The 121352-nt window shown below is 40.1% G+C and overlaps 2 protein-coding genes across 16 annotated transcripts; both read left to right on the top strand.

Annotated features, from left to right (window-relative positions):
* The first annotated feature begins 3819 nt into the window (after positions 1 to 3819).
* arl5a (ADP-ribosylation factor-like 5A) lies at positions 3820 to 15022 on the top strand. The gene is made up of 6 exons (XM_084084735.1): positions 3820 to 4186; positions 9271 to 9331; positions 10101 to 10248; positions 13289 to 13372; positions 14026 to 14177; positions 14343 to 15022. Exons 1-6 carry the CDS (start codon positions 4141 to 4143, stop codon positions 14389 to 14391), a joined length of 540 nt encoding a protein of 179 aa, XP_083940861.1. The 5' UTR covers positions 3820 to 4140; the 3' UTR covers positions 14392 to 15022.
* Positions 15023 to 23475: 8453 nt separating this feature from the next.
* On the top strand, positions 23476 to 102417 carry neb (nebulin). 15 transcript variants are annotated; one of them, XM_084083587.1, is made up of 139 exons: positions 23476 to 23609; positions 24324 to 24414; positions 24714 to 24779; positions 28000 to 28089; positions 30715 to 30828; positions 31142 to 31249; positions 31520 to 31624; positions 31912 to 32016; positions 32936 to 33040; positions 33852 to 33956; positions 35214 to 35318; positions 35573 to 35680; positions 36363 to 36479; positions 36759 to 36860; positions 37371 to 37478; positions 37586 to 37690; positions 37810 to 37908; positions 38538 to 38642; positions 38770 to 38877; positions 38996 to 39109; positions 39553 to 39750; positions 39996 to 40103; positions 40228 to 40326; positions 40706 to 40810; positions 40934 to 41041; positions 41173 to 41484; positions 42182 to 42388; positions 42947 to 43051; positions 43143 to 43250; positions 43330 to 43641; positions 44032 to 44238; positions 44376 to 44480; positions 44571 to 44678; positions 44823 to 45134; positions 45366 to 45572; positions 45678 to 45782; positions 45932 to 46039; positions 46137 to 46448; positions 47356 to 47562; positions 47657 to 47761; positions 47988 to 48095; positions 48200 to 48511; positions 49506 to 49712; positions 49810 to 49914; positions 50124 to 50231; positions 50321 to 50632; positions 50781 to 50984; positions 51173 to 51277; positions 51512 to 51619; positions 51930 to 52241; positions 52616 to 52819; positions 54186 to 54290; positions 54394 to 54501; positions 54780 to 55091; positions 55321 to 55524; positions 55664 to 55768; positions 55872 to 55979; positions 56259 to 56570; positions 56872 to 57075; positions 57215 to 57319; positions 57423 to 57530; positions 57809 to 58120; positions 58222 to 58425; positions 58953 to 59057; positions 59173 to 59280; positions 59368 to 59679; positions 59784 to 59987; positions 60168 to 60272; positions 60425 to 60532; positions 60769 to 61080; positions 61205 to 61408; positions 61613 to 61717; positions 62277 to 62384; positions 62491 to 62802; positions 63645 to 63749; positions 63988 to 64086; positions 64235 to 64336; positions 64437 to 64544; positions 64773 to 65087; positions 65360 to 65464; positions 65598 to 65702; positions 65821 to 65925; positions 66027 to 66134; positions 66341 to 66451; positions 68085 to 68282; positions 68780 to 68884; positions 69056 to 69160; positions 69267 to 69371; positions 69459 to 69566; positions 69745 to 69858; positions 70009 to 70206; positions 70746 to 70850; positions 71006 to 71110; positions 71199 to 71306; positions 71563 to 71670; positions 71887 to 71994; positions 72128 to 72232; positions 72332 to 72436; positions 72542 to 72640; positions 72750 to 72854; positions 73122 to 73226; positions 73328 to 73432; positions 73669 to 73773; positions 73978 to 74082; positions 74223 to 74327; positions 74541 to 74645; positions 74869 to 74973; positions 75986 to 76090; positions 77549 to 77650; positions 77779 to 77886; positions 78758 to 78862; positions 79297 to 79401; positions 79781 to 79885; positions 79989 to 80093; positions 80438 to 80548; positions 80868 to 80978; positions 81208 to 81309; positions 81571 to 81672; positions 84195 to 84308; positions 84794 to 84904; positions 86296 to 86400; positions 87199 to 87303; positions 88225 to 88335; positions 89692 to 89805; positions 90316 to 90429; positions 90633 to 90737; positions 91128 to 91232; positions 92039 to 92131; positions 93031 to 93123; positions 93622 to 93714; positions 94400 to 94492; positions 95378 to 95470; positions 96332 to 96424; positions 96891 to 96998; positions 97455 to 97641; positions 98276 to 98368; positions 99026 to 99175; positions 99527 to 99630; positions 101458 to 102417. In XM_084083587.1, the coding sequence occupies exons 3-139, from the start codon at positions 24735 to 24737 to the stop codon at positions 101629 to 101631; spliced, it is 18939 nt and encodes a 6312-aa protein (XP_083939713.1). In that variant the 5' UTR covers positions 23476 to 23609; positions 24324 to 24414; positions 24714 to 24734; the 3' UTR covers positions 101632 to 102417. The 15 variants fall into 15 exon arrangements, with proteins under 15 accessions (XP_083939713.1, XP_083939705.1, XP_083939712.1 ...); XM_084083579.1 differs by having other exon boundaries at positions 95378 to 95494; XM_084083586.1 differs by lacking the exon at positions 75986 to 76090 and adding an exon at positions 75331 to 75432 and having other exon boundaries at positions 95378 to 95494.
* The last annotated feature ends 18935 nt before the right edge of the window (positions 102418 to 121352 follow it).

The following is a 121352-nucleotide window of genomic DNA, read 5'->3' as shown; positions in this document are numbered from 1 at the left end:
TGGTAGCGTGTGGCTTATGCCCTTCTGGACTCCTCTTGCCATCTCAGCTGTTACTGTAGCATGCAGGTGGGACTGTCATCGTTACAGTTCAGTACCTGCCTCAAGTCGGTGCCAGAAAGCACCAAGCATCCTGTGGTGATGAACTGCAGATAACCTGTGTGCATGTTTCCACACAGTCAAATAATAAGTGTTACTCTGTAAAGGTGGATCCTTGTAAGCATCCATTTTTACAGTCAGAGATAAGTTGACACTGAGGATTTTACTGTGCAGGAGCAGATAGAATCGTGTCATGCATCTTTAGTGATAATGCTCCTTAAGTTTGTTTGACATTGTATTGCGTGTGAGTGTATTCAAAGCTCTAGGAACCAATTTACAAAAAAGCAGAGAAAAGATCATATGTTAATGGGAATATGATATGATGTTAATGATATGGTTTTTGGATTTTCTATCTCTCTGGTCTGGACCTCTGTTTCCTAAAAAAAACAGCTTATTGCCAATTTTTGTCAAAAAACTGTGGAGAACTGCCATAAAACTAATAAATTACGAGATACTCCTCTAGAAATGGGCATGGCCATTAGAGCTCCCTGGAAGCATAAAATGGGATGTAGGCTGTGATAATAGTTGATTTCAAATGAACAGAGCGGGTGGCCTTAGATGGGTATATCTATATATAAGTGATATTAACCAGTTGAACAGGTTTTTGACACTTAAGTCATATTTTCTCATATTTAAAGTTTTGAGCATCGTTGTAACATTGTTGTTACTGGGAAAGATGTTTCTGTGAGGATGGGGCACTTTACTGTATATGCAGAAATTTGTTCAGAAATCTTTTCATATGCCATTTATGTGTTTGGCAGGAAGTAAGTTGGAGGTGTTTTAGTGAACGGCTTGTATTAAAGTCCTGTGTGGGAATTAAATACCTTATTTATTTGAACGTACACTTCCAATAAATCAAATTGACATTCCATTTGTCTCTCTTTCAAATTCTGCATAAGTCTTCCAATGGCTGATCAAAAATGGAATCCTCTCAATCTCATTTTAGGTTTAATGAATAACACAAATCCTCCAAGTATGCTTTTAATTTTGCTTGTGTAGCTATTGAGCAATTTTTGCCTTAAACATAACTCAAACATGGTATTGCCATTTTTATTTATTTTTTAATTTCAACAGAGGCCAGTGATGAATGAGAAATTCTTTGAAAGCACTTGGGCCAGTTTGTGTACATTATTTTTGACATATTTGACTTGCTGTATTTATGGATTCATAGCAGCATCTTGGCATTTCGATCAGACAAATTTACTTGCAGATTTTCTCAGCCAACATGGGATGAATAAACCATTACCTTTGAATTACATCTTGTAATTTAATATTTGTTGGGGGGGAAAAGGTTGTTTAGTTTGAGCTTTGTTAAGTTAATGGACCGTGGCTCTCTTTGTGCTTCAGTGCTTCTAGAACAGTGGTTCCCAAACTGGGGGTTGTGACCCCCCAGAGGGGTCCCCAAATGATTTTGGTGGGTCCCCAGATGATTAGTTTAATGAGCAACATTATTTTCTCACTCAACAGTTAACAAAACAACATACAGTATAAGTGCATACAGGGTATCTGCACATTTCTAAAGTTACAATTTAATTACTTTTAAGACCTTTTTTAATACCAAATTGGCCAAATTGTCAAATATTACGTAAGAAAGAGGCAAACATTGTGAAAATAGGCGATCTACAAGCTCACAACGCCTCGCAGCGTGAGGCATTGTGAGCTTGTGGTTCGGCTATTTTCACAATATTTATCTGTGGAACCGAGTCAAACTTAATGTAATGCCTACAATTCCAGCTGCTTGTCAGGGTAGGGGGTCCCCTGCAGTTCAAATATGATTATTTTGGGGCGTCGTGGCCTGAAAAGTTTGGGAACCCTTGTTCTAGAATCTAGAACGTCAACACAGAGACACTGTACGTACAATAGCTGTCATTGTTGATGAAGAAAACTGGAGCGCAAGCAATGATCCCAAAATATGTCAATACTGCCTGTGAGAGAATGATGCAACAATATCAAGTTTGTGTGTACTGTAATTTTGCAGATGTAATGAAATAAATTACTCTACAGTTGTATGAATACTGTTTTGTGTTCAATGCAGTATAATCCCTGTTATAATGCAATATAGTATGACTATATGTCACTATAAGTGGTCATTGGGTGCTTTAATTAAAATAAAATAAATAGCATTCAATTTATGCAAGAACAACGCACAAGGTTTCTGCCTACACCTTCAGGAATGTAATTACTTCACTTAAAACACACAATGACCACTTATAGTGACTTATAATCACACTATAGTGCATTATAACAGTAATTATAATACATTATGAGATTATGATAATGTATAACAACTATGATAATTATAATACACTATGATCCTTGCCAAGAAAAGGTCTGTGGGTGTCCAGCAATTATGAAGTATTATAACACATTAGTCATTATAAAATACTTTATAATGTATTATACAGTTTTATAAGCAGATTATAAGGCACTATAAGTATGTTTATAAATCTTATGATGAATTGTAGACATGGGATGTATAAGTGTTACCATTAGATTTTATAAAGCATTTTAATCACTCTTAATGCATTATAGTGTGATTATATAATTCACAATAAGTGGTGATTAAATGAAGTATATATATATACCTCCAGGAATGTCATTAGCCTACTTTACTTAACTTAAAATAGCAAATTGACAAAATAGCAGATCGACAAGCTCACAACGCATTCGTACTGCGACGCGTTGTGAGCTTATCGATCGGCTATTTTCAGAGAAAACTTTCCCCACAATAACAGAAAACCTAAACGACACTAGCATAGAGCCCTGAGGGACTCCATTCAACCATATGGGGGTTAAGTGGTTAAAGCATACATCATTAACCATTATAGGTTATAGCCTATAATATTCACACTATGCATTACAAAACAGTGTTACATTATAAATGACATTGAAGGCCTATTAGTCTACTCTACTATGATCATTAAAACACACTGTGATCCTTGCCTAAATGGATACATACATTACATTACGGGCTTTAAGATTTTAGGCAAAAGATGCCTATATATACAGGAGCAGCATGTGCCAGATTGGCATACATCATGTTCTTTATTAACGGTTCATTCTGTAGGCGTACCTTTTTCTTACATAGCTTTGTCTCATTTATTCTAGGTCCTAGAATAAATGAGACTAGAATCTAGCTACTTCTGTTGATTATTGATATTTTTCACATTCTCAGTAAACAGATGTAAACAGATGTGTTTGACACCGCCCAGTATGAAACACGCATGCGCACGTTTGACAGCGACGCAGCCAGCGTTGCCAGGTCGGCGTATTAAAAGTGACTTTGGGCTTGTTTTTCTGTAAAGTTGGTTGTAAATATTGGTAGTTGCGGGTTGCAGGGTTAGGGTTTATGGGGGCTTGTTTCCAAAGTGTACTTGCTTATTTAAGCTTGCTTTTATTTATTATTTAAACCAGTGGTTCTCAAATATTTTCATGAAAATGTTTTGTGCACAGGGGAGCATTTGTGTTGTCAGAATGTTTCAAAAAAGTATTCCACATTTTATTGCAAGAGTTTTTGAAAATAGTAGATCTACAAGCACACAACGCGTCGCACTGCGAGTCCGCGACGCGTTGTGAGCTTGTAGATCGGCTATTTTCAAATAGCCGATCTACAGTTTTCCTCCGAGGTGGAAAGACTGGTGATGCGAGGTTAGATCTACAGTATAGACCTCGTTGCTTAGTTCTCTCACAAAATATGGCAACAATGATCGCAGTTGAGCGCAGCCAGCTGAAAGTGATAGCAGCCATAGGATAGGTGACCACATCATCATAGATAGATAGATAGATAGATAGAACATAGATAGCCTATAGCCACCGTTGTCACAATTCACATTTCCACTTATATTTATCGACTATGTATATCAATTATGGAGGCTTTACTCAGAAGCGCTGACATGTTCTCCAACAGTCCTTTTCCACAGCTGTTCCAAGTGTAGTAGTTAGTTAGCTTAGATAGCTAATGATAGCCACAACAACGCTAGCTGCGGCTACAGCGGTTTCTCACAAGCTGGCATCGTAAAAACAACAACCCTCATCACACCAGCCATGGGAATACTTTTTACTAAACTATGGAGGCTTTTTAACCACCAAGGTAAGAATGAGTCCGTGACATGGCTCTGTGAAGGCCGATGGCTCGCTACTAATTCAGCTACTGTAGCAGAAATAAGGCCCATATGGATCCGACTGTACTGGCATACCTGTAGTCCATACTCCATATTCCCTTCAGTGGTGTAAAGTTACATTTACTCAAGTTCAATTTTGAGGTATTTTTACTTTACTGGAGTATTTACAATTTTCAGTACTTTTACTTCTTCTGCTCCACTACATCTCAGAGGCAAATATTGTACTTTATTCCACTACACTACACTACACTACACTACTTTTTAAAACTTTAGTCAGTTACTTAGTAGATTTTGGTTATTATTACAAAACATGCATTAACCATTTCAGCCCTATACATTTCGGCCGTTTGAATTTGAAAATAGCCGATCTACAAGTTCACAATGCAAAAGATTTTTTTTACATTTGAAAACTTGTGAAATGGGTCATTCTGCGAGTACTTTCTACTTTTGGTACTTTAAGTACATTTTGATACCAATACCGTTGTACTTTTACTCAAGTAGATTTTGAATTCTGGACTTTACTTGAAACAGAGTATTTCTAGTATTTCTACTATAGTTTTGTTTTTCTACAGTTTACAAACATTTTACATTAACAATACGGCGATCAAATTTAATTAAAAATGCATATTTTCCTGTTTTGTTTATCCTTGTTTCAAGAGCTCGTGTCAATCAATTGGAGTCTCTATTCTTTGCCATTTAGTTGTTTTTTTGTGATGAGGTCGGGTACCCATTGTTCACGTTTGGATCACTGATTGTGCCTTTAATATGCACTACTGTACGGGAATGTGTCCCCTGTTGTCATTTCACTCTCACTAAACCTGTAGCTCTGCGCTAAAGCCCCAGTACAATGGTGTTATGTCATGGAGTATAAATGAATGAATATCCTTTTAGCCTAATTGATGTGTACCACAGTGCTGTTTACATTTTTGACTAATAAAGTATTCAATCAATCAGAATCAAATGAATATACACAACATTTGCATTGAATATAAGGAAATGCAATTCTACCAGTGTAGTGTCCTTTAAATTGTGCCATTATTTTACACTAATTTGATGGTAATCTGAACTTGGACTCAACCATTTAAGGAGAAATGAAATCAATCCCTGCCTACAGATCCTAAACCAGTAAAAGGATAGGCCCGTATGATGTAATGTGAGATACAGGCTACTGAAAGTTAATCCCCTCCCAAACTAACCCAGTCTGACTGTGTGATTCTAGGCCACGGCTACTAGTACATATAATAGTTAGCCACAGCAGTAGGAATTAAATGCTGGCCAATGTATTGGCTATTCCATATGCCAGCTGATCTATTTAAAAATCACAAATCCAGCTGTTCTGACTGCAACAAACATGTGTCTTCATGTTGGCTCGCGAAAAACGAAAACTGCAAAGCCAATAAGGCATCCTCCCCCAGTTGAAGTGGCTGGTTGGGGCTGTGACAGTATTATAGTAGGGAATAGGCTATAGTGTGTGTGTGTGTGTGTGTGTGTGTGTGTGTGTGTGTGTGTGTGTGTGTGTGTGTGTGTGTGTGTGTGTGTGTGTGTGTGTGTGTGTGTGTGTGTGCATCCTTACAACTTGCAAGATTGTTGTCACATATCTGGATTGTGCAAAGAGTGGTGTTGTAAGAGAGATTTCACTCTGATAATGTGATACATAACATGGCACATTTAAGCAGCTGTCAGACTCAGAAAGGCTAACCTACATCCTGTGACAGTTTTCTCAGACAGACAGGCATGGACCCAACTACTGTGTATGTTGGAGGCAAAGTTGTATGATCAACAAATGGCCCATTCTATTGCACTTCCGCTGCATTCTGCTCAAAGGTCCAGTGCAATGGGATTTTAATTTCCCAAATGTCATGGTATAATTTTAAAAGGACCTGTTAATGTAAAGGTTAGCCAAATTATTGCAGCCATCATCATTGTAGAAATTGAATAATTCCCTTTGAAAAACACTAGCTCTTGTTAATAGTAATAATAATGATCAGTTGATAAGGAATTCCTTAAAACTATTCCCACTAAATTGTCACTCTGAAAAGAAAAACGCTTATTTACACTTCAGGCTGTAAGAGCATGGAACAAACTTCCATAGGAAGCGTACAGACTCTTTCAGTCAATACCTTTTTAAGAATACAGACAGATATGTTGTAACACTGGATACAAAGTAAAACCATCTGGGTTAATTTATCAAAAAAAGTGGACAAATCCCAAATGGACATTTGGTTGCATTTGTACACTCATGAGTTAAATGAACACTAAGGATTTTACTGTGTTGGCTATTTGTTAAAATGCTTACAATAACAGTAGTACAGTATGTGTATTTTTCATTCTATAGTGTTGCCTTATAAGTAGGCCTACTGATAATAGACAGATAACCCTGAAACTGTGAATTGTACTAATTTTTGTAATACTTCTATAGGTTAGGAATAGTGATATTCTAACAAATATCGCAAATTGTCTGCGAAGCAAATTACATATTCAAGCATTTCTGACCCTGTAGATAAATGTGACATCATCAAATTACCTTGCCCTGTTTGAAGGAATGTTTCATAGAATATCATGCTTATATTCTGTGCCCATATATTTTAGATGTCTATTTACTTTATAAAGGTACAGAAAAAGAAAGCATCTCCATATTTTTTGCGTTGCTTTCTCAAGCAATGAAATGACAATCATGTGTGTGTGATGGTGTGTGTTGTCTGTTGCCAGGAATGACTCTAGCCTAAACATGATTAGAGATAAGACAGAGGCACATGTTTTAAAAGAAACATGTATAGGTTATAGTTTAGACTAACATTTATTTTTTCCTTTCTGCTTCAACATTATGTTGCCTTTGCGTGTGGTCACAAGTGAAACCGTACAGTTCTTTTATGTATAAGCTGATCTTTGCCACAGGCATCGAGTCATATGACCTGAACTACAGGGTTTTATTGCTGCATATCATCGCTGTCGGGTAGAAACCTTGTATGTCCAAAACGGTTACTTTTCATCTTCAAAAAAAAAACTGTTCCAATGAATCCAGTGTACTTTTTATTTAGTCACAAGCTCTTGTTAATACTTTTCATAGGTTAAATATTTATAAAACCCAGACACACTTAACCACTTTCACAAGAGATTTTTAATGTAGCGACAATAGAAGATCTTAAAGCCCACAACGTGTCGGGTAGTAGCGCGTTGTTTGTAGAACTGTTATTTTCAGTTTTCATCATTTTGTGCTACACTGTTGTACGACAATGTAGGGCATTAATTTAGGAAAAAACGGTTAAAAAGTTTTAAATATGGATAGGTTTCTGCCCGACAGCAACGATATGGTGGTTGCTGAAAGGTTTGTCTCTACGTAATGATCTATTGCAAAGACAGCCAACACTGAGCCCAGTGATCTGTAATCTTTTGTCCTTTGGCCTCCAGACTGTATGTGTCAAATGATCTCAGATCATTGTGTCACCACATCATCGTGTCACTGTCAACAGAAAGATAGCAATTTGCCTTAGTTGTTGTCATTTCTTGTTTGTACGTCTCATTGGTAGAGCCATGTGTCTATTTGTGTGCATCTGCCAGTGTGAATAATGTTGCACTAAGCCCGTGGTTCTGATGGCACTGGCTCGCTAAATAGAGCCGTGTGTGTGAGCACCATAGACCATGAAAAAATATGGACAACGTTATGCCATTAGTTTCTATAGACCGTAAAATTAAGCCTATTTTTCAGCGATTTCAAATCCGATTTCAAATCATTATATCTGGTCCGAAATGCAACCGGAAATGAATGCTATTGGCTGCAACCGCAGCAAGGGCAGGTCTTCACTCGGTAGAACCAGTATTAATTTATCATTAATTTTAGAATTAATTGGACCATAATTTACTAAACGCATATCATGATGATTTTTAAAAAATCCTTAAACTAGCGATTAAAAACAAGTGTTAAGTGTTTATGAAAAGTTTCACTTCATTTTCCACTGACCACCATAGCGATGTCCAACCATCTGCGTTGGAGAATGATAAAAAATGCTAAAGCTAAGGCTGGCCGGAACCAACCTCTACTGTATGTTACATTTACAACGGCTAGTTAGTTTAAAGGATTAACCATTTAAACCCTAGTGTCCCTATTCTGGAGCAAGCTACAAGCTCACAACCCGCCACAATGTGACGCGTTGTGAGCTTGTAGATCTTCTTTATTTTTTTTACCATTAATGTGGGCTAGGCTTGATCAGTAGATAGAACGTAACATAGCTTTTGGGAACTTTCTCAGCCATTGTAAATACTAGGTAGCGTAAGTACAGGTAGTGTTTTACAAACATTATTACAAATGTAAACAAACTTTTTTACAGCCTCAAAACAGAGAGCAAATACAAAAATGCATATTTTCCTGTTGCTTTGTTAGTCCTTGTTTCAAGAGCTCAATGTCAATCAATTTGAGAATGTGAGCTTGTAGATCAGCTATTTTGGGGCAAAAATATTTAGTATAGGCTATAGGGTTTAAGTGGTTAACAGTATTCGGGAGCTTCCATACAGTATAGGGGACTCTGTTGTGACGCAATGGCGATTCTCTCTGACCAGTCACTCAGGGTTTTCACTTCACCTTTTGGTATCGTCTCAGCTTACTTGGAACCTTGACGGAGGTGATAACAAAAATAGTTGCGGGTACAGTACTACTTTTGCCCAGTGGAAAACCAAAATAGTCGAGTCGGGTTGAGCCGGTGCCATGCAGCGGAAAAGCACCATAAGTCATCTGTGTGAGGGAGTGCACTGTCTCCAACACTACAATGTCTCAGTGAAGAGAGATGCGAGAAACAGCCATGCTTAATTTGTCACAGAGAAAGTGGTGTCAAGAATAAAGAAGCACAGTTGTTTCAGGGGCTCAAGCTTGTCTTGTGTTCCAGATATTGAGACCATGGGCATGTTAGTGAAACATTATACTGTACATGGCCAGAGATTGTGTGGGTGGGAGTCACTGATCAATCTCTGCGGTTAACATGCATAAGTCATCCCGTTCCTTGATGTCACGCTTTGTGTTATTAAGTGGTGAGTTTGAGTGGGTTGTTTTTCTGTCTTTCAGAGCACAAAGTTATTATTGTGGGCCTGGACAACGCTGGGAAGACCACGATTCTTTACCAGTTGTAAGTATTGAAATAACTATTTACATTACTGGGACATTATGTCATAGATATATTGATAGTAGAATCCTCTGCCCCCAAACCCCCGCCCCCACCCCTCCTTTCTCTATAAATATACCTTATGATTCTACTGAGCTTTATTCAAATATGTTAGTATTGTATGTATTATGTATTACTGATGAATTGAGTACAATGGATCACAATGGAAACAAGACCCTGGGGCTTTTTGTGTTATCCTTTTAGCATTACCTTTGACTGTACTTCCTGCACTGTTAATAATCGTGTTGATAAAGTATTCAATCAATCAATCAAGTGGTAGGGCTGAACGATATGGACTTCTCAATATTTATGCCAAATGTCTCAATGTCTCGCGAATCGCGATATGATGTGACAATAGGTTCACATTTGTTATTTGAAGTGTAGCAGTGAAAACTAAGCATTCTTCAAAAAATAACATGTATGCACCTGTACCTCTGCACCCTTGCATTGAATTCCCTAATAAAAAATAATATATATAAGAAATAATAATAAGTCAATTTCACTCTTATTTTGCTTACTTTCCTACTCCCCGTGACAAACACTCTTACTTTGAAGGCCAGCCGAAAGTCAATATAGTTGCCTTTTGTAATGTGATATCCCGTATGTTCATATCTAGATAATGATATATCATTCAGACCTAGTATCCGTTCATGAAATATTGGCAATTAGTATGTGTGGTGAGCTTGCTTGTGTCACGGAGAACCTGACAGTTTTACCTGACTTTGTGATATAGTTCAATGAACGAGGTGGTGCACACCTCTCCTACGATAGGCAGCAATGTGGAGGAGATTGTAGTGAACAACACCCACTTCTTGATGTGGGACATCGGAGGACAGGAATCCCTGAGGTCATCTTGGAACACATACTACACCAACACAGAGGTAAGGATTGTTTCACTTTGCACAGGCTTACTAAAAGGTTCAAGGTATTGTCTACACTACAGTATGCCATATAGCTGTAGCAGCATTATAGGCAGTGACATTATTTGACTCAGTAAAAACTAAAGTAAAGGGTAAATTAACGTATACAAATAGTAATAAAACATCAAAATAAGGTAGTCTATTAATACTGTATATATATATATATATACATATACTGTATAGGGCGCGGGCGGCAAGTCAAAGAAAAAACCTGAATAATTGAGTGGAGAAACAAAAGAATGCATTTGCTTCCAAACAGGTGGACTGTATGATACAATTAAGCAATTAACATCCCATTATGCATTATACAAAAATGCTGAGCAGGCCTAGTTGACCTCAATTTTGGATCAAGATGGCAAGAGAAAAACTAAGATCCAAGTGACTATGAAAGAGTGTTTATTATTGGGGTACAGATGACAGGAGTTTCAGTCACAAAGACTAATTCAATAGGATTGGTAATTGCGGTCGAAGTGACTGTCAGCAAGAACAGTCTGTTGTTGACAACTACGTAGAGAGGGATGTCATTGTAGGGTTGCAGTGCATTAACTCCTCATTAAAAAGACGAATGCACAAGAGTTCTGTGGTGCAAAAACCATAGGCACTGATGTGGAAAAATGTGATATGGTCAGATAAGTCGTCCTTCACCATAATATTCTCGACCAGTAGGTAAATGCATGTATGGTACACACAAACAGAACAGTATAGGCCTGAATGATTGACGGCATTGGACACCTACAATGAGGGGTCCAGTGGTTCTATTATGCTGTGGGGGGCATTTTCTCCCCTTATAAGGAAGGGTACGCGTGTTCTCTCCTCCGTGTCATCAGTGCCCATACCCTAGGTGGGGTTGGCGAAAGGGCCTTTCTGTGTGGAGTTTGCATGTTCTCCCTGTGTCCCCTAGGGTAGATACGCTCACAAAAACATGCAGTAGTCCTGGTCTCTATACTGCCTCCCCCTGGTCAGCTGGTGCGCCTGATGGAGGGGAAAGGAATTGGTTGGAATAGCGTGTTCCTTCCACGCGCTACGTTCTACTGGGGTAACTCCCTCCTGTCAGGTGATAAGAAGCGTCCTGCTCACTCCTCATGCATTGAAGGAAGCATGAGCTCAGTTCGGGGCTCTCCCCAGGCTGGCAGAGGGAGAGTAGCGTCCAGGATTACAGCTTAGGCAATTGGCACTGGGTGAAAAAATGATCGTGGGATAGGGTTAGGGTGAAAAAATAATCGTGGGATAAAAAAAAGAAGGAAGGGTACCTGTAAATCTATACGTTTATTTTGAGTTATCATGTTTGTCCTATATATTTCTATCCTGATTGGAATGCCCCCATTTCAGTGCACTGAATGTTTAATGAGTATGACAATAATGTGAAATTATATGCTGTTGCTTTCACAGTCACCATATCATGGTGGCCCAGCAACTTCATAAGACCCCCCCCCTTTAATTTGTAACATCTGTCATCTGTATCTACAGTATATAACAACTGTGCTGTGGTTCTTAGTTGTTTTTTCTAATCTGGTCCAACCAGGTCAAAGACTCATCAAGTCATGCATGCTAGGTACTCCTGGCAGTGCCCTTGACCAAGGTCCTGGCATTACAACTTTAGTTGGTCTCTGAGCGCTGCACGGTGGCTGCTCACTGCTCCTTAGGATGGGTTTAATGGAGAGGAGAATTTTTTCCAAATGAACAATAAAAGTAAAATCAAATAAAATAAAAAATCTAATCGGGTCAGACCAAGTTTCAAGGGGTTGGTCCCAAGTTTTTTATCCTAATCTTCACCTCTATAAAGAATACATCACATGGATGCACCTGGGATGTATCATCAGTGTTGTAGCCTGGGGTCATAGGGTGTTTGGGGTCTCGCAACATACACCCTCGCCCAGGTGACCCAGCCGCGGTTGATCAAGCCCCAACTTACATCCCAGGTAGCTACCCACAGTCAGTCCTATAGGGAAAGACAGGGCCACTCAGTCCACTTCTCCGGAAGTACTCTGCCTGAACACGGGGAGGCTCTGGCACGTGGAGGGACTAAGCTCTGTGGGTTGTCTCCTGGCCGGGCTCCTCCTTCGTCTCACCAGGTCCAGGACCTGAGCGCTGCGCCAGATCCGGTGCACCGCCCCGATCCAAACATTTCCTTCTGGCGTGATGGTTCCTTCAACTTCCTTGGGTCGATACCACTAGATTGGGCCGTCTAATGGTATTAGCTCCACTTAAGGTTTGCTGGAATGGCCCTCCTAAAGGCCTCACCTTGGGTTTGTTGGGCTTCTTCCTCACGGAAGACACCGCCTGGGGCACTAACCCATACTGTCCGGGTGGGCCGCCTACATTCCGGCTGTCACTCGTCTCTCCGGTGGTCACCAAACTATTCCTGGTTGTCACATAGTCTAATTCCTTGGAGCCACTATAAATATAGTCACTAACTATAAATACATCGCATGGATGCACCTGAGATGTATCAACAGTGTTGTAGCCAGGGGTCATAGGGTGTTTCGGGTCTCGCAACATACACCCTCGCCCAGGTGATCAAGCCCCAACTTACATCCCAGGTAGCTACCCACGGTCAGTCGTATAGGGAAAGACAGGGCCACTCAGTCCGCTTCTCCGGAAGTACTCTGCCTGAACACAGGGAGGCTCTGGCACGTGGAGGGACTAGGCTCTGTGGGTTGTCTTCTGGCTGGGCTCTCCTTCTCATTCTACCCTGTTAAAAAAGCTTTCACAAATGGGATGCACTGGTACTGTAGCTGTCCATTTGTGTTGACCACATTATCACAACGTCCCCAGTTCGATCTGTGTTGCATGTCTTTCCCCGTTAATACCCAATTTCCTCCCTCTCTGCACTTGACTAAATAAAAGTAAAACGTAGATTACATTATCTAAAATATGAAAATGCTTTCACAGTTGGCTCACAGTTTGCTTTAAAGACCAGTGTTGCTCTGGCATCTCAAAACAGAATGTAAAACAAAGTTGTGTTTGATCAATTCCTTTTCACCCCTTTTTTTCTGTGCAGTTTGTGATTGTGGTGGTGGATAGCACAGATAGGGAAAGGATCTCAGTGACCAAAGAGGAACTCTACAGAATGCTTGCACATGAAGTGAGTTAAAATGAAAGCACTTAGGGGCTGTGTCCACAAAACATTTTTATAATTTTTTTAGCCCGTCTGCTATGCATCTGAATCGTAAAGACGCACTGAAGTGCTCCTCTTCCCAGCGCAGAGTATCGCGCTTCAGCGCTTTCGGCATCAAGCAGAGTAGTAGTTCAACTTTTAGTGAGGAGCTCTACTCATCAATGTCATTTTGATCCTCCTGGCTGTGTCTGATAACCCGGTCATTTACGACCTGACATTAAATCGTTACAACCATGAGAAGTCCATGTTTACCGTCGTTTCAGCTAAGCTGTTTTTGCTATTTATGCAGGATGTTCAGGCACAGCAATGGTTTGACCGTTAAGGGTGTCAATGCTCCGTGCAATAAAACACTTAGGGACACGGCCCCTAATGAGGTATAATGTGATGAGTACAGTAAAATGGGTATATAGGCAGAACTGATAAAGCATTAAAGTATTTAAAAATACTACTGTATAAGCTATTAAATGCATCTACCATTTATGTTTTTATAGTTTGCTTGCCTTGTATAGATACGTATTTCTGTGTAGATGCATTCAATATATAATATATGTTTTTTGATGGAAGTTTTGAAAGAACATAAATATATCTTTACCCTGTAATCTCTCCTATCTCAACCCTAGGACCTGAAAAAGGCAGGGCTGTTGATCTTTGCCAATAAACAGGATGTGAAAGGCTGTATGTCTGTGGCTGAGATCTCCCAGAGCCTCCAGCTCACCTCCGTCAAAGACCACCAGTGGCACATCCAGGCCTGCTGCGCCCTCACTGGAGAGGGGTGGGAACTACAAACACTCCACTTTTTGCATCAGTTTTTCAAATATGACCTAATATAGTAGTGTTTTCTTGATTCATGAATCACATAATGTAATAAACTTTTCTCTGTCTTCTCTTCTTCCCCCTAATCTTTCTACAATTCTGCAACTTCCTTCTTTAACCCCAGGTTGTGCCAAGGTCTTGAATGGATGATGTCACGCCTGCGTGTGAGATGATGACCTATGACCTGTGATCCGAAGTGTGCCCCGTGCTATTGATTTCTTCCACCTCCATACACGAGGTTGCGGGTGAGGTCGATGGATGGATTGTTCCCTCCTCCTACTCCTCCCTTGACACTGACCTGGCCAAGACCGCTGCCAGGACAATATTCTCTTGCGTGATAATTTATTTTACAGAAGATTTCTCTGAACTCAGAAAACTCAGAACAAAGAAACTTGACAGTTACTGGAGCATATGGGACAACAGAAGAAAGAGACTGATGTGTATTTAATTTTCTGCACGGTTTTCCTTACAATGAACCTGAGGTCAGCAAGCTGTCTGGCTTGGGATTGTATATGGACTCTTTGTGTTTTAGGTGTGTGTGAGCCTTGCCCAGTGTGTGGCCTTGCAGTATTGCCGGACTGGTTGTGGAGGTTTTAACTGCCCCCCCCCCCCCCCCCCCCTCCCACTTGTGTGTGTACAGTCCAGTATTTACATTAACCTGGTGCCTGCGTCAGATGGTTGAACTGATGATGGCTGATGATGAATGAGAGTCAAGCCGAACCAAGGGTGAAATTGCAGTATGCTCATCCTATCAGCTCATATGAAAACCAGTGAAATAAAGTGTTTTTATCTGTTTCGGGTGAATTGCAGTGTGTCATGAATGAGTATTTTGTTCAGTCCACTGGATAGCTCCAATTTGTTTTAATAGTTTTTAGCATTTTGATTTACAAAAGTAAAACCTCTTGGGAGAGAATCATTGGTTTTAAGTTTTAGTTATTCATTTACTGTCCTTTGGGGGGCAGAAGTGAGAGCAAGATAACTAGTTGGAGTGTCCAGAAGCTACCATTCCCCCAAATGCAGTCTGCAGGCAGTGAGAGAATGGTGAGCTAGAGGAAAGGCGTAAGGTTAATTGTGAGCAGTCAAAACAGCAACAGGATCCGATAGATGGCGAGCTTCTAGTCAGTGACAATCTAATCTCAAAACAGATTTCCAGATTGATAATGTCACCAAACAAGAAATACCAGACACTTGTTTAGTTTATTTAGTCAATTTTACATTCTAGAGAACTTGTTTCTCTCAGGAACGATAACTGGAAAATGCATTTTCTCAAGGACTGTACAGTACAGTATCAGCTCTGTGCTGCAGGGTAGTTTTATACCAGGAACTAATGGATGTTAATCATCTGTATCTTTGCTTTTTCTCGCACTTTCTACAATTGAAAGGAATTATCATAATTAATTATTGTTAAGTACCAATATGATTGAAATTTCCTTCACATTAAATGTAGGGTAAGTAATAAGTTTTGGTTAAAACCAAAAGTGTTAAAAAGCTAAAGCTCTATATTCTGCAAGTAAAAATTATAATAGAGTTGTTTGTTCAATAATGGGTCTCCCCGTTTCTCTGGCTCTTTAATAAACAGAAAGTGCATTTTCCGTTGGGTTGCCAATTTCAGCCAATCAGGAGAGCGTACCTATTTATCAGCTTCAATGTGATAGTCTTCCAGTTGCAATTGTGTCTGTTAATTTATTTGTGTTATCACTTCAAATTTCACTTGTTTGTCCAGTATCATTTACGAGTTCTTTCTCCTGATTGGATAAAATTGGTATCCAGACCTGGAAATGCATTTTCTGTTTACTAAAGAGCTGGAAAGGAGACCCATGTTACTGAACAAATCTTCAATAGCAATGATTGCAATCAGAAATTAGAATGTAGAGCTATTTAACACTTATTTTATCAAAACAAAATCTCTTACTGCACCTTTAAAGGAGACACACCATGAATTTCACTTTTTTTTATTTTTTGGGTATTTTTTGGGCTCCCCAGTGTCTCTTGTACCCCAAATTTTTTTTTTTTTTAACATTCAGTCATTCATTCTCATTTCAGAGATTTTCAGAATGGGCGTGTCTAAACAGGCCATCTCAGAATGGCAAGTTTGCTTACATCACGAAACTTTCTGCCCATGTATTTTGACAGACAGAATTGCTCAGTACCGCAGTACAGCACCCCTCTGCCCAACAGGACGTTTTGGTATTGCAGCTGAAAGTGCTTTATAAGCCTGAGAGAATTGACTTGGGATGAGTATATCTGAGTGTTGATTTAGGCTCAAACCTTTTGAAAATGGTTTGAGGGACATACACCATATGATATTAAATATCAAATATTTTTTTTAAATTCATGGTGTGTCTCCTTTAATTTGAATAGGCTACTGTAGCTTTGATGAAGATGAGATTTTTGAGTTACTATTTTTCTCTATTCCATTCAGCTATATGAACCTCAATTTGATGTGCGTACATTTTAGACATGTTTATATCTAAACTGCACTTACAGTAGTAGAACTATTTTTAACCAAGAGATGCCAAGTAGAGAAGTAATACTAAAGAATTAAAAAAACACAAATCACCAAAGTTAGTGTGGCTACTACCAGGCCTGGAATTTCGTCATTTTAGGGGCAATGCCTCTTGGCCTTTGATGATGTCCATTTTTTAGGGCACAAAGGCCAAATGCCAGGGCAGAAAGGCCATCAATCCATTGCAAATAATTAATTGAATTTAAGGGTTAAGGATGATTGTAAATGTAATATGTATACTATTTGCAGTGAAATGAATAAATTATGGTATTTACAATCTGATCCATGCTCAGCCCTGCACCAATCAAAGTCACTGGATTGGTTTAAAGAGGAAGTGAAGTGAGTGAATTCTTCACCCAGGGAAGTGAAGAATTCATAATCACAACTAAAGACACTGGAAAGAAAGAGACACTGGTGTCTACATATTGACAAGAAAGAGACAGAGGAGAAAGTGGTACAGTCAGCTGGGGCATTAAGGCCACTGTCGCCTCAGGGCAGGTACTTTTTTTGTGGGGTACAAGGCCAAAATGGGGCAACGACGGCCATTGACCATATTCAGACGGCGGCCATATTGCCATTAAGTCAATGAATTGCCACCCCAGTTGCCACAGCAACGCAATGTTAAATTCCAAAATGGCCGCCGTGTGAATATGGACTATGGCCTTTGTGGCCTCCCTGAAAGTCCTGCCCTGGCTACTACTGATATAATCTGAGTTCCCAGAGGTTTTCGCCAGCTCTCGCATACAAACGGGAGGGGCGAGGAACTTCTGGGCCAAAACCCCTGTATTTGTGGGCGGGATGTAACTTACGCTCAGAATCTGAGCGGACCATAGGGGTATGGAGCGGACGCGAACAGCGTATTACTCTAATGTCGAAGCAAGGGGGCGGGGGGTGCGGGTGTACCCGGAAGTCGAGACGCACTGTGATTGGCCAGTAGTCACTTTGAGTGGCAGTTGGGGCAAACGCAGTCAGTGGGGCAAACGCAGTCCCCATCAAAAATATTTACGATTCTGTCCCTATCGGTACATAACTCGGACGGCGCTGAGTCGACTAGCAGACCTTCGGCTGGTCGTTGCGGGCACTCGCGCCTGGAGGCGCTCGGGCGCAACTCCTCAGCCTCAAGGTCTGCTGAGTCGGCGCGCCTCCGTCATGGTCCAAAAATATACTTTATCGGCGAAAAAAAGAAGTTCGCGGATGACTGAAAAAGTTTCACCCCAAGCGGTGCGCCATTGAGGCCGGACACGCCTCGGTCTGAGAGCTGTGCAGGTCGTCTAAAAAGTCCGACGAGAGGCAAACAGCAGTACACAACAATGGCGGCCGCAATTTCTCAAGGGGAAATTGCTTCCCGTCGCTCCTATTTACATGCAACACCCACTGCATGTGGATCCCGCCCCCTTTTCTTCATTGGCTGTTGATTTGAATCATAACGCAGTGGCCGCACCCCTGCTGGCCAGGCTTTGAGCCGAAGCCTCCCAGACTACCACTGATATGACTTGCCAATAGTGTAGACAATTTAGCAAGTAGGCTACTTGATATTTTGGCAAATCTTTGTGTAAGGTATTGTGAAGATTGGTGATGAAGGCTGTTGAGCCAAGGTCTTCAGATTCCATATCCACACCAATATGACTGGAGAGCCCATTGATAGACATTGTTGTGTCACTTCTCTCATAATTTCTCTCTGTCTCAGACTGAGACTCCCAACTAATTTCATTCATGACATGTGACAGTGAAGCATTTTTCTGTCAAGCTGTTGATATAGAGAAATACATTTTCATTCTGTGAAGTCAACCTCATATTTCACAGAACTAAAGTCACTGTTAACCTTAGACATCATAGCTCAATTCAGAGCTACAAAGGTCAGGGCAGGTGTTGGTGTGTGTGTGTGTGTGTGTGCTGATCTCTAGCACAACTGTTTGGCAGTGTTGGACAGTAGCTACTGTAAGCTATAGCTTAACATTCCCCAGAAACACAAGAGAACTGGGCCTTTGCCAAGTGGGCCTAGGGATAATTGTGTCCTTTTTTTTTACAAAGTGGGCCCTGTGTAAATCTTGACTTTAAGCACCAAGTTAATTTATTTATATTAAATATCTGTGCAACTTTTAGGCTAGTAGCTACTGTATGACTGTTTTGGACAGTGCAGACTTTTTTATTTATAAAACATTTCTATTGTATTTTAAGTCTTCAATTCTTAGAACATTGCAATGACACAAATCAGGGCAGGCCTTAAAATCATTGTTTTATTTAATGGCCAATTCCTGCCCTAGTGGCCGTGTCCCTAAAATGACGAAATTCCAGACCTGACACAAATGAACAACATCATTCAAACCGCATGCATCAATCGTCTTAACAGGTGCGTTGGTGGGGCGTTTAATTGTCATCACAGATCACACCTGCCAATTTTTATTACATAACTATGTGGTCCGTGTGAATCTTATGTAAACATTTAGATGTTTTACTAAATACTGCAAAACTTCCAAAGGATTTGGTGACGAGAGAGCTAACAGCCATGGCATGTAGCGACGTAGGCTAAAAGTAGCCTACTCAAATGTTTTACTTAAGTTACAAGTAAAAGTCCGGAATCTACATGAGTAAAAGTAAAATTATTGGCATCAAAATGTACTTAAAGTACCACCACTTTTAAGTAAAAGTACTCATTATGCAGAATGTCCCATTTCAAGTTTTCAAATACATGTATTCAAAATAGCAGCTAGTAGATCGGCTATTTTCAAATGGCCGAAATGTATAGGGCTGAAGTGGTTAATGTATGTTTGGTAATAATAATCCAAATCTTCAAAGTAACTAGTAACTAAAGTTTTCAAATGATTGTAGTGGAGTAAACGTACAATATTTGCCTCTGAGATCAGATGTAGTGTGGAGTAGAGGTAGCCCTGGTCCAGAGCGTTAGTGAGTTCTCTCTAACGCCCTGCCAGGCGCTGGGCCCTGCGCTAGCGCTTGTACAATGAAATCCACTGACCTCTGCCCTGCGAGGGCTCCAACAGTAGTGAAAATAAACAAAACCATTTCGCTACACACCTAAACAAAGAATGTTTTGTGTTGTTGAAAGTCTGTTCTCGGAAGTGGGAAGCCTCTCAGCACCCCACCTTCTCTGTAAAATACACTTTTTGGCCAGAAAAGAAAATATTTAACCGGAAGGAAGAACGTTTTTGGTTGCTCCACAGTGCCCTCTACAGATCTGGTCAATGGATTTTTTCTATTGACCAGATTTTTCCTTCCGGTGAAATATTTTCTTTTCTGGCCAAAAAGTGTATTATACAGAGAAGGTGGGGTGCTAAGAGGCTTCCCACCTCCGAGAACAGACTTTCAACAACACAAAACAGCCTTTGTTTAGTTGTGTAGCGAAATGGTTGTGTTTATTTTCACTACTGTTGGAGCCCTCGCAGGGCAGTGGAATTCCTTGTACAAGCGCAGAGCCCAGCGCCTGGCAGGGCGTTAGAGAGAACTCACTAACGCTCTGAACCAGGGCTAGAGCAGAGGCAGCTCTGGTCCATAGCGTTAGGAGTTCTCCTTCTAACGCTAGAGTTGAGGTAAAAGTATTGAAAAGTACTTAAAAGTACAGTATATGAGTAACTTTCCACCACTGGCCTACACAGAGCCAAATTAATGACCCAGCATAGAAGTAATAACATCAGAGTAGTGAGCTAGGACACATTTTCATAACACACAGCTGTTACTGTGTATAGCTAATAACCAATAAAGCAATGAAGGCTATGTTGGCTAAATTATTTAACTGGGAGAAGAAAAAAAAAGTTTGCTGGCTAAATCAGAGCTAGTGTAGTAATGTTCATATTAGCCTACATTTTGGTACCAGTACCACATTCACCAGTAGCCGTAGCCTGTACAATTGTTTGTTACTGAATAACATAAATCATAGGCCTAACATTTTCCAAAGATGTATTGTATTTTGACAGAGTCTGTCTGTCTGTCTGTCTGTCTGTCTGACTGACTGACTGACTGACTGACAGTCTGTCTATTATTGTATGTATTCTTGACACAGCATCTTGTGTTCTAGGCAAAATTCAGTATGTATGTGTGCTAACATTGCACCTCATTGTTCAGAGAAGAGTATTAATAGGTTTTTAAATGTAAAACAGAGAATGGGCACCTTTCTCCCCCAAAACTGTGCCCATTTCTAAACAAAAGAAAGAAACAAAGACAAATACCAGGCCCAGTTCTCTTAAGTGTGCAGTTCTCCAGGTAAGTAGATTCAAATATGTATCCTACTTTAAGTAACTTTTGTGTAGCTACTTATTTTGAAAGAGAGCTTTAGCTCTCAGTTTTTATTTTATTTTATGAAGTTGCCTAACTAGCTAAGCTATTAGGCCTACTTAAATTTGTAATAGCTTGCAGTGGTGTAAAGTAACTGAGTACTCAAGTTTGAGGTATGTTTACTTTACTGGAGTATTTACTTCTACTCCACTACATCTCAGAGGCAAATATTATACTTTTACTCCACTACAACTATTAGAACAGAATTACTTTGTAATGTGGATTATTTTTGCACAACATACATCAACCACTTCAGCCCCATATACATTTCGGCCATTTGAAAATAGTGAATTGAACCTAGTGATCAGCTAATCACCTCCATTTAGCTCCCTGACCTCAGCAGCAATGGAGGGATTGTTTTCCGAGGTGTTTGTGGGACAACATCACTGACAGAATGGTCGACTGTGTTTATGTTTTGGCTGTCTCCCTGCAGCTGTCAGATGGTGACTAAGCATCATGTACCGGCTGTAAGCTTCCCTCCTGGTGCCCTTGGCAATAGTTCTCCATCTAATGCTACAATCATTACAATTCTGTCACATCATGTAATATTTGAACTTATTCAAGTGTATTGGAATGGATGCCTCCATAGGCTACACACACTGTTCTGAACCCAAACAGACATCTTGAAATTGCTTAACCATGTTTACCCAGCAGTCAAAACATATGGAACAAAGACAAACCTTGACATTTTGGTTAAGTTGTTAAATATAGCACATACCCTATTTATACTACTGTATATCATGAAACTGATTTGAAATGACTGTCATGTATTTTCTGTTGATCAATACTACCATTCGAATATTTGAAATGCATTTACGCAAAATACAAAGGGGTAGTTTTTATTTATTTATTAAAATTGTGAGATAGGATAAAAAAAACAACAACTAAGATGTCTGACCGTTTTATTTGTACTCAGAGGCTTCCATTATATAACCCCTGATTATGAGGACCTCAACAATTTCTCCTGACTCTCCTGAGTCTACAGTTTACCCCATTCCTCGCTCTAGAAGGTGTTTATTAACAATTTGGTGACCTTGCTCATGAGGAGGGCTAAGCAGCAGAGATTCAGTGCATCATGAACAGAACATAGATCTGGTATGTTACCACAACGTCAAAGCCTGAACTAAGGTGTCGTACGACAGAGTATAAATTAGGAGAGAGCTGTTGCTGTCAATCACGCTCCTGCAACCCCCGTTTCCTGGCGTGAGTGGTGGGAGGATAGACAACATGCCAGAGAGAGTGGCCGGCACATCAGTAGGTAATGTTCTACTTCATCCAAAAAGGGGTACATAATAAACTCAAAATGAGCATATTTAACATCTATACATGTTAGAAATGTACACTGAGCTGAGGCAATGTCCATTTATGATGCCAATATAGCTGCCATTGTACCTCTACTGAAATAGTTCTCGATATATTTTTATATAGCTCAGAAAAGCCTGCTTTTATAACCCCCCCCACACACACACACCCCCGCCCCCAGACAGATGACTGTCATGCAGAGACTGCCAACAGCAGCAGTCTGCTTTGGGTCTTTGAAAAGCTTAACACTTGCTGTTGTGTTATTCAATCAAATTCCTCAAGTTGTAACATGTAACTTCCCCTTTCCACAAATGTTTTTAAAGCTATCTTTATTATCTTACATGAGAGAAAGCACCTATTTAGCATTCAACCATATCCATAGTTAACACTTTATCCTTGACAATTACCGGTAAATACGTTTTAAGTTTGAGTAAAGAGTAAAGGCTTCAGTCAATATGCCAGGGAGTAGGTAGAAGCCGGCTCTTAACAAAAATCGCAACAGTGAACTCATGAACTACTCTTCATAGCACTTAGACATCCAAAAGTGTGTCATAATGTATGTTCTCAAGTATCGCTCACGATCAAATGTCAAGAGTAGCCGAAGGTGCCTTCCTCATCTTTCAATAATTTAACTCATGATAACGTTGTTATGGTATTTGTGTGATTTTCTCAGGATGCAGTCACCTCTGGATCATCATAAGCAACTGTTTATTTGTAACTCATATTGTTTCATGAGACAGGTCAAATTATTTTATTCTTCCCTTCCTTGAATCCCACAGTGGCTCATTTCCATGCTGACCTGATTCCAGAGAGCAAAGAGCTGTACCAGGGTCAGTTGACATGACCTCACCTCTATGCCTCTGGTATGGACAGCCCTGCCCACTGATGAACTCTCAGTGTCCCTTTCTTTGTTTTCTCCCTGATATGCCTCTCCAAGCATTTGCATTTGTCATTGTTATCATTACAACCATTACCCACAATTCCACACTGGGTGGTACTGTGTGGAGAGCTCTCAACTGTACTGTTTTCTCAAGCTTCCCCCCTATCTTGCCCCACTGCCTTCCTTATAACTGTACCGCTGATGCATTCACCCCAACAGGTGCTCCTTTCTGAAGGGATCACTTAGGTATATTTAGATTTGGAAACCTGAGAATGCTGGGCTCTGATTGGCCACATGGACCACATGATAACCCGGGTAGAAATCGCAGCTGTGTGCTGTCTCCCAGGGTCTCTTCTGGAGGGAAGTTGGGGAGGCTTTGGCGGCGCTTGGGAAACTCTTAAACTCTAAAGTGACTGGTAAGAAATTGAATGGAAATTAGCATACAAATCTCCATGTTATCTCAACTCTGCATGCCCTTCCATCTGCCTGGACTTCTATCTTTGCTGTCCTCTTCTGGCGTCTGGATGCTGGGGAGACAGTTCTTTTGGGAATATGGAGTTTAAAGTTCTTTGCTGCGCTTATTAAAGGAGTAACATTACCCCTGCTGGTCCAGAACTGCAAACCTCAAGCAAGATCAGCAATGGCCTACCGTGGGATACTTCTGAAATCTCAACACCTCAGTCTGTCCATTTGGTCCATCTTCCGGCCTCTTTTTTGTTAAACCTTTTATTGGGCGGTAAAAAAGCATCTTTTTCAAGTGAAGAGTTGGAATTCAAGTACTAAAAAAGGGTAGTTAGTATGCCATCCTATATTTAACCTTGCAGCCTCAGAAGGCATTGCATCTCCGTTAGCTAAACAAAGCCAACCAATCGGGTTGTGGCATTGGCTTACATGACAAATAGCTGGAGTGCTGTGGGGCAGCTGTCGCCTCCCTTCAGCCAGGAGGCACAGTTTTTGGGTGGGGTGGGGGCTATTGAGGGAGGTAGGCTGTCACACATTCAAAGCCAGGGCCTTCTATTTGCCTCTTGGTGTCACACCTACCTTATCTGCCCTTCCGTATACCTGAGCCTTTTTAGATCGATAGCACAGTTGGTGCATTTATATTGATACATTTCTGTTAATCTATCTAGGATTGAGGCAAATCAGAAAGTTGGAATATTCGTGTGGGACCCCAGTGGATTGCAAGTGACACTTCTGTACTCTAAGATTGCTGGAAATACGGTAAGGCATGCACAATGGTTGGAGGTTTATACGTCTGTGTTGTTGTTTTATTTTATTTTATATTGGCTGCATGTATCTCCACTCGTTTTAATTTGGTAGCTTGGGTTCAAGCATCCTAAAATATCTATGATAAAGATGTCCTCGAGGACTCAGTAGTGAGGCCTGGACTAGATCTAGTCCAGGCCTCACTACTGTATGTGAACTCCTCAAAGACAATGAAAAACTATTCATTCCACTATACAAAGATAAACCACACTCTTACACAACCTTTAATGTATGAATGCCTGTGTTTTGTGTAGACCCTTTGAAACTGTCCCAAAATGGCGGACGAGGAATTTGATGATGAATTTGAGGAAGAGGGAGAGGTAAGTGGATATGATTTCACAACACAACATTATTTTCACATTAATACATTCGTTTTAGTTCATTTTAAAGATAAGAAAGATGCTACAAATAATAATAGCATAGGTCCATCCTCTCAGACATAATGCTATAATTGATAACACTACTTTCATTAAAGGATTGTTTAAAGATAATTCCTCCTCACTATAGGACTATTTGTAATTCAGTTTTCGTGGTTTAGTTAGATTAGTGATCCAGATACTCTAAATACGATTCTGTGGGCTGAGGTTATCTTCTTGCTGTGCAGGTTCCATGGCAGACCCTATGAATAGTTAAGTCAGTTACGATACGTAAGTCAGTTACGATACCCCCCAGTCAGCAGTTCAGCTGACCAGGCATCCAACGCTGCTGTTAGATCCTGTTTCAGATGGACACCTCCCTATGTGTTTTAGAGCCTGGATCACCCTTGACAGCCAGCTGTAAATCAAAACTAGCTAACTACAAACCAAAATGAAAATATTCAAATGAATGGAGTATGGAGAGTGTCCCTTGCATCAAGATTAATGAAATACCTATGAACTGATAGGTGGAGCATAGTGATGTAATAATTACACCACTGCCAAAAGTGCAAAATATAGACACAGTCAGTGACATAAATTCATGCAGATTATACTGTATAGACCAGTGTTAACTATCTGTCAATCACCTACTGTATGACTGTGATGTAAATGGTGTAAATTGATTTCTTGCAAGCCCCCACTTTCTTGAATTTTACCATTGTGATTTTTATGTTAAATAAGAGGCCTTTTACACACCTCAGTACTCTGACTTGAAGATGGACTTGTCCATAGCTTCCTCATGGATCAATCAAAATAATATAGCAAACTTAATAACAGTTCAAACATAATTTTTGCTGTATTGTGTTTGGTTTATTGTGCAGGCCAAAAAAAACAGAAATCACTTTCCCAACTTATAAAATAATTACTGGTGAATGTATATCCATGCTGTCTGTTAAAGATCTCCGTACTAGTGTGCAATGGAAGAGTGAAAGCAGAAGGCTAACAACGTAATCCCTTATTTCCTTGGGAAATAGGATTAAAGTTAGCCTGCTTGCTGATATCTTATAGGGGAGTTGTAATGATTTCTTAAACTGAACCAAAAAGCTATTGTAACATTTCAGACTGGCTTTATATGTCTTCTTTGACATTGGAGTTGCAGATAGAAAAATATACTAATGTACAACCATTTTAGGGATAGCACCTGATACAGTATCATTTTGCTCCCATATAACATATTAACCATCAAATCGATTTACTTTCTTTAATACAAAGATGTAAATCATTTGTCAGGGAGGACATACATACAGAATTCCCACAAAACAATGCACTCTGATTTCACTATTACTTTCATCTATTCACTCTGGAGAACATTTGCATTGTCTTTATCTGAATAGTAAGGTGGCTTCTTATTTGATCTACAGAATGGGGAGAAACATATCGCTATTCATGCTACTGATGTAAATATACAGTACATATAAATACATAAACAACGCATACACAAGCATCTCTGTTATTTACTAAGTTAAACAAACAGCCTCAACCAAACTATGTTATGTTGTCATCACTGCTTCCATTCTATATGTATATTTTCCTCATTATCAACATTAGAAATGACTTCTTCCTCACCCTATTAATGGAAGACTTGCAAAGGACTGTTTCCATCAGTCAGACAAATTTAGAAGTGGACATCTATGGCAGACTGGCAGTGAGAGAGAGAGAGAGAGAGAGAAAGAGAGACACATGGAGGCAAGTGAGACGAGCCACTGTGCTGTAAATCACACTCCCATAGCCTGGACTGGACTCCTACCTAACCTAAACGTCACAGTAATAGAATGTGCTTAGGAGAGGTGGCTGCATGGGAAAAAAGCACCTGCTGTGGAGGTAGCGAGAAGGAGAGAGAGGGCTGCACAGTAACTCATGACTGTTAATTTAACTCTGAAAGTGTAAAAAAGTGAAAGGTGGCCGGTTAGACCCTTGGCTCAGGCTCACCCAGTTTATCTGTCGAAGTGTCCCTGAGCAAGACGCACACCTAACTGTGGTATTAATAGCGTCCACTGCTCTAGTTAGAATGAGTAAATGCAGAGGGTGAATTCCAGGTACATGGAAATGTATTGGGCAAATACCACCAAAACACATAATTTATTTATTATTATTATTATTATTATTATTATTATTATTATTATTATTATTATTATTATTATTATTAGTGTTCCTATGAAGTATATGTGTACAGGTATGGTTCTTTCCTGTCTGATAGATTCAGATAATGAAGCCTCTTACAAATGTTGTTTAAAGCGTTTGAGATGTTCTTTCTCTCAGCTCTGGTTGATTGTACTGCACTGAGTTGTACCAGACTATAGATTTGCATAGGTCTTCTAGAAATATCTCGGTGGTCCGGGCTCAAACTTTGGTATTGAGCATACTATAGCTTGATTAATGCTGCCATTTCATTCATTTTGAGTGGTGAATGTATCACCATAAGGTCACAGCGGAGGTCACTGTAATTTAGGCACTGTTAAAGTTAGTTACATGCTATTCAGGGAATAGATGGCTGTGTGTGGGAATGTTAGTTAATGTACTGTGTTGACTAATAGAAAAGATCAGTATTAAACCCATGGGAACCTTTGTGTGAACAGACATAGATAGATTATTAAGGGTTTATAAATTATTGGTTGGTACAGTGTACCACTAGATTCATTACAAGGACAATGAACCCTTTAACAAGTAATTGGAATAGCAATGAAGCCATGGGACTGCTTAGGGGTTCAAAGGGTTAAAGGGTTCTGCACACCAAGGATATTATAAGCTTCTCTATCCCAGCTGGGATATGGGCTTTAATTACACTGAAGCTTAATTCAGAGCATATTCTCCTCAGTATATTTGAAAGTCATTTAGAGTTACTGCGAGTGAACGTCAGAACTTTTTATTAGAGGACTGCTGTACTGTACAGTACAGTACGCTGTGTAATTACTTTAGTCTGTTTTTAGGTTGGCATTTGTCAGAATGTACAGTATGCAACTAATATTGTAGAAATACAGAATACAGCAATCATATTGTATGTCAGCTGAGGTTGTAAGTATGCAGGTTTAAGAACTGGTGCCAGAGCTGGGGAAAAATCAACCTCAATCCAAAACACTGTGCTGTTTCTCCCAGTACCTTTACTAGCAGTTGTGTACATTTGTAGGTAACTTACACAAGTTCAAGTTACACAAGTTCAAGTTACACAAGTTCTTCTGGCGGTGCCTCTGCTGGCGCTGCCCAGGGTAAACTCAAGGTAAAACACCATCTCCCAAAGGCCAGCAAGTAAAACAAAACAGTGTATAGTTTACTCTTTCGGTGTCTAGCTGTTGACATTTCTGTCACCTTCGTCATCTTGTCTGCATGCCCTGGAGTCTAACCAATTGACTAGCTACAGTATTTGACTATACACCCTATTTATGTGAGCACCCAAAAGAAGATGGCTGCCTTTATGGCTACAAAGGAAATGGCTGACTTGTATGTTTTTCTTGTTGACGTTTGCTGCTTAATGTGCTCATCGCTACTTTATAGGCCTTATACTCTGCTCCTTAAGATTTCTTCTTTCGTCTTCATCATACTATGTAATCCAAATCTCCTTGTGTCCTATACCTCTTCTGTAACATTGTTGTAAGTCCCATCCCATTAACTTGCTCATAACCGAGCATTACTGCTTCATTCATTCCCCATATTTTGCTTCTAGTCATTGCTATGCGTGCTTAAAGGTAAGTAAAGTAGCTGTAGTGTTATTGTAATGTGGGTTAAAATGTCAAATCCTGGTAGAGTTCTTCAGATTCCTACATACAAATAAAATGCTCTGCATTCAAGCCAACAATTAGCATTTATTGAAGTCACTGCATACTTGGCAAATTCTGTGTGTCATTATTGGTCTCTTCTCCTCATCTGTTTCACAAGGCTATGGTACACAGTAAAATCCTGAGTGTTAATTTAACTCTGAGAGTATTCAAAAGAAAAAACAGCAACCACACACTCACTAACTCTGTATGGAACCATTTTATTGCAAGCTTTCGGTTGTGCGTTTTGTAAGTACATTATTGTAAATCAGTTACATTTATTGATGTTTCCTGTCTCAGTAGACGCTTGTGTCTAAGGCTGTTACTAATTACTAGGTATAACTACAATTCCCTTGATGTTGAGTATGGATTCTGTAGTACACTACATTTGGGACTACAATTCCCTTGATGTCTGTCTAGTCACTGGACTGTTAGACACAGGTGTCTTGCATTGGCTATCAAGTGATGACACTGCATGCTCAACTTGTACTGCTGAAAGAATTCACTTGTCCTTGTATGGCTGAAGAAGGTCACACAATCAAAAGCTTGCAATAAAATGTGGTGATACTTGCACAGAGTTAGTGAATGTGCGGTTGCTGTTTTGTCTTTTGTTCACCCTGATATTTTTCAGCTCCAGCACCTCACCCAAGTGTTTATTTTTGTATGGATGAGCGGTGGTTTAGTTTACTTTTCTGTTTTAACTCTGAGAGTGTTGAAATGGAAACAAATGGATGCTAACGTTTTGTACACTTTCTGAGTTACAATTTACGATTTAGGCGACACTCTTATCTAGAGCAACTTACAAGTGCGAGATCAGAATCATAAAGTATTAAAGCATGAACTCTAGTCAACAAACCACAAAGTAAGTGGTCACATAAGTAGAGTGCAGAGAGAACAATGTAATGCTTCAAAGAAACTAGGATGCCAGGTAAACAATGAACCTAGCATCTATCCAAATAGCATGCTCTAAATAACATTCTTAACATTTGTGGTCAAGAAAGACAAATCTAAGTAGCAAAAATATGAGAACAAATGACCAAAATCTATTTGTATTGTAAACTAGCATCTGTCGAAAAAGAAAGGACAAGAAGAGATACAAAGCTGGAAGGGAGTTGAAGCTTTAATCCGTAATTATTTTCCTATCCAGGAATCGAACAAGGGTCTTCCATGCAAAATACCAAATTTCTATGACTCATCCAAGAGGCAACCCACTTGTCAAGGCACATAAAGGGATATTTCACTTTCAAACAAGTTTGTGGTCATTTTAACATCTACTCTGGCTTTTGTGAGCACCCCAGACATTTTTCAAGTTGCTTGATTCAGTATTTAGATATTTGATATTCATTTTATCAGACACGCCCCCTTCCTGTACAAACCATTGTAACTTCAAACTTTATTTTAACCATTATAGATTCATCATAAACACCTGTCCTTGGTTCTGGTGACTCATACTGCCCTCCTAATACGTGAGAGGGCCATGCTTTTACTTTTATCATTTATTTTATTTTTGTATTTACATTTTTTCATTTCCCCCCCAAATTATGAAAAATAAATGAAAAGGGTAATTGATAAACCTCACACATTAGTAGGGCAATATCAGTCACCAGAACCAAGGACGGGTGTTTTTGATGAATCTATCATCAAAATGGAGTTTGAAGTTACAATGGGTTTGTATAGGAAGGGGGCGTGTCTAAATACTGAATCAGGCAACTTAAAAACTGTCTGGGGTGCTCACAAAAGCCATAGTAGATGTTAAAATGACTCCAAACATGTTTGAAAGTGAAATAGCCCTTTAAGAGCTTCAGGCAGTACTAAATGTCTCATTGGAAGAGTCTACGGAGACTACCTCCAACATTGCATATTATTATCCAATATTGTTTTAGTATATTGTATTAGCATACTCTACCACACATTTGGTCAAAATCATGTTTTATTCATTAAAATTAGTTCTTGATTGCAGCTTTAAATGAACACTCAGGATTTTACAGTGTAGGCTACTCTTGCTTTGCCTGCTGAAAGTGGTTTTGTGGGACCACTGGTCATTGTATCAGGAATGGTAGTTAATTGCATTTCCCTCTGCTCTCCCACAGTCTGGCTCTGGCTTGGAGGTCAGGAAAGTTAGGAAGAAGGTCAAGGTGGATACTTCCAAGTTCATGACCCCTTACTTGGCTCATGCCACCAAGATGCTGGAGCAGTACAGCCACGTAAGCAACAGGAGTTTTACACTACAGTCCATATTGTTTTACATTTACAGTACAATATTTTAACCACTTAAACTCTTACTTGGTCCCCTCTTTCTTTCCTCTACAATATCCTTTCAGAAAATAGCCAATCTACAAGCTCACAATGTACCGTCACAATGCGACGTGTTGTGAGCTTGTATGTCTGCTATTTTTGCTGAATGTTCACCCCAGAATAGGGACTCTAGGGCTCATGTGGTTAGTATTTAATTCTCTTTTGAATGTGTATACACTTTTTTTAAAACTCGTTTGAATGTGTATACATACTCCCCAACAGAATGTGTATCGTAAGGCCTATGACCTGTCCAAGGGGACGCCACCTGCTACTGAGACTGAGACCCCTGAGATGATACGCATCAGGAAGGCTCAACAGCAGCTGAGTGAGGTACTAACTACCATGCTTTTATTTATCCCATTCAAGTACTAATTTGAGTCATTTGAATTAAATTGTATCAAGTCATAATATTTAGTCAAGCAATAATATTTGAAGGTGTTCTTGTAAATTGGTCACTGCTATAAAAAAGGGGTAAGGCTGAAAAAAAGCATGCCTGCTCAGCAAAATAAATTGATAAATAAATGCCTTAAAAAAACATAGATATCCTGCATTGTTTTTCAAAGATATAATGGAATAATGATGTATATTATCGTCCACCAGGTGAAATACCGCATGGAGGGCAACAAGGCCAAGACAACCAGCTTGTACGGCGGCGATGCTCGAGAGATCGTGCATGTCAAGCATGTGAATGAATTGATCAGCAAGGTGAGTGCCCTGAAATTAATCGCATACACTGCAAAATCCTGAGTGTCAATTTATCTCTGAAAGTGGGCCCATTTTTACACTCTCAGAGTTGTTTGACATGGGACCCCCAGGCCCCCTCCTTTTTTCCCTCTACGCCAAATATCTTTGTTGGATATAGCTCACATTGTGAGCTTGTAGATCTGCTATTTTCAATGAATATTCATTAATAGGGTTCATGTGGTTAAAGAGCTAAACTGCTCAGTGCTGGGCATGGTATTGACTGCTCTGGGTTCTTTGCCTTCCTCTAGGTTCTGTACAGACAGAAGTGGGATGAGATGAAGGACAGGTATCTGCTGCCCCCTGATGCGCCTGAACTGGTTCTGGCTGTGAGGAACGCCAGGAACTACAGCAAGGTAAACATAGTCTGACGTTCAAACAGGACAGTGTGTGCTCAGGGTTCAATTTGTTGGTCAGTCTGAGGAAGGCTCAAGCCAAAACGTGTCTGTCTGTAGCTGCCGGTGGCAAAAAAATTAAGCTAAGGACTTAAAGTGAGTGCTGGTGACCTTTTGATTTAGTCTAATTCTCTTTGAACCTGCACCCGGTAAAAGAGAGCACCATTTCTGTCTACTCGCTCTGTGTCTCAGACTCAGAGGAGGGCTGTGGATAGTTCAGAACACCTGCCTACCAGTGACATCATCCGTAGACAATTTTGGTCATTTCTAACAAGATTTCAAACTTCTTTTATTTTTTAAATGAATGCAAGAACAATGGCTTCTATTTCAGTACGCTAACTTTCCAGGAAGAGTAAGGCTGTAGTTTTTTCTATTAGTTTGGAATCCCCATTGATGATGTCATTGATAGGCAAGTTTCTGAACTGTCCATTGCCCACCAATGAGACGGAAAGCAGATGGAAAATGTGCCATGTTATAATGAGCATTGGTGAGGAACAAGTATAGGAAGATAAATAGGTGAAGTGCTCCTTTAACATAGCTTTTTCAATTAAACTGTTAAATTGTGATGTTATCAAACATATCAGACATTCTACATTTCCCCAAAGGAAATGCATGCATTTACTTCTGTTTGACCAGAGTCAGGGATAAAAACATATTCGCACCGGTGATAAAAATGTCCATAGGGGGATAATATCAAAAGCAGAGGCATGAATCCCGCCCCCCAGCAAATCAAAACCTGGATATGACTACCCAAAAAATAACAGCAACAACAAAAACATATAATTACTGCATGTTATTTTAGTATATGTGATATGCCCATGAAATGGCTCTTGCACTTGATTTGATTTGATCTAATAACTCATGTCTACTTTGTTTTCAGAAACTGTACACGGAGGACTGGGATTATGATAAGACCATGAACTTGCCCTACTCTGACAGTCCTGAGCTGCGCAGGGTGGCCAAGGCTCAGGAGGTCCTCAGTGACGTAAGTGGACCAACACTTCTCAACTACTTGTCTAATCTAGACTAGAGGATATGAGAAACATGTATAGTGTTCTGACCAAAAATAATGCATACTGTATCGCGCCCTTTCTGCCCTGAGTCCCAAGTCCAATGTGCTTTTTGCTTCATGGAAGCATACGATATGGAAGTATGTACTGTACCGCCCTCTAGAATAGCGATTAGGTTCTTGGAATCTGAACAACCCCACCTGTTTCTGTCACTAAACAGGTACTGTGTCTTCTACCAGACCCTACCCCTGTGCTGGGACAGTGCAAACACAGTGTGGAGTAGGGATATGGGAAGCAAGCCTGCTATACAACATTCAGTTACAAAACAAGATTCTGTTTCTCGTTGACACTATGCATGGTTATAAGTCATAAGTGGCTCAGGACTCGAACCCGCGACATTAGAGCCTACAGTATATGTGATATCCGCCTTAACCGCTAGGCTAGCGGTTCCCCAAAATTCCCAATGTTATTTTTAACAGGAAAGTAAAATCATCAGCCCATACTCTATTTCTCTCACTCACCCCCGCCCCTCTCTCTCTCTCTCTCTCTCTCTCTCTCTCTCTCTCTCTCTCTCTCTCTCTCTCTCTCTCTCTCTCCTGACAACAATTCAATTTCATATTTTGGATGATGTGGGGAACCCACTGATCCAATTAGATGAGATCGGGGTGAGGTGTGGAAATGTTTCATGTGTCACGGGCTGCGTGCACTCAGGTCAGCTATTGATCTGGAATAATTAACTAGTGTCAGTAAATCTCGCCCTTTCCCTCTTCCACTGTGTCCCTGCAGATTCACTACAAGAAGGGTCATGACCAGCGCAAAGCCAAGTACACCTCCCTGGCTGACTCTCCTGAGATGGAGCTGGCCAGAAAGGTGTTCACCCAGCGCAGTGATGTAAGTGCCTGATTCTCAACACTGTACATATGGATGAAAATACAGTATAGACAAAACTAGTGAGATGGTATGACTTGTGCATAAAGAAAGGGATACAAATAAAAAGAGAAAAGTTAATTCTGTCATAGCCACTAGTAGATCTGCTAGCTATGTTTCGATTTTTGGGGAAAATGTTCACATTTAATGGCATGGCCAAATTAGGGACGCCCAACCCCCCCCCCCACTCAAGGGTCCGACCATCCCCAGGAGACTGATAGGAATAACTGAACACCTGCTCTATGGTATTATTGGAGACAGACATTCTAGGCTGGCAGAGAGAGTCCAAGTCCTAATAATAGCAGTAAATTACAGGAATACCTGTTCGCCACCAAACGTCTCTCATCACATAGATATGGACAATCCTAATAAAGTTTTCTTTGTTTATCTGAGCTTAACACAGCACTGGGTGGCAAAAGGAACATTCTTTTGTTATGCATGTTGTAATGCTTGGGAAAGAAAATACACTCGTCCACACCAGTGCACACCAGGATACTTACATAGTACATACATAGGCACTCTTATTCATGAATTAAAGACAAAAAAGAAACATTGTTATCTTATTGTTATCCAGCCACCTTAATAGAAGAAGGCGTATGTTGTTTATCCATGTGCCTTCTTCTAGCACACCATAGTGCAATTGCCTCCACACACTATGCACACATATAATGCATGCCATGGGAAATCCAATAAACTACATTTCATGTTTGCAACTTTCATATTTTCCATACACTTTGTATTTGTATGAAACTACATCATTGCGCCATTAGTGCTCCTACGCGATATGTGTCACATTTTTCCAGTTACACAGCGCATGCGTGGACGAACTAGTATTCATTGTTAGCCTCACGGCAGGGAGGAGGATGAGGATGGCAATGTCGGTCTGTCCAACAGTTTGGAGCCGAACAAGATATCAATCTACTGGCAGCAGGATTGTTATGAAACTTGCTAAGCGCATTCGTGCTCTCTCCTTCCTAGAGGATGAACCGTAACCATTTGAGTGACGCCATGACCTTTCCTCCCTCATGTCAAGATGTCAACTTTGCACACAAGATTTTTCATAATCTAATAGGTAGATTCCAGGATGAACTCTACTGATTTTGGTGACCCCAAGATCTTTCCTCTAGTGCTACACTTAGGTCAAGAACTTTTTGACTCTTTGTCATGTAATGCTTATTGTTACTAGTATTATTATTTATTATTATTGCATCTCCCCTGCAGCTCAAGTACAAGGAGGACTACAATAAGAATGTGAAGGGCCAGTGGTGCGAGACCCCCTACTTTGACGTGGCCACTGCCAGGGTGGCGATGGAGAACCTCAGCAATGTAAGAACATTACCTTTGTACGATACGTTGGTATTTCTTGTCACACCCTGTTCACCACTTAAGCCCTGTATACTTTGTCTTACAATGAACAGCAAAAAGAGCCTATCTGCAATCTCACAAGGCGTCGCGTTGCAACACATTGTTTGCTTGTAGATCGGCTATGTTTGCTATATTTTTGTAACGATGCCAGGTTTAAATTGGATAAGTGTTTTTTCTTCGTTCATGCCTTAACCACTGCCCTCATTTGTTCACAGAGGCTCTACACGAAAAAATGGGATAAGACGAAAAGCCGCATTAATTTCATGCAAAATGAGACCCCTGTTTACGATTCAAACAAGAAGGCTCGTATAGCTATTAGCCAAGTGAGTACCACCAGCAATCACCAATACCACCACACACACACACACACACACACACACACGCACGCGCGCGCGCGCACACACGCACACGTACACACACAACACACGCACACACATACGTTTCTATAATTGTGAGGATATCAATATTTCCAGAGAGTGATCTTATGAATGCCATTTTAGTTGTCAGTTTATTTTTGCCATTTTGAAGCCAGTTACCAACGCCAGCTACCAACTACATATAAATCAGGCCAACCCTAAACCTAACCTCTAACGTCTAATCCACCCTAAGCCCAACCCGAATCTTTTCTTAATTGTAAATCTAAATCTAAAAATCTTTTTTAACGATAAAAAAATCTCTTCTTCACAATGTCTGTTTCTCAATTTCGACTACACTTTTGGACCACACAAGTATAGTAATACAACCACACACACACACACACACACACACACACACACACACACACACACACACACACACACACACACACACACACACACATACACGCACACCTACATGGTCAAAAGACATGACTTGGCTTTTATAGATTTTCCATTGAGGATTGTTCAAAATAAGCTAGTGGTCCAGAGCTCAAAAAAGGTTGAGAACCACTGATATACCTCATCATGAAGCTTGTATCTGTTCTCCACACTTACTCTGTTCTCTACTCTGTGTTTTTATCCCTAGGTCCAATACAAGAAGGAATACGAGAAGGCAAAAGACCAGTCCGATTACAACACTCTTCCCGCTACAGAGAATCCCCTTCTCAGACAGCTCAGATATGCTGGAACCATCCTCAGTGATGTAGGTGTCTACACCATGTAGAAGGAGTCATCGGCTCCACATATGACATCCCTGTTCTGCAGTATACCTCCACAAATAACCCTCAAATAACGTGTACATTTTTTAAATAATCAAAAGGTCAACCCACTTGTACCATACTTAAGTAACACTTTTAGTTTAAGTATTTACAAATGTACATTTGGGCAGTTCCATATATCTCGTATATAAGCTTATTTCTCAAAATCTCTGATTTATTTATAATTCTCCTGATAAGTGTGATTTGTTTCCTATCCTTTACAGAAAGTGTACAAAAAAAGCTATGAGAAATCCAGGGGATCCAGCATCAACTACTGCGACACGCCCAAGTTTCAGATGGACTCTGTACTTAAACAGTTTACTGATGTGAGTATTTCTGTAGACTAGAGAAACTCAGTCACACCAGCCCTGTAATTTGAGGTCGGGCTGCAATAATCAATTACTTTCTTATTGATTATTTTATTGGTTTGTTTTAGAAACTATATATCTGTGAATCGACATGAAAAAAAATGAGTAGATTTTGTATAAGCGAAAAATCGATGAGTCTGATTAACACTTAATACCTATTTTATACTTTTGTTATAAAATAGCAAAAATCTAAAAGCTCACAATGCATCTCATAATGACGCATTGTGAGCTAGTAGATCTGCTATTTTCACTATTTTGACTATTATTCAAAATTGGTTATTGATTATTTTATTAAAACTCTATTGGGGCCTTTTTTTTTTAAATAATTGATTAAATCGATTTGTTCGATTAACTGGTACACTCCTACGGACGTCCTTTTTCCCTGTCATTTCAGCCCTCTAATTTGATGAGGTCTTTTGTCCAATCCCATGTCCAGATTTAATATGACCATGTTCATTTTCTTCCCAGGCAAAATACAAAACAAAGTATGAAGAGGAGGTGAAGGGACACTATATTGGCAGCTACGAGGATATCTATATGGTTCACTGCAAGCAACTTGAAGAACAGAAGTGTTCTGTAAGTTGCTTAGGGTTGTGCTTTTTTGGGGGGGGGGCAAAATATGAGAATTTTCTGATATTCTTAGTAATGTATGCACTCCTCATGTCCTGTATCTGGGTTTTCAGCAATGGTATAAAGCAGATGCTGAGGACATCAACTCAAGGTGCTTCTTCCCTCAAACTGTTACGCCTGGATACGAAGCTACTAAGAGTCTTGACAAATGTAAAGAAGTAAGTAATCCTGGTTGATTGGATTTATGTAGTTAATTATTCCTTAAAATCAACCAAGTAGCTCGGACATTTTATTCATATAGAAATATTTCATAGAGTTTTTGTGTTGTGTTTTGCAGAAAGTATACCGGCAACATCCGGACACAGTGAAATTTACACAAGTGACGGATTCTCCAGTTCAAGTTCAAGCCGCCATCAATGCCAAACAGCTAAGTGATGTATGTATCAAAATGTTGCCATTGTTGAAAATGTTTTGAAAAACAAAACAAAAATCCACTAGAAATTGTAGAACTGTAATGTAAGCCAAGTAGGGGGGGGGGGGGGGGGGTCAGGTTAAATGTCATTTTGATGAAGTGAATACAATTACATTTTCAGTTGTTACGCTCTGTGTACATTTACTGACTCAAAATCAGAGGCAGCTAATGCATTGGATCAGATTGTGTGACATGATAGCCGAAGAAAAGAAAATGTGCCCATTCATCCACATAGCCCAGCTGTCTTTCCGTGAACACCATGGAAACTGGAGAGCCATCTCTCTGTAGTATAAATAGCAGCATGCGTTCAGTTAGCCCAGAATAAACCCTGTGATCACACAGGGGTTGTTGGACAAGGAAAGTAACTGTTTACTAGACATAACTATCAGACAAAGAAAGAGCTCGGTTAGGCCGCCACCACCCTCTAGTGACAGGAAGTAAAATCACTTTTTAATCCTGTATAGAGTTTGCTCGCTAAAATGTTGCTGTTAAGCGCGCAACCAAGAATCATGGTCAACACTTTATGAATTTGAGGGGAATCAAAGAGTACAGTGATCAATTCCATTCTGATTTCCCTCTCCTTTTCTTTACAGCTCAACTACCATGCAGATTATGAGAAGATGAAGGTTAAAAATGTCCTGCCGCCAGACTATCCATTCTTCATCCAGTCCAGAGTTAACGCCTATAACCTTAGTGATGTAAGTAAACCAACTACAAGTGTGTTTGTTTTTTCACTGAAATCTAAACTTTTTCATACATTCTATCCCAGAGTCCATTTGCCGTTGCAGTTTAAAACTCAAATGCCAATGTTTGCTATTGCTGTAGAACTGCTATCACTATGACTGGGATAAACTTAAAGCCAAGCAGTTTGAGGTGAAGGGTGACGCCATCTCGATCCTTGCCGCGCGTGCTCACACAAACATTGTCAGTGATGTGAGTATTCAATTATTTTTATGGGAATAATTAAATCCCTCCTTTTTAATATACAGTGTGTTTGGTGTTTTCTGTAGAGAAATTTAAATTCAAATGTTGTTGTTGTTGCTACTTTCAGGTTAAATACAAGAAGGAATTTGAGAAGAACAAGGGACACATGGTTGGAGCCCTCAGCATTAACGACGACCCCAAGATTATGCTTGCCGTTCATGTGGCCAAAATGCAGAGCGAAGTAAGACATTAGGGTTATGTTAACTGCATGGAAAAGAAAGCATTTCCCTCATGCAAAACCACGTATAGGCCTACTTGGTCATAAGATGATGGGCCAGAGGTGGCCATAGCTTAGTGGGTAGAGGTTTTAGAGAGATTGCCTTCTGGTAATCAGAAGGTCACTGGTTCACCAGTCGACACCTAACCCCTAAAAGTTCTCCCCCGAGCACTCATCATGATCATATCAGCAGCCATCAGCTGAGTGAAACTAAAACTGAATGTGCCCTGCATTATTAAAAAATGTCACCTCTCCTGCTATTTTCACTTTTTTTTATATTATGAATTATGAATTATTGATGAATTATTATGAATGATTATTTTTAGATTTGACAGTGTACATTCCCACTGACTGTCGGATATGGCACGGTTCATCAGCATTCTCATGCTTACTGTATGTGTCCACAGCGAGCGTATAAAAAGGACTATGAAAAGATGAAGACCAAGTACACCCCCACGCTGGACATGATGTCGGTCACCCTGGCCAAGAAGTCGCAGGCTATCGCCAGCATGTCTGGCTACAAGAACATCGGCAACCGCTACCTCATGCCCCACGACAGCGTAGCGCTGGTCCTCGCCAAGCAAGCCAACCAAATCCAGAGTGACGTAAGAAACATCAGGCATCGTTTTTGCAGACAGACTGCAAACTTTGGATATTTTCTGGGTGGGGTGGGGTGGAGACATTTATGAAACTCTGGTAAATGTTGGGAAATTGTGGAGCCAAATGATCCATTAAACTCCTGAGTGTTAACTCTGAAAGTATATACTCTTTTTACTATGTACAGTATGAAGAACAAACATTTTTGTTTTCTTATCTAGTATATGACACTTTGATCTTTTCTTTGTGCCAGAATGAATACAAGTATGACTACAACACTAACACCAAGGGATCTCCATGGATCCCCTATGGCTCAGTGGAGGAGGAAAAAGTCAAGAAGGCCGGCGAAATCCTTAGTGAGGTACGTAATGTACACAGACAGCATCCCTTCTCTTCCTCCCCTTGATGATGCATGAAAGCGATACATCATTATTTGATATGCAATGGAATAATTATCTTGTCAACTTACCCGTACTCCCCCGCAGAGAAAGTACAGACAACATCCAGACACTGTACCCTTCACGGCCATCGATGACCATCCAGTCATGCTTCAGGCCAGAGTCAACCAGCTTCAGAGGAGTGATGTAAGTCTGCAAACTCCCTGTTGGCACATTGGTATCGGCTGCCATTCATGAGCTCACAAGATAAAAATGAAATAATAATGACACATGATATTGTTGCTGTCAGGCAAAAACCTTGTATCTCCATACAGTATTGTATTGTCGTACACATGTGTCGCAAAAAAGTAGCCAATCTACACGTCTCCTCTTTAGGCTTTTTTTGTGTGTGAAAAAGTTTATCTGTGGGTTTTATAATAAATATAGAGCTTGTTGTGAGTGACTAAATAATAACTACATTGGATCCATTGGAACACACTTTTTTTAATTACATTTTTTTCTTAATGTTGCTGTGATCTATTCTGCAGCATGTTTGATTTACCATCTCCGTCCTCTGCCCCCATAGCTGTTCTACAAGAGAGGCCTTGAGGCGATCCACCAGAAGTACTCTCTGCCTGCTGACGCCCCTGAGTTCCTCCTATCCAAGAGTAATGCATTCAACATCAGCAAGGTGGGTTAGGACACATAGTACATAGCTTTAGTCTCCTCACAAGTTGTGAGATGCATGTCACATTGTTTTGCCTCATGCTTCAGAATGGTTTGGAAGCTTGATAATTCCAATTCTTGATTTCAGAACACCTACAAGGCGGCCTGGGAGGAGACAATTGCTAAAGGTTATGACCTGAAGCCTGATGCTATTCCCATTATTGCTGCAAAGGCCGTCAGACATGCAGTCAGTAACGTAAGTATTTGTTGTCAGACTAAACCTGCCTATCTAAAACTGAAGAAAACCTTGATCTTCATTTCACAAGAATAATTAATTGAATTTAAGAGTATGAATGAGAATATTGTTGTTGTTTTTTTCTTTGACAGGTGCAATACAAGAAAGCATACGAAAAGGCAAGGGGCCACCACGTTGGCTTCCGTAGCATCAAGGACGACCCCTTGCTGGTTCACTACATGGCAGTGGCTAAGATGCAGAGCTACAAAAACTACACGAAGGACTACCACAAGTCCAAGCTGAAGTATCACACCCCCGTGGACATGATGAGTGTGGTTCTGGCCAAGCATGCATCAGCTGTTCAGACGAACGCTGGCTACAAGAAGATCACCCACCAGTACACTCTTCTACCAGACGCTATGAATCTGGAACTCGCTCGTAACATGAACTTAAACGCCAGCGATGTAAGTTTGAATATTCACTTACAGCACTTATACCATAGGGTGATTACATTATGTGTTGAGACTAAGGTGCATTGCTACCTTCTATTTCTCAGTTGGAATTAGATTGGGTCAATGAGGAGGGGGAAAGAACCCCCTCCCTTTGACCCTAACCATTACATTACAAAGGAAGGAAAGAAAGAAAAGTTCATTTGTGTAGTACATTTATAAAGAAATAAAGATGTTTTTAATATATATATATATATATATATATATATATATATATATATATATATATATATATATAAACAGAATGAACAAATTATGTTCAAAGTGCAATTATGGTCGTTGTTGTTTTTTTTTACACTGTTAGCAATACACTCGTATGTGTCAAGAGTATCATGTTGTCTTACCTACTATAAAGAGCTCATACTGTATACGTACAGTACATACTGTACTCATCGAGACTACAGAACCGACAGGCACAAACAGACAAATGGTTTACTTCACTGGAATACCTCTATCCAAAGTGTAATATGGAAAGAAAAAGGTCTTAATGAAACAAATACAAATAAAGCGCAATAATATGTGCTGTGTAAAGCTTTCTTACACTCACAACAAAATCCAGACAATGCTAGGTGTTGCAAAAAAATTATCTATCCACTGCCATTACTCGTTCTACCGTAGGTACTCTACTCTACTTGTCATTCTTTGCTTACAGAACAACTACAGGATGGACTATGAGACCGGGGTGAAGGGAACCGGTTGGGTCCCCATTGGCTCCCTGGACGTGGAGAAAGCCAAGGTGGCAGGCGCAGCCCTGGATGAGAGGAAATACAGGCAGCATCCTTCCAGCTTCAAGTTCACCAGTACCTGTGAATCCATGAACATGGAGCTGGCCAAGGCCAACGCCAAGATCATGGATGAGGTGAGTGGCAGTGGCCATAATATCTCATTAGATCTTTCTGTGCTATGTTTAAACTGGCAGTCCAAATCAAATTGTTGGCCTATCCAGTTTGGAATGGCATTGGTTTTTATCAAGTCTGAAAAGCAAAAATAAACACATGGAAACTGATTTTCGCAAATCAGATTTAAATACTAGGTGGTTTGAAATGGGTTTCAAATCAAATTCTAAAGATGTCTCTCAGTCTGTACACTCGGACACTGAAGCCAGAATTAACTGTTGTTGTATGGTGGTGCTGCTTGCCGAAAATAGCAGATCTACAAGCTACAGCTTGTAGATCAGAGTATAAAAGCATTAATCACACCGACGAGTATGTCGTTATGTCATTGCTACAGCAACCAATGCAGATAGGTCGATGTTGTCCGAATATACAAATCCGATCTGATCACTTGCAAATAATAGTGCGTACAGTCAGATTTGAGAAATACGAACAAAGCCTATAAATCTCAGTCTTCAGTCACTCAGTTCACTTTTGTGAATGCTAATAATCCCAGGCTTGTTGTCATTGTTGTATTTTTACAGAAAGCATACAAAGCCAGCGGAGAGAAGTTCATGCATACATACCATCTACCAGCGGATGCCCCTGAGTTCATTCTGGCTAAATACAATGCCCAGACCATGAGCAAGGTCAGAACACAACATACTTGTTGAGATTGATAAGTGCAACTAAATATGTATTGTAAGCAAATCTTAACTTTGGACTTATTTTTTCCGTCAGACTCACTACAATCACCAGTGGTTGAAAGATATCGCCAAGGGATACGACATGAAGCCTGATGCTATATCTGTCCTGCATGCCAAGCATGGCAGACATATTGCCAGCAATGTAAGCACCATAACAACAGCATTTGCAATTGCATTGCTATGAATGTAGTCAGAACTACTATTTTCTCTTTTCTTTTCAGGTGCAATACAAGAAAGCATACGAGAAGGCAAGGGGCCACCATGTTGGCTTCCGCAGTATCAAGGACGACCCCTTGCTGGTTCACTACATGGAAGTGGCTAAGATGCAGAGCTACAAGAACTACACGAAGGACTACCACAAGTCCAAGCTGAAGTATCACACCCCCGTGGACATGATGAGTGTGGTTCAGGCCAAGCACCAATCTAGAGTACAGACGGACATTGGCTACAGAAACATCCCTCACAATTATTTCCTTCTCCCCGATAACCTGAACTTGGAACGGTGTCGCAACATGATGGACATTCAGAGTGATGTACGTTTTCAGACTTCATTTGACTGTGCCTGTCCTGTGCAAAATAATGGGCCCTTTTCACAGAATTGTCATAACAGTGTAAAGACAGCTCATTGTATGTATGCTAAAGAGCAAGCACTAGTCAATAGTCATTATTACTGTCAATGGACCTGTCAATGGACCCCAGGAAGAATATTCTCCACTACGGTGTAGACTAATGGGGATCCTTAATAAACAATAAACAATGCTTGCTAACTCATACATCTAAATCAAGCATCTCCACTATTCATTTAATTAGCTGCAGCTGTATTTACACTGTTATGATACATGTGGGAAAAGTGCCTATTGCAGTTTACCTAGGATAACAAATAATGGACATTGATAATGTTTTATCTGTCTGCACATCCACAGAATACCTACAAGGCAGAATACAACAGTTTTTATAGAGGTGCAGGATGGGTCCCTCTTGGTTCCATTGATGTTGAATTGGCAAAGACTGCCAAGGCAGCTCTGGATGAAAAGAGTTACCGCCAACACCCCAGTACCTTCAAGTTCACCAGTAAGACCGACAACATGAGCATAGCCTTGGCCATGGCAAACTCTAAGCAGCAGGACATAGTAAGATCTTGCTCTTTAAAAAAAAATCTAATGCCTCTTGGTATTTTAGCTGAGGTGATAGTTCCAAGATTTCAAAAATACCCTACAATAAATGTATTGTTTATGTTCTTTTTTCCATTCTCTCCTTTTCTTTCTAGTCTGCCTATAAAGCCTCTGGTGAGAAGTTCATGCATACATACCATCTACCAACGGATGCCCCTGAGTTCATTCTGGCTAAATTCAATGCCCAGACCATGAGCAAGGTCAGAACACAACATACTTGTTGAGATTCATAAATGCAACTAAATATGTATTGTAAGCAAATCTTAACATGGACTTATTTTCTCCATCAGAGTCACTACAATCACCAGTGGCTGGAAGATATCGCCAAGGGATACGACATGAAGCCTGATGCTATATCTGTCCTGCATGCCAAGCATGGCAGACATATTGCCAGCAATGTAAGCACCATATCAACAGCATCTGCAATTGCCTTGTTATGAATGTAGTCAAAACTACTATTTCCATTTCTTTCTTTCTTTTTCTTTCTTCTTATTTTTTGTGTGTGGTCGAAATGTACAAAATATTTCCTCTTTTCTATTCAGGTACAATACAAGAAAGAATATGAGAAGGCGAGGGGCCACCACGTGGGCTTCCGCAGTATCAAGGACGACCCCTTGCTGGTTCACTACATGGAAGTGGCTAAGATGCAGAGCTACAAGAACTACACGAAGGACTACCACAAGTCCAAGCTGAAGTATCACACCCCCGTGGACATGATGAGTGTGGTTCAGGCCAAGCACCAATCTAGTGTACAGACAAACGCTGGCTACAGAAACATCCCTCACAATTATTTCCTCCTCCCCGATAACCTGAACATTGAACGGTGTCGCAACATGAACGTCCAATCCAGTGATGTAAGTGGCATTAACGTTATCTATCTCTCTCATATCAATTGATATTTCTTTATTTTCATGGTCTAAATGACACTGCAAGACTTAATCAATAAGCTGAACGTCATTCATACAAGCCTAGATACTAAGCCAATCAATAATGTCACTCATATGAGTATACTGTACAAACCCATACTAAGCCAAACAATACAGTTATGTAACTTAACCTGCTTACCTGTTTCAATGTCTCTCCAGGCGGAATACAAGTCTGAATGGAACAACTATATTAGAGGAATCGGATGGGTGCCCATTGGTTCAATTGGAGTTGAGACTGCTAAGATTGGTGGTGATATTCAAAGTGAAAAGAAGTACCGGACTCATCCATCCACCTTTAAGTTCAGCAAGCTGATGGATTCCATGGACTTGGCTCTAGCTGCCGAAAACAACAAGATCATGAACAAGGTGCAGCATGGTCATATAACATATTTGAAGTGAAAAATTTACCAAACTCTTCTACAGGAGTGCCTGTGTTTGATCTTTGGGATGCCTTTCAATATGTCATTGCAGCAAGCATACACAAAAAAATGGGACAAAGACAAGCTGACCGTCCATGTGATGCCAGATTCTCCTGAGATTGTCCTGGCCAAGGCCAATGCCATCATCATGAGCGACGTAAGAAGTTATATTAATAAATCAAATTACTTGATCATATTTCTCAGTATGTGATATGTAGTACATACATTTTGAAATTGTCCATGCCAATTTGGGGAATATAAAAAAAAATCGAATCTAATTTCATTTCCTCTTCTTATTGTCGACAGAAACTTTACAAAGCCGAGGTTGTGGAGATGGCCAACAAGGGCCATAACATGAAAGGAGATGCGATCTCTGTTGTGGCTGCCAAGCTTGGCACCACTATTGCCAGCAATGTGAGTCGGGATGACCTTACTGCACCAAAGCAAAACTAAAGCCTACTGTATGTTTTACAAAAGTTCAATATCTTTAAATGCTCAAAATTTCTTACAGTACAAGTACAAGCTGGACTTTGAGAAGGCGAAGGGCCACCATATTGGCTTCCGCAATGTCAAGGACGACCCCTTGCTGGTTCACTACATGGCAGTGGCTAAGATGCAGAGTTCGAGGAACTACACGAAGGACCACGAAAAGTCCAAGCTGAAGTATCATTCCCCTGTGGACATGATGAGTGTGGTTCATGCCAAGCAAGCCTCTCGTGCTCAGACAAACGCTGGCTACAGAACCATCGGTCACAGTTATATGCTTCTCCCTGATAACCTGGAAGTGCAGCACTGTCGTGCAATGTGCGCCCAGGCCAGCGATGTAAGTGTGAAATGTTGAAAATACATGTCCATAGTTGACATTATTGTTATGATATTTATACATACTAGACCATACCCGGTCGGCGCATCCGTGGGGGGATATGCGCACATGATCTGGCAACCCGGGAGGCAGTTCGTCCCATAGCTGGGCAGCCCCGTAACCATGGCGACAGTGTTTTACACATAAACGCTAATAAGAAGCTGAGATTTGATGAAATTGAAAAACGGGCTTCACAGTTAAGTTCAGATGGTAATGGTCAATGGCTGTGTGCAAAATCAGAGCAATTGGTCCAGCCACTGAGGAGAACCGGGTAGCTTCACCTACTCCCACTACAGACCCACTACAGAGGTTACTAGAATTATAGTAGGATAGTAGGATATACATACATATACATGAGTATTTATGAGCGCTTATATAACTATAATTATACAGTGTTATAAGCAGATAAAAATGCATATAGACAGTAATACAGACATAATATGCATATTCTTTTTTCTGTCTTTGTTAAGGGCATTGAGTTGACTTTTTATGAAATATGCTATGTAAGGGAAAAGTTGCCTCGGAAAATTAGGAAGTGTCAAATAGAATACATTTTCGGTTATTGCATCGTCTATTTCTCGCTTCAAATGTTTTCAAAAACATTCTTGAGAGCAAAGTATAGCTGTAATTTACATTGTGTGTTTGTTTAGATGGCTGATATGTTGGATACGGCATAAAATTCAAGCAGCAGGTGCTCTGAGCCTTTGATTAAACAGTGGTCTGTTATTGAGCCCATCGGTCATTATTCAGAAATAACACCGCTGAATTCAGCGATTGACCAATCAGAATCAAGCATTCAACCAAGCTGTGTAATAAATAAATATAATTGCCTTGGCATGACTTGACTTATTTTATTTTATTTTTCCAGGCGGAATACCACTCTGAATGGAACCAATATGTTAGAGGAACTGGATGGGTGCCCATTGGTTCAATTGGAGTTGAGACTGCTAAGATTGGTGGTGATATTCAAAGTGAAAAGAAGTACCGCACTCATCCATCCACCTTTAAGTTCAGCAAGCTGATGGATTCCATGGACTTGGCTCTAGCTGCCGAAAACAACAAGATCATGAACAAGGTGCATATAATGAAAATACGAAAATGTACCCCACTCTTCTACAGGAGTGCCTGTTTTTGATATTTTGTATGCTTTTATCTATGTGTCATTGCAGCAAGCATACACAAAGAAATGGGACACGGACAAGCTGACGGTCCATGTGATGCCAGATTCTCCTGAGATTATCTTGGCCAAGGCCAATGCCATCAGCATGAGCGACGTAAGAAGTTATATTAATAAATCAAATGACTTGATAATATTTCTCAGTATGTGATATTTGTATGTGACAAATACAACAATAAACCAATGGATTTTTCCATTTTCAAATTGTGATGGTAATACATCAATATAATAATATAACTGCAGAATTTTATAGTAGTCCTTGTTATTTAATGTATGTAAAGACAAATAATTTAATTCTAATCTCTGTTCTGCATTGTTCACAGAAACTTTACAAAGCCGAGCTTGCGGTGATGGCCAAAAAGGGCCATAACATGAAAGCAGACGCCATTTCTATATTAGCCGCCAGGGCTAGCACCACTATTGCCAGCGATGTAAGTTGGGATGTCCTTGCTGTACCAAACCAATATTTACTACCACACTTTAATTAGTAGAACAGTTATGACACTGCTATACTAATGCTCATCACCAATTACAGTACAAGTACAAGCTGGCCTTTGAGAAGGCGAAGGGCCACCATATTGGCTTCCGCAATGTCAAGGACGACCCCTTGCTGGTTCACTACATGGCAGTGGCTAAGATGCAGAGTTCGAGGAACTACACGAAGGACTACGAAAAGGCCAAGCTGAAGTATCATTCCCCTGTGGACATGATGAGCGTGGTTCATGCCAAGCAAGCCTCTCGTGCTCAGACCATGGCTGGTTACAGGTCGATTGTCAACCATTATACAGTGATGCCTGATGCCATGAATCTGGAACTTGCTCGTAACATGCAATTCATCGCCAGCGATGTAAGTGTAAAAAAGAAAATCGATTTTTATGCAGTGGTGGAAGAAGTACTCTGATATTTTACTTAAGTAATAGTATCAAAACCACTATGTAGAAATACTCTGTTACAAGTAAAATGCCTGTATTTGAAGTTTTACTTGAGTCAAAATTGTATTGCCGTCAAAATATACTTAAAGTAAAAGTACTCAGAATTATCAAACCTTATTTAGAATAGCAGGTTTACAAGCTCACAGCGTGTCACATCACGTTGCATTTTAAGCTTGTAGATTGGCCATTTTGGAATAACAAAGGTATAAAATAGAATGTTATGTTGTTAATATATGTTTCGTAATAATAATTTGAATCTGTAAACTAACTAGTTACTCAAATAATTGTAGCGGAAAAAGTATAATATTTGCCTCAGAGAGTGGAGTATTGAAAAATGGAAATACTCAAGTAAAGTAAAAGTACCTCTAAATTGTAATTAAGTACAGTACTTGAGTAAATGTACTCAATTCCCTCCCACCACTGCTCCTATGTATGACTTTGTTTGTGAAATAGCTATACAAGTACCGGTAAATGTAATCTATTTTTAAGTTATTAGATCACTCACATACTGTAAACTTTACATTTTCCATGAAGTTGCATGTTGTGTCTTAAAATAGCGATTCTCAAACTTTGATATGCATTAGGCCACCATTCACCATTTGATAGAATTGTTTTTATCTCTTGGACCCCAATCTACCACTAAAATCCTCAGTGTTAGTTTAACTCTGTATAAAAATAGAATTCAACAGACCCACAGGTCCAACTGGTTTCATTTGTGGCCTACACTGAGTTACAGATTCGTAAAGGTCCACTTGGTTCCTATCAATAATTTAGATGGGGACCCCATGGAACCCTCTCAAGGACCCCTGGGGGCCCCCGAACCCCACGTTGCAAACCACTGTCTCACAATACATTGAATAATGAGATTCACATTAATTGTAAAGTAACATCTTTTATGTCTTCCTTCAGAACCAGTACAAGAGTGATTACAATAGCTACATGAAGGGCATAGGATGGGTTCCTATTGGTTCTTTGGACGTTGAAAAAGCGAAGGCTGCCGGCAAGGCGTTGAATGAGAAAGGGTATCGCCAGCACCCCGAGATCTTCAAGTTCACCAAGGACATGCATTCCATGGACCTGGCACTGGCTACTGCCAACAACCAGATAATGAATAAGGTGCTGGGTGTTATTCACTGACCGTTTGTACAATACTACATACATAGTGTTCATGGAACATCAAAACACTAACATGCACATGTATGTGTCTTTCCAGCAAGCCTACCTGAAAAAGTGGGAGGTGGACAAGACCACGAACCACATCATGCCTGATGCCATGGATATTGTTCTGGCCAGAGCTAATAAGGCAATTTACAGCGAGGTACAGGACTGGTCTAGTACATTTACATTTATTTGCCAATAGGAAACGATGATGTATCATTATCTGGAATGACCTTTCGTGAACAGAATCACTGTGGTATTCTTCTTTGACCAATACACATTAGTATGTACTGTACAGTACCTACTGGCATTTTTATTGGCCACAAACTCATGCTTCCTTTTACAAATATATATTTTATCCGTCTTTAGAAAGCATACAAGTTGGACAATGAGCTGTCCAAGAAGAAAGGACACCATGTGCGCTCTGATGCCATTGCAATCCAAGCTGCCAAAGCCTCCACTGCCATTGCCAGTGATGTAAGTTTTTTTTGTGCATCATTAGATGTCCTATTATGTCCTACTTTTCGCCCCTTAATTTAACATTAATATTACACTCTCTTTCACAGTACAAGTACTATGCAGGATACCGTAAGCAGAGAGGACATCACATTGGTGCCCGCTGCATTGCGGATGACCCTCTGCTCGTGCTGGCTCTGAACTCAGCCAAGATTCAAAGTGATGCCCTGTATAAGAAGGACTTCCACAAGTCCAAGACCAAGTTCAACCTTCCAGTGGATATGATGCAGTTTGAACTGGCCAAAAAGAACCAGATTCAGGTCAACCACGCCCACTACACCACCCGCCTGCACAACTGGACCTGCCTTCCAGATTCCACTGATGTTCTCCATGCCAGACACGCATATGACCTACAGAGTGATGTAAGTATAGGTTCCTTTAAATAGTATTGAACAGATATGCAATGTATTTTTATAACTGCATTTGTTGATTTTTGAAACATAACATTGGAATATTTGTTCAGTATCTGTGAAACAAATATAATTATTTTATTTTTTCCGCTCGATCCAGGCTGTTTACAAGGCTGAACTGAAGGAACTGCAGGGTATTGGATGGGTTCCTTTAGGTTCACTGGATGTGGAAAGGGTAAAGGATGCTGGTCGAATCCTGAGTGAAGCAAATTATCGTCAGCATCCCAGCAACTTCAAGTTCAGCAGCACAACTCAAGCCATGCCCATGGAATTAGCAAAGGCCAATGCCCAGATTGCCAACAAGGTAACACCATGTCAACATCAATCTCATGACCAGAAATGTACCCCTATTTACATTAAATAATAAACATATTTGAAGTAGAAAAAATACAAGACTCAATTATTTGTCTGGTATTGGATAAACATTAAAAAGCTTGATTTGATCTTTATTGTTATATAATTACATGATTATTCAATTACCTTTCATTGCAGAAAGCATATACTGATGCCTGGGAGAAATGCAAGACTAAACTCCACATCATGCCTGATGCTATGGATGTTGTTCTGGCCAAAGCAAATAAGACCATCTACAGTTTGGTAAGTCTTCAATCCAAAATATTTGTGTTCGGAATTACTCAATTTTGTTCTCATAACTCCCATCATCACTTGCTCTTTAAACTATACTTTGTGTAATGTCTGACCATTTTCTTCAGCAGATACTAATGTGTTTTAAAATTCTGATGTATGATTGAAATGGATTTACTGTATTGTATAGATCTTGATGTCTTCAAGTCGAATCCACTAAGATTTTGTCATTTATTTCTCATACAGAAACAGTACACACAAGCAAATGAGGATGCCAAGAAGAAGGGGTACGATTTGCGTAATGATGCCATATCCATTATCGCAGCTAAGCTTGGAAGAAACATTGCCAGTGATGTAAGTTGATTTAATTTCTAATGATTGCAATTAACATACAATAAATGATACCATGTTATTTTTAGCGATTAAAAAATCTGTGTTAGGGGTGCCTGGTGGATCAGCCAGTTAGTGCATGGACCAAATGCTCTTTGTGAGTTGCGAGGACCCGAGTTTGAATCCTCCCATCATGTCTCCGTTCTCTCTGACCTCAGTTTCCTCTCTACACTCTACTATCTAATAAAAAAGCAAAGATGTGTTAGCGATGTAATATACTAATAATTTTCATACACACATTCTCATTTAATTTCTCATTTCTTTTCGTTCGCAGTACAAGTACAAGGCAGGATACCGTGCGCAGAGAGGACATCACATTGGTGCCCGCTGCATTGCGGATGACCCTCTGCTCGTGCTGGCTCTGAACTCAGCCAGGATTCAAAGTGATGCCCTGTACAAGAAGGACTTCCACAAGTCCAAGACCAAGTTCAACCTTCCAGTGGATATGATACAGTTTGAACTGGCCAAGAAGAACCAGATTCAGGTCAACCACGCCCACTACACCACCCGCCTGCACAACTGGACCTGCCTTCCAGATTCCACTGATGTTCTCCATGCCAGACACGCGTATGATCTGCAGAGTGATGTACGTATAGTTCAGATCGAAATGTTTGAATGTTTGTAAACAAACGGGCATTTCCGGGTAGAATGTCTATTAATGTTTTGACAATATAAAATAAAATGTCCAAAACATTAGCTGTCTAGTTTGTCGACCTGTGGGTATTTATAGCAACATTATGATAGTCAATAACAATATCATAAGTGTCCTGTTCCTCCAGAAATAAGATTCATGAATAATACTTATCTAATGAGACGCTGCCGCCGTTATCTACCCAGAAATACATTTTTGGTTGTGGTGATGTCATGATGATACTGTCTTATTTTGTTGTTATGTGTTCAGTATCTGTGAAACAATGAAAATGTTTGACTCCCCCCCCCTTTTTGTTTTTCCCGGTCTAGGCTGTTTACAAGGCTGAACTGAAGGACCTGCAGGGCATTGGATGGGTTCCTATTGGTTCACTTGATGTGGAGAAGGCAAAGATTGCTGGTCGAATCCTGAGTGAAACAAAATATCGTCAGCATCCAAGCAACTTCAAGTTCACCAGCACAACTCAAGCCATGCCCATGGAATTAGCTAAGGCCAATGCCCAGATTGCCAACAAGGTATTGACTCAGTATAAGATGTGCATTATAACATCAAATCATTGGCCCTCATTTATCAACGCGGTGCAGACCAAATAATGGGCGTACGGCGAGATCACCGCAACTTTCGGCATTTATCAATATATCCTGACGTTGGTTTCAGCCTACCGTACGCTGAGATATCACGTCTGGTCGATAGCAGTAATTGACGTTGGCTGCGCCCGTTTATTCCATTCTAGACCTGCGGAGCAGCATTGTCTGACTGTATGACAGGCATCTGGACTCATAATCCACTCCAAAATGTATATCTACACTAATAAATAATCCCTGTGAAAATATAACATTTTATAAACTAATTCAAACAAACCGCTTTAACAGTCATTCAGTTAAGCTTACAGATCTGGCTGCATTGGCTATTTGAAAATAGAAGATTTACAAGCTCACAACGGGTCGCATCGCAACGCGTTGTGAGCTTGTAGATCTGCTATTTTCAAAATATACGAGCGCTTCTGCGAGCGCAATTTCGGGAGTTTAGACCGGCGCAGCGGCGCTGCTGTTATATTTTCATGGCCACCGGGAGATCAGACATTTAACCCACGGTCCAACACACACCAGGCAGCCTTCATCCATTAATGTTCTCTCCAGGCTATCTCTCATTAATGTGGCGCGGCATGGGGACTCGCCCGCCCGACGGTCCGAGTCTCACTGGGAAATGGGAATAGCCCTGACTGCTTTATCTTAGTGTAACTCGAACGCGCACTGCTCGGTATGGGTTAAATACATTAATATACAAATGTATTCCATTCATGGCGATGTGGTATCATAATCTGTCATTCATGTAAGCTACTAGCCTACTTGATTGACAAAGATTATACTGTTACGCTGTTGGGCTTCAAGTAGGTGTGTGTGTGTGTGTGTGTGTGTGTGTGTGTGTGTGTGTGTGTGTGTGTGTGTGTGTGTGTGTGTGTGTGTGTGTGTGTGTGTGACTTGACAGGCAGCGAGGCGAGGCGAGCCGGCGAAACTCTTTCTTATTGGCTTTCCATGCTTTATTTGGTCGTATTCTGGTTCTCCATGTCGTAAAATCAGGGCGTTTCGAGAATATTTAAAGGCGTGTTATTTAAATGACGCTCGGTTTCAGCCGTGACATTTATCAAGGCTCTGACCCAATGTATGCTAGGATTGGCTGTATAGGATTCGTTGATAAATGTGACTTTGACGTTGGTGTACGGCCGAATATATGGAAAAATATAAGCCTGTTTATACGCTCCGTTGATAAATGAGGGCCACTATGCTTATTAAGACAATGAAATTCCTCTATCTTAAAGCAGAACATTTACAGTGTTTTCAATATAAATATTTGCCATAATGTCTGTACATATCATTACAGAAAGCATATCTTGCAGCCTGGGAAAAAGACAAGACCAACATCCATATCATGCCTGATGCCATGGATGTAGTTTTGGCCAAAGCAAATAAGGTCAACTACAGTGTTGTAAGTAATTATACTAAGATATGGTGATATTAAAATGTACATACTATATGGATAAATGTCCACATGGTACTAAAGTGTATGGGATGTTCCTGTTTGTTCACAGAAAGGATACAAACAAGCAAATGAAGATGCCAAAAAGAAGGGCTATGATATACGTAATGATGCCATTTCCATCATTGCAGCCAAGCTTGGAAGGAACATTATCAGTGATGTAAGTTTCAGATTGGTTTCAGTAAACTGAAATACTATATATATATTTTTTTTTATAAAATATTTTTTTTATATTACAATTACTACTACTACTAGAAAAAAACACTGTTTAGCCGTTTGACCCTGTCTTACCTGAAACCCTCCCCCCATTGCCCCGAAATACAATTTTGTGTGTTACTGTAAGTAAGTTGGCTGTCACATAAACTATTCTTTTTTTCCATCATTATAAAAGAATTCATATGCACATTATCCTGAATTTTCCCTCCTTTTGTTTTGCAGTACAAGTACCATGCAGGATACCGTGCGCAGAGGGGCCACCATATTGGTGCCCGTTGCGTCGCGGATGACCCTCTGCTCGTGCTGGCTCTGAACTCAGCCAGGATTCAAAGTGATGCCCTGTACAAGAAGGACTTCCACAAGTCCAAGACCAAGTTCAACCTTCCAGTGGATATGATACAGTTTGAACTGGCCAAGAAGAACCAGATTCAGGTCAACCACGCCCACTACACCACCCGCCTGCACAACTGGACCTGCCTTCCAGATTCCACTGATGTTCTCCATGCCAGACACGCATATGACCTGCAGAGTGATGTAAGTGCAGCTAACTTTCTCTCTCTCTCTCTCTCTCTCTCTCTCTCTCTCTCTCTCTCTCTCTCTCTCTCTCTCTCTCTCTCTCTATATATATATATATATATATATATATATATATATATATATATATATATATATATATATATATATATATATTATTACTTTTTTTTAAATATATATTTATTTTTTCATATCTGTGATCTGACTGTCAACTTTTTTTACCCAACAGGCTATTTACAAGGCTGATTTTAAGGACATGCAGGGTATTGGATGGGTTCCTATCGGCTCACTTGATGTGGAAAAGGCAAAGATTGGTGGTCGAATCCTGAGTGAAAGAAGATATCGTCAGCATCCAAGCAACTTCAAGTTCACCAGCACAACTGAAGCCATGCCCATGGAATTAGCTAAGGCCAATGCCCAGATTGCCAACAAGGTATTGACTCAGTATAAGATGTGCATTATAACAAATCATTATGCTGATTAAGATAATGCAATTCCTCTTTCTTAAAGCAGAACATTTACAGTGTTTTCAATATAAATATTTGCCATAATGTCTGTACATATCATTACAGAAAGCATATCTTGCAGCCTGGGAAAAAGACAAGACCAAGCTCCATATCATGCCTGATGCCATGGATGTAGTTTTGGCCAAAGCAAATAAGGTCAACTACAGTGTTGTAAGTAATTATACTAAGATATGGTGATATGAAAATGTACATACTATATGGATAAATGTCCACATGGTACTAAAGTGTATGGGATGTTCCTGTTTGTGTACAGAAAGGATACAAACAAGCAAATGAAGATGCCAAAAAGAAGGGCTATGATATACGTAATGATGCCATTTCCATCATCGCAGCCAAGCATGGAAGGACCATTATCAGTGATGTAAGTTTCAGATTGGTTTCAGTTAACTGAAATACTACATATATATATTTTTTAAATAAAATACAGTTTTTATATTACAATTACTGCTACTACTAGAAAAAAACACTGTTTGGCCGTTTGGCCCCGTCCTACCTGAAACCCTCCCCCCATTGCCCCAAAATATAATTTTGTGTGTTACTGTAAGTACGTTGGCTATCACATAAATTATTCTTTTTTTTCATCATTTTTAAAGAATTTATATGCACATTATCCTGAATTTTCCCTCCTTTTGTTTTGCAGTACAAGTACCATGCAGGATACCGTGCGCAGAGGGGCCACCATATTGGTGCCCGTTGCGTCGCGGATGACCCTCTGCTCGTGCTGGCTCTGAACTCAGCCAGGATTCAAAGTGATGCCCTGTACAAGAAGGACTTCCACAAGTCCAAGACCAAGTTCAACCTTCCAGTGGATATGATACAGTTTGAACTGGCCAAGAAGAACCAGATTCAGGTCAACCACGCCCACTACACCACCCGCCTGCACAACTGGACCTGCCTTCCAGATTCCACTGATGTTCTCCATGCCAGACACGCATATGACCTGCAGAGTGATGTAAGTGCAGCTAACTTTCTCTCTCTCTCTCTCTCTCTCTCTCTCTCTCTCTCTCTCTCTCTCTCTCTCTCTCTCTCTCTCTCTCTCTCTCTCTCTCTCTCTCTCTCTCTCTCTCTCTCTCTCTCTCTCTCTCTCTCTCTCTCTCTCTCTATATATATATATATATATATATATATATATATATATATATATATATATATATATATATATTATTATTATTATTATTATTATTACTTTTTTTTAAATATATATTTATTTTTTCATATCTGTGATCTGACTGTCAACTTTTTTTACCCAACAGGCTATTTACAAGGCTGATTTTAAGGACATGCAGGGTATTGGATGGGTTCCTATCGGCTCACTTGATGTGGAAAAGGCAAAGATTGGTGGTCGAATCCTGAGTGAAAGAAGATATCGTCAGCATCCAAGCAACTTCAAGTTCACCAGCACAACTGAAGCCATGCCCATGGAATTAGCTAAGGCCAATGCCCAGATTGCCAACAAGGTATTGACTCAGTATAAGATGTGCATTATAACAAATCATTATGCTGATTAAGATAATGCAATTCCTCTTTCTTAAAGCAGAACATTTACAGTGTTTTCAATATAAATATTTGCCATAATGTCTGTACATATCATTACAGAAAGCATATCTTGCAGCCTGGGAAAAAGACAAGACCAAGCTCCATATCATGCCTGATGCCATGGATGTAGTTTTGGCCAAAGCAAATAAGGTCAACTACAGTGTTGTAAGTAATTATACTAAGATATGGTGATATGAAAATGTACATACTATATGGATAAATGTCCACATGGTACTAAAGTGTATGGGATGTTCCTGTTTGTGTACAGAAAGGATACAAACAAGCAAATGAAGATGCCAAAAAGAAGGGCTATGATATACGTAATGATGCCATTTCCATCATCGCAGCCAAGCATGGAAGGACCATTATCAGTGATGTAAGTTTCAGATTGGTTTCAGTTAACTGAAATACTACATATATATATTTTTTAAATAAAATACAGTTTTTATATTACAATTACTGCTACTACTAGAAAAAAACACTGTTTGGCCGTTTGGCCCCGTCCTACCTGAAACCCTCCCCCCATTGCCCCAAAATATAATTTTGTGTGTTACTGTAAGTACGTTGGCTATCACATAAATTATTATTTTTTTTCATCATTTTTAAAGAATTTATATGCACATTACCTGAATTTTCCATCCTTTTGTTTTGCAGTACAAGTACCATGCAGGATACCGTGCGCAGAGGGGCCACCATATTGGTGCCCGTTGCGTCGCGGATGACCCTCTGCTCGTGCTGGCTCTGAACTCAGCCAGGATTCAAAGTGATGCCCTGTACAAGAAGGACTTCCACAAGTCCAAGACCAAGTTCAACCTTCCAGTGGATATGATACAGTTTGAACTGGCCAAGAAGAACCAGATTCAGGTCAACCACGCCGCCTACACCACCCGCCTGCACAACTGGACATGCCTTCCAGATTCCACTGATGTTGTCCAGGCCAGGAAGGCCTATGATCTGCAGAGTGATGTGAGTACCTCAAACATATTAAACATGTTATTTCATGTACTGTAATTGTGGCTCTGGTCTGGTGAACTTTGATGCTGATTCACTTGCTCCTATCCATACAGGCTGTATACAAGGCAGACCTGGTGGACATTAAAGGCGTTGGATGGGTACCAATTGGTTCACTGGATGTGCTGAAGGCCAAGCATGCAGCAAAGATCCTCACTGACCGTGGCTACAGGGTGAAACTGGACACACAGAAATACACCTCCGACACGATGGCCATGCCTATGCTCTTGGCGAAAGCAAATGCTGAGATCATCAACAAGGTATGAAATTAGATATCTTCATTTTGAGTAAGACTTTAGGTAAAATTAAATCAATACAGAATTACAAACTAGTTCCCCTCCAGATTACAAATACATCTTTTTGTCTTTTGTATTACTGGGTTCATGAAGCTCATGTCAATTGTCCACACAGGTGCCCAGCTCCACATTAACCTTTTGCCATTAGCATTAGCTAATGGCAAAAGTGTGAAATACTCAAACTGTAATGATCTATTCAATATCAACATTGAAGTGCAGCAGGCCATAAGTGAATGGTTCCTGTTAGACTATGGCTAATCTAATGGCTCTGTGCACAAGATACTTAATTTCCCATCAATGCTTGGGTGCAGGCATCACCCATCGGATGTATTGTTTCTTGCCTTGTTCTCTTGTTCTCAAGAGTGATACTAAAGAAGAAACAAACTGTTTACCATAACCTTTGTGCTTTTGTCCAGTAAACTTGACAAGATAATATAGTTTTGTAGAAAGTTTTTTACCTGAGTTCTAACTTTTGTATTTTCTCATTACAGCGAAGCTATGTGGCACAATGGGAGGTTGACAAGACAAAAAATCACGTGACACCTGACCTGCCTGAAATTGTGCTGTCTAAGGCTAATGCTGCCAACATAAGCCAGGTGTGTATGAGTCTCACAGGAAATGCATTGTAACATGAGTGTATCTACACTACAGTATATTGTTTTCAGACTGCAATTAGTTGCTGTGACTTTACGTTTGTCATTTTACTTTCAGAAATTGTATAGACAAGCAGTTGACGACATGTTCAGAAAGGGTTATGACCTCAAGGCAGATGCAGTTGCTATTATTGCGGCCAAGCACGGGAGAGAAATTATCAGTGATGTAAGTGACCTCATCCTTTTTTTCATATTATAATCATATTATGTATTCATATTTATTCTGACAACTGCACAAATTCTGTTCACACAGTACAAGTACAAGGCAGGTTTCCGTAAGCAGCAGGGCCACCACATTGGTGCGCGCTGCGTCCAGGATGACCCTCTGATCATGCTGGCTCTGAACTCAGCCAAGATTCAAAGTGATGCCCTGTACAAGAAGGACTTCAACAAGTCCAAGACCAAGTTCAATCTTCCAGTGGACATGCTGACAATTGAGCTGGCCAAGAAATGTCAGAAACAAGTCAACCACGCTGCCTACACCACCCGCCTGCACAACTGGACCTGCCTTCCAGATTCCACTGATGTTGTCCAGGCCAGGAAGGCCTATGATCTGCAGAGTGATGTAAGTTTTTAGAATTGAATCACAAAGCAAGAGTTGTATTGAAAATATACTGTAAGCTTTTTCAAAACACTCATCTCATTCTCTGTATTTCCACTGGAATCTAGAAAGTGTACAAGGCTGATATGGAATGGATCAGGGGAATGAGTTGGGTCCCTATTGGTTCGGTTGATGTGGAGAAATCAAAGAAAGCAGCAGCGATCCTGAGTGAAAGGAAATACCGTCAGCATCCTAGCAACTTCAAGTTCAAAGCTCAGACAACTGACATGCCATTTGCCCTTGCTGCATACAATGCCCAGACCATGGACAAGGTACCAATAGCATATCTCATGTTTTTACTTCCTATTTATTTGTGTAATTAGGCAGGAGTCCTGGAGGCATTTGTGAAGGTTAAAGTAAAAATATATTTACACAATTAAATTAACGTTCTTATATAAACTTATTATGCTTGGAAATAAAGTAATTAAATGTTCTTGATCATCCCTTTACAGAAAGCATACGTTGAAGCTTGGGAGAACGATAAGACCAAGTTCCACCTGCCGGTTGATACTCCAGAGGTGGTCCTGGGCCGGCAGAACAAAATCAACACCAGCCTGGTAATAAATCATATGATTTTGCATGAGCCATTAGTATTTTAAGTTAACATGCCCAGGAGATGCATTGTAACATGAGTGCATCTACACTACAGTATATTGTTTTCAGACTGCAATTGGTTGCTGTGACTTCACGTTTGTCATTTTACTTTCAGAAATTGTATAGACAAGCAGTTGAGGACATATTCAGAAAGGGTTATGACCTCAAGGCAGATGCAGTTGCTGTTATTGCGGCCAAGCACGGGAGAGAAATTATCAGTGATGTAAGTGACCTCATCCTTTTGTGTGTAAAAAATATTATCGTGATGCATTTGAGGACACCATCAGGAAGGGCTACTTCCTGCCAGAGGATGCAGTTTCCGTCCTGCATGCCAAGAACTCTAGAAACATTATCAGTGATGTAATTACTCCTTTGATGTTAGAATTTCTTCAGACTATACTTCTGTGTACCATTTTGACAAATAACATTAAAAAAACATTTCCGTTGCCAATTTTCCAGTACAAATACAAGGCTGGCTTCCGTAAGCAGTGTGGCCACCACATTGGAGCCCTCAGCATTCAGGATGACCATGCGTGCATGCTGGCCGCCAATGGAGCCAGGATCCAGAGCGATATTATCTACAAGAAGGAGTACAACAAGATCAAGACCAAGTTCAACCTGCCAGTGGACATGCTGCAGTTTGAACTGGCCAAGAAATGTCAGATCCAAGTGAATGACTTCAATTACAGGACTCACCTGCACAACTGGACCTGCCTGCCAGATTCCAGCGATGTTGTCCAGGCCAGGAAGGTCTACGACCTGCGTAGTGATGTAAGCGGCGCTGGAACTCTTGACTGGTGTTATTACAGTTGATGAATGTCGGGACTGATGATGTGCTAAATTTGTTGCATAACATTTGATTGACAAATGACGGATGTTGGTGCTCTCCTTTTAGGCTGTGTACAAAGCTGACATGGAATGGATTCGTGGATGCGGCTGGAATCCTCAGGACTGCATAGATGTCATCAAAGTGAAAAATGCCCAGACCGTCCTCAACGAAAGATTATACCGTCAGCATCCTAGCCAATTCAAGTTCACTGCTCAGACAACTGACATGCCATATGCTCTTGCTACAGCCAATGCCCAGATCATGGACAAGGTACCAATAGCAAATCTCATCTTTTTACTTCTTCTTTATTTGTGTAATTAGGCAGGAGTCCTTGAGGCATTTGTGAAGGTTAAAGTTAAAATATATTTACACAATTAAATTAAGTTCTTATATAAACAAAAACTCAGGTTTAGAAGTGTATCTTCTGTTGCTTGGAAATAAAGTCATTAAATGTTCTTGATTGTCCGTTTACAGAAAGCATACGTTGACGCTTGGGAGAACGTTAAGACCAAGTTCCACCTGCCGGTTGATACTCCAGAGGTCGTCCTGGGCCGGCAGAACAAAATCAACACCAGCCTGGTAATAAATCATATGATTTAACAGTCAAACATACAGCTATACAGTATATACATACACACATATATATATGTGTATATATATATATATATACATATTTCTTTCTCTTCTTTTTTTTTATTATTAAAAGGTTAGTTGTGAGCTTGTAGATCTGCTACTTTGGCCAAATATTCGCCTATTATGAAATGCCCAAAATAGGGATGCTAGAGTTCATCTACTGTACCCTATATTAAAATTGTCTAATGGCAGGCCGGCGGACCTATGACTCAGACATAACCATACATAAAGGCCAGCCGGTGGCCCGTCACTATGACTCAGGCATAACCCGGTCATATTGCCCATATACCGAGTGCCGAGTGCAAAGTCGGTTGGATTCTCCAGAACCGATGTTCAGCAATGGATTTCCATATACAGTACAGTATTTAGATCAGTGGTTGTCCAGAACCATCTTGCAGCAATGTTGCCTATACAGTATGGAGATCTGTCTGTGACAGGTACTACTGTATGTAAATACACAGTTTTACTTGAACTGTGTCTCATGTCACATCTTTGCTCCTCACAGAAACTGTACTCCAAAGCGTGGGATGATACAAAGGCCAAGGGCTACCATATCAAGGAGGATACCATCGCTGTGCTGAAAGCCAGAGCCTCCAGAGACATCATCAGTGACGTAAGAGAAATATTCACTGATTACAGCGGCTCACTTATTACCGATTCATAGAGGAGACACCAATTCTCATGTATTTTCTCTGTCTCTCTCTCTCTCTCTCTGTTAGTACAAATACAAGGCAGGCTTCAGAAGTCAGTGCGGGCACCACATTGGTGCGCGCTGCATCCAGGATGACCCTCTGATCATGCTGGCTTTGAACTCAGCCAGGATTCAAAGTGATGCCCTGTACAAGAAGGACTTTAACAAGTCCAAGACCAAGTTCCACCTTCCAGTGGACATGCTGACAATTGAGCTGGCCAAGAAATGCCAGAAACAAGTGAATGACTTCAACTACAGAACTAAACTGCACAACTGGACCTGCCTACCAGATTCCACTGATGTTGTCCAGGCCAGGAAGGCCTATGATCTGCAGAGTGATGTACGTTTTTAGAATTGAATCACAAAGCAAGAGTTGTATTGAAAATGCCATTGCCTTTAAGAGGAGACTGCGCAAGCCATTATCCCCAATGCAATCTTACGCTCTCTCCCTCTCTGCCCATGGAAGAGAGACGTTGCCTTGGAATAAAATTATATTTGATACACAGAATTATCACTCACACATTGCTACATTGCTGGTTATAGAAAACTTTAAATTACAGCAATCTGCTTGTGTTCTGGATTAATTAAATTAAATGGTCTGGTGTGGTTATAGCAAACGCAGATCAAACAACATTGTATTAGTCTTTGATTAACTTAACTGGCAACTGCTGATAAAAACACAATTTATTGACACAATTAATTAACAGTCACACTTTTGTGGATTACAGTAAAATTGTAATGACAATCACATTCACAATCACTTAATTCCGAAGTGAACTCTGCAGCCGCACTGGGGCGCCGATAACGTTGGACTCCATACACCAGACATTTGCTTCATAGGCTCTAGCCTTTGATTGCCTTTCAATTAAACCATATTTGATAGACATAAGTATCACCTACATGTTACTGATTATAGAGAGTGTTTTATTATTGTAATCCGTCGCGACAACACGCCCACAGGCACACCTCCAGGCGCAAATAACGGAGTCTGCATAATGAATAGCAGGTATAGCGGGCGTAAGATAACATTTAGGGACAGTGCCAGCTCCCTTGTGTGTAATTCACAGGTAGCGGCTAAGCTAACAGGTAAGGCACCGGCGAAAATAGGGCCCGGTATCTAAAACATGATATTATACAAACACATCATGATATGAAACATAACTCTGGTGTCTACTTCTGCAGAATGTGTACAGAGCTGACATGGAGTGGATTCGTGGATGTGGTTGGATACCACATCAGTGTGTGGATGTTGAGAAAGTGAAACACGCTCAGAAGGTCCTTGCTGAAGTAAGTCTGTCTCTTAACTCCCATCATCATCATCATCATCATCATCATTATCACACAGACTTTAGTGACTCTCATTACCTGTGAGATTCTGCATATTATTATATTTCTTCGACAGATGTTTTGTATGGTTAAACAAATATGAGCTAGAATTAGATTTTATTTGTCATACCATGGAAAAGAAAAGTGTGTATGTTAATGTGGTGAGATGTTTAAACCATTGTTGATGCTGTGTTAACAGAGAGGCTACCGTGTGAAGTTGGATACACAGAAGTACACCGCCACCACAGACAGAGTGGACTTTGTTTGCGCAAAGAATGCTGCTGAAGTCCTTAATGATGTGAGGATTGAGCTCTTCTGTTTGGCACCTCTTGTGTTCTCTTATATGCTTATGTTATCATTATTGTATGACATTATTATAATTATTGTAATACATGCCGAAGAGAATCTTGTGATTGGTAATTCTCTTTTGACTCTACACTCCACAGTGGAAGTATCGTGAGGCCTGGCAGACTGACAAGACTAAATACACGCTGACAGACACCCCAGTCCTGGCCACAGCTAGAGAGTGTGCTAAAAATCTCCATCCGGTGAGACATATTGAAATGGAAATACAGGATATTACCCAAAATAAATTAATGTATTTAAAAAATAAATAAATTGTACTATGACAATTGACTTTCCTCTCAGCATCTGTACACCAAGGATTGGAACAAGGCCAAGCAAACTAAATTCTTCATGCCTGGAGATGCGGTGGGAATAAAGCAATCCATTCACAATACTAAAGTACAGAACCAGGTGAGTGTGCAGGCCATGTAGTGTTTGCTTCTTTTACAACAACAGTTTTTTCCCTCTACACCAAATCTCTTCACCAAAAATAGCCGAACTACAAGCTCACAATGCGTCGTGCTGTGACGCATTGTGAGCTTGTATCTGCTATTTTTGGTGAATCGTTCCCGAACTCCCTGTTGAAGATACATGGTTTAGAATGAATAATACAAAATATCCTCTTCGTTTCCCACACAGCGCCTCTACAGGGAGGGCTTTGTGAAGCAGTGCGGTCACCATATTGGCGCCCGCTGCGTTGAGGACGACCCTCTTCTCATGCTGGCCATTAACTCAGCCAGGATCGCCAGTGATGCCCTGTACAAGAAGGACTTTAACAAATCCAAGACCAAGTTCAACCTACCAGTGGACATGCTCCAGTTCGAACTGGCCAAGAAGTGCCAGAGACAGGTCAACGATGACCTCTACAGGACAGGACGTCTGCACCAGTGGACGTGTATGCCTGATCAGAACGATGTCACGCAGGCCCGCAAAGCATACGAACTTCAGAGTGACGTAAGCACTGCATAATAAAAATGCACTGAAACAGTAACTTGTCTTCAGCACACATATAATAATAATACATAATACATCAGACTTATTTAGAGCTTTTTTATATAGTACCCAAAGTCGCTTTACAAAACAAATCAAAATAAACAACTTTCTTAGGAGCGAAAAAGTTAAAAGGCTAAAAACATTAAGCTAAAACTAAGCATATATCGTTACCGTGTATAAATAAATACATTTCCTTCTTACTGCTCAATATGTAACCTTGCTTCTGTCCACAGATTCTCTACAAGGCTGACCTTGAATGGATCCGTGGCTGTGGCTGGATACCAGCAGAGGGTGTTGATCATGTCAAAGTCAGGAAGGCCCAGGAGATTCTCAATGAAGTACGTTCACCACCATAACATATTCACTATTATCGTCATTCTCTGTGTGTTTGTATGAGTCGTGGAGAAACGTTTAATATGCTTTTTTATGAATTATTTGTGTCTCATGTTGTTGTTGTGATGTCACTTGCAGAGGCACTACAAGAAGCATGCCAAGGAATGCTTTGGCAAATTCACTCTCATTGTGGACCGACCAGAGCTCGTTCTGGCTAGGATCAATGCTGCCAATCTCAGCGACGTATGTAAACCAAGAAGAAAAAAGAAACAAGATAACACAGAATTTAACTTTTGAGGGTATTGTTGTGGTTTTTCCTGTGAATTCTGACTGGTAATTTAATTTGTTTTTCGTATATTAGCTTAAGTACCACGAGACCTTCAATGCAGAGAAGGGTCATTACATCGGCTCGGAGGACACTCCTCAGCTGGCCCATAGCCGGGAGCAGAACGTGAACTGCAGTGAGGTACTGTATATTAACCATATCATTCATTCATTCACTAGCCACATTAACAGATGTGACACTTACTGATTACTGACTCTGATGATGGGATTATGGGATTTCAGAAACTTTACAAGAGCCAGTGGGATGAGAGCAAAGCTACTGGCTACAAGCTGGACCACCACTACATCCCCCTGCTCACTCACAAGAAGAGCCGAGAGATCATCAGCGATGTGAGTCTCCATCCTACTTGTGCGATGATATCCAATTGTGTCTTAATTCTTTGTAACCTAGCATTTTATTACTGATCATCTCCCAAGGTTCTTCATGATAAACGATGTCGGTGTAACAAAAAACATGTACACTGATTTCTTTATATTAATAATATTGACCCCATAACATTGACTGTTGTTTCCCCTTTGAACTGGAATGCTAATAGGTCAAGTACCACGATCTCCATGAGAAGCACAAGGGTCACTACCTGGCTGGTACCCTGGTTGACTTCCCTGAGGTGGTGCGCTGTGGAGAACAAGAGAAGGGCAAGGGATTGGTGAGATATTCTGATTAAAAAAATAAATACAAAATAAAATACGAATAATAAATTATAATAATTATTTTTCCGTTAGCAGTTAGTCACTTGTATTTTTACACAATGTTTTGCATTTCTGATGTAGCTCTTGTACTGTATATCAGTTGGCGTTGGCTGTATTGTTTTATTATGCAACTCTGTAATTAGGCCATTACATAAAACTGGGTGATATGATTAAAAAACATCAATATTCAGTCTCAATGGTGTCACCTGGGTGACAGCATTGAAGGTAGGGTAAGTGATATTTTTTGGTTAGAACAAAACAAATTGTTGAAAGGTTAAAGCAATATATTCTGATAGTAGTCATTGCTATAGAGTGTTTGTTGACCTGAAAATACATTTTCTGTTTATTAAAGAGCTGGAGAGACATAAACACTATATAGCAATGAGTACTATCAGACACTTATCAACACTTATTTTAACCAAAGAAAATCCCTTACCCTACCTTTAAATTCCATAACCACTTCCCTATATGGTTGACCAGAGTCCCTCAGGGTTTTATACTAGTGTCTTTTCTGTTTTCACTCTACATTAAATATCTCCGCTGAAAATAGCCAATCTACAAGCTCTCAGAGGTTGTAGATCTGCTATATAGACGGGTTTTCCCTGAATATGGATGCTGGGGTTTAAATGGTTAATTCGTTGTTTAATGAATTAAAAGTTGGTCACATTAAAACAATTATCATATTGGAGAATGATCTGCCCCTATTATGACAGCATTTCTATAATAAAAGATTCTCCCAGGTAATTTATTAGTAACCCTTTAGACAAGTGGTTCCCAAAGTTTTTAGCTCGAGACCCAAAAGAGAAATTAGACGTTTGCCCAGGACCCAAACAAGTGAAAATAGCAGATCTATAAGATCGTTTATCTTTTCACTTAAAAAACGTTTCAGGATGACAATTCAGTTCAAGTTCTAGAGACACAATCTCAATATATTTTAAACTGTATGATCTCAACATGGCCATGAAAAGGCTTTCCAATGATGTACTGTAAACAACCATCAAAAACAAAACTAGCTCTACATAGATAGAGGAACAGCAGCAATATTTAAGGCCAACAAAAATTAAAAATAAGAAAATCGTATAAACCTACTTTGTGCAAAAGCATTACGTAATGGTCAAACCCTGAAATAATTTACTTATGGCAGTTTTTTGTGTTGGGACAGTGTAGTTTATAGTTGAACATGGAGCAAATAAAAAACATTGTCATGACAAGTCCTGGTACTGAATGAACAGTTACAATGTCGACAGGCTCATCTCTCCTTGTTTTAGTTTAAGGTTGAGCTTGTAGATCTGCTATTTTCACTACTTCGTAAATGTTTTCTTTTTAAATTGTATTTATGGAAATTATTATTATTGAAATACTTTTGAAAAAATGTTGGAATTGTTTTTAATTGATTATTTGTTTTTGTTCAAACTCTTTTTAAATGTAGGAAACGGAAACAAATAAATATTTACTTGCGACCCATAAAAATTGGTGACCCAAACATGGGTCCCGACCCATTGTTTGGGAAACAGTGCTTTTGACTGCATTATTCATCAAAATATTGTTTTTTTGTTCAGATGATAATTTTTTATTTTATTTTATTTTCAGAGGCTCTACCAGAAGGATTACCATCATAACAAGACCAAAAGCCACATCCCATCAGACATTATCGCCAACAAGGTGGCTAAGAGATGTCAGGACATGCTGAGTGACGTCCTCTACCGCACCCGTCTGCACCAGTGGACCTGCCACCCCGAACAGGAGGACCTCATCCGCGCCCGCAAGAACAATGAGATTCTCAGCGATGTAGGTTTTTTTCCTGCGGCGGTGCAATTGTAATGTGAATGTTCTGTCAGCCGCTGTAACAGCCAAAATAGAGAACCTCAGGCATTTTCACATTCAAAGACTGTGGTATCAAAATAAAATATTAGATCATATGGAAATTTATGATAAGGAGAAAATGTGATTGTTTTTCCCATTGTTATAACCTTTCATTTAGATTTTTATAGGAGACAAAAAAGGGACAAGCATTAATTGCAGATTAAATACAATGGCTCTTCCAAGAGAGACAGCCCCAAACCCTGCACCCCCACACCAACCACCACGAAAAGGATAAAATAAATGATAACTATGACAATACTACCACAATAATCACAATATAATAATTCAAATAAACATAATCAAACAAAGACAAAGTTAACCAAAAAATAAGATCAATTAATCAAATAAAAATCTAATAAATTAAGAATCAATAGTTTTTCCCATTGTTGATGATTCTATAATTATGATATGCCATACTATAGGCGTTCTACAAGGAGGATCTGAACTGGATGAGGGGTACAGGCTGCTACGCATGGGACACACCTGAGATCATCCGTGCCAAGAAGTCCTATGAGCTGCAGAGTAATGTGAGTTGAAGATGATACTAGCAAACATGTTTAATTTACTGTATCATCAATCATGATGTATTCTTTATGTGTAGATTGGGTGTGAAGTACTATATATGGACTGAACATTTGAATGAATCCATGAACAGGACCTGGTGTGTTCATTTATCCTTGTCCTCCTGTCATTTACAGCTGAAATACACAGAGGCTGCTAAGAAGGAATTCGGCAACTACTCCATCGTGACAGACACCCCAGTCTATGTGACAGCTATTCTGGGCAGCACCTGGGCCAGCGAGGTGAGTGATCATTCCCTTTGTTTAAAATAAATAATGTTTCATCCCTCCTTGGAGGAGTTTACCCAAGTAACGTAATCATAACATGGATTTTAAAATATTCCCACAGCTGAACTACAGGGAGGCTTACCATAAGGAGAAGCACCTGTATACCACCATTCTGGATACCCATGACTACGCCAGATGCCACGACTTCAAATATTACTTCAGCAATGTAAGCATGCTATTCACTTTAACTGAGACATCAGTTCTAGAACTGGTGCATTTCCAACAATGATAATGCCATTTCTTCTGTCTACAGAAAAACTACACAGCTGCTTGGGACAAAATCAAGGCTACTGGCTACTCACTCCCACACGACTCCCACAGCATGGAGCACGCCAAACATCAGAAGATCGTGCTCAGTGGTGTAAGTTTAACTTTGCCTTGTTTAAAGAGTTCCGACAATATGGAGTGCCCCTTCTTTGTGGCTTCCAGCCCTCCACAGTATGTGGTTTAAATTTTCATTATTGACGGACAGAACCTTTTATGTTCAATCAAAGCCCTTTGCAGATGAGACTGTTATGTTCTTTTCCATTCCTCCTTAGGTGAAGTACAAGGCAGATTATGAGAAATTCAAGTCCCTCTACAGTCTGCCCAAGTGCCTGGAGGACGATCCTAATACTGCCCGCTGCGTCAAAGCTGGAAAGCTCGTCCTAGATGTATGCTTTGATCGATTTCCACTTCTCTCATGGATATTTATTATTAGTTGAATCATACTTTTTTTATTGTATTATTCTCGAATGTATTGATTACATCTGCATAATGTGAGAAATTAAACCTTTTGGTTTTTATTGTTGCTGCTCTCATAGCGCCTGTACAAGAAAGACTATGAGAATACCAAGGCCAAGAATCACATCCCAGCAGACATGCAGGAGATCCTGCTTGCCCGTACCACCCAGAACGCTGTTAGCGAGATCGGCTACCGCAAGCACCTGCACCAGTGGATCTGCCTGCCCGACATGCAGGTGTACGTCCAAGCTCGCAAAGTCAACGAGCAGCTCAGTGATGTGAGTGTTTACCCTTACAAAACCCTGTGCCCTTGGGTGACCTGAAAAAGCCTTCAAATGTTTTAAATATAAATATATTTAGATATATACTGTAAATCATACTGTATTTATGAATGTATATATAGTGCTTACCTTTAGCGCTATCTTAGCTATGTTAGCTATGTCTGCATTTAGTGTTTAAGTCATAACATCTAGCGCTAACTTTGTTGCCTATGTTTAGCTTAAGTCTTAAAATCTCTTGATGCATTAAATCCCTAGTTTGAAATATACGGAGTTAAACATGCTTGTATTTTCTCCCATTTCACTGGTGAAATCAGTCTTCTATTTCATTCAATAATGATTTATTTTTTTCATTTCTATCTCATTTCAATTGAAACGCCCCAATACACCATGAAACCTTGCCTTGACCACAGTTTGAATGGTCAGATTAAGTGTGGTCAGATTTGATTGAAGCTACTATAATAAGATTACAGATGTGTGTTTACACATTTTCTGTAAACTGTCTTCATAACGGTTCATTATGTGTGCCTTCCCTATAGGTCTTCTACAAGGATGACCTGAATTGGATTAAGGGTGTCGGCTGCTATGCCTGGGATACACCAGAAATCCTCCGTGTCAAGCATGCCGGCGCCCTGCTGAGCGAGGTCAGGCAAATCATCACCGTCTTTTTCTGTCTTCTGTCCTCTCCTTTTCATCACCCCCCATCACCTCCGGTGGTTCTCAAAGTAGTAAAGTAGTAATGTCAGGAACTGTCTGGTGTGGTCAGATTAATCACATTTGTTTCATTACTGTATTCCAGGCCAAGTACAGAGCCAAGGGCATAGAGAGCTTCAAGGAGTATACCGTTGTGACGGACACCCCGGTGTATGAGACCGCCAAGCTGGGCGCTGTGAACTTGAGCGATGTGAGTGCCACATTCTTGAACTCATAGTCTGTTTGCTCGTTTGTTCATTAGACTGCAAAGATACAAGCTGTTGTTTTGTCCCTTCCAGCTGCATTACAGGTACGATTACAACGTCAATATCAAGGGCACTAGCAGCGCACCTGCTGTCACCATGGAAACTGAGAGGGCGCGCCTGGCCAACCACATCCAGAGTGATGTAAGACATTACTTCTCAATATTAGAGCCCGACAAGTCCACCGATTACCAATGTTTTGATCAGTATTAATGTTTTGTCAAAAACGGAAATATTTTCTAATACATTTGATTCGAATATATACATTTATATTTGAGAATGTTGAGAATGTTTAACTTTAATTATACAATGAATAAGCGTATATAAAATGAGCATATATAAACTCTAGCACAAGGATAGCCCGCACAAGACTAGCCCGTACCTTTTATTGTGCTTTCAGAACTTGTACAAGGAGGCTAACAAGATGTCCATGGCCACTGGATACACCCTGCCCAACGATACCCCAACCACATTGCAGGTTAAAGCCAACAGCATTGTCACCAGCAATGTAAGTCCTTCAATATCTTCTTACCTTCAGTAGTCCACTAGCCAGTTCCCTTGACATAAATAAAGGCTGTTTTAATCGTGGACCAAATTACAATTACTGCACATATTCAAGAAACCGGCGACAAAAAGTAATTAATAACCAAAAGTGCTTCACTTATTTCCTGTTTAATGCTACAACGTCACAGATCATGTTTATTTTTTCTTTTCTACTTTTTAGGTAAAGTACAGGGAGGCATATGACATGATGAAGGCAAAGGGCTACCAGCTTCACCCAGAGGGCGTGAACTTTGTGTGCGCCAGGAACGCCAACAAAATCATGAACGATGTAAGATTACATACGATGCTTTTCCAATTGCTGTACTGTACACATTAAAAGCTGTAAACTATACACTTTTTTGGTTTGACCCTAAAAACACAATGAAGTGATCTCATACCCACTCTCCTCTGCCTCTCTCCAGCGCCTGTACCGTGCGAAATATCACAAGGAGAAGGACAAGATCCACTCAGAATTAGACACCCCCGAGATCAAGCAAGTGAAGATGAACCAGGACCACATGAGCCCCGTATGTGCAGTATCCATCTGTTTCCTTTCTCTATTTGGTTCCTGACATGCTTGACTTTGGATAACGACGTGAACACCCTTTCCTCTCCTCTCCCCACAGATTTGGTACAAAGAGAAGTACAACAGCACCAAGGGGCAGCTGATCTCCATGGCCTGGACGCCTGAGCTGATGCACTGCTCCCGTGTCAACGACCTCACCAGTGATGTACGCCAGAAAGCAACATCGTTTTAAACATCTACATGTATATTGTTTCAAGAAATCCGATTGTCCATGCTATAAAAAAAAATCTAACACATTTTATGTCATCAGATTCGTTACAAAGAGGACCTGCAGTGGCTGAGAGGTATGGGCTGCTTCCTGTACGACACCCCTGAGATGGTCACCCTTCGCAACATCAGCAAGTTCAGGGTGGGTGTTTTTGTCCCTTAAATATTCCTTGCAAGCATGTCTGCTGTCTCTCAACAGAATAGTCTTGTGGTCATTTACATTACAATCTTTTTTTTATTTCTTTTTGCAGGCCAACTATCCAGTTGAGGCAAAGAAGAACCATGCTAAGTTCACCGTGGTCCTGGACACACCAGAATACCAGCGTGTGACGGAGCTCAAGACCCACATGAGCAACGTGAGTCATCTGGGCTTATCTCGTTATTTACGGTCATTTGGCTACTCCATCAGATCATCTAAACAAGGCACTGTTTAGATGAAATCACAGTAATGTTTTAGGAAGTTGTCTAATGGCATCAGACTCTTCTCTAATGTGCAGTTGTGCATCCTTACGTTTATCAGGGGGAAAAAAATAAACTACTGCATGAGCTCTGTTTCTACAGTAAATTAAAACACCACAACTGATGCTTCGGCACTGATGTCTGTTGTTTGCGTCTCTCTTCAGCTGGTCTACAAATTCAACGCCAAGCAAGAGATGACTAAAATACACATCCCTCTCAATGCCATGGACATCGAGAGAGTCAAATGGGCCCAGCAGCTGTCCAACAAGGTAAATTCAGAGTAGCCATCACCATGTTATTCATAAATATTGCCACAATGCTAGCCGCGTTATACCATGACATATTTCTGTACTTTCTGTTCTCTCTGCAGTTCCTGTACACAAGCCTTGCCACAAAAGAGAGGGCCCACTATACCCCAGACAACCACACCCCTCAAAACGTCCATGCCAGGCGTATGAAAGTTGTCCAAAGTGATGTAAGTCTGCCTCCTGGTTTCTCCTTATTATTTCACCCATCAGGTTAACTATGCTGATGAACAGAATTCACTGTCTGATTTCAACACTCAGAACACTGCTGTGTTTTCAAACTACTGCTTTAGTATGTTGATAGGAAACACTTTTTCAGGTGACTTTAGTTTCTGCTAGTTTTGAAATAACTGAATAGCACTGTCAAGGAATTCCCTTTCTAATATTTTGCATCGACCTCCTCCAGGTCAAATACAAGGAACAGTATGAGAAGATGAAGCACAGGTACACACCCATCGCGGACACACCTCTCCTTATCCGTGCCAAGAAGGCCTACCTCCAGTCCAGTGATGTGAGTATGCGCTTTGGTTAACATCCAGAAGGAGCAATACGAATTATGAACCAGTAATCAAATGGGATAATGGTTTTGTTTTTATTACCTAATAACATTATGATAGTTGTTGTGGTAATGGATAATGGGAAAAAAGTACTTCTAAAAAAATGTACTTCTGTTATTTGCTTGATATCTGACTGTTGTTTTTGTCCGTATCTCTAGCTGCGATACAAAGAGACGTTTGAGCTGGCCAAGGGACACTATCACTCGGAAAAGGACGCCCTGGACATTCTCTGTGCCAAAAGAGTCAGAGATGACATCAGTGAGGTCAGGATTTGAAACAACCAGATTATTTGCAGTGTCTTCTGCCTCTCTACATTGAAGATTTTTTTATAATACGGACATGAGCCATGGAGAGGTGATTAAATCTCTCTCTCTCTCTCTCTCTCTCTCTCTCTCTCTCTCAGGTCAAATACAGGGAGAAGTACATCAGCACCCTGGGCACATGGAAGTCGATCCCTGACCGTCCTGAGTTCTTCTACAGCAAGATTGCCAGTGATAACATCAGCAGCGTGCGTACAGCCGTCTGAATATTAAGATGCTAATATAAAATGTATTGAAACTAACTTTAGATTTGCTTCTGAAATGTTGTTTTACTTTCAGAATTATAGACATTTTGGCGCAACACTGGACATGTATATTTGGCATTGTGTATCACAGTTGTTACTTACACAAAGGAAGGACAACAGAATAACCTGTAAATAAGCTAGTTTCTTTGTTCTTAGGTCAAGTACAAGGAGGATCTGGAATGGCTGAGGGGAATCGGCTGTTTTGTGTGGGACACACCTGAGATGGTGCAGGCTGAGAGGAACAAAGCTCTGTTCAGCGAGGTGAAGGATCTCTGAAGTACTTATGTTGTACTGTAAAGTGCTATTAGATGGTATCATTCTGTGACAAGTTCCTATGTTGTTACCTGATAACAACTTTGGATTCAGTTTTAAAACGTTTAATGAACAATGGAATCCATCATATGACGTTGTATCATATCAGAAAGTCTCAAATAACGTTTTTTTCCTGCAATCTCATAGAAAATGTTTATTTTCTTGCTAACAGAGACTGTACAAAGCCTCATTTGAGAAGAACAGAGCCAACTTCCACTACACCAGTGACACTCCATTCTTCCAAGCTGCCAAAGCTGCCTCCGTTCTCATCAATGACGTAAGTAACCTCATTTTCTGAATACAAATCATAGCAAATAACGTGGTTATTGATGTACCTGTTAACTGTGTAAACAAGCAACCTTTTAAGCTTTTATTTCTCATCATGCATCTCAATTGGATTATCAGCTTTGGAGGTAAAAGATATATTCATAGTAGCATTTAAATGATCATTTATAATGTGTGTGTGACCTCTTCTACTGATTATGATCAACACAATTGTGGGACTGTTGTTTTTCTCTTCTCTTTGTATCACATTATGCTTTTTAACCTTACCTTCTCTCCAGCAAAAGTCTCAATACATAGTTGTCATTGTTCTGGATGTGTGTCTTTAACTGCCTTTTGACATTCTGAGCAGAGGGCCTATAGAGCTGACTATGAGAAGAGCAGGTCTAAGTTCACCATTACTACAGATGATCCTAGATACCTACTGGCCAGGGAAAACAAGAAGATGAGCCAGGTAAAAAACCCTGGAATGGACTGTACGAGAGACCCACCTTCTGCCTCCCTCGGGCCAATGAGATCAGCCTTGCCTCTGAGCCTGGTGCATGGGGTCCTCAGCTGGCTGCTGGAAGTCATCGTAGCATGGCTATGACGTTACTATGACATAATTCAACACAAAGTCTCTTTCACTCTCTGAGAGAGACTTTCTCTTTCTCCTTCCACACAGGCGTCCCAAATAACAAAGAGCTCTTGGTGGGAAGCTGTCTTGAGTGAGACGGACTATCCTTAATCTTTGCCTTCAGAGACATTATGATAATTATTTCACCCTGTAAACAATTTTTTCGTAGAAACAAGCTGATACGGAAACTCTGCTATTTTTCAATTTGGCTGTTGATCATTGTTGTTCACTTGTTTTGCACTGAGGGCAAAGATTAGGATGCCGGCTTCTCACTTGGACCTCAGGAGAACCATCTCCAGTCTTCCCAGTGTTCAACTTTTTGTTTGTGTGTTTGTACTCAACAATGGCATGCTGTGTTTGTTTGTGTGTGTGTGTGTGTCCTTATGGACAGAAAATGTATAAAGCCAAAGCCAAGGATCTGCTAAAGAGTGGCTGCAATGAGCTGTTTCGACCTGACATCCTCACAGCCCTTTACCAGACCGCCATGGGCAGTAAGGTAAACTAGTACAGAGAATCATTTAGGCCACTAATGGCACAGTTCCTGGTGCTGATTCACAAAGATCTAAGAGTTCATTCATCCCAACTTAAGCTGTGAACATTCACATTTAAACTTCACACCATCACCTGTACTTTCATCATGCTTTGATTTGGATTTAGCCACCACCACCCATCCCCCACATCTTAAGCTGTCATTCATCCATTGCATTCTTGTTTAATATACCATCCTACTGTAAGTACAGTCCTGCAATGGGGTAACTCTGCAGTCATACAGAATGATCTAGTCTGCCGTTGTAATCAAAACACACCTGTCTGCAACACACTGGAGACATAGTTTAATATTAACAGATGTGATATTTGCTATACCGCTGGAAACACAAACAAGCTCTGTTAAATGTTTGTTTTTTTGTAATCAATAACAGAAACACCATTCTGTTATAAGCTAAGGCATTGTTTTATCTTATTTCAGCTTTCAGCGAGTCAAATAGTCTGCTACTGTAGCTTGAATGAGTTTGGCAATACATGCCATTATGGATAGCATCACACACAGACAGGTTACATGATTTAAATGGATTTTCTCATAAGTGATTCAGTGACTCATGTTTACTGAAACTATGTATCAGGCTCACAGACTCAATGACAGGACATTCTGTGTACATCGCACAGTAAGGATTAGATGGACCATTAGTCATCGCAAGCTGCGTGGATAATCCACGTTTCATAACTGATTCCTGAATATTGGTAACATGAATCTCTGTCTTCATTCTCACACTCAAAGTAACTTACTCATTGTTTGTGATGCATGTTTTTAAGGCATGTTTTGTAAACGTATGCATGGCAACATTTAACCTCATTTAGTGAACACATTTAATTTATCTTCATAACAAACTTAAATGCTATATATTTTTTGCCATATTAGAGTTAAATTAAACAGTGTTCATGTTAACTCTAAAAGTGTAAAACTGGGCCTGTAAGGGTCAAGGATTTTACTGTGTAGTTAGTTAAAGCCTCACTATGTAACTTTTTTTAATGAATACATTAAAATGTTGTCCAATCTGTATGGTAGAGTATGTTAATACGATATATAACTTATACAATTGGGGTGGTTGTATTTTGTCTCCCTGCTCCTCTATTGAGACATTTAGATTGCGTCAAAGGTCATGTCTCACCTAGACACAGGATTTTTTACCTTATGGTCAAGATTCAATTTATACCCTGAGCAAGCAGGCCGGCTCTATTAGCTCAATGGTTAAAATGTCAGCACTTGCGCAGGAAACTGGGTTCGAATCTGGGGTAGAAGAGGAAAGTTACATAGTCCTGCTTTAATGGTACCGGTATTACATATTCATTGAATGTAAAAAATGTTTAAATAAGTACATAGAATTAGACAAGTATATTTATACACGTATGAGTGATTCTAACTTTTGCGTCCTCTTGCGTCACCCTCTTCCCTCAGTTGAAGTACAGGGAGCAGTATGAGAAGGCCAAGGATAAGTTCACCTCCATCTTGGACACACCTGAATATGAGTCCCACAGACGCACCAAGAAGATCAGTGATGTGAGTGTGCTTCTCTTTTGAATGCAAATGACCAATTGAACAGTTGCATCTGAAGCTTTCTTTCTGACATTTTCTACTTTCATTCCATTCGATCCTGCCATGTGACTGTTATCGTAATTGTCTTGCAGATCATCTACAGGATGGACTACAACAAAACCAAGGCCAAGGGATACAGCCTGCCTTATGACACTCCCTACCAGCAGCACATGAAGAAAGTCAAGGAGATCACTAGCACTGTATGTACCCTTAATGTAATTTGTTCCATAGGCATTGTGAGGCCAAGGACAGGTCATATAAGTTAATATAAGAACTGCTGTCTGTTAACCCATTCAATCCGGGGACGCATCTCTGTCATTTTAGATTTCTTTGGCAATTCAAAAATAGCAGATATACAAGCTCATAGAGGGGCATCGAGTGCCGCGCTATGGGCTTGTAGATCTGAGAAAACCGTGAACATATTTGCAAATCTATGAATATATATTTTTTTAGAGCGAACATTTGTAACTCAAATATTTGCTTCTGGGGGTCCCTGGAACAAAATAATTTGCAAATGTTCTCTTTAAAGAATATATATTTAAATTTTCACGATTTTTCAGAAATAGCAGATCTACAAGCTCATACTGTGGCACTCTGTGCCACGCTATGAGCTTGTATTTTTGAATAGCCAAAGAAATCTAAAAATGACACACAGATGCGTTCCCGGTCTTAATGGGTTAAGTGCTCGGGTGGCGCAGCGGTAAAGTCCCTGCGTAACACCACGGAGGTTGTGGGTTTGAATCCACAGTGGTGCATCCGGCTTTGTCGGGCGTCTAACACAATTGACCCGTGTTCGGGGGCGGGGGGCGCTGGGTGGGGAGGGTGATATTAGTCATTGCACGTACTCCTACGGGCTCGTGCGGCACCTGTCAGAGGGGAGGGTTTGGCGGGAGGAGTAGGACGAAGGCCAACAACAGCGACAACGCAGGAATGTGTGTGGGGAGGAATTAATTGGCATAATGATTAAATTGGGTAGAAGAAGGGGGTAAAACATTATTGACTACTCTAAATAAAGGTTGTTTTTTTTGTTTTTTTTATAATCGACTGAATATTTTGTCATGTTTCTTTTAGCTGAAGTACAAAGAGGTGTACGAGAAGAGCAAAGCTCAGATCAACATGTTGCCAGATGCTCATGAGATCCGTGCTGCCAAGGAGGCTTACAAGAACATCAGCAACGTGAGTGTGCCCAATAAAACCAGTGGTAGAAAAAGTACACTGATTGTTTTTAAATCGTAGCAATACCACAATACAAAAATACTCTGTAAATCTCTAAATATGGAAAGTAACTAGTAATTAAAGCAGTCAAATAATTGTATTGGAGTAAGTACAATATTTGCCTCTGAGATGTAGTGGAGTATAAATATAAAGTATCAAAAAATGGAAATACTCAAGTAAAGTAAAAGTACCTCAAAAATGTACTTAGTACAGTACATGAGTAAGTATAATTGGTTACTTTCTACCAGTGAATAAAACCTATGCATTAATGAAAAATGGAATGAAATAACCTGTAAACAGATGTACAGAATGATGGATTGACTAAGCAGGAGCTATTGCTTTGCTCATTGTAATTACCTGCTTTCCATGACCATTTTTATTCTGTCGATTCTCAGCTTGATTATAGGAAGAAGTATCACGCCACCAAGAACAAGTGGATCTGGACCCCAGACAGACCTGACTTTGTCAATGCTGCCAAGAACACTCTACAGCAGAGCGATGTGAGTTAATAGTACTTGTACCATATACTGTGTATTAGTGATCGACCGATCAACCAATATTGTTTTTCAGTGCCAATATTTTGAGAATAGGGAAGGCCAATGGCCGATATAAAACCAATTACCTTTTTTTCTTTTATTTTTAATCTAATAAAATACAGCATTAATAATGTGAAACAGTAGCTAACACACATAACTGAAAACAACAAGCAGAACTGCCTGACTGGTAGTTTTCTCCCACAAACAACAAGCAGAAGTGCCCTGACTGCCCCTAGATGCCAGTGCACAAATATCGGTCGACCACTACTGTGAATATATATTTTTTTTTTCAACAACAGGAATCTCCCTTATGTCACTCTAATATATATTCCTTTGTCCACAGATTGAGTACAAGTATGATAAGGAGTCGATGAAGGGCTATGTGCTGTCAGTAGTGGATGATAAGAACACTCTCCTGGCTATGAGGAATTCTGATTTGAATAGTGATGTAAGTAACTCCCCTCTTCATTACTGTATACAGTAAGCTCTATGATTTGCGCTATAAGAATGCACATACTCAAGTCTGCATTTTGTATTTCTTAACCCTCCAGCGCAAGTACAGACAGAAGTATGAGCAGGGCAAGGGTCACTACATCCCCGTCTTGGACACTCCCCAGATCCTCCATGCCAAGTCAGTCCGTTCCCTGATTTCTGAGGTGAGAAATCTGCGCATACACAATTTTATAACCACTTTCACAACCAGTGATTCTCAACCTTTTGAACCTAGTGATGATAGGGCTCAAGTGGATAATAACAGAAGACGAGGCTGGCAGAAATCCTCAATGGAAAACGAGAATCCTATCTCTCAGTATAGACTTTATGATGTTGTTTTCTCTCTCTCTCTCTCTATCTTTCTCTCTCACACTCTCAATCTTTCCCAAGGAATAACATTGTATAGTCTGCATTGTCGTAGGTACTATATCCTACAGAAAGCATTGCTTTAAGTTAATAATGGGTGATATTATAAGCCCCTGTTTCAATGTCTATTTTCCTACCCCAGAGTAAATACAAGGAGGCCAGTAAGAAGGACATGGGGGCCGGCTTATTCACCACCATGCCCCAAAACCGCGACACCATCCACAGCAAAGAAGTCAACAAGCTTATCAGCGGGGTAAGGTCACCTGACGCCTTTCCTTTGAAAATTAACCACTTTCAACCTGATGTCACAATTATCTTTGATTATTTAAAGCATGTTCAACTGTGATCAGTTGCAATCTGATCAATTGCAATCTTCGAAACATTTCCAAGAATATAAACATTTTTGAAATCCTATGTTAAAATTGCCTTAAGGGAGGACCGGCCGGCCAGCAGACCACGGCCACGTCCCTCTGACTCAGACATAACCATAAACAAAGCTACTACTCGGCCATCTGTCAAATCCTCCACAATTGTATTTTTGTTTTTAACTTTCCTTTCCTCCCCTGCAACAGAAACTGTACAAGCAGAAGTTTGAGAAGGAGAAGGGCCAGTCCAAGTACAACCAGATGATTGTCCCCCCAGATGTTAAGCACGCCATGGATGTCGCCAAGACTCAGAGCAGTGTAAGACATTTTAACAGGCTCTGAATTATCTTAACTTCTTTGTTGTCATTGATTTCACACGTACTGTAGTATAAAATGCATTCCGCACTGGGATGGACGCATAGGATATTCATTAGAACATTGCCACAAAAAGTGGTGACTTGTACTGTATATAGTGTAGTCCAAGGCTCTCTCGTGTTCTTCATTCTTCTGTATGCCTCTGTCTTGTTCCTTCTTCCCAACCCTGTAGTTTGCCTACAAGAAGGATGCCAAGGCCAGCCTGTGTTACACATCAGTAGCCGACCGCCCTGACATCAGGAAGGCCACCCAGGCCTCCAAGCTCGCCAGTGAAGTAAATACAACCGATACTTGTAGACACATTAGCAGTCTGAGATCACATCAGATAGGAGAATCATTAGCAGTCTGAGATCACATCAGATTGGAGAATGACGTAACAATATGTTATAATATAACAATATTAATATTGAGCGGTTCCAAAGATTTTTTTTTTAATACACGTTTGGGTGCACAGTGACTGACTTTGTCATTAAATCACATACACCACCACTCCTTTGTACACGGCCCATCAAAGTCTGTTTCCCGTCTCTGTTAGGTTGGCTACCGTGACAAGGCTAAACTGGACGCAAGTCGTGGCTCTCTGATCAACCGTCCAGACATTGTAAAGGCCACAGAGATGTCCAAGTTGTCCAGCCAGGTATGGTCAGCCACGTCCACCCCTGGACTCAACCTACTGCTTCCAAACTGTATCCTGTATTTGTACCATTTCCCAATGTACATTTACCGTGTATTCTTAGAGAATTTAACCTAATTTTCTTTCACAGCTGAGATTAAATGCATTGAGTGACTTTACTCGAGCTAAAATCAGCTTCCTAGAGGCCATCCTCACTTCAAGCTTTTTAGAGCTCATAATAGCACACTAGCATTGCTGTATTAAATGTGTAGCTGCAATAATATAGCTATGTACTGTTTGTCTATAACAAACCAAGGCTTATGACATTAACACGTTTTGCTGAAAGAGATAATCTCAACAAATCAACACATTTTTAAATTAATTTTTGAACCACACAAGCATTTAAAAAAGTTAATCCAACTCCCATTTGAGATATTAACCGGTGTGATTCATGTCATAGAACAAAATGTAACTCTGTTACATCTGTGGATAAATCGGATACAACAAACTCTAACATTCTATCAGATATAACAAACTGTACCATTCTATCAGATATAACAAACTGTAACATTCTATCGGGATATAACAAACTGTAACATTCTATTGGATATAACAAACTGTAACATTCTATCGGATATAACAAACTGTAACATTCTATTACCACACAACATACACACCATTCTTAAATCCATCCGTAAGCCACATTTATACTTAATTGTACAATGGTGTCCCGCACTAACATTAGCAGAGCTTGTAGATCAGCTATTTTTGCCACTGGACACCGTAGAACGGAATTTAAATTGGGCATTAGCCTACCACCCTCCATCCCTAATGTCCATCCCCTCACCCATCTCCCCTCCTCATGTCATTCCATGCTGTCCTGCTCACTGTGTGCTCTCACCCCTCCATCTCAATGCGCTTTGTAGGCTGATGCCAAGCCCTACCTCCATGGAGCATCCTGCTACGATACCCCACAGATGCGCCACCTTAAGAAAATGAGTGCCCTGACTAGTAATGTAAGGAGATCAATGCCCTTAAACCCTGTGGGACCACTGGGTTCTGACTACATGTCTGCTCTGTCGCATCCTACTGTCTCTGTCTCATTTGATCCATATTTACTGACAGATTGACCGACTTGTTGATTTCTGACAGTAACTGGGGTCCCACACGGTTTTGAATAGGAGGAATCACCCCCCCCCCCCCCATAGCTTTTGTGAACTTGTTTATGTTTTATTTTGCTCAGTATTTTTTTTCCTTTCATCTTCTGCATGTCTTCAGCTTGTTTTTGTTTGTCCCACTGGCAAGATATGCCTCATTGCTAAGCATAAATAAGCAAATCATTCGTGAGTAGTTTTGTTAGTGTGAACTTTCTTTTTTTTTTGATTGCCAGATTTTTCCTTCCTTCTAAAATGTTCTGAATCACTCAGTCATTGTCTCTGTCTCGGGAATGGTTTACATGGAATGAATGAGTGTACAATGACTGTACAATACCATGAAAGTGATAAACTGTCCTGATGCATCTGTTTTTGTTTCTACTAGGTCTGTGTACATCCAGCAGTCAACTGCACTCTCACTTCTAACACTAGGGGGCAGAGTTGTACCTTTTAAAAAGAGGGCTTTTAACCACATGAACCCTAGCATCCCTATTCTGCATTGTGAGCTTGTAGATAGGCTATTTCCGGTGAAGAGATTTGGTGTTGAGGGGGAAAAAAGAGCAGACGGTATAGAGCCCTGGGGGAACCTGGTCAACCAAGTATTATAGGGTTTAAGTGGTTAAATTAGCCCTGGCGTACGAATTGTGAAGTTTTTAAAGTGAATACTACAATAATACATATACTGTAGTTCCTGCTGGATGTACACATGCCTAGAGAAACAAACCAATAACATGATGTTTGAAGACACAGCTCTTTCTCTCACTGTTTCTCTACAGAGCTGCAGTACAGCAGAGTCCTGTGTTGTGTGTTTGCATACTGTATATGGATGGACCATAGCATTAGAATGTTCCATTCCAGTTCAATGGCAGTGACTGCATGGCCTGCCTTCTGGGATGTGTGACATGGGCAAAGAATGACTCACTCCCAGAAGACAGTCCATGATTGGACAGTAATTGTTCTGCCTGTATAACAAGGGACTGAAATGATCTTGATGCACAAGCAGTCCAGGCCCAAAGCCATCACTGATTCTGATTTGCTCAACCCTTTTTATACAGTTGGACCCATTACTGTCTTGCCCTTTAAATGTTTCTCTTTTCCAATGTAAAACCCCTGTGTGTGTGTGTGTGTGTGTGTGTGTGTGTGTGTGTGTGTGTGTGTGTGTGTGTGTGTGTGTGTGTGTGTGTGTGTGTGTGTGTGTGTGTGTGCGTGTGTGCGTGTGTGCGCGCGCGTGCGTGCGCGCGTGCGTGCGTGCGTGCGTGTGTGCGTGCGTGCGTGTGTGTGTGTGTGTGTGTGTGTGTGTTTGTTTGTTTCGACCCGTCTTTAGCCCACCAGTCTGCCCATAAGGCTGCCAACGTTTAGTATCTCATACATAACATGTGTCCGCCCTCCTAGGTGAAGTACAAGGAAAAGTTTGCCAATGAGATGAAAGGAAAGAAGCCGCAGTATGACTTGAAAGACAGTAAGATTTACCAGACATTGAAGGACGCCAGCAACCTGGCTAGTGAGGTAAGAGGTCACATATTCAGTCACATCCTTATTCCTTTGAGGATTATGTATAATAACCAACATGGAGCATTTTGTCTAGTAACCAACATTGTCTAACTTTATTGTTCAGTGTCCAAGGTATGTTTTAAAACAAAATTCTCCTCTAATTTCTTTTTGTTTATTTGTTCCTGTCTGAGGCTATACAATTTCCAATTCTGTGATAAGGCTCTTTTAAGATATATAAGGACATTGCAATCACCACATTCTCCACATTCTCCTGTCATTTCCATAGAAATAACGGTATACTATTATAGCATGGTCCTTTCTGTTCATAACAATGCTGTGCTTCCGTGTCAGACATGAAGGAGGAATTAAACAATCCACAGTTGCATCCATGACACATTTGTTATATAGATCATGGGATGCCCCAGCAGAGTGTATACCTGGCTGTGAACATGGAACTCTTATGACCTATCCTTTTTAACAATCTATGTTATTTACCCCAGGTGAAGTACAAGGTTGACCACCAGAGGAAGGTTCTCCACAAGCCTGTGACAGACATGGCTGAATCGCTGTCCATGCAGCACCACCTGAGCACCAGCAAGCTGTCCAGCGACGTAAGACATTGTCAGCCCACTTAAGCCTGATTTGTACTTAGTTGTGCACCGGTCTCACACTCCGTAAATAGCCAATCTACAAGCTCACAACGCGTCATGCTTGGACGCGTTGTGAGCTTGTAGATAGGCTATTTTCAGTGGGCGATACAATACACAACCAAGTAAATCAGGCATAACCCTCTCATTAACTCTTCCCCCACAACCCACCCACTACCAACACCCAGGATGATGGGCGTCGGTTCAGTTTCATTTGAAATGGACCTGACCTCATCGTCCTTCAGTAGTCTCCATTACTCCACATCACATTATAACCATCATCTCTGACTCAACCTACTGTAGACCCTCTCTTGGACTAAAGGCTGTAGCATCCTTCCTGCAGAAACAATATTCAGTCAGGTTGTAATCTCAAAGTGAAATAATTGCATTGAAAACAACCAAACACATTGCCTTGCTGCTAAAAAAAATCAAACTAGCCGAACATCACTGGAGATGACACCAATGCGATGATGCATGATTTATTCTGTTTTATTCCCGCAATCTGCCAGCAACGTACCATGGACAGTTTTGAAGAAAGGTTGGCTGAGCAGGTTAGGAGGTACAAACCTCTATAATCCCTCTCTGAGGGACCCCAAACACAACCAGATGACAATTAGTTCATGGATAGAGATAGCACAGCACACACTTTGTCCACTGCATCTGTCGACCAGATATAGCGAAACCTCTGAGACAAATATGTCAAAGCGCATCAGAGGGAGACTGGGGATCCAGGTGGCAATTCTGGCAAAATCCCCATTCCAGCTGTGTTTTCAGTGAGCAGGTTCTAATGTTCAGCACTCAAAGTGGCGCCGCATCAAGTATAAAACAATTTTGTCCGCAAAGAAATTGTTTAGTTTTGGCAAGCCAAAAATATTTCGACTTCTTTTGAAGCCCTCATCCATCCATAAACATTATTCAAGAACCTCATCTGGTAGTGATCCTCACCCAGCTCTCTCTCATTCTCTCATACCCTTGACCCTCCATTACTAGTATCCTCTATAACCACCTCCTCCATATTTTTTTCCATCTCATGGATTTCTTTTTTTCCCTCCCATAGCTCTCATCCTAGTCTCAACCTTTCCTTTTTGATTAATGAACATCTAAGACAAACCTCGTCACCTCACCCTCCTACTCACCTATTGATCCTTATAATATCCGCAACGATTTGTTTTGTCATCCTATCACTTTAAAACTATTTTTAGGCATCCTTGTAGCCATTTTTTTTCCTTTCTTGCAGACAAGGTTATTTTTTTATGGATGACGGTAATGTTAAGCTCAAGACAGACGTTTTTTTTTATCCCACCCCCCTTTGTTGTACTGAGCTGTGTGTTACTTGACTGGGAATTCCCCCTTAGTACCGCTACAAGAAGAAATTTGAGGACAGTAAGGGTCACTACCATATGATTGCTGACACGCCAGAACACCTCCATCACAAGGATGCCTCTGACCTTCAGAGCAATGTAAGTGACACCGTCTATGAGGACTCAGCTGTCCCAGAGTCCTCATAACATCACCTGCTATGGTTTTCACTTACATACAGTACATACGTTTGCCTACAGTACACGTGGAAGCATTTCCGGCAGTGTGTCCCATTGAAAGCTTTAAAGTTTTCCCTAAACCCTATTCCTAACAACAAGATTCAAGAAATGCTTCTCAATGCTAACCAAGTTCTAAACTATGTTTAGAGCAAATAAGGGATCAGAATGAGTTTCAGATTACAGCCAGCACACCTACATTTTCCCAGACACTTGAAAACTATAAAGTAGTTGAATTACATAAAAAACTTTAGTGTTTGTGTTACTTAAGTAGGCTTTGGCTGACCCTGTAAAACAGTTTTACTAGAGGGCGTTGTTAGCTGCGTCCAAGTGCAATTTGTGTAAGTTTATTAAATCAGTAAAGTGTTGTCGTGCCTCTCCTTGAACTGAAACAAGCAATTTGTATAATTTCAAGTGTAAGTTGTTTAAATTCACAATGCACATACAGAGGTCTGTAGAGGGTACTCCTACTCAAGATGGAACCACAATGGTCCCATTTAATCTAAAGTCCTGGTCCGACCAGTGCCAACGTAATCCTAACAATAGCGTCCTATAGTAAGTACAGTACATTGAATCTCCGAAAACTAACCCCAAGCAAAACACAACACAACACAACATGTTGTACTATAACTTGTGTTTCATGTACTTTTCAGTATATTTACATACAGTCCGTGTAGAATCTGTGTTGTGGACTCTGTTTGACTGGTGTGTGGGCTCTTACAGGTGAAGTACAAGGAGAAGTATGAGAAGGAGAAGGGCAAGGCTATGTTGGACTTTGAGACCCCCACATATGTAACCAACAAGGAGGCCCAGCACATGCAGAGTCAGGTAAAGTACCCTTCAGGCACCCAGAGCCCGGACGCAGAGACCATTCCATTAACCTTTTGTGTTACAGGACCACTCGTCTCTCGAAATCTTGAAGGACCGGTGTGAAATCCTGCGGATATCTCTTCCTATGCGTTATCACTTGTTGAATGTGGAAATGCATTAGCGTGTTGTATGTCCAGCTATTTATATTGTTGGGTATATGTGTATGATGGCAGCACAACCTGTTTTTACATTGCCTTCGCAGCCAAATTCATTAAAGTTGAGGTCATTATTTTACCAGCTTCAATTTCATAGTTATGAAATGTTGAAATTTGCCAATGAAAATTTTTAATTTCCTGAAATTATACTGATTTAAGACTTGAAAAAGGCAGTGTAAAATTAGGTATAAGCCTTGCATTAAACTGACCCTGAGCCTCAATATGTACAGTCTAGTTTGCCTCTGATGATCCAGGGCCAAGAAAGGTACAGTATTTGTCGTTTAACATCACGTTAAAGTTATCTACACAGTATGATGATACTGACACTTAGTTTTTCATTCACATGGAAATTTGTTTTGCATCACACGCTCCAACAACGATTAAAATGTATTTATTTTAAAACGACATAACTAGAATAGATATACTGTAGTATCATAAAAAATATATAAAATATTAGAGCGTATAATAAGAAAAGAAACGTAAATAAGAAAGCTTTACTTTAACTGATGATAATAAGTATTTCAGTAAACGTACAGACACATTCAACTTTTAGGAAAATTGTCACACATCAAAGTGCATGCATACAGAGGTGGTGAGTGAATGTTCCAAGGAGAATGGTACACTTAAGAACCAAGGTAACCGCATTGTGAACCAGGACTGCCTGCATGTGCTTATCTGAGCCATGTCTGTCTCTTGTCTTACGTATCTTTTTTACGGTCAATAGAAAGACTATAGGAAGGACTTTGAGGAACACATGAGGGGCAAGAACCTCTCAGGCTTGGAGGTCACCCCCGCCATGATACATGTCAGACACGCCACCAAAATAGTCAGCGAGGTAACTGACGGACCAGTCACCCGGCCGTCCCCGTCCCTGTCCCTTCCCGCCCTGGGTTTTAATCCTCCCACAACCCCACCCATGCTTTATAATCATACTAAGACCACAGCACAACCACAGCCCCTCTCTTCCCTCCCTCCGTCTTTTTATCCCACCACTGTTTCTTTTTTTCTTCATTCTTTTTTCCCCCCCCAGCTCTACCCACACGGTTTAGCTTGGGGTTAGCTTGCATGGTTTATGCCAAAACCATAATGCCCTCTTAATAATACGCTACATTCACCCATGCCTCTCCTCTTGTAGGACCTCTCCATTGTGTGACTGGTGATATTAATGAAATTTATTGTGTTCCTGCGTCTATGTACGTGTTAATGCAGGGGTTCCCAAACGTTTCCATGCAATGGACCTCCAAATAGACATAACCTCTGTCAGTGGAAAATGCCTGTTTTGCGAAATGCCTTTAAAAAGAAAGAAAGAACGAAAAAAAAGAAAACAGCAAAAATAGCCAATCTACAAGTAGATCTGCTATTTACGCAAAGGTTTTGAACATTTTGAAACATTTGGAACCATTTGGACAATAATGGTCAAAATAGGAACGCCAGGATGAAAACTGGCACAATTGTTTGAAAAAGAAAATGTTTGTTTAAAAATGATATATTATATTATTATTTTTTCCTTTCCAATTGGCCCACCTGGTGACCCCCACTTTCAAAACCACTGTGTTAATGTAATTTATTGTGTTTGTGTCTGTCTGTGTATGTGTTTGACACCCTGGACTACTCCAATTCATGCTCAACCCTCCATCAAGCAACCCTCCATACCACAAATAGTTTTTTTCTCTCTAATAATAGTTGTATTTCTGTCTGTATTTGTTGTGTTTGATGGCTCACCCTCTGCTATCTGAAGTCAAATTTCTAAATGACTGAAGCCTAATTTGTAGTTTGTTGTATGACCATGGCAAAAATAACTGATTTTCGATGTGTGGGCGCACAACAAAGTGTAAATTAGACATGAGAGTGCACATTTACTGTTCTAATGAAACAATGTCTTGAATGCAGTTATGTCTATGCTTTCAAGCTGTGTATGATAAAATGTGGTTAACATGGCTTTTATCAAGCTACTTGCTAAAGTCACCAATATCTCTCTCTAAACATTTTTTTCATGAACAATGACAATCTGATTCGTCCTTTATATTTTGGCAACATTTCGCTATAACTGTATAGACGAAAAATGCTCACTGATTCAATGAGCATTTGGGAGGCTTGGTGACTTTCTGCTCAAAGCTCTGTGTGCCCTGGCCTGGCCTGGCCTGCTTGTGTGCCCGTCTCTCTACAGTCTCTCTGTTCTTCCGTCTTGTAGAAAGAGTACAGGAAGGATCTAGAGGAGGGAGTGAAGGGTAAAGGGCTAACTGCATTGGTGGTGGAAACTCCGGAACATTTGAGAGCACGGAATGCCACTCAAATCCTGAGTGAGGTATGATTGTGACTTGTCAGTGGATGGAAGTGGCTTTGTTCCATCCCCACTCTTAACGTGTCCTAACCTCGCCAAAGCCTTTAACATAATGCTTTTAACGTATCCTAACCTAGCCAAAGCCTTTAACATTATGTTTCATCGTCACACTAACATGGCTGGGCCTGCCATTTTGGCCTTGCTTGATGACATCACTAATATGCCCCATAGTTATCCCTTTAACTGTATTATATTATGTCCCTGATCATTGTATGAATTCTACTCATTTAACACATTTAAGTTCCTGACTAATGCTGTTCTACCTTTCAGTGTTGAAGTGGAGCCTCACATGCAATCCTCCTTTGCATCACTATAATTATTCCCTCTAGTCCTCAATTCAGGCTAACCTTGTTTTATTGAACATTCCCCCAGGAGTTTTTGGTTTTGCAGCCCCTTTCCTTATCATAATCCACCAGTCAATTCTCATTTTATTTTAAGGCTGTGCTAACATTGTGTAACTTGTCTCATTTGCAGAGAGAGTACAAAAAGCAACTGGAGTCGGAGATCAAGGGCAGGGGAATGTTGGCTTTGGCTTGTGACACCCCAGACTTTATGAGGGCAAGGAACGCTACTGACATCCTCAGTCAGGTTCGTCTGTTGTCTTTCAATTGTTGCTCTCTTATATTTTGGTTGGAGCACTCCAGCATGGAGGGTGAGGTTCTTAAAGGCATGAATAGAATCTTACAGAGGCCATTTTGTATTTGGAAAGTTGAGGAAAGGGCTGTGCCATATGTTTACACTGGGTTAGTAGAGTTTCGTATGAATAACCTGTCATTGTTTTTGTCCTTCAGTCTAAGTACAAGCACACTGCTGAGTTGGACAGGGCCAGCTTCACGTCAGTCATCGATACCCCTGACATCATCCATGCACAGCAGATGAAGAACATTGTCAGCAAGGTATTGTAGTCAGTTCAAACAACTGGTCTGACTGGTCTATAATTGCCTTAACCACTCTCAACCTGCCGTCCGTATTTTTGGCAAAAACATTTTAATGCGTTATACACATGGGATGCATAGCAAGTGCTACCAACATTTTCAAAAAATACAGGAGGGATGTGTCGCATCATGACACGTTGTAAGCTTGCACATTGACTATTTTCGCTATTCATCGTAAGCCGAAGTATATAGGGCTTACGTGGTTAAAAATCTGTCTTTTCACCTTAAATGTCCGGGTGCAGAATGTGCATCCTATACAATTACATTTGAAAACAACACCAGAAGTGATCCTAATGTTTCGTTTTGTTTTGTATATTATTTATTTCTCAATGGCTTTCTTGGTCCCTACAGAAAAAATACAGGGAGGAGGCTGAGAAGTGTATGGCTCATTACGTGCCGGTCATGGACACCCCTGAGATGATGAGAGTCCGTGAGAATCAGAAGAACTTCAGCACTGTAAGTAGTTGATGAAAACAAACTGTTGATTTGTGACATGCTATAAGCAGGTTCTTGTAAGAACCTTGGGATATAATAGGGGCTCAAAGGTTAAGTCCAATTTCCTTGTGACTCTATGTGTGTCTTCATGTCAGCTCTTTAAAGTATTACCTTCAATACTTTATTCTTGTGTACTGTTCATGAAATGTCTTTTTGTGTAGTGTCCCCAAAAGAAACCATTTCAAGTCACCTTAGTGCGCAAAGATGTTTGGAATTCAGTGCTATATACAGTATATTATACAGTATATAGTTTCTCTTTCATTGTTGCTTTATTTTCTCCCACACTCTCTGTTTCTGATGAATCTTAAAGGTTCCTGACATACAGCCTGTTTTTTGTGAGAAAGCCAGTATTTCCTTGATGCAGTAGATATATTAACCCAAATGGACAGCATTTTAAACTAAGCAACTAACTCTAGCTGATTTGTTACCATAGCGTAATTATTTTGTTAGTCCACAGCCGTTGAAGGTTTTGTTCACTGTCAGTGTGTTGTTTGTGTATTATTGTTGAATAATGTCTATTGTTTTTTTTTATGTTTGTGTTAAATGTAAATGTATATTTGTCTGCATATATTTTGTTAAGGTGTGCTCAATTTAGCTTGTAAGATGTGACAAACAGAGCCAACATTGAATTGTCACAAACTTTATGAAAAACCTTTTACCAAAGGTAAGCTATGTCAAGCTTATCTCAAGTTTAGGTATGTTGGATAAGGGAAAATTAGGCTAACCCTTTGTTGCTGCTTTCATTTCCATTTCCAATCTATGAAAAGATTCATTACAAAGAGGATTTGGGTGGAGGGACAGCTATACCTGAGACCCCTGACATGGAAAGAGTTAAACGCAATCAGAAGAACATTAGCACGGTACTCCAACTCCATAGAGTGACCCTGGCTTTCTTCCTCTCCTCTACCCCTCCTCCTCCTCACTTATATTTCACTATCCCTATAGTATCCAATGTTGAACTTGTCCTGCCCTTCACATGTATTCCAGACAGTCCAACATTTTTCATTATCCCTTGTTTAACCACTTAACCCCTATATTCTACATTGACCGGGGTCCCCCAGGGCTCTAGCACTGCCCCACTCCTTTTTCCCTCTACACCAAATCTCGTCACCGAAAATAGCCGATCTATAAGCTCACAACTCATTTGCTTTGCGACTTGTTGTGAGCTTGTAAATTGATTATTATTTCGGCTGAATGTTTGCCTATTATGACATGCCCAGAATAGGGACGCTTGGGTGGTTAAACTTTACTATTTTACAAGATCCCACATGTTTTTATATTAACTTCAGGATATCCTGTTCACTCAAACTAAAGACTAAAGATGCCACATGAATTGAATCATTATATATACAGTATACACTGTGTGTGTGTATGTATGTATGTATGTATGTATGTATATATATATATATATATATATATATATATATATATATATATATATATATATATATATATATGTATATATATATATATGTATATATATATATATATATACATATACATATATGTATATGTATATATATACATATATATATACATATATACATATACATATATGATGTATATGTATATATATATACACATATATATATATATATATATATATATATATATATACACACACACACACACGCGCACGCGCAGTATAATATTGATTGAAATACCTGAATGTAAACCTGATTATCAAGTGAAGGTAAATCAAACTCGTAAAATTAGGCTAACCCATTTTTTGCTGCTTTCACTTCCCATCCATGAAAAGATTCAATACAAAGAGGATTTGGGAGGAGGCACAGCTATACCTGAGACCGCTGACATGGAGAGAGTAAAACGCAATCAGAAGAACATTAGCACGGTACTCCATAGAGTGACCCTGCCCCCCACATCCCCTATCATTCTCACTCTATCTTCCTCTCATATTTCCCTGCCCCTTATCTAGTGTTACCCAAGTGTAGAACTGCACCTGATCCTCACACACGTAATCCCTGTTCAAATGACAGCCATTGTTAATTTCCACCTTTATAAATGATCCCTCGTGTTGTTATACTAATTTCAGGATTTTCTTAGCTCTTGGATATAAATAATCCTACTGTACATAATACAGTAGATGCCACCCATCTAAGCCCCCAAGTAATGAACTAAATGAAGCATCATCCATTGTGAGCATTACCTGTTCTCTCATCATATGATGATGACTCATTTCCGTATGCCGACGTTCATAGCGTTGCAATGTGTGTGATGTACAGTATGCATGGATGGTGATTTGTGGGTGTGTGTTCATGGCACATACATGCACAATGTTTACCCCTCTGTCTTACTCTGTGCTTGTGAAACCCATGGGGTCAACGGGTAGATAAAGTACAAGGACTTGCTGGGTCAAGGCATAGCCATACCAGATCTCCCTGAGGTGAAGCGGGTCAGAGAGACCCAGAAGCACATCAGCTCGGTAGTGTAACAGAAACCCAGAGTGAACCCCTGTCATTTCCTGCCATCGAGCCTCTGACCCTGTCACACATGCTCAATGTCACTTTACTGACCTCTAAGCCCGATTTCTACTTAGTCGCACGACAGTGTCGCAAGGGGAACATAGCTGATCTACAAACCCACAATGCCTCGCATCCGCAAGGCATTGTGCGCTTAGATGTGCGTAGATTGGCTATGTTCGCCGCCCGTCACCGTCCTACGACGAAGCATAAATCAGGCCGTAGACTTGTTGCAGGAGATATCCCAAAAGTACCAAGTGTTTGTTGTGGTTTTGCTGTGATTGTCCCTGTGCCATCCTAAGAATCTGTTAAATCCATAAATCATTGTCCCTGTGCCATCCTAAGAACCTGTTAAATCCTGGATAGTCCCTGTACCATCCTAAGAACCTGTTAAATCCATAAATCAACCTAGATTTTTTTATTGTTTTGATTTGTGTTTCCCTTTTCCTTTAAATTGTTATATATTGTACTGTATATATTTCCCGACTGACTGGTCTGATACATTTTACGTTTTTGTGTCCCTGGATTTTCTCCCATGTATTTCCTTCCTTACTAAAAGGGAACAAAAACCTCCATTTGAATTGAACGTTAACCACCTATTTATTTATTTTTTTGTTTATTTATTTTGCTGTTTTATCCTCCCCAAAGCTTCAGTATAAAGAGGATTTGGGACAAGGCACCGCTATATCAGGGACCCCAGAGATGGCGAGAGTTAAACGCAATCAGCTGAACATTAGCACGGTACCCTACTGAGTGAAACCGGTCTCTCCAGACACATTTCGCGTTCATTTGCCCCCTCTCAACTTCCATATACCCTGTAAAAAAAAACATCATAACCCACCCACCATTCAAGGTTTTTTCTTCTTCTTCTTCTTCTTCTCTCTCTCTCTCTCTTTTTTTTTGGTACTACTCTGGTACTACTCTGATCTTCATCCCATCAAAGCCATTGTGAGCTGATACTAATCAATTATAGTGTTGTTGAATTTACCTTAATGTTCGTCTAACACAGATGTCACTATCATGTATTGTATCGTTGCAGACGGGCAGAAACCTTGTATGTCCATAAAAAAGAATTTCATTAATGGATGCCCTATTTTATACTTCATCGTATGAGAATGTCACGCAAAAGTTGCAAAATTAGCAGATCTACAAGTGAACGATGCACTGCTCCACTGCTTTCACTATCCAGTGTCCAGGGGTTTTATACATTTTTAACCAGTGAAAAGTATTAACGAGAGCTTGTGATTAAATAATGACAACATTGGAACACAGGTTATTTTTTCCATTTCCTGAAAAGTAATTTTTGGACATACTGTAGGCTACAAGGTTTCAACCCGACGGCGACGATATGTTGAATTTAAATAGTAATACAGCACAAGGTGTTCCTTCCTTTCAGACCAGCAAAAGCAAAAGCTTCTTCCTAATTCCGTGCTTTCACATTAAATAGTCAACAGAATTTACTTTCACTGTTCTAATGCTCCATAGCAATTGTGATGTACAATGATGTGCAATGTGTGAGCGTGTGTTGTCCTTCTGTCTCCTCTCCATTATCTCTGACTGATGCCAGCTCTGTTGTGTTTGTCCTCCATTTCCTCTGTATGGAACCCGATACCGTCCACTGCACAGATAAAATACAAGGACTTGTTGGGTAAAGGCACAGCCATACCGGACCTCCCGGAGGTGAAGCGGGTCCGAGAGACTCAGAAGCACATCAGCTCGGTAGTGGAACTAGAAACCAGAGCCGTGCGTGCTCATAACTGCTGAGAGTGACCCAACACCCACTTAAAAAAGCCCTTGATTTGCATCATGAATCATCAGTTCATCTTCTTATCAATTCATCTTCCCATCATCATCATCATCATCATCTCATCTCATCCGCCCTCATCCAAGGCACAGGCCGCAGTTTCCAGAGCTCCAGCCCTGCCATCAGCGCCAGTTTCACCCTAATCCAGCCTGTTGTCCGACCCACCTCCCTAAAGCTTCCATTCATTCCATTGTCTTCTACTGTCGTCATGTACTCTTTCAAATCATCTTTGAGCTTTAAATCATCCCCACCACATTCAAGCCTTCCCTTTCTGTGGCCAATGATACTCCCCAAGGGCCTACCCTATTTCTTAACCGACAGCCCAGCTTTCTTCCCATTAAAATGCTGTTAATTCTAATTTCACAGTGTTACCCTCAGAAACACAAGCTGTTACAATGTCTCCTGTGTGTGTGTGTGTGTGTGTGTGTGTGTGTGTGTGTGTGTGTGTGTGTGTGTGTGTGTGTGTGTGTGTGTGTGTGTGTGTGTGTGTGTGTGTGTGTGTGTGTGTAATCACACGATAGGACCAATTTCTCAGACTCTGATCAAGCTTAATAACACTTTGACTGTAACAATGTCCTATTCCAGGGCCAAAGGTAAACAGTGGTGCTTTTTACTGTAATGTCACAAACAACTCAAGAGACTTTACTGCAGGCATTCTATGTCTGAGAGTCTGGGCTTAATGCAGGTCCATGAAAGCAGTCCTATACGTGTGTGATCTGTGTGTGTTGCAGTGTGTCTGACTGTCCCCTCGGGGGCGCTGTGCTTTTGTCCTGTAGGTGTTGTATAAGGACAGTTCAGCCAAGGGAACCCCTGTGGTGTTCACTCCAGAGATGGAGCGAGTCAAACGGAACCAAGAACACATTAGCTCGGTACCAATCACAAACGTGTTCTCCGCCCTCATCCCCCCCAGTAGTGACCCCCTAAGTTAACTCTTCCCTAACTCTGTGTCCCCTGCCTATATTTAATCATATTAACTCTTCTATTGTTCCTTCTTAAATGTGTTTTAATACAGCACCACCAGCTGTGAGGTGTTTGTGCACACATCATCACTGCTAACCTCCTGTGTTGTCGAGACTACTCTTCATCTCTTTCCCCTTTCCTCCTGCTGTGGATTGGAACACACTTGTTTTTCGTATGATTGTTCACCCTCTTAAAAAAAAGAAATTCTCCCTGCTAATTCATTTGTCTGAGTTCCCAATAATTTCCCAGCTCCTGCAAGCAGCCTTGTATGTCATTGTGCCACCATTGTATCTCTCTGTGCAATCAATGCTGATGTTTACTGTGCTCACCGTGTGTCGCTGCTGTGTCATCCTGTCTGTCCTGCCCGTCTACCAGGTGCTGTATTCTGACAGCTTCCGTAAGCAGGTCCAAGGCAAGGCCGCCTTTGTCCTGGACACCCCAGAGATGAGACGTGTGAGGGAGACCCAGCGCAACATCTCTGGAGTGAGTCTCTTTCTTTGTTCGTTTTTTTTCTGCAATACTACAATGTAGAAGTACTCTGTTACAAGTCAAAGTTGTATTTGTACAGTGCAAAAGTATTGACATCAAAATATGCTTACAGTACCAAACGTAAACGTTCTCATTGTGCAGAATGGCCCATTTCACAAATTGGCATAAACATATCCTGTATTTTCAGTTCCAAACGTAAAAGTGTTCATTATGCAGATTTTAATTACTTACATTTCTCACTTAATGTATGTTTTATATTAATAATCTGAATCTGCAATGTAACTAGCAACTAAAGCTCTCAAATTATTGTACACAAATATGTCACAGACCTATTCAAAAGGAATAAAAAAGCCCCAGCAGATTTCTTATCATAAAATAAAACAACTCCTATATGAAGGGTGACTGACCCCAGTCCTTATTTGCATTATCTATCTATGGCACATTCCTCAGGTGAGATACCACGAGGACTTTGAGAAGAGCAAGGGTAGCTTTACTCCAACCACCACTGACCCAGTGATGGAGCGTGTGAAGAAGAACACCCAGGAGTTCAGCGACATCAACTACCGCGGCATCCAGAGACGCGTCGTAGAGATGGAGAGGAGACGCACCGTGGAACACGACCAGGAGACCACCACTGGTACGGCCAGACACACACACACACGCACGCACGCACGCACGCACGCGCACACGCACACGCACACGCACACGCACACACACACACACACACACACACACACACACACACACACACACACACACACACACTGTAAAAACACTCATAAGTAGGCCTACTCAAAATGCTTTATAACAATACTGTAATTGCTTGTCACTTAGACTTTTGGCCTAGGATCAATAGTGGTATTATAATATTCATAGCTGTAATACGTTACAATATTTTTTATAATGCATTATAATCACTTTTATTATGCTTTATAATGTGTTTATTAGTCACTATAAGTGGTCATTGGATAAGTAAAGTGAAAAAAATAAATGGCATTAAATCTATGAAATATATTTCTGCCTAAGCCTCCGGGACTTTATAGTGACTTATAATTCACTATAATTCACACATAATGCATTATAACATTATAAACACTGTTAATATTATTTTCATTATAATGTATTATAACTGTGAGAATTATAATACACTATGATCCTTGCAAAAAAAGGGTTGGGTATTGTGATACCTGACCATCTTAAAATAAATGCACGAACACAGAACACACAGAAATACACAGATTTATATCGCTCTCGTCTCGTCTCGTCCTCAGATTTGCGTGTGTGGCGTACCAACCCAGGCTCTGTGTTTGACTATGACCCTGCAGAGGACAACATCCAGTCCAGGAGTCTGCACATGATGTCAGGTGTGTTACAACAACAGCTTTTACTCCACACTCATTGGTTCTCAAAGTGGTCCTTGGGGGGGTTCCAGGGGGTCCCCAGCAAAAGTAGTTAATATAGAATCACAATCATTTTAACCGCTTTATCCATTTATATGTTGGCTATTCAAAAACAGCAGACCTACAAGCTCACAACGTGGCACGAAATGACGCGCTGTGAGCATGTAGATCTGCTTTGTTTTTGAATTATTTATTTTTATATCCAAAATGTTTGGACAATTTTGAATCATTTTGATTTTTTATAAACCTAAATCTTCTCTTCTGGGGGTCCCTGGCACAAAACATTTTCAGATGGGGGTCCGCCGGCAAATACATATCGATTTAGGGGTCCTTGACTTGAAAACGTTTGAGAACCACTGCTGTCATGTTATCATGTGTTGTGTTACCACATCAGTTAGTACTACTGTGACAATATTTTCTCATTGAAATATATCTTACCATTAAAAATACAATGTGTATGTCCATCGTCTCTCTCCCTGACGGAAAGAGGTAATTGCAACGATCAAAACTACTTCTGCTTCAAATAAATGTATTGACATTGTCCACGTCCAACCTCTGCAGTACACAGACGTGCTATAGTTATATTGTATTAACATACTCTACCGCTTGTTCTTTCTCCAGTTCAAGCCCAACGTCGCAGCAAGGAGCACTCCCGCTCCACCAGCGCCATGAGTGGCCTGGGTGACGAGAAGTCAGAAGTCTCAGGACTGACTCAGGATGTGGACCACCACATGTCCCTCTACAGCAACGGCTTTGGTGCCTCCAGTATGGGTAAGATGTAGCGATGCACGATATTATCGGTAGCATATTGATATTGGACGATATTTCATTAAAAATTCAATATCAGAATCGAACCAATATCAAAATAAGTCCGATATTGAACGATATTTCACCGATATTGATGCAACAATTATGTGACCGTTAATTGTATAGCATACAAATATGATTTAATAGTTTAGTTTGTTACTTAGAAGTCAGTCCATTGTCTTTCATATGTGTGTGAAAAGGACGTTAATTGTGTACTGGCACTGCTGGCTGTTTTCTCAGTTTCATATAATGATAAGAAACCAGAATTTACAGAACAGACACAGTAACAGTGGTTGTGTGTTTTGCTGTGTGCAGGCTACACGCATACTAAGACTGTGGAGCTGCAACAGAGGTCATCATCAGTGGCCACACAGCAAACTGCCGTCTCCTCTGTCCCTTCACATCCCTCAACCACTGGCGTAAGTTCCTCAAACCACACACACACACACACACACACACACACACACACACACACACACACACACACACACACACACACACACACACACACACACACACACACACACACACACACACACCACACACATTCTTATGTTTTTATACTGATTCATTGTTGTCAGGTGAAATTAACTACAACACCAAGTTAATTTGACCTTATTGACACATATATAGGCCTGATTTTCAGTGTCACTTTCTGTCAGTTGGTGTAACCAGTATTGTTCATAGGAATTTGATAATATACAGGTAAACTGTGGAATAATGAAACATGGAATACAACATAATGCTCTATTTTACATAATTATTTTGAAAGGTTTTCTCAGAATTATGACCCGCTCAATGTAACAAAAACTGCCTTTTTTAAAAACTGCCTTTTATTAGCATTATCTAGAGATAATGCTAATAAAATCTATTTTCATTTGATATTTTAAAATAAAGTAAAAATAATTATGAGAACACTCTCATTCACTTCAAGTGGATAACATATTCAATATTTGTGGTTACAGCATTTGACATTTTCAGGCGCATTCTGTAATTTTCATTGTAAAAATTGTCCAAATGTCTTTTCAAATGACATGAAACCAACATGGCTACAAAATAAATGGGGAGTGAATCTGCAGTTCTGAGGGGGGAGGGGTCATTCCACAGCTTGTGAGCCAGGAGGGAGGGCCTATTTAGGGCTCCATCCGAAATCACATACTAACATACTATTTAGTATGCCCAAAAAAAATACTTTTTAGTGTGTTGTTCAGACGCAACCTAGGATGCTTGGACTAGATTATCCATTCAGATGAAGCATACTACCCAGCCTCGGTTTCTCCAATGTAGAATTGTTAACGTCGTCATAGAAAAGGAATCTTCAGTTAACACAATAACAAGCCGAGCAGAATGTCACAATGGACCCAGGGCACATGTCATCACCAGGGGAACCTGGCCTTTGTGAGAGTGTCTTTAGTTGCTGCTACACACAGCACCATGTGGCCCTGTGTGAGCTGCATTGGATCTTTTATGGTGTGAACATGGGAAATGGGGAAACCAGAGGCAAGAGAAAGAGCCAGTGTGTGATCTGTACTGTCCTGCTGAGAGATGCACTTTTTCCAAGTCTACTTTTTTGTTTATTTATGCTGGGATGTTTATGACATTCCTTAAAGGAGACACACCATGAATTAAAAAAAAATATTTGACATTTAATATCATATGGTGTATGTCCCTCAAACCATTTTCAAAAGGTTTGAGCCTAAATCAACACTCAGATATACTCATCCCAAGTCAATTCTCTCAGGCTTATAAAGCATTTTCAGCTGCAATACCAAAACGTCCTGTTGGGCAGAGGGGCGCTGTACTGCGGTACTGAGCAATTCTGTCTGTCAAAATACATGGGCAAAAAGTTTCGTGGGGTAAGCAAACTTGCCATTCTGAGATGGCCTGTTCAGACACGCCCATTCTGAAAATCTCTGAAATAAGAATGAATGACTGAATGTTAAAAAAAAATATTTTTTGGGGTACAAGAGACACTGGGGAGCCCAAAAAATACCAAAAAAATAAAAAAAAAGTGAAATTCATGGTGTGTCTCCTTTAAAGGAAGATCAGCGTGCATGTGAGAAAGTAGAGAAAGCATATGCTGTGGTGTTGACTTCCTGAATCAGTGTGGACTCTGTTCTCTCTCTCCCCATTACATTCTTTTCCTCAACCCCAGACAAGCATTAGTACAGACTCCAGATCTCATATAGTTAAACGATTTGCTACTGTGACCATGTGAAGGACTTATTACACTTTCCTCTCTACAGAAAACCGTGCGCGCCATGTATGACTACACGGCAGCCGACAATGATGAGGTCGCCTTCAAGGATGGTGATGTTATTGTTAACGTGCAGTCCATCGACGAGGGATGGATGTACGGTACTGTGCAGCGCACCGGCAAGACCGGCATGCTGCCAGCCAACTATGTTGAGGCAGTCTAAAGATAAAGCCCGCCCATCCCCACTCACCCTGCCTCAGGAGTGGGTGAGACACATCCACGGGGCAAGCTGATAGGTCCGCCACCTGCGGCTGGATCTATGGCTTTGTGCAATGTCTAGATTTTAGATTCTACTAACTAGCTCTTAACTGTTTTGTTGTTGTACTGTGACTGTGTTAGTCTGTTGTCAAATATTCAAATATGTTATCAAATATGGCTGTGTTCCCCCCTGTTGCCTGTGGATGTGACAAACCATATGATATACATATAAATACTTCTGAATACATACCATACCTATATGATATGATAGACTATTGTAGGATGTTAAAGCTATTCCAAGACCCTATCTTGTGATGACATAATTTAGTTAACAGCCGATTATTTTGTAAATTGAAAAACCACCTTATTTAATATATATAACACTTTTTTTTTTTGGGACAAAGCCTTATCAAGAGAGAAATTATCTCACAAGAATATATGGGCTCATGCTGTCCGAACTACGCTAATAGAAATGTTGAACCTTATGGAGATAAACTCTAGTCACCTACGACAGGAGTAGTGAAAATAAGAAGAAAAAAGTTAAGAACCTGAAGGAGGCATTAACCCTGTATCTCCTCCATGATCAAACCAGTCCTAAAGAGTTGAATGAGTCAAGCCCCAGTCTACCCTCCTTTACTGAAGGCCGGCCACTAGTAGAGTGTGTGTGTTTTGTTTCTTCTGATTACCTAGGTCTGACGTTAAGGAATGTTGTGTACCTTTAATCTGTAGTTAATAAAGCACACCAAGCTTCTGCAAGACTCTATCTTATTTTCATCCTACCATTTGTACTCTGGCTTTGTACTCTGGCACCTCATCTATTCAAGTATTACGTTACTGACAATAACGGAACAATACATCTTTGTTAGAGGGGGAGGACGGATGCAAAGGGGTCAGTCTACCAGAAACGTACATTATCTGAAGCTAAGCTGGGGAACATTGGACTGTAAGGGGGGGAGGAAGCTACAAATGATGCTGACACATCGTTTGTGCTCCACCTTACTGTGGACATGCATGCTTGAGATTTTTAGCCGCTAGCTCTAGCGGCTCTACAAACAGCCTCAGACATCATCATCCCCGACACGACATGTTTTCGCGACACCTATTTGTCTATTGGCTGTCCTGGCTGTCCTTCACTACTTTACAGCCAATGGGGAGACACTACTTTAAAGCCAATGGACGGCCGTCCTTTGAAGCACCCGCCTCCCCTCGCAGCACCGCGGCGCAGGGGAGGCGCCCCCTTACCTCTGACTGCAAAGGTCTAATAGTGGCCAAACAACGGATGCACGCTTATACAGTACTTGAGTAAATGTACTTAGTTACTTAGAACATTTATTTTTCGCCGACTTCACATCGCCCGTCCCCGCAGGGAACGGGGTTCCCTGGCTCAAAATAATAGCTCCGATAATATATAATATTTGTCAGCTGTGATCTGCAAGGACTCTCTCGGTTAGACACCGTTGAGTGGAGAAGTATAACTCTCATAACTCTCGGTTAGACACCGTTGTACTGGAGAAGTCTAACTCGGTTAGACACGTTGTGAGTGAGACTCTCGCAGCAGTCAGCAGCAGCACACAGCCCCTCCCCTCCTCACACACACAACAACGCTACACACTAGAGAGAGAGTAACCTCGTGTCACCAGTCTTTCCAGAGAGAGAGGAGAGCTGACCTGGTCTCAAACGTGTTAAAACGTCTTGGATAGACCACTGTCTGGAATAATAACTGATCATCATACATACAGGTCTACTACTAACCCGTGTTGCTGTTGTCAGCTTAAATTGACCAGCCAAAGTAACATTTCAGAGTGTTCTCCAACTTGCTTGGAGATCAGAGTGATGTGGTGGATTCGATAAAAGCATGTTGCCAATCAGCTGTGTAACATTAGCAGGTTAACGATGGCTCGTTGAGGCTGTGCATTTGACCCTGATTTGACCACACAGGCAATCAAAAGCACTAATTAATGGCAGCTGTAAGTAACCGCTTGTCTGTCGTCTGTGTCTTGTCTTGTGTATGTTTAATAGCCAACTGAATGTTTTCTGTAGCCTAGAGCAGGGGTCTTCAACGTTTTCAGGCCAAGGACCCCCTAGCCGAGAGAGATGAAGCAGGGACCCCCTACTCTATATTGTATAAAATTGTGTTTCAGATTAAAGGTTTTTTTTTACTTAGTCTGCTATTTTTCCCCTCTACACCTATACCTCTTTGCCAAAAATAGCCGATCTACAAGCTTGTAGATCTGCTATTTTCGGCTAACGTTGCCCTCAGAAAAGGAATTCTAGGGTTCAAGTTAATGTAAAAAAAAATGAAATCATATAACACAAAGATTTGGCGGACCCCTATAGTAGCTCTGAGGACCCCCTGTTGAAGACCCCTGGCCTAGAGCTATCAAGTAATTCCCTGAAGAGGGTAGACCCTCTCCCTCATGCTAAACTTAAAGTGACTTCTAAGGTTACTTCTCCTCAAAAAGACAACTTTATTTTCCTTTCTCAATGACAAGCATATTATTATTGCATTTTGGCTATGTGCAATAACTGCAAGCCAATGTTCATCATAGGCATTGTTAGTATTTGTCTTCATTATTTCTTGAATTCCTATTTCTTTAGTTGCCAATAATTCAACTGTAAGCCAGTGTTTTGAGTCTTTTATTGCTACACAATCAATAGTAAAGAAATTCTACTTTCATAAATAATACAAAATAAAATAATAATAATGATTAAAAGGTTCTATGATTAAATGTATTCTATTGTTGAAAGCTACGTTAAATCCACCTTTGCCCACTACTAGTATTTCTTACCATAAGGTGTGTTAATACTACATATTCATATACATTTGAAAACATTTTTTTTTATTTTTTAATATATGTATATATATTTGTATTATCGGTTATCGGTATCGGTATCGGTCTTGAGAAGCAGGAAGTTATCGATATCGGTATCGGTTTCAAAAAAACAATATCGTGCATCCCTATAATATACGTACAATGACTGACAGAATATATATATATATATATATATATATATATATATATATATATATATATATACATATAACTATATATTCCACATATTATTTAACTTTTTCTTTTCAAGATCTTTTTGAAAATAGCCGATCTACAAGCTCAAAAAGCATCTAGAATGCAACACTTTGCGAGCATGTAGATCTGCTATTTTCAAATAGCCAATGTACTAGTCTGTGCTACTGCTCGTATGTATGTATGTATGTATGTATGTATGTATGTATGTATGTATGTATGTATGTATGTATGTATGTATGTATGTATGTATGTATGTATGTATGTATGTATGTATGTATGTATGTATATATAGATATATATATATATATGTATATGTATATATATATTCCAAATATTATTTAACTTTTTCTTTTCAAGATCTTTTTGAAAATAGCCGATCTACAAGCTCAAAAAGCGTCGTGAATGCAACACTTTGCGAGCATGTAGATATGCTATTTTCAAATAGTCAATGTACTAGTCTGTGCTACTGCTCATGTAGCCTAGTCGCTTCTTTTGGCCTTGTTTTCATAGAACTGACTGCTTATTTCACTCATGCAAGAGAGCCTAGTCAGCCCACGTGAAACATAACATCACACTTTTGCGGATTCCCCTGTATTGCACGTTTAGATGGAGAAGCGAGGCTGCGCCATTTGCACCCTGAAAGGCGGTTCCACCATGGTATATACTTTCTATGGTCTCTTGCACGCTCTTCAGTGAAAGATCAGATAAAGGCGCAGGAGTCGGGTAATGGTTGGAAACCTGTCCTGGTTGGATTTGAACTGGTAACCTTCTGGTTGCAAGTCCTGTATGTAAACCACTGCACCACAGAGGTTCTGACTTGTTCTGTTAACTTAGCCTCGTAAAGTTTGTACCCTTTTCCCTTTACATATCCATTGCCATTGACAATGTATTGGGCGCTTAAAGTTAAATATTTCAAAAACTACAAATCATTTCAAAGTAAAACATCTCAAGGATGCATGTCCACAGTAAGGGGGAATTTTTGTACTGTGAATGGAGTTTCTAGCTGAAAGAGTTTTTTTTAGGTCCCAAAACCTTCCATCCGCCTCCATTCTAAATCTCTGAACTTTTAAAGGAGTACAATTCTAAAACTATGCAACATTTCAAAGATTCCTTTTCAGGCAAACATGTCCACAGTAAGATGAACATTTTAAAGTATGAATGAGGTTAAACTAGGCGTAAGTATGTAGTTGTAAGCCTGCCTTGAAATGTCCATTGCCGCATCGACAATGCATGGGGCGCTTAAAGTTAAATATCTCCAAAACTACAAATGATTTCAAAAGAAAAAATCTCAAGCATGCATGTCCACAGTAAGGTGGAATTTTTGAACTGTGAATGGAGTTTCTAGGTGAAAGTGTTTTTTTGAGGTCCCAAAACCTTCCATCCACCTCCATTATAAATCTCTGAACTTTTAAAGGAGTACAATTCTAAAACTATGCAACATTTCAAAGATTCCTTTTCAGGCAAACATGTCCACAGTAAGATGAACATTTTAAAGTATGAATGAGGTTACTAGGCGTAAGTATGTAGTTGTAGGCCTGCCTTTAAATGTCCATTGCCGCATCGACAATACATGGGGCGCTTAAAGTTAAATATCTCCCAAACTATAAATGATTTCAAAGAAAAAATCTCAAGCATGCATGTCCACAATAAGGTGGAATTTTTGAACTGTGAATGGAGTTTCTAGGTGAAAGTGTTTTTTTGAGGTGCCAAAACCTTCCATCCGCCTCCATTATAAATTTCTGAACTTTTAAAGGAGTACAATTCTAAAACTATGCAACATTTCAAAGATTCCTTTTCAGGCAAACATGTCCACAGTAAGATGAACATTTTAAAGTATGAATGAGGTTACTAGGCGTAAGTATGTAGTTGTAGGCCTGCCTTTAAATGTCCATTGCCGCATCGACAATACATGGGGCGCGTAAAGTTAAATATCTCCAAAACTACAAATTGTTTATTTTTTTTAAATCTCAAGCATACATGTCCACAGTAAGGTGAAATTTTTGAACTGTGAATGTCCTGAGCTCCAGAGCTCGATGAATGTTAGGGACCAAAAAAAGTGTCACTACAAAGTACTACCAATCAACTCTAAATTGCCTGAAACGTACTCCTAACAGGTTTTCGGGGGGACGATTTTGGCCTCCTTACTTAGTGATTTTTTCGGATTTAACTTTCGTTTCGGTTTCGTTTCGGTAGTGACCCAATGGTGAAAAAATAAATTTACTATAATTTTTTCCCCAAAAAAACCTGTTAGGAGTACGTTTCAGGCAATTTAAAGTTGATTGGTAGTGACTTTTTTTTTGGTCCCTAACATTCATCGAGCTCTGGACTTCGTAATTTTTTTTCCGTTCCGGTAGTGACACTACCAAAACGAAAAAAAATTGTTCCCCCAAAAACCTGTTAGGAGTACGTTTCAGGCAATTTAAAGTTGATTGGTAGTGACTTTTTTTTTGGTCCCTAACATTCATCGAGCTCAGGACTTAGTCATTTTTTTTCCGTTTCGGTAGTGACACAATGGTGTCACTACCGAAACGAAAAAAAAATTGTTCCCCCAAAAACCTGTTAGGAGTACGTTTCAGGCAATTTAAAGTTGATTGGTAGTGACTCTTTTTTTTGGTCCCTAACATTCATCGAGCTCTGGACTTAGTAATTTTTTTTCCGTTTCGGTAGTGACACTACCGAAACGAAAAAAAAATTGTTCCCCCAAAAACCTGTTAGGAGTACGTTTCAGGCAATTTAAAGTTGATTGGTAGTGACTTTTTTTTTGGTCCCAACACTACCGAAACGAAGAAAAAAAATGTTCCCCCAAAAACCTGTTAGGAGTACGTTTCAGGCAATTTAAAGTTGATTGGTAGTGACTTTTTTTTTGGTCCCTAACATTCATCGAGCTCTGGACTTAGTAATTTGGTAGCACTTTACAATAATGACCCGTTATAAAGCATTTATAAACGTTTATAAGTAGTTTGTAGACTATTAACAAATCATTAACAACCTGTTTGTTGACATTTGTAAATGATTACTAAAACCTTTATAACTACAGTTACAAATCATTTGTAAAGTATTAGTAAGTAGTGAACTATTCATGAATAAGCCATTTATATACATCTGTAAAAGATTATTAAATCATTTGTAACGACCCATTCTAAAGCATTTATAAACGTTTATAAGCAGTTTGTAGACTATTAACAAATCATTAACAACCTGTTTATTGACATTCGTAAATGATTACTAAAACCTTTATAACTACGGTTACAAATCATCTATAAAGGTATTAGTAACTATTCATGAATAAGCCATGTATAATACATCTGTAAATGATTATCAAATAATTTGTAACTGATGTTACATAATATATACAAGCTATTGGTAGCTTGTTCATGTTTAACATATGCTTTGTTAAACATTCCTAAAGTGTCTATAAATCCTTAGTACATGTTATTATGTGCCCTATAGTAAAGTTAAGACAGTTCATCATTTATGACTGTCTGTTAATGTGGACTTTCTCCTTACCTGTTGCAAACTACCTGGCTTTCATGAATGCAGACACCAAACAATTACTAGAATTATCATTCATGTTAAGCAAATTATGCGTAAGACATTCGTAAAGAGTATGTAAACCATTTGCAGACGTTATCATGAGCCTGAGCCTAGTTGCTTCTTTTGGGCTTGTTTTCATAGACCTGTCCGCATGTTTCTTTTGCAAAATCTGGCAACACACTGATTACCTGCATTACACCTGCAGTAGCCTACTAGGGAGGAAGTGAACAGTGATGCAGTTGCAGACTGGACAGAAATATGTCTAATTCATGTTTTATGTGTTTTAACTGTCTTGTTGCAGGTGATCGAGGTAACATAAAATGGCTAATCTTACACACATGAAGTAGCATTATGACTAGGGGGTATTTTGATGGTGGCTGTTTGTATCCACAATGTTTGTTTTGATGTGTAGGCTAGTAATGTCCTCCATGCTTAGCAGTTTAGCTTAGCAGCTAAAGCTAACTTGCATTGGGAGGTGGTGACTGCAGAGGCTCCAAGCTGCTACTCTGTGATTCTGTTGTGATTAATTTCTTTGTTTAAATGTCAGTGTGTGTGCTGTGGCCAACAATCTTAATAAATTGTTGTATACTTGTATACTATATAACGTTACTTTTGCCACTTTTTGATGTCACATGTTTTACTAATCACTGTTAAACATGAAATAATAATGCATAGTCTTCACTTTACAACAAGGCCCATGATAACGTTAGCAAATGGTCAACACACTCTTTACGAATGTCTTACGAATCATATATTAAACATGAAAGATAATTCTAGTAATTGTTTGGCATCTGCATTCATGAAAGCCAGGTAGTTTGCAACAGGTAAGGAGAAAGTCACATTAACAGACAGTTGTAAATGATGAACTGTCTTCACTTTACTATAGGGCACATAATAACATGTACTAAGGATTTATAGATATTTTACTCTACTCAGAGTCATAAGTTTACAAAATGTACTAAAGTACAGTGAACGTCTGTGCGGTTTGTCTTCATCACTGAAAATAACGTACATGTAAACTGATATAAAACTGCTGTCATGTGCAGTTGGGGTGAAGAAACACAACAATTTCACTCCTAATAATACCTATTTGATTTGACATCCTGACTTGCTGCTGTAGCTGAGGCTTGAACCTGTTACCTGCGGCTCACTAGTCAGTGACTCTATCCATTCACCTACAGCTGTTCCCTTGGAATCTGTGGTTCTGAAACGTTTTGTTGTCAACCCCCCAAATTGACATGTATTTGGGCAGTGGACCCCAATGTGAAAAGATGTAGTGTCAGGGCCCCCCATGAAAAAGATTTATATTGATGCTGTAACAAATTTTTTTAAAGTTATTTGTCTTGTTTGTTGTTCAAGTCAAAGCACCAGGATGGCTGTACTTGTCAGCCAACTGTTAGCTCAATGGGTTGAGACGCAGTATTCATGATCCAGAGGCCATGAGTTCAAATCCCATTGATGTCTTTCCTATGATTCTTTCCTTTGCAGACTGGCTTCCAGAAGATCAAGTGAAAACTACCAGGAAGGCTATATTTGTCATCCAACTGTTAGCTCAATGGGTTGAGACGCAGTATACATGATCCAGAGGCCATGAGTTCAAATCCCATTGATGTCTTTCCTATGATTCTTTCCTTTGCAGACTGGCTTCCAGAAGATCAACTGAAAACTACCAGGAAGGCTATATTTGTCATCCAACTGTTAGCTCAATGGGTTGAGACGCAGTATACATGATCCAGAGGCCATGAGTTCAAATCCCATTGATGTCTTTCCTATGATTCTTTCCTTTGCAGACTGGCTTCCAGAAGATCAGCTGAAAACTACCAGAGGCCTGTTCCTCAAAAGAGAATTAAAGCTTAAGCCTGGCTTTAACACCTATCCTGGCTTAATTTAGCCAGGATTAGGGCTGAATCGGTTCCTCAAAAGCTGAATTAGCTTGAAGATTAGTTTAGCCAGTTCACCCGGGCTAAGTTTAGCCATGAGCCGATTCCTCAAAAGAGAATTGAAGCAATCCTACCTTAGTTACCATGGCAATTTAGCTGTGAAGTTAGCCTGGTCAGGAGCAGGCTAACAGCCAAGCTTACTTAATCCAGTGCCTTGTTCTTCAAGTTTTTCCACAGTTAATTCAACACATGTGTTTGAATATGGACTCATTTTAATGACCTTGCATTCAAATAAAATGAAATAAATACAATCAGATATAATCAAATTAATTATATTACTGAAATAGTGTGTGACCATGAATCATAATTGTTTCACAATGACTCGTGGGATGTCATATTGTCACTCTGTTAACACTAGTTCATATTGTTGTTAGATGTTTGATAATATATAACAGATTTTTTTTTTCACTGAATGTAAGTCAATGAGGAGCATATTTTTTTTTATTTTAAATTATCAATTTCTAGTCAATGGAGAAATTATTTTTTATTTCTTGTCCACCTTTGGAGTTACATCATGATGGCAAGGTAACTACACAACCCAAACCTCTACCAAAGTGGTCTTGCAAATGTGGGGCTATTGCGTGTCCCGCCCCCCCCCCGTCCCCCCCGTCCCCCTGTCCCCCGCTCATCCCGTCGCGGCCCCCAGTCGCGGTCAACCCCCCACACACACACACACACACACACTCTGTGTGTGCTTGCAATACTTTGCCACGCTTTCTCCCTGGATCTATTTATTGCGGTCGCGTTTCTCGCTTATAATACATTTTAGATTTTACTTCCTTGTATGATTTCATGAGCTGCTGCAATGCTGCTGTTCAGCCACAGAGAGGAACGCCGCTCTGGTTTTGGACTCCATGATTGGTCAAGTTCAAGGATTCTGCTATCGACTTTCATGGTCTTTTATAGAAATACGTGAAGCTTGGCTTCATTATCCTGGCTCGACACAGCCTGGCTTGACAAGGCCTAGCTCGACAAAGTCGCTCCTTTTCAGCCTGGCTTTGCTTTGAGGAACGGAATAAACAAGGCTTATATGGACCCGACTTTGTCAAGTCTGGATTTGGCTTAAGTCCAGGCTTAGTTTATTCACCTTTTGAGGAACAGGCCCCTGGAACCAGAAGGTTACCGGTTCAAATCCAACCAGGACAGGTCTCCAACAAATACCTGACTCTTGCACCTTTATCTGATCTTTCACTGAACAGCGTGTAAGACACCATAGAAAGTATGTACCATGATGGAGCAGCGGATTCAGGCCTTACACACTGAAGGTCCTGAGTTCAAATCTCGCAAGGACATCTTTCTAACTTTTACCTGGGGCTTTTACCTTTATATAATCTTTCAGACAAATTCCACGCAAGTCAACAGAATATGTAAGGACCTCTGTGGTGCAGTGGTTTAGATACAGGACTTGCAACCAGAAGATTCCTGGTTCAAATCCAACTGGCACACTTTTTTTTCTTTCCCAAGACTCAAGACCCAAAAGAGTCTTGAGTCGAACCAATTACTCCCGCGGAGACATCAAATTTCTCTTTTGGGCCATGAGTCCCAAGACTCAAGGCCCAAAAGAGAAATTTGATGTCTCCGCGGGAGTAATTGGTTCGACTCAAGACCCAAAAGAAGGTGAACTGACTGTAATGATTCAAAATGTCATATATAGAATAGAAACCCCATTCAAACTTTAAAATGTTCATCTTACTGTGGACATGTTTGCCTGAAAGGGAATCTTTGAAATGTTTAATAGTTTTAGAATTGTACTCCTTTAAAAGTTCAGAGATTTAGAATGGAGGCGGATGGAAGGTTAGGGTTAGGGTATAGGGACCTCAAAAAAACACGTTCACCTAGAAACTCCATTCACAGTTCAAAAATTCCACCTTACTGTGGACATGCATGCTTGAGATTTTTTCTTTTGAAATCATTTGTAGTTTTGGAGATATTTAACTTTAAGCGCCCCATTCATTGTCGATGCGGCAATGGACATTTAAAGGCAGGCTTACAACTACATACTTACGCCTAGTAACCTCATTCATACTTTAAAATGTTCGTCTTACTCTGGACATGTTTGCCTGAAAAGGAATCTTTGAAATGTTGCATATTTTTTAGAATTGTACTCCTTTAAAAGTTCAGAGTTTTTGAATGTTGGCGGATGGAAGGTTTTGGGACCTCAAAAAAACACTTTCACCTAGAAACTCCATTCACAGTTCAAAAATTCCCCCTTCTGTGGACATGCATCCTTGAGATGTTTTACTTTGAAATGATTTGTAGTTTTTGAAATATTTAACTTTAAGCGCCTAATGCATTGTCAATGGCAATGGATATTTAAAGGGAAAAGGGTACAAAGTTTTCAAGGCTAAGTTAACAGATTAAGTCAGAACCTCTGTGGTGCAGTGGTTTAGATACAGGACCTGCAACCAGAAGGTTACCGGTTCAAATCCAACCAGGACAGGTCTCCAAAAAATACCTGACTCTTGCACCTTTATCTGATCTTTCACTGAACAGCGTGTAAGACACCATAGAAAGTATGTACCATGATGGAGCAGTGGTTAAGATTCAGGCCTTACACACTGAAGGTCCTGAGTTCAAATCTCGCAAGGACATCTTTCTAACTTTTACCTGGGGCTTTTACCTTTATATAATCTTTCAGACAAATTCCACGCAAGTCAACAGAACATGTAAGGACCTCTGTGGTGCAGTGGTTTAGATACAGGACTTGCAACCAGAAGATTCCTGGTTCAAATCCAACTGGCACACTTTTTTTTCTTTCCCAAGACTCAAGACCCAAAAGAGTCTTGAGTCGAACCAATTACTCCCGCGGAGACATCAAATTTATCTTTTGGGCCATGAGTCCCAAGACTCAAGGCCTAAAAGAGAAATTTGATGTCTCCGTGGGAGTAATTGGTTCGACTCAAGACCCAAAAGAAGGTGAACTGACTGTAATGATTCAAAATGTCATATATAGAATAGAAACCCCATTCAAACTTTAAAATGTTCATCTTACTGTGGACATGTTTGCCTGAAAGGGAATCTTTGAAATGTTTAATAGTTTTAGAATTGTACTCCTTTAAAAGTTCAGAGATTTAGAATGGAGGTCGATGGACGAATTTGGGACCTCAAAAAAACACTTTCACCTAGAAACTCCATTCACAGTTCAAAAATTCCACCTTACTGTGGACATGCATGCTTGAGATTTTTTCTTTTGAAATCATTTGTAGTTTTGGAGATATTTAACTTTAAGCGCCCCATTCATTGTCGATGCGGCAATGGACATTTAAAGGCAGGCTTACAACTACATACTTACGCCTAGTAACCTCATTCATACTTTAAAATGTTCGTCTTACTCTGGACATGTTTGCCTGAAAAGGAATCTTTGAAATGTTGCATAGTTTTAGAATTGTACTCCTTTAAAAGTTCAGAGATTTAGAATGGAGGCGGATGGAAGGTTAGGGTTAGGGTATAGGGACCTCAAAAAAACACGTTCACCTAGAAACTCCATTCACAGTTCAAAAATTCCACCTTACTGTGGACATGCATGCTTGAGATTTTTTCTTTTGAAATCATTTGTAGTTTTGGAGATATTTAACTTTAAGCGCCCCATTCATTGTCGATGCGGCAATGGACATTTAAAGGCAGGCTTACAACTACATACTTACGCCTAGTAACCTCATTCATACTTTAAAATGTTCGTCTTACTCTGGACATGTTTGCCTGAAAAGGAATCTTTGAAATGTTGCATAGTTTTAGAATTGTACTCCTTTAAAAGTTCAGAGATTTAGAATGGAGGCGGATGGAAGGTTAGGGTTAGGGTATAGGGACCTCAAAAAAACACGTTCACCTAGAAACTCCATTCACAGTTCAAAAAATCCACCTTACTGTGGACATGCATGCTTGAGATTTTTTCTTTTGAAATCATTTGTAGTTTTGGAGATATTTAACTTTAAGCGCCCCATTCATTGTCGATGCGGCAATGGACATTTAAAGGCAGGCTTACAACTACATACTTACGCCTAGTAACCTCATTCATACTTTAAAATGTTCGTCTTACTCTGGACATGTTTGCCTGAAAAGGAATCTTTGAAATGTTGCATAGTTTTAGAATTGTACTCCTTTAAAAGTTCAGAGATTTAGAATGGAGGCGGATGGAAGGTTAGGGTTAGGCTATAGGGACCTCAAAAAAACACGTTCACCTAGAAACTCCATTCACAGTTCAAAAATTCCACCTTACTGTGGACATGCATGCTTGAGATTTTTTCTTTTGAAATCATTTGTAGTTTTGGAGATATTTAACTTTAAGCGCCCCATTCATTGTCGATGCGGCAATGGACATTTAAAGGCAGGCTTACAACTACATACTTACGCCTAGTAACCTCATTCATACTTTAAAATGTTCGTCTTACTCTGGACATGTTTGCCTGAAAAGGAATCTTTGAAATGTTGCATAGTTTTAGAATTGTACTCCTTTAAAAGTTCAGAGATTTAGAATGGAGGCGGATGGAAGGTTAGGGTTAGGCTATAGGGACCTCAAAAAAACACGTTCACCTAGAAACTCCATTCACAGTTCAAAAATTCCACCTTACTGTGGACATGCATGCTTGAGATTTTTTCTTTTGAAATCATTTGTAGTTTTGGAGATATTTAACTTTAAGCGCCCCATTCATTGTCGATGCGGCAATGGACATTTAAAGGCAGGCTTACAACTACATACTTACGCCTAGTAACCTCATTCATACTTTAAAATGTTCGTCTTACTCTGGACATGTTTGCCTGAAAAGGAATCTTTGAAATGTTGCATAGTTTTAGAATTGTACTCCTTTAAAAGTTCAGAGATTTAGAATGGAGGCGGATGGAAGGTTAGGGTTAGGCTATAGGGACCTCAAAAAAACACGTTCACCTAGAAACTCCATTCACAGTTAAAAAATTCCACCTTACTGTGGACATGCATGCTTGAGATTTTTTCTTTTGAAATCATTTGTAGTTTTGGAGATATTTAACTTTAAGCGCCCCATTCATTGTCGATGCGGCAATGGACATTTAAAGGCAGGCTTACAACTACATACTTACGCCTAGTAACCTCATTCATACTTTAAAATGTTCGTCTTACTCTGGACATGTTTGCCTGAAAAGGAATCTTTGAAATGTTGCATAGTTTTAGAATTGTACTCCTTTAAAAGTTCAGAGATTTAGAATGGAGGCGGATGGAAGGTTAGGGTTAGGCTATAGGGACCTCAAAAAAACACGTTCACCTAGAAACTCCATTCACAGTTCAAAAATTCCACCTTACTGTGGACATGCATGCTTGAGATTTTTTCTTTTGAAATCATTTGTAGTTTTGGAGATATTTAACTTTAAGCGCCCCATTCATTGTCGATGCGGCAATGGACATTTAAAGGCAGGCTTACAACTACATACTTACGCCTAGTAACCTCATTCATACTTTAAAATGTTCGTCTTACTCTGGACATGTTTGCCTGAAAAGGAATCTTTGAAATGTTGCATAGTTTTAGAATTGTACTCCTTTAAAAGTTCAGAGATTTAGAATGGAGGCGGATGGAAGGTTAGGGTTAGGCTATAGGGACCTCAAAAAAACACGTTCACCTAGAAACTCCATTCACAGTTCAAAAATTCCACCTTACTGTGGACATGCATGCTTGAGATTTTTTCTTTTGAAATCATTTGTAGTTTTGGAGATATTTAACTTTAAGCGCCCCATTCATTGTCGATGCGGCAATGGACATTTAAAGGCAGGCTTACAACTACATACTTACGCCTAGTAACCTCATTCATACTTTAAAATGTTCGTCTTACTCTGGACATGTTTGCCTGAAAAGGAATCTTTGAAATGTTGCATAGTTTTAGAATTGTACTCCTTTAAAAGTTCAGAGATTTAGAATGGAGGCGGATGGAAGGTTAGGGTTAGGGTATAGGGACCTCAAAAAAACACGTTCACCTAGAAACTCCATTCACAGTTCAAAAATTCCACCTTACTGTGGACATGCATGCTTGAGATTTTTTCTTTTGAAATCATTTGTAGTTTTGGAGATATTTAACTTTAAGCGCCCCATTCATTGTCGATGCGGCAATGGACATTTAAAGGCAGGCTTACAACTACATACTTACGCCTAGTAACCTCATTCATACTTTAAAATGTTCGTCTTACTCTGGACATGTTTGCCTGAAAAGGAATCTTTGAAATGTTGCATAGTTTTAGAATTGTACTCCTTTAAAAGTTCAGAGATTTAGAATGGAGGCGGATGGAAGGTTTTGGGACCTCAAAAAAACACTTTCACCTAGAAACTCCATTCACAGTTCAAAAATTCCCCCTTCTGTGGACATGCATCCTTGAGATGTTTTACTTTGAAATGATTTGTAGTTTTTGAAATATTTAACTTTAAGCGCCTAATGCATTGTCAATGGCAATGGATATTTAAAGGGAAAAGGGTACAAAGTTTTCAAGGCTAAGTTAACAGATTAAGTCAGAACCTCTGTGGTGCAGTGGTTTAGATACAGGACCTGCAACCAGAAGGTTACCGGTTCAAATCCAACCAGGACAGGTCTCCAAAAAATACCTGACTCTTGCACCTTTATCTGATCTTTCACTGAACAGCGTGTAAGACACCATAGAAAGTATGTACCATGATGGAGCAGTGGTTAAGATTCAGGCCTTACACACTGAAGGTCCTGAGTTCAAATCTCGCAAGGACATCTTTCTAACTTTTACCTGGGGCTTTTACCTTTATATAATCTTTCAGACAAATTCCACGCAAGTCAACAGAACATGTAAGGACCTCTGTGGTGCAGTGGTTTAGATACAGGACTTGCAACCAGAAGATTCCTGGTTCAAATCCAACTGGCACACTTTTTTTTCTTTCCCAAGACTCAAGACCCAAAAGAGTCTTGAGTCGAACCAATTACTCCCGCGGAGACATCAAATTTATCTTTTGGGCCATGAGTCCCAAGACTCAAGGCCCAAAAGAGAAATTTGATGTCTCCGTGGGAGTAATTGGTTCGACTCAAGACCCAAAAGAAGGTGAACTGACTGTAATGATTCAAAATGTCATATATAGAATAGAAACCCCATTCAAACTTTAAAATGTTCATCTTACTGTGGACATGTTTGCCTGAAAGGGAATCTTTGAAATGTTTAATAGTTTTAGAATTGTACTCCTTTAAAAGTTCAGAGATTTAGAATGGAGGTCGATGGACGAATTTGGGACCTCAAAAAAACACTTTCACCTAGAAACTCCATTCACAGTTCAAAAATTCCACCTTACTGTGGACATGCATGCTTGAGATTTTTTCTTTTGAAATCATTTGTAGTTTTGGAGATATTTAACTTTAAGCGCCCCATTCATTGTCGATGCGGCAATGGACATTTAAAGGCAGGCTTACAACTACATACTTACGCCTAGTAACCTCATTCATACTTTAAAATGTTCGTCTTACTCTGGACATGTTTGCCTGAAAAGGAATCTTTGAAATGTTGCATAGTTTTAGAATTGTACTCCTTTAAAAGTTCAGAGATTTAGAATGGAGGCGGATGGAAGGTTAGGGTTAGGCTATAGGGACCTCAAAAAAACACGTTCACCTAGAAACTCCATTCACAGTTCAAAAATTCCACCTTACTGTGGACATGCATGCTTGAGATTTTTTCTTTTGAAATCATTTGTAGTTTTGGAGATATTTAACTTTAAGCGCCCTATTCATTGTCGATGCGGCAATGGACATTTAAAGGCAGGCTTACAACTACATACTTACGCCTAGTAACCTCATTCATACTTTAAAATGTTCGTCTTACTCTGGACATGTTTGCCTGAAAAGGAATCTTTGAAATGTTGCATAGTTTTAGAATTGTACTCCTTTAAAAGTTCAGAGATTTAGAATGGAGGCGGATGGAAGGTTAGGGTTAGGGTATAGGGACCTCAAAAAAACACGTTCACCTAGAAACTCCATTCACAGTTCAAAAATTCCACCTTACTGTGGACATGCATGCTTGAGATTTTTTCTTTTGAAATCATTTGTAGTTTTGGAGATATTTAACTTTAAGCGCCCCATTCATTGTCGATGCGGCAATGGACATTTAAAGGCAGGCTTACAACTACATACTTACGCCTAGTAACCTCATTCATACTTTAAAATGTTCGTCTTACTCTGGACATGTTTGCCTGAAAAGGAATCTTTGAAATGTTGCATAGTTTTAGAATTGTACTCCTTTAAAAGTTCAGAGATTTAGAATGGAGGCGGATGGAAGGTTAGGGTTAGGCTATAGGGACCTCAAAAAAACACGTTCACCTAGAAACTCCATTCACAGTTCAAAAATTCCACCTTACTGTGGACATGCATGCTTGAGATTTTTTCTTTTGAAATCATTTGTAGTTTTGGAGATATTTAACTTTAAGCGCCCCATTCATTGTCGATGCGGCAATGGACATTTAAAGGCAGGCTTACAACTACATACTTACGCCTAGTAACCTCATTCATACTTTAAAATGTTCGTCTTACTCTGGACATGTTTGCCTGAAAAGGAATCTTTGAAATGTTGCATAGTTTTAGAATTGTACTCCTTTAAAAGTTCAGAGATTTAGAATGGAGGCGGATGGAAGGTTAGGGTTAGGCTATAGGGACCTCAAAAAAACACGTTCACCTAGAAACTCCATTCACAGTTAAAAAATTCCACCTTACTGTGGACATGCATGCTTGAGATTTTTTCTTTTGAAATCATTTGTAGTTTTGGAGATATTTAACTTTAAGCGCCCCATTCATTGTCGATGCGGCAATGGACATTTAAAGGCAGGCTTACAACTACATACTTACGCCTAGTAACCTCATTCATACTTTAAAATGTTCGTCTTACTCTGGACATGTTTGCCTGAAAAGGAATCTTTGAAATGTTGCATAGTTTTAGAATTGTACTCCTTTAAAAGTTCCACCAGGAAACCTGTAACTCTCAGCCAACAGCATAGCTAAACTGGTAGAGCGTCTGTCCGAAGAGACCGAATTGGCCAGATTCGGTTTCAGTTACTAAGGTGGTGACTGGATTTGAACCAGGACACTCCTACAAGTTATTCTACGGATATCAGTCAATTTATCCGTTGCCCCAAGTACATACTTACGCCTAGTAACCTCATTCATACTTTAAAATGTTCATCTTACTCTGGACATGTTTGCCTGAAAAGGAATCTTTGAAATGTTGCATAGTTTTAGAATTGTACTCCTTTAAAAGTTCCACCAGGAAACCTGGTTTCATTCATTGTCGATGCGGCAATGGACATTTAAAGGCAGGCTTACAACTACATACTTACGCCTAGTAACCTCATTCATACTTTAAAATGTTCATCTTACTCTGGACATGTTTGCCTGAAAAGGAATCTTTGAAATGTTGCATATTTTTAGAATTGTACTCCTTTAAAAGTTCAGAGTTTTTGAATGTTGGCGGATGGAAGGTTTTGGGACCTCAAAAAAACACTTTCACCTAGAAACTCCATTCACAGTTCAAAAAATCCCCCTTCTGTGGACATGCATCCTTGAGATGTTTTACTTTGAAATGATTTGTAGTTTTTGAAATATTTAACTTTAAGCGCCTAATGCATTGTCAATGGCAATGGATATTTAAAGGGAAAAGGGTACAAAGTTTTGAAGTCTAAGTTAACAGAATAAGTCAGAACCTCTGTGGTGCAGTGGTTTAGATACAGGACCTGAGGCCTGTTCCTCAAAAGAGAATTAAAGCTTAAGCCTGGCTTTAACACCTATCCTGGCTTAATTTAGCCAGGATTAGGGCTGAATCGGTTCCTCAAAAGCTGAATTAGCTTGAAGATTAGTTTAGCCAGTTCACCCGGGCTAAGTTTAGCCATGAGCCGATTCCTCAAAAGAGAATTGAAGCAATCCTACCTTAGTTACCATGGCAATTTAGCTGTGAAGTTAGCCTGGTCAGGAGCAGGCTAACAGCCAAGCTTACTTAATCCAGTGCCTTGTTCTTCAAGTTTTTCCACAGTTAATTCAACACATGTGTTTGAATATGGACTCATTTTAATGACCTTGCATTCAAATAAAATGAAATAAATACAATCAGATATAATCAAATTAATTATATTACTGAAATAGTGTGTGACCATGAATCATAATTGTTTCACAATGACTCGTGGGATGTCATATTGTCACTCTGTTAACACTAGTTCATATTGTTGTTAGATGTTTGATAATATATAACAGATTTTTTTTTTCACTGAATGTAAGTCAATGAGGAGCATATTTTAAATTATCAATTTCTAGTCAATGGAGAAATTATTTTTTATTTCTTGTCCACCTTTGGAGTTACATCATGATGGCAAGGTAACTACACAACCCAAACCTCTACCAAAGTGGTCTTGCAAATGTGGGGCTATTGCGTGTCCCGCCCCCCCGCCCCCCCGCCCCCCCCGTCCCCCCCGTCCCCCTGTCCCCCGCTCATCCCGTCGCGGCCCCCAGTCGCGGTCAACCCCCCCGGCGTCCCGTCCCGTGCGTCCCGTTGCCGTCCCGTCCCGTCGCGCGCGCACACACACACACACACACACACACACACACACACACACACACACACACACACACACACACACACACACACACACACACACACACACACACACACACACACACTCTGTGTGTGCTTGCAATACTTTGCCACGCTTTCTCCCTGGATCTATTTATTGCGGTCGCGTTTCTCGCTTATAATACATTTTAGATTTTACTTCCTTGTATGATTTCATGAGCTGCTGCAATGCTGCTGTTCAGCCACAGAGAGGAACGCCGCTCTGGTTTTGGACTCCATGATTGGTCAAGTTCAAGGATTCTGCTATCGACTTTCATGGTCTTTTATAGAAATACGTGAAGCTTGGCTTCATTATCCTGGCTCGACACAGCCTGGCTTGACAAGGCCTAGCTCGACAAAGTCGCTCCTTTTCAGCCTGGCTTTGCTTTGAGGAACGGAATAAACAAGGCTTATATGGACCCGACTTTGTCAAGTCTGGATTTGGCTTAAGTCCAGGCTTAGTTTATTCACCTTTTGAGGAACAGGCCCCAGGAAGGCTGTACTTGTCAGCCATCTGTTAGCTCAATGGGTTGAGACGCAGTATACATGATCCAGAGGCCATGAGTTCAAATCCCACTGGTGTCTTTACTGTGATGCTTTCCTTTGCAGACTAACTTCTAGAAAAACAAGT

Source organism: Gymnoscopelus microlampas, assembly GCF_963454915.1.
Source record: "Gymnoscopelus microlampas genome assembly, chromosome: 17".
NCBI classification, from domain to species: domain Eukaryota; kingdom Metazoa; phylum Chordata; class Actinopteri; order Myctophiformes; family Myctophidae; genus Gymnoscopelus; species Gymnoscopelus microlampas.
Note: the sequence above shows the minus strand (reverse complement) of the source record. Positions and strands in the feature narration are given on the sequence as shown.

What these genes read in the sequence shown, in the direction of transcription:
- neb (XM_084083579.1), top strand. Translation starts at nt 24,735, where the DNA reads ATGGCGGACGAGGAATTTGATGATGAATTTGAGGAAGAGGGAGAG. An exon ending in ACAAAGCTCTGTTCAGCGAG is followed by an intron (nt 74,646 to 74,868) that starts GTGAAGGATCTC and finishes TCTTGCTAACAG; the next exon opens with AGACTGTACAAAGCCTCATT. An exon ending in CTTACAAGAACATCAGCAAC is followed by an intron (nt 78,863 to 79,296) that starts GTGAGTGTGCCC and finishes GTCGATTCTCAG; the next exon opens with CTTGATTATAGGAAGAAGTA.
- arl5a (XM_084084735.1), top strand. Translation starts at nt 4,141, where the DNA reads ATGGGAATACTTTTTACTAAACTATGGAGGCTTTTTAACCACCAAG. An exon ending in ACCACGATTCTTTACCAGTT is followed by an intron (nt 9,332 to 10,100) that starts GTAAGTATTGAA and finishes TTTGTGATATAG; the next exon opens with TTCAATGAACGAGGTGGTGC. An exon ending in CATACTACACCAACACAGAG is followed by an intron (nt 10,249 to 13,288) that starts GTAAGGATTGTT and finishes TTTTCTGTGCAG; the next exon opens with TTTGTGATTGTGGTGGTGGA.